Source organism: Bufo gargarizans, chromosome 7 (genome assembly GCF_014858855.1).
Source record: "Bufo gargarizans isolate SCDJY-AF-19 chromosome 7, ASM1485885v1, whole genome shotgun sequence".
In the NCBI taxonomy this organism is placed as follows: Eukaryota; Metazoa; Chordata; class Amphibia; order Anura; family Bufonidae; genus Bufo; species Bufo gargarizans.
Window position 1 is genome coordinate 146,855,813 of NC_058086.1, and position 144,179 is coordinate 146,999,991.

A 144,179-nucleotide genomic window follows, 5' to 3' on the forward strand; every position below is an offset into this window, starting at 1 on the left:
TCCGTCCCTGTGTGTGTGTGTGACTGTCCGTCCCTGTGTGTGTGTGACTGTCCGTCCCTGTGTGTGTGCTGTCTGTCCGTCCCTGTGTGTGTGCGTCTGTCCGTCCCTGTGTGTGTGCGTCTGTCCGTCCCTGTGTGTGTGCGACTGTCCGTCCCTGTGTGTGTGCGACTGTCCGTCCCTGTGTGTGTGTGACTGTCCGTCCCTGTGTGTGTGTGACTGTCCGTCCCTGTGTGTGTGTGACTGTCCGTCCCTTTGTGTGGGTGTCTCTCCCTGTGTATATCACCATGCCCACAGTGTTCCTATGTCTTGATGCAGCTGCTTCAGAACGTTCTGTGCGGGGCAAGAAGAAGAAGATGGAAGAGGAGGCAGCGCCAGCATGGAGTCCGTGCGATAGACACAGGGAGGCACACTAAGGACGAAGGTAGCACTTCCACATGATCTACACTAGTGTTATCTGTGGTTTTACATAGGACTGCAGGTAACACTACTACATTATTCAGCACTAGTGTTATCTGTGGTTTTACATAGGACTGCAGGTAACACTACCACAAGGTTAGCTCGCACAGGGAGAGTGTTGATGTCACTGATGTAAAATATCACTTATATGTGGAGAGCAGTGATGTCACTGATGTAATATAACATGATATGTGGAGAGTGTTCATGTCATTGATGCAATACAGCGCTCCAGATGGCGACCAAAATGGTCGCCAATGCGCCTTAAAATTTGCAGATGGCGACAAGACTTGTCATAGGCTACAGGCCTGAGGTCTATTTGGTAGTGAAATCCCAGCGCATGCATGCGTGATGATGTCATCACGCCCACCTGTGCCAGGACGCGGTGAGGTGTGCGCGTCTGCGTTGCACCATCCCTCGCCGTACCAGCAGCTAGTGAGCGCCAGTGAAAGGACACAGGTGAGTATAAGATTTTTTTAGGGTGTGGGAAGGCGGGAGTCAGGGGGCCCAAGTAAATTCTTGCCCAGGGTCCAATCAATATTAAAGACGGCCCTGTTCACGGTGGGCCGAAGTGTACAAGACAGTTCATCGGTTACTCACGGTTTAGCAGACGCCTCCCTCGGCCATCAGTGCAGTGAAGGGGAGAACAGCACTGGATTCTCCGGGGCACACTCTATTACAGGGGACACCGGCCAGGTGGTGACGGAGGTGCCCTTGATGGTGATTGGGTTTCTGAGTGCTTATGCGGCTGGGCCCCTGACTTAGATAGTGTCGTGACGCCAGCACCTTGATGGTGCAAAATGTTGAGAGTGGTAGTAGTATGAAGTTAGAAGAACTAGGCAGGTTTAAATCCAACTTTACTGTAATCAGGTTCTTGATAACAGTTTACGTCCAGTAATAAAGCAGTCTCTGATACACATGCAAGTTGTATGTCATGAATCCCAGTAACAGGCTGTACTTGTAGTAATGTGTCAGGCTAGGGTTATGTACTCACTGAACTTCAGCTCTTTGCCTTGCTTCAGTCTCAGTTGAGGTAGTTCAAGTCTTAGTCTTCTACACACAAGTGATGCAACAGAAATCTTATCTGTCCTTAGAATAACGATGAGGCTGCCCTGAAGCTAATAAGTCCTTCACCAAATTACAAAGGCGCCTAGAGTCAGAATAATGGCTTTGTCCTTCCTTTGTCTTCATCCAATAATAAACCAAACCAAAATTCACTTGCTACTCCGGAAGAGTGAATGGTAGAATATAGACTTTCCCTCTGCCTATCTTCCTGGCTTGATACTGAGATCCACAATGACTCCTCTGGGCCGTTGAGCCAAAGAGATTGCTGAGAGGAGAGGAGACCTCTCCTACCTCCTCCACACTCTGAACTCAACCATTACATCTTCCCAACTCCACTAACTAGGCCTGAACTGTCCTATTTATACTGTGGTGCTACACCCATCTAGTGGTGGAATGTATGTAATGCACCTGACAGCCTGGTAACAGGGATTTGACATAAGGAAACAATACAGCATGATATTACAGATGACAAAAACAAGCTTTTGCAGTGCCCACGTAAGCTAGTAGGACACTGCAACACCTTCTATGTCATTTATCAGCACGTGCAACTACTAGATGAAACTAATATTCAAAAATTGTAATTCCTTTCATAGGTGCAACGTGCTCCCTGGTCTTATATACCTTAGTAATTAGGAAAATTAAGAACTGGGTAGCGCCTCTTCCCTTCCCCCTTTCTTTATAGTATATTTTTTCACCCATCTCATATTATTCCCTAAATATTGATTAAGACTAGTTTCTGGACCAAACAGTGGGTGTTGCCTCACAGGAACAGGAAATGGCAACATGCGTTCCACAGCCATATGTAACACATGCTTGAATACATCCTCAAAGCATTTTGCATCTGTTCTTACTTTTCCTAATTACTAAGGTATATAAGACTAGGGAGCAGATTTCACCTTTATCCCCTGAGGAAGTGACAGCAAAACGCGTGTCGGGGTCAGGACTACACTGGTCGGTATTATATGAATGCAGTATTCTTAGATGTATTGTTTATTTGTATGCACCCTGCACTTTACCAATATTCTGGAATATGGCATATTTCCTTAGACTCACTTTGACTCTAGGAAGGAGAAAGTACGTTACTGTTTGGGATCTGTTTGATGCCTCTTTCTTCCAGTGACTTAGGTGTTATGAAAGGAATTAAAATTTTTGAATATTAGTTTCATCTAGGAGTTGTACGTGCTGATAAATTATATAGGTGTGAGCCCTATTTATTTATTTTTTCTGTGTATCTTAGCTGCTAATATTGGATTTTAAACATTTTTGTATTTTGAGCAATAAAATTACTCATTTTGTACGATACATTTAGCTGTCCGTTCTTATGTTGGGGTGATGATAGTAACATAGTAACATAGTTTATAAGGCTGAAAAAAGACATTTGTCCATCCAGTTCAGCCTGTTATCCTGCAAGTTGATCCAGAGGAAGGCAAAAAAATAAACTGTGAGGTAGAAGCCAACTTTCCCCACTTTAGGGGGAAAAAAATTCCTTTCCGACTCCAATCAGAATAACTCCCTGGATCAACGATCCCTCTCTAGTAGCTTTAGCCTGTAATATTATTACACTCCAGGAATACATCCAGGAGCCTCTTGAACTCTTTTAGTGGACTGAAGAAGGGGCATAGCCTCCATATGCGTTATTTGGACTTTAATGTTTTTTAGGTTTCCACTGTTTTGGTTTTAATAAAGTGTACAAGCTTTGGAGGAAGCACTGGATGAAAGTCTTCTTTCTTATTTTGGATTCCTGCTCTTGGTCTCATTTCTGACAGTCCTACTCAGCGTCCCCATCTGGAAAACTTGCTGCTTACCCACCTGGTGCCAGCTGGTTGGGAACTGGTCCTTTGTTTGCACTCTTGGACTGAAATGCATAGTTAATGTAACATATACTGGTTATAGATTTGATTAGTAAATGATGCATAAATAATATGGTTCATATTGCTTTGGTTACGGAGTTTTATTTATAACATATCTGAAATGATCAAAAATTATTGTAATTTATATTTTGTTTTTGTTCTTTTAACAAAAATAGTTGCATCTATGTCCAGTATATATAAAGTTAGAGCTTGTAGATATCAGTCAATATAGGCAAGTTATAATATCTCCAGTCTTGCTATATTGGATTATTATCATATATAAACACTACTACTGCCAGTTCTCCATCACACTGATAGGAAAAAATGATTAATACTATCAGGCTGCATAGCCAAGGCATACAAATAACAAGTGATCCTATTGAGGCCTTCAGTTTTGTGAGTTTAAATGTCCATGTTTTGCTCTCACAGGCGAGATTGACAAGCTGAAGTACCATACACCCTACACAGCGGTGTGAGCACAAAGGCCGCGTCACAACAATGCAGGCGATCAAATACCACCATGCGGTCAACCCAAGGAGAGAATACATTTTCAAGACGTTTCATGGGGAACTATGGAATAGATCTTGTTTCTTCCTGTTTGAAAAGTATTCCTGAAAACAAGGGGTCATTCATTCCATAGAAGCTGCTGCGCAAAGAGTGTTCAGCCGTGCATCACGTTTATGCTAAAAAAAACGATGTCTTGCTTATTTCTTTCTATAAAGCACAAAGCAAAGCCCTGGAATATAAACCCACATTAAGAATTGTCTTATTACCCTGTAAAAATACACAATCTACTGTACAATGCGCATATAGTCATGAATCTGTGTGGAGTCAAGATACTAAAAACCAAACAAGTGGAATATTGTATCAAAAAATATCATTTATTATAAAATATAAAAAATGGAGAATAACGGGATGTTGTAATACAGTACACGGAGAAGCACAGGGTAAGTCAGTTCAAAAGGAACACCATGGAACTGCGCAGGATGATGCGCAACTAGGTACGATCAAGAAGTAAGGCTAAAGCTAAGGCTCTGGGAAACCAAAGAGATATCACATATGGTAGTCACCCCAATAGGGGTATGGTACACACGGTACCACAGACAAAAGGTAAACCCAAAGTTGTAGCTAGCATACACTGGTAGTATAGGCGTCACAATCAGCCCAATATGATAATTGAATGGTAACTACACGGCGGGGCACCATACAGTGCTCCGTGAATGAGATCTCTGCTGTGATGTTGTTTAATTTTTGGGGAGGTCCTGTCCGATATTGGATAGGCCTGGTGCCACATGGGCGGGGCCTTGTTCATCGTGGCCCCGTTTTCTCTTGTGGGGTTGTGGAGACCCGGACTGGCCCCGCACACGGCTCTTACGGCGCCTGCGGTGCCGTCCCGATTGCTCCGATTCCACCATTGCCATTTTCCACATTGCTCCTGTCGTTGCCCCTTGCCTTGGCGGCGGGGGGTGTCTCGGTTGACCCCGCCGGCGGCTTTTGCTGCCGGTGGTGCCACCCCGGTCACCCCTTTCCGGGTCAGGACCTTTTGCGCACCCCCTCGTTGTTCTTGCTGGGTGGTCGTGGGTGTGCCTGGGGCGACCCCGCGGGCTACCTTTTGTTGCCCGGGGTGTCGCCCCGCGCGCCCCCACCACCATCGCAGCGGGTCTACATCACATAGCTTTTCATATAATATTTTAGGAATACCAGTAGATGATTGTTTCTAGTTGTATGAACTGCTTCACTGCACCCATCGTTTAGATTTACATGTTCTTCATATTTTTGTCTCCTGGACTACTCTCTTGTAACTCGAGAGACCATATTATTATGCATATTTGATAAGGAGACGAAGATTGTACTTAACGATGGGTGCATTACGGTTTTACTGGTAATGTTGACCCACATGACTGGATTGGACACATTCTGGATCATGTACACCAAGCATGTCAAACTCAAAGGCTAACATGGGCCGTGCGGAGGCGTGCGGATCCGTCCAGACTTACAATGGAAGTCAATGGGGACGGATCCGTTTGAAGATGACACAATATGGCTCAATCTTCAAACGGATCCGTCCCCCATTGACTTTCAATGTAAAAGTCTGGACGGATCCGTTCAGGCTACTTTCACAGTTAGAATTTTTTTTACAATATAATGCAGACGGATCCGTTCTGAACGGATCCACCGTCTGCATTATATGAGCGGATCCGTCTCAGACGGATCCGCTCTGAACGCAAGTGTGAAAGTAGCCTTAGGGGCGAGAACCTGGGATCTTTCATCCCTTGTCCTATTCAGCTCTATCAGGGTGAATAGGAGTTCACACTGTCCCTACTGCTCTGTGCCTTGTGCACACAGCATCAGGGATGTTACCATGGCAACCAGGGCTTCTGTAGCGTCCTGGCTGCCATGGTAACTGATCGGAGGCCCAGGCTTACACAGCTGGGGCTCCGATCAGAAGCTGCCACTGCACCACCAATGAGGGGGAGGGGAGAGGTCCCTGTGGCCACTGCCACCAATGATTTCAATACTGGGGGGGTTGAGAGGGGCTGGCGCACTGTGCCACCAATGATTTTAATGGGATGGGGGGGTTGAGGGGGGGGGGGGGCACACTGCACCACCAATGATAAATTACCCCTTTATACAGGAGGCGGGTACTGGCAGAACAGCAGTTAACCCCTCAGGTGCGGCACCTAAGGGGTTAACAGCCTCTGATGATCGCAGCTCCCTGTCAGCGGCAGGGTGCCGGCAATGCGATTCTGCTGCCGGCACCCGCCTCCTGTATTGTGTTAAACTACTTTCACTATCAGGCCACACAGAGCGGCGCCCAGCGATGTCTCAGCACTCACCATTAGTCCTGGGCGCCGCTCGTTCGACTGCAGTGCTCCATTACTGTCTCCTCTCCTGCTCCACATGCTGCTGATTACTATCGGAGCGATGGGAGGAGACATCAGCTTCACTAGTGGGCGTTCCTTCTTCCTGGCTGTAGCGCTGTCCAATCGCAGCGCAGGGAGAAGGAACGCCCACTAGTGAAGCTGATGTCTCCTCCCATCGCTCCGATAGTAAGCAGCATGTGGAGCAGGAGAGGAGACAGTAATGGGGCACTGCGGGCGAACGGAGCGGCACCCAGGACTAATGGTGAGTGCTGGGCGCCGCTCTGTATGGAAATAGTCCAATCATTGGTGGCGCAGTGCGCCCCCCCCCCCCCTATTCTCATTGGTGGCGCAGTGCGCCCGCCCCTCCTCCCCCCTCTATTCTCATTGGTGGCGCAGTGCGCCCGCCCCTCCTCCCCCCCCTCTCTTCTCATTGGTGGCAGCGGCAGCAGCACAGGGGGAGGGAGGACAGCTTCCTTCTCCCCGTGCTGCTGAGAGAACATGAGCGCGCCGATAGCAGCGCGCTCATGTTCAGAAATACTTGCCGGGCCGCAAAAATATTCATTGCGGGCCGCATGTTTGACACCCATGATGTACACTAATGACTGTATGCATATTATTGATAGCACTGTTTTATACATGTAATAATATTTTTATTGACAAGATCCTTTCTTTCTTCCATGCATGATATCACTAGATCAACTGTATGATTACGGTATCGGTTACTAATGTGGTTCTATTGCTATGAACCCCTAGCACATTGTACGTCTATTACTATTATTATGATGTATGAACTATAGGGCTATGCCATAGTTGTCACTATTATGGTTCTATTCACATGGACCCCTTATATGTCACTTTTTCATATGATATGTCACTATAGGTGCATATCAGGAAGTCACGTCACTAATTGTTACACTAATGATTATGTCATCGGTTATTATTCCCTGATTCATTTTTTGTGTCCATTGATGTCTCCCTTTTATATTTTTATATTTATCTCCTGTGAGCATGGGGCCTGGTGAAGACACGACAGGTGTGTACCAACAGCATTGTGGCAATTGCGCGACCATGTCTCATCCTCTTGTCTCTGTTGGAGACATGGATTGCGGTTCACCTGCGTTCCACGGGGGTCGCGGGGTGCGCATGAGCTGGGTGACGCCATCTCGATGCGCTCCGTTACGTCTGCTATTGTTGCCGCGCATGCGCGGTGCGCAGATGTGGACGCGCTGAGAGATGGCGCCGCCTATCATGGAGCCTCCCGCGCCCGTTCGTGTGGTCCTCAGATGTGCCGAATCCAGGTAATTTCGGTCCATCGCCCCACCCCCATCATGTCCTATATATACTCTGCTCATGCAATGTATAGTACCTCCTGACGAAGCCGTGAGGTGAAACGCGCGTCGAGGTCCCGCGCCCAGTGTCTGTCTTTCCAATTGCCACCATGTCCTCAGGTACGGTCCGTATTTAGTATGGTTTAGATTGTGTGTGGGGGTCCCCTGCATGTGTCTTTGCTGGGTCCCATGCACTTAGGTGCAAACCAACTGAATTATTTCTATTCCAGCCTAGTTACCATTCAATTATCATATTGGGCTGATTGTGACGCCTATACTACCAGTGTATGCTAGCTACGACTTTGGGTTTACCTTTTGTCTGTGGTACCGTGTGTACCATACCCCTATTGGGGTGACTACCATATGTGATATCTCTTTGGTTTCCCAGAGCCTTAGCTTTAGCCTTACTTCTTGATCGTACCTAGTTGCGCATCATCCTGCGCAGTTCCATGGTGTTCCTTTTGAACTGACTTACCCTGTGCTTCTCCGTGTACTGTATTACAACATCCCGTTATTCTCCATTTTTTATATTTTATAATAAATTATATTTTTTGATACAATATTCCACTTGTTTGGTTTTTAGTTTACTCTGGATTTGGTACAAGTGGTCACTATAGCTGTCTTAGTTGACAGAGCTGCCTCGTTGTAGGTTAATGGAGTCAAGATACTGGCAGCTGTATTTCTTATCAGTGGAAAATCTGTTAGAAATCCTAGGTTTGTAATTGACAACTTCCTCTCTATTAAAGACAAATAGAGAGATCAGAGACATACCTAGCGGGACTGCATGGGGGACTATGGCCCTGGGCCCAGTAGCCTGGTGTTGCCCAACAGGATTGGGGTGGCCTGGCAAGCACCACCATCAACTGTATGCTATGTAGCAGATACAGTAATGGGGTAGATGGGGTAGCAACATGCACATAAGTGGGAGTATCAGCAAGATTAGGAGTTTGTATTGTTTTGGGAAAAGTAGGGTGCATGCTTGAAAAGTGAGGAGCCACAGATATCTCTTACAATCTCTGCAGACGCAAGTCGTTAGTGGAAGAAGTCATCATGGTGGTCTAGGTCAGATGGAGAAGAAAAGAAAATAGAATGATTCCAATTAGAGACATCAACTGTAAGTCATTGGATATCATTGTACCGTAATCACTTAAATGTTCTGCAGAGCATCTCAGTAAAACATTTTAATATCTACATCTGTATGGTGGTACTATTGATATTTGCACAGTGTTTTGTTTAGTAACAGTATGGTAATAATATTCAGTCACTATTTAGTGGTACTGGTCATGGTGTGGTGTTATCTGGGTTGTGAGCCCACTCAAGTGACCAATATGTTTTTGGCCCCTACTGTGTTGATCCTCTAGCTACACCTCTGAGTGAGATCATTTCCTGGTGCTTATATAGAGCTAACTGTCACGAGGGTGTCAAGAGCCACGTCTGACTCCGTTATACCCGGGGTCAGGAAGTCGCAGCGGGTGGCTGCGCGCTCTATGTCTAAAGATCACGGTGTTTCTTAGTGTTTGTTTTCTGTGTTTGCCTTGCTATCCTTTTTGTCTCACTCAGGGATCCGTAGCTTCTCCTCCTCAGCTGTTTCTTGTCTGCCACTCCCAAACTCCTTATATTCTCCTCTCACACTTCTCTTGTTGCCAGTTATAGAGCTTCCTGCCTGGACTTCTATACTGACCCACTGGAGCTGAGAATCTGGTTGTTGTTCCAGAGTGCTACCCTCCGGATCCCTGTTGGGCTTTTGTTGTCTCCTGTTGTTGCCCACCTGGGATTATATGTTTAGTTTGTATTGTCTGTCCTCCCCTTGGTGTTTTCCTTTAGAGCTAGTGGTGCGGACTAGTGTTCCCACCGCCCTGTTCACTATCTAGGGCTCATCCTAGGGAAAGCCAGGGTTTTAGGCACGTGATCGGCGTACGGGTGAGGATCCCGTCTAGGGACGACAGGGCAGCCAGGCGCCAGCCGCAAGGTGAGTCAGGGGTCACCACCTTCCCTCTCACTAGGGCAGGGCCTCCCTCTTTTCCTCCCTCCGTGTCACGTATGTGACAGTTACGCCGATCGTGATACTAACATAGTCTGTAGCGCTGGACATAGATGATAACTGCTCACACGAGTCACAGTCACTTGTCATAAGAAAACTTCTAATTTTATAGAAACCCTATTAACAATTGCTGTCCTTGCTGTGTATTAATAATGTTTGCTAGAAGATACAATCATACCCTAATACCTAAAGGCGTTTTCTGGAACTATAGTTTTGATTGTCTAGGCTTCTGATAGGCCTTCAATATCTAATTGGCAAGGATCCAACTTACCACATCCATTTATTCTTCATGTGGCTCAGATTTGACTGTGCATGGTACGGCAGCTCGGTTTTATTGAAGAGAAGGATCGGTGGAACGCAAAATCCAACATTTCTGTCAATCAACTGAATAAAGGGGATGCAGTGCTTCATTGAGCATTGAGTCTGCTTAGCGGTGTACATTCAGATGGGGTTGTGATCAGTTCATTTGAAAAATGAAATATATTACCCACACACTTAACCTGAGTTTAATATTGGGCAGCACGTTATAACTGAATCCGTGTCTGCCTGCAGCACTCGATGTAGTGTCTGCAGGTTGTACCCACTGAATTAAAGGAAATCTGGGCAGCGGTTTTGACAATGCTAAACTGCTGACAGCACTAAGCAGGGGCTAGGAAGAACAATGCAAACACACATTTCGTGTAGTTTTTAATTTCAGAAGTAGTGGGACTATGAAGTTTTATTTTGCCAGGTTCTGCTCCTGCAAGTGCACTGGAGGCAGAGCTTTACAGTCCCTCCTCTCTGCTCTGAGAGACAGCTATTGTAGTCTCCAGGTTTACGCTGGGTTCAGACCTGAGCGTTCGGGATGGAGCGCTCTGTATGCGCGATTGTACGGGCGTTTACAATCTCGCATACAGAGACAAGCGAACGCCCATTGTCGTGCGTTCCCACTAAAGTCTATGTACGGGAACGCACGACAAGACGCCCCAAAGAAGCTCATGTACTTCTTGGGGCGTCGGTCGTTTTACAGCGCGATCGTACGCGCTGTAAAACGCTCAGGTGAGAACCATTCCCATAGGGAATCATTGGTTCTTGCCTGTTGAGCGTTTTACAGCGCGTAGGAACGCGCTGTAAAGCGCTCAGGTCTGAACCCAGTCTTAACGTTACAGATGTCAGTCAGAGCAGTGGGAGGGCATGTCAAGCAAATCAGTGCAGCGAGCACTTCTCAAAAAAGCCCTGCTTCCTCGACACTTGCCGGAGTAAAATCTGGCAAACTTTATATTTATAATACAGTTGAGAAATGCTCTGCAAAATGTATTTTAGGTCCTGCTTTTATGAGCCACTACCTAGTGCTGTCAGTAGTTTAGCATGTACTCCCTTTTTAGACATATTGGGGCACATTTATTAAGACCGTTGTTTTAGTTGCCGGTCTTAATAAAAGCCCATAGCTGTCGCTGGATCCACTGAAGTTATGAGATGGGCCTGCCTGTCCGTCTCCTTTGCCGCCCACGTCACGCCCACAATTTTTGACCTGGTGTGAGCGGTTAAAAGTCGCTGATATCGGTGCAACTAACCAATGCGCCACCATCTGCGCCTGAAATATGCCTAATTTAGACGTATTTCAGATTAGTAATTGACCCCCATTGTCCTTGAAGAATCTGTGTCTGGTCCGTGTGTTTATTTTTTTCTACGTTCGCTCTCCCATGACATCATGGGAGGTTAGGAGAGGAGCAAACAGTGGGGAACTATGGTGAGCTTGGGCAATTTGAAAAGGAAAACACACCCCACTTTGCAATAGGGAGTTGTTTTTTATAGAAATAAAAGTGCTTTTCCTGGATATGGGATCAGCACCAAGATGACATAAATATATGGTTATAATGCTTTTGCAATGTTCTGATGGCCATCGCTGGTAGTTGTATTAGTGAAATTTATGCGACAGACTCCCTTTAACAATATAACGGATTATAAGGAGAGAACCATGCCATAACCCATCTTCTATCAAATCAGTTTTGCCCCACATCCAACTGTAATTACAGGTTGCATTTGCCATAGACAAATCCGACATGTGAACATACCCAAAAACTCCTCTCCATCCTTCTTTAACCCTATGCACACATTCAGTGGAATGCATTGGTTAACCATTCAGGTACCTCTCAGAACGGCACCTATCCTATTAGTAAGTAGAGAACCAAAATAATGACTGAGAGGCTCCAAGACTTGCAGGCAAAGAGAAAATGAGGATTTGGTGAATCATAACTATTATCAGTTTTATAAGAAATAACTAAAAATACATGTTCAAGAATAGAGTCCAGTGTTGTTTGTCTATTAGATATGTTTCCCATTAGATGTCCCAAAAGAAAAAGAAATAGTTTCTGAAACTGTAAAAAAAGCAAATGCTTTATTCTGGAAAATAATAGAGATGCAAAAACTTTGAAACTGACCTAAAAAAATTATTGAAAAGTTATCATTTGCATGCAATTATAATAAGATAATAATGTTTGTATTGGTTTGTATCCATCTATCTATGTAGCTACCGTATCTTCTATCTGTCTATCTATCAAGCACAAATCCTAGTGTATCATGATTAAGATAAAAGGCAGGATCCGAGCCCACCGTGGTTTAAACACTATGCAACCACGTGCTGCAGGCCAGCCCTAATGTGATAACATCTCGCCCTAAATAGTATGCACATTGTCCACCTCCAGAGATCCAGTTACTCGGCACTGGCTGGTAGAGCCGAGTTCAAGCTGAGGATGACTAGTCAGACGCATTAAAAGGTTTTGTTATTGAAACTCTATATGTAGCATGCTTGCTGAGCCTTGCAGGGGCTTCTCAACAGCACAGAGTAATATCATTAAGACCCCTGTACTTTACCATTGGGATCTGCAGGCTATCGGTACTGGGATTCACTCTCCTGCATGGCACTGATAAAGCTTTAAGGGACATGTTTGAATCTAATGGAAAGTACAAGCTGTTATTAATGTATCGGTAGAGCAACACTCAATGACGAAAAAAAAAATTAAATAACACATTTGACCTGCAGTTATATCTCATGCATAAATGTAAATGATCACAGGTGTGATCTGATTATACACTGGGTCTTGCCCAAGAGGGCGTGAAAATGCTTCCCCTGCTGTCCTATAAAAAGGCTCTTAGAGGCTACTTTTGTGTAGTGTACCTGTTGGTGAGAGAGTGTTGACTGGTAGATGTGCCTCTTCGACGCAGTCAAAGACATTTTGCCCAGTGGACAGACTTTGAGAGGGGGAGCATCATTGGACTGAGAGAACCAGGATGGTCATTTTAATGAGTTGCCCGCCACCTAGGCCATTCTGACCTAGCTCTAAAGGTGGTGTTGAAAGCAGCAGGGTGTGCACACATAGCGAACATGCTCCAGAGGGCCCAGACAGACCACCTGTAGAGAGGATCGTTGGATCTGCTGCCAAGCACAAGCAGCTTCCATAGTTTAATTGTCCACCATCCAGATACAGGTGTCATACCCCTGTCTCTTGTGAGCCATTTCCAGGCACTTTAACTGGTTGTCCACTTTTTACTATTAATAACCTATCCTCAGGATAGGTCATCAATATCAGATTGTTGGGGGTCCCACTCCCGTCACCCCCACCTGTTTGAAGGTGCGCTGCCTTCTCTGCTCTCATTACCTGCTTGTCGCAGCAATGGCAGTAGTGAGCAGGTGTAATTGCAAGTATGGTGTCCCCATTCACTTCTATGGGATGGCTCCCTCTGTTCAAGTGAGTACTACAGCGCAATTCCATAAAAGTGAATGGGGACGCCATACTTGTAATTACACATGCTCACCACTGCAATTGCTGCGTCGAGCAGGTAAACAGAACATAGAAGGCAGCACTCATATGAGCGCTGCCTTCTCTTTAAACAGCTGATCGGTGGTGGTGCTGGGAGTCAGACCCCCAGCGTTTTGACAATGATGACCTATCCATCAATAGTAAAAATCAGACAACACCTTTAATGAAGGAAATTTTGCATCATGGCACCCATTATGTGTCCTTCATTGACATTACATTGCCTTTGTTTGCAGTGGTGTTGTAAATGAGAAATCTGAGCTGCTATGAACCAGAACTGCATCATCTTTAGCAGCAAATCCAGGTTCTGTTTGGGATCTATTGATGGTTGGCATCAAGTATGGAGTCTTCCTGGTGAGCACTTAAATCCTGTCTTTGTGCAACAACAGCAGTCCGCAAGGGGCCCCATTAAGATGAGATAATTGTTTTGTGACGCCAGTTGCAATGAAGCAACAACGGGATAGAGACCCTTTAAGAAATGGTGTTAGTACCCAGGTGTAGGAATGGCTGAGTGATATAGGGTGGCCTATAATGTCCCTTAATGTTTTGTGTATGTGTCACGGTGCTCCTACCTGAATACGCTGGAACCCCAGGTGTTGGCTCTGCTGCAGACAAATAGGATGAACAATTGAGGGATTTGAAGAAATATTTAAGTCCATACCTTGGATGAAGTTCAATGGCAGCTTTACTTTGCATAAACGTTTCTCCAAACGGTTTACAGACTTTATGTTGGTTCCAGCAGGCTTTAGCATTAACTCTGGCAGGCAAACAATCTCAACTCTGCTACATCTGTTGCTCTGTGTCTCTGCTGTGCTAACAGACTTAAATGAAATCTCTGCTTCTGCAGGATGCTGCAACTTCTCTCTGTAGTCTGACTCTTGATAATGCCAGGGAATAGGTTAGAATCCTGGCAGCTCCAACATGGAGTCTCAACCAGAAAACACCAGAACTCCCTACTCTGGTAGCAAACAAGACTGACCCACTTCTGACCAAGAAAGGAGGGGAGAATGGAATGGTGAGTTCCATTCTCTCTAAGTGTAGCTCTGCTATAGTTGCTGCCACCTGCTGGTGAACCAGGCACATTACACGAACAATTACATAACATTATCATAAATGGACATTGTCTAGGGACCTGGAAATAAATGCATAAGATAATATTATATTAGCATTCACAGATAGAAGCAAGGTGTGGGAGTGGTAATGTCACCCGGGGGTGTTACATTTGCTGTGGAGTAACACACTGCCCCAAACTGCTGATCTGGAGTGCCATAGCTATCATCATTACATTCACACATATAAAGTTTAATTTTATTCCAACGACTCCTTCATGGTGCATTATTATTATTTTTTGGTCAGTGAGTGTATCTATCTTTCTATCTATCCTTGTATCTATCTACCTATCTACATAATTTATTGCGGTGATGTGTACAGTATAGGTGCTGGGAGGCATGTATATCCCACCCAGATACCTCAGCTGGGTGAGATAACTGAAATCCAGAAAGCTACAGTGGTTTCAGCAAAGTGTAGTTTGCTGAGACAGTTTTGTCTAGATGTTGTTCTGGGCTGGTTTTTTATGTGAACTGGGGGATAGGTTTGGTAGTTGGATCTGCCAGTCCACACCCTTCCACTACATGTATTGTCTTTTGCTGGAGGTGATCGCAGGTGAGGCCTACTGCTGTAATCAAGGAGGGATAACACAACCCTCTGTGTATTACTTGAAGGGTGGAAGGCTGGGGAAGCCTGAGAGGCTCTGTGTGGTCTGAGCCAGGAGGGCTGAGGGGCCACGAGGCTTGGTAAAACCTGAAGTTTTACCGGATCTTATCCCGTGTGTGAACGGCGCTCTATAGGTGAGGTAGAGACTGGAGCAGGATGAAGATTATTCCGCCATAAAAGACGCTATCATTGCTAAATACCAGCTGACCCCTGAAGTCTATCGGAAAAGGTTTAGGTCCTTACAAAAGGATCGTACGGACTCTTATCCGGATGTGGTCAGCAGCTTACGCACTACATTCCGCCAGTGGACTTTAGGCCTAACAAAAGGGTCTTATGACATCCTAGAGGACTTGATGGTGCTAGACCAGCTTCTTTGTATTTGCCCTGCGGATGTGAGACAATTCGTGCTAGAACGGAAGCCTGCGTCAGCAACCGCTGCTGCAGACTTAGCTGAGACTTTTGTCACAACCTGAGTGCCCGATCTGCGTAAATCTGCACCATCTCACTGGAGAGGAGGTCTGCCCAATGTCAGGGCAGACCCCCCTGCCTCTGTGGGCCGTCCACCACAGAGACCACCAAGTGCAGCTACTGCTTCCAGACCTGGGGCACCTAATGGAATCACCTGTCACTACTGCCGCAAGCCTGGACATATGAAATTCAACTGTCCTGAGCGGAGACAGCCACAGCCAGCATCTGAACCACCTGTACCTCGCCCACGACAGACACAGCCAGCCAGCGCATCCCAGCATGAACCATCATCTTCAACTGTTTTGTTCGCCGGTGGGGAGGAGATTCACCCCATCACCAGCAATCACCAGCTTGTTACAGTGAATGACCAGCTAGTCATCGGTTTCCGGGACACAGGAGCCGATGTCACCCTGGTGCGTCCGCACCTTGTGCCCACAAAGGACATCATCCCAGACAAGTATCTCACCCTCACTGGGGTGGGGGGCACTCTTTCTCTCATTCCCCAAGCCCAGGTTTCCATCGACTGGGGGGTGGGTGTTCAAGAAAAGGTAGTTGGTATCCTAGACCAGCTACCAGTTCCTGTTTTGTTGGGGTCCGATCTAGGCAAGCTGGTATGCTATTATGAACCCGCCACGAACCCCTCGGGATCCCAGGAAGGGGGTCCGCCCTCTGCCCCCACCCAGGTGCTTGGCACCCGGGGGCAAAAGTCTGGGGGAGGGGGGTTGAATTTATCCAATAATAATGTTGATGATATGCATGATGTACCTGCTAATGTGATTTCTACATGTGATATTGAAAATGCTAATCTGCCTTGCTCCGAAGTCATACCTGTCCTAGCTGTGACTCGGAGTCGGGCCACCCAAAACTTGAACTCAGAACAGGGGGAAGAGGCTCCGGTCTCCTCCCACTCCTCTGACCCCAGGGAGGTTGACTGTCAGCCACAGGCCTTGTACGCCACGGGCCAGCTGGCTTAAACGGATCAGGCGGCCTTCGAGCACGCACTTCAAACCGATCCTAGCCTCGAGGGTCTCAGAAGACAGGCTGCTGAGCCCCTCGCGGACGGGGCCGGGTTCAAAGTGTACTGGGAAGGTGGGAAGTTGTATAGTGAGGCGATACAACCCACTGAAGGCGAAATGACCGTGAGTACCAAGTCGCTTGTGGTACCTAGTGCCTTCCGGGGGCATGTGCTGAAATCCGCACATGACATCCCCTTGGCAGGGCACTTAGGAATTCGCAGGACACTTGACCGTATTCAGGGGCATTTCTACTGGCCTAGAATTAGGATAGATGTCATCAATTATTGTCGCTCTTGTACGGTTTGTCAGAAGGTTAAACGAGCTGGGAATCCGCGCAAGGCTCCCTTGTGTCCACTGCCAATCATAAGTGAGCCATTTCACCGAGTGGCAGTTGACATAATTGGACCTCTGCCCATTCCCAGCCGCAGCGGCAAGAGATACATCTTGACGCTGGTGGATTATGCGACTCGCTACCCGGATGCGGTCGCCCTCTCCTCCCTGAGGGCAGACAAGGTAGCAGACGCGCTAATTTCCATATTTTCACGTGTAGGGTTCCCTGCGGAGATGCTCACAGATCAGGGACCACAGTTTATGTCTGAACTGATGGACGCCCTGGCGGCAAAGATCCAGATGACGCACCTCGTCTCCAGTCCATACCACCCGCAAACCAACGGCCTCTGCGAGCGCTTTAACGCGTCATTAAAGCAGATGCTGGCCACGTTCGTTGAGTCGCAGGGTGAGGACTGGGAACGGTACCTGTCTCATCTGCTGTTTGCCTACAGGGAAGTACCGCAAGAGTCCACCGGGTTCTCCCCGTTTGAACTCCTGTATGGCAGGAACGTCCGAGGGCCACTACAGCTGATGCGAGAGACGTGGGAAGGCAAAGCTGATCCCACGGATGTCTCTGTAGTGGATTACGTCCTGAAGTTCAGAGACAAAATGGAGTCACTCTCTGCCATGGTAACGGAGAATCTGGCCCAGGCCCAGGCCAAACAGAAACTATGGTACGACCGCACCGCAGGAGACCGGGCATTTGAAACAGGAGACAAGGTCTATGCCCTTCTTCCCATACGGCACAATAAGTTACAGGCGGCATGGGAGGGGCCATACACCATAGAGAAGCGTTTAAACCCCCTGACATACTTGGTGAACATGGGGGGTAGAAAACAGAAGGCCTTTCACATTAACATGCTGAAGGCTTACCACGATAGAACCCAGTATGTACTCCCAGTGTGCAGCCGGTTAGAACAGGGAGAGACAGACCCGTCCCAGAGAGAGCAGTTACAGGAGGTGTTAGGTCGGTACCACCGGACCTTCTCAGGTATCCCGGGACGGACCAATCTGGTCGCTCACCGGTTAGATACCGGAGCACATCCCCCCATCAAGCAATCCGCCTATCGTGTCTCTCCGGAGGTGCAGGCGGACATGCAGCGTGAGGTAGGGGAAAGGCTAGAACTGGGGGTCGTTCAGCGGTCCTGTAGTCCATGGGCGGCACCCGTCGTCTTGGTACCCAAGAAAGACAAGACAACGCGGTTCTGCGTGGACTACCGGAAGTTGAACGCTGTAACCACTACGGACGCCTACCCCATGCCTCGCATCGATGAGATGCTAGATAAGCTGGCGGCTGCCAGCTATCTATCAATCATGGATCTGAGCCGGGGGTACTGGCAGATCCCTCTTGCCCCGGACGCGCGGCAGAAGTCGGCCTTTATTACTCCCTTCGGGCTCTTCGAATTTACGACGATGCCCTTTGGAATGAAAAACGCGCCTGCCACGTTCCAGCGGGCTATGAACGACCTGCTGGAGGAAATGCAACCGTTCGCTGCAGCATATTTGGACGATATTGCGGTGTTTAGCCCCACCTGGGAAGAACACCTCAAACATCTGACCCAGGTACTGCAACGGCTGGCTGCAGCCAATTTGACAGTTAAGCCAAGTAAGTGTCAGATCGGCATGACGGAAGTCCAGTATTTAGGGCACCGAGTGGGAGGGAACACCCTGAAACTGGACACGGGAAAGGTTGACGCCATCTTAGCGTGGCCTCGGCCTATCACCAAGCGACAGGTTCAGGCATTCCTTGGGACCGCGGGCTACTATAGGAAGTTTGTACCGGCCTATAGTGCCATCGCGAAGCCCCTGACGGATGCCACTGGTAAGAAGCACCCGAAAGTGGTTACGTGGACCCCTGAGTGTGAGAACGCCTTCCGGGCCTTGAAGCAGGCGTTAGCTAGCGCCCCTGTGCTTCAAGCCCCAGATTTCAGCCGTCGGTTCATAGTGCAAACCGACGCATCAGATTACGGTCTCGGCGCTGTCTTAAGCCAGGTGGATGGAAAAGGGGACGAGCATCCTCTTCTGTACCTGAGCCGGAAACTTCTTCCCCGAGAGGTCTCCTACTCAACTACAGAAAAGGAGTGTCTGGCGATAGTGTGGGCCCTGCAGAAGCTTCAATCCTATCTGTACGGCCGCTCCTTCACAATCATTACGGACCATAATCCTCTCAGTTGGCTGAACCGTACTGCGGGGTCCAACGGAAAGCTCCTACGTTGGAGCTTGTCGCTGCAGCAGTACGATTTTACCATCCAGCACAGGGCAGGCAGCAGACATCAAAATGCGGATGGCTTATCCCGGTGCAACAGCGATCCAGACCGATCAGCGCAGGTTAGCGGCGACGCCACCCGTCTTGCGGATGGATGTCTAGCCACAGACGCGTGGGGAGGTGTCACGGATGATCCGCGAGAATATTGAACTGTCCTCCCAATATTATCAATATTACTCTGCCTTATTGATCAGTAGGTCTATTAAACAGTAATTATTTCCCTAGGCCCCAGAAGAACAACATAGTCCTTTTGTTCAAGTCAGTCAATAGATGCCCAGCAGATAACGCAATTACAGCTGGCTTCCTCAGGTTGACAAAAGAACTTCCCTGTCTGCAGAGATATCACAGCTAGGTGTGAAGACTGCACCTGGGGGGAGACATTTGGTGTCGCTGCCATAAGGGGTCTGTAAGCTAGCTTGCTGCAGACAGGCCGGCACCAAGGTTTCCCAGACTGCAACATGAATCTGAGATATGATTTTTACCTTTTTAAGAGAGCCCATGCATCTTACGGACGTAAAAATTACATCATCGTGTCACTCAGAATTCACTGGACGTTTACATAGGACAAACATAACTCTAAGATGTACCCAGGTAAAGTTATGGTGTTACCCCATCATAGAACCAGTTATAATAGTAATATTTGGTATCCCTGAACTCCATATTTTGTGGGGAATGTGAATATGTGCTTGTTACTTGTGTACAGCGGAGACATCCCACGATATGGCACATGCCATATTTCAGAATTGACATTCACCTCAGGAATACAGCCTGCCCAGCAGGCGGACTCTCAATTCCCCGCCTTGACTCTGGGACCCTTAATAACAAAGACCTAGAATCTGCTAAAGGAGTTCTCCACTTTTAACAACACCCGAAGAGAGCCTCAGCCAGAGAACCCGTGGGCTAAAGGCATATTACACTGGACAAAGGCTTCTTGGACTTTATCCCTGCAACGGACTATTTCACCAACGGACATCTTTTCTGCGGAAACTAAGTATTTTCTTTCTTTTCTTCTTTTTGTTTATTGGACTATACTTTCCTTTATTATTGTGTTAATAATTACTGTGCATCTTGATAATTTGTATTGTATATAGATATATAATAAATGACCTCCAAGTCATTTCTCAAGCCATATGCCTATTTTCAAACACTGCAAAAACTTACCCTAGCCTCTCCGAAGGGAAAGCTACTCGGTTGTGTTATCTAGATAGTGGGTTCCTTGCTCCCATAAAGTGCAAGGTGGTGGCAGTTAAACTACCCTGTGTGTGGTTCCGGTCCAGTTCGTCACACGCTTACTTGCGGTCGGTCGGCGGTCCACTCCCTGCGCTTTCAGCCTATCGACTGTACGGACTCAGGTTAGACTGTCGGTGTGCTGAAAGTGGCTGGGAGGCCTGATTGCGGATTGACCACTAGGGGCGCTGTGACGGTTTCGTGACGTATTGTGGCCGCGGCGGTTGCAGTTCGTCACAGAGACAACACGTGTATTATGTAAAGCCCAGATGGGCAGGTGTTTATTTTCGATGTTTATGTGTGTGATGGTGCTGAAGTGCCAAAATAAAGCACCTTTTGGACTTTAACACCGTTGTCAGAGGAGAAGTCTGTGATTGCGATTGACAGAGAGAGCGATCCCTTACAGTATATATAGTATTATTTTATTTGTTAGACAATTAAGGGTTAACTACAATTGTGGAAAATATTTGTTTCAGTGAATGCCAGCATCAAAGACTTTTCATTGTGGTAAGATTAGGCTAATTCCTCTCCTTGGTTGAGACAAACATACTGTTGTACATAACAGATGGATGGATAAGCGGTGGGGATCTATGAAATATCTGAGCACATTGCAGCCTTTATCTTCTACTATGTCTATCTGGTAATGGAGAAGATGTAAAGTAATAATATTACAATGATCAGTAATTTCATCTCTTGTACTGACTTCAATGTAATTTGAATTTTTTTTCTGTTAACATTTGCCGCTTTGTGATATAGCATTGAACGAATAAGGGTCCACATTATAGTAGTCAGTTATCAATCTCCATTGCCCCATTAACATAGCTATTTGTCTGAGCACTATGTTCATTAACCATTGCAGAAGTATATTTTTGCACAGTGTTGGATAAGGGGCCCATCAGAAGAAATTATTCTGAAGGAGCCACCTTCTATCTATACAGAACATATGCATGTCTTCTTTTCATTTGTAAATCCTCTAGTGGCAAGTAATTGGATCTTCTCCCATGAAGCTGTAAATCATTTCTTCCCTTTATATTATAAAGCTGGCTGCTTGTAGCCACCACTAGGGGGAGCTCAGTGCATAGTAATTTATATATATATATATTATGATCTCTTTGCATTGAGCTCTCTATGGCAGCTGCATGAAAATGCAGTACTTTTATATCAGGAAGAGGAAGATCAGCACCCGGCCTCTCCTCCATCCGGGCCCAGTAGCAGTCACGTAGTCTGCCTCCACTGAAGGTACACCACTAAATGTATGGATCATTACAGTGAATGGTTTTCCATTTGCATGCATAGTATGGCATCACCTGGTGGTTAAAGTGTATGGTATTGCTCCCCTCCATCTGAAGCAGAGTGCCGCCACACGCTTAGTCATTCTTACCACAGCCAAGTCTCTTCATACTGATCCTATGTTCATTGCAAAGCAGCTAATAAAACTACCCTGCTTATCAGGGAAGGAGAAGGGCCTCTGTAGTAATGTGGCAGTATCACTGAAAAGACTTCTCCTGCAGAGTAGTGTCACCACCAGACATCTGAGAAGCTCTGACAGACGTTCTTCAGAACCTCCTGCTTGAGGTTCTTTTTTTTTGCTTTCGTTTTGTCATCTCGTTAGCCTCTCTCAGCTGTCATGTAGTTGCACTGATTGCATCCCTTTAAATCCCTTCCCATACTGCATCACTTTGCGGTTTATACAACTTCCTGCAGTGTGTACATGCTTGATGCTACAACTGATCCTTCTACAGATAAGTCTGTCCATTGATTTGTGTTTTCCTGTTTGCTTGATCCTAGGTGACCCTGACTCCCTCTGTATTAAGTGTAGGGAGCCGGTGGTCGTGTCCCCTCACTATTATAGGATGTTCAGGTGTCATACAGTCGAGGCACGAGGGCATGCAATTTTCTATCATAGAGATCTTTGCATGGGCTGAGAAGACAGGGAGAGTTTCAGGGCTTAAATAGGGGTCACCCTTTTGTTCCTTAGTTTTGGATCAAGCCAGTCGGATCCTTATTTGTAACTTCTTGTTTTCTGTTACACCATCCGTGACAAGTAGGTAAAAATGTAATAAACTGTCAGCTGCCAGAGGGGGGAAGGAGACTGATTCTGCTTACAGCACAGATTTAGCAGCAGCACCAAATAGCAGCCATACTTACATACCAATACATACCAATGTTTGTGTTGGTAAATTCAGACTGCAGAGAACTAAATGGCCAACCCCCCAACCACATGTCATCCCCCCCAAACAAATAAAAACACAAGACAATTGTTTTCATTAAGTGAGAGTCCGCCTTCTCCTCCGCTCTTAGTATTTAATTTCAACCGACCTCCACGAAGGAGCCCGTGTACCTCTACACAGTGCTCCGACCCCCACTCAACAGAAACAAGGCCAGTTCCACCCCATCCAAAAGGCCAGAGAGAAAAATATCAAGGCCGATTGCATTTTAGTGTACCCTATCTGGCCGCATCACACGTTGGTTGTCCCCTTCAAGCTGATGATGACGGACCACCACTCCCCCATGGGAGCGAACAAAGCGAGAGGTCCTGGCATTAACGGTACGCCTGGCTCTCTCTATAGCACCTGTGTCCCTGGCACCCTGCCAAGTAACTCTGGAGACAATCTCTGACCAAACAAGAATGACTTCTGGAAAAAAAAGTAGGAATCCGCTCCACATCAGCTCTAATAAGAATAATGAGCTTCTCAACCTTGAGCATGCAGAGATCATTCCCCCCGGCATGAATCACTAAAATAACGGGGCGTTGTACCACCTTACTGAGGGTAACGGTCTCCGGCAGGACTTGGGACTAGCGAGGACCTTGAATGCAAAGCCACAACCTCCACATGCTGGAAACCCAGGCTTTGGCCACCCGGCCTGAACTCAGCTTTTTTTCTGGCTTAGAGAATGTACGAATGCACCAGAAAACAAACTGTGGGGCGAAGAGGATCTGTGAAGGAAAATCACAATAACAGCTCAGGGTGAACATAAAAAGCTATTTATTGTGATTTTCCTTCACAGATCCTCCTCGCCCCACAGTTTGTTTTCTGGCGCATTCGTACAGAAGTCATTCTTGTTTGGTCAGAGATTGTCTCCAGAGTTACTTGGCAGGGTGCCAGGGACACAGGTGCTATAGAGAGAGCCAGGCGTACCGTTAATGCGTTGCACTTCCGAATCAGGTAACCCTGCCCTGGCAGCCTCCGTGGCTGCCCCAATTCTAAAACGAATGGGAGCCATAGTCCGATAGGAGGAGGCCCAGAGTCGCAAGACAGCGGCGGAAATTGAGAAACTGAAAACGAGTGAGAAGCAAGCCGGAGATAGGGCATAAAAATGAGGCGCCACCTACCTGTGAAGCGTTAAAATCTATCACGGCTCAGTAAGGGTAAACTGGGCCCTCAATGTGGTACAAAGGAACTCAGGACCCGCAGGAGAAAATGTCGGTTTTGGAGCGTCGGATACAAATGCAAATGGAGGTGTCGGAAATCAAAACATCAGCTGACACAAGGTCCCCGTGACGGAACCTGGACTGAAGAAGAAGCTCGCCGATTCTGAAGGCGACAAAAACGAGAGGCAAAAAGCATCTCGGAAAAGTAAAACCTCCCCAACAGACCTGATCCAAGGCCTGAACCAATTGGGTGAGGAGATGGTATGAAATGGGGTGCCTGCACTACCTCCGGAAATATTATTTTCGCCAACCTTTAAGGGCTTGATGAACTAAGAAGAACCTGGTGATGTCCGACCACCCCTTCAATCGGAAGTGGAAGCTGAGCCCCGACAACCAGCGCTGCACAACTACAGCTGAAATCCCGGCATCACGCAAGCCCAGCAAATAATCAATAGTCACTCACAGCAGAGTAGAAACAGAAATGTGAACTGGCAGGTTGGCCGCCAAACGCATCCATTCTGCCCATGCCTTACCATAACCAGACCAGGTTTCACTTAAGCTCTGACAAGTGGCATCAGCCGTTCATCGGTAACTTCCATAGCCATGGAGGGCACGGAAGACCCTCTGGTCTGTCACAAGCTCCCGGAATTCCTGCCAATAAATGCTAAAATTCCAAACATCGAAGGATGAGGTGACGTAACAAAGAAAAAACTAGGGGAGAGGAAGAGGTAAATTTGTTAATGCAAAAGACGCCATATTGTCCGTCCAAAAGCAGACACGCCTGTTTTGCAGCCGGGAACCCCTCAATGGCAACGATGATGGGAAATAATTCTACCAAAGTCATGTTGGAGCAAAGGCCAGCCGTCCGGCACTGAGGTGGCCAGCAGTGATGAGGGGCAGGGACAATATTCGAATTTGCGATATTTCGCGAATATTTGGGCAAATGATCGTCATATATTCGCAAATTCGAGAATTCATGGTCTCCAGTCATTATTTTCTTGATTGCGAAAATTGGCAATTGGAAAATTCGCCCAAAAAATTTGATACTAAAATTTGCAAACCTTACTCCTATAGGCAACTTTCCTATTGGTTGCTAGGGATGTTGCTAAGTGCTGATATTTGCAATAAATTCACAATAAATCCACGATTAGAATATTCGTGAATACTAATATATAGCACTAAATTCACAATTCAAATATTCGGCTCAACACTAGTGGCCAGGAGGCAGCACACCAGTCCATACCCAAAATAGCACCGAAACCAGTATATCCGCAGCGTCGGTAAAAAGAAACAGAGCCGGGCTGGAAATTTTGGGGAGCTGCCAGCAGGTGTGGCCATTATAACGATGGAAGAAATCGTGCCACACATAGAGGTCACGCTTCAAATGCATGGTTAAATGGACGTGGTGTTTGGGTTTTGAAACACCTCGTGTGGCCAGGGATAAACGTCTGGAGAAACCCCTGCCCATGGGCATAACCCTGCATGCAAAACCAGTAGCCCCAGAAGGGACTGAAGCTGCCTGAGAGTGACGGATTTAACCAAGCAAAACACTTCAATAAGGGCAAGGAGTTTAGACAACTTATCCTGTGAGAGCTTAAAAAAATTAAAAAGGTGTCAATCTCAATACCTAGGAAGGTAATGGAGGTGGACGGGCCAAATGTCTTTTCTGCGGAAAGCGGAACACCGAAACGGGACATGAAGAAACAAAACGACTTTTAAAAAAACGGACACTGGGAAGAATCGCCTGGGGAGACAAAAAGAAAATCGTCCAGGTAATGAATGATGGAAAGGGAACCTGTCTCATAGCAAAAGACCCATTCCAGGAAGGAACTAAATAACTCAAAAAAGGAAATGGAGCAACCCATAGGAATAATACCCATCAACCATGCAACCCAGAAGATGGTAACAATCCGGGTGCACTGGAAGCAGGCGGAAGGCGGCTTCTATATCTGATTTTGCCATCAAAGCCCCTCTGCCCGTATCCCTAACTAAGGTAACCGCCCTGTCAAAGGAAACATAAGAAACCGAGGCATCGTCTTTTGAAATACCGTTGTTTACTGAGGCTCCCTTGGGGAAGGAGAGGTGGTGAATAAGGCGAAACTTGCCGGTTTCTCAATTGGGAACAAGGCCCAAAGGGGAAACCCGTATGTTAGAAAAGGGGGGGGGGGATGTAAACTGGCCAACTATTCTACGTAACTTCCTTATGAATTTTGTCCAGCAAAACATCTGGGTTGCGCTTAGCGGAGGAGAAATTATCAGCATAAGTGGGGAAACTGGAAAAATAAAAAGGGATAAACACAAAACAAAAGGAAAACCGAAGCAAAGTTGGGCAGCAGCAACCTTATTGGGGTACAGGTCGAGCCACAGGGACATCGCGACTATGCTCAGAGTCTTTTCCACAAGCGGGCACTGAGGGTCTGGTGGCTGCAAGTGGGACTCGGTAACAGCGGATGGCCACATGAGTTCCGCCACATACAGAGCATTCATGCTTGGACTTACATAGTGCGAAGAATTTGCAGTGGCCCTTGTTATAGAGCCAGCAAGTTCCCAATCTGCGAATGGCCACTGGCCCCTGACCACTGGAGAAGGAGGCAGGGGCCGCAGCTGGAAAGAGGTGAGTTCTCTGGGACATCATCAGACGCAGCTAAAGGTCCATGCCTTTAACGCCCCAATCAATGTCTGGGGTAAGCGCCAATTGTCTGTGAAATTCTTCATCATATCGCCACCAAGCGGACCCCCATGGGCCTTGTAGGCGCTATATATATAATCCATGTAAACAAATAACTCAGAACAGTGTTCTAGATGGCGCTGCCCAATGACATAACCTAAAACTGAGAAAGCTTGGAGCTAGTGTTGATCGAGCCGCAAAGTGCTCAGGTGCTCGGGCCGAACACCTCGGGATGCTTGGGTGCTCTACCGAGCACCCGAGCTCAATGGAAGTCAATGGGAGAACCCGAGCATTAAGGCACCCCTTCTGTGAAGAGGGGAGGGTATCTGGTTCCTAGGAAATGGTCAGAATTTGATGCAAACACCACCGAAATGGTTCGGGAACAGCATGGGGAGGATGTCTGGATGCATCTTGGACTCCCAGGTCGCTGCTGGAAACGATGTTGTCCGAGTAGAATGCCAATTTTACAGAATGACAATAATACTCCCAAAGCCGAAGATAAAATAGATTTTAGGGAAAAAATTGTTAGGAAACATTCTTTCCTGTATATTTACTTGTATATTTACTTGCACTCCGATACAACCTGTATATCACATAAAGGAGGGCCCTTAATCACATTGTGGTACAATTGTTCAGGTAGTGGGACTCCTACACTCAAAAAGCCTATGCACTAAGTGAAAGGGCTGCCAAAAACTACAAGGAACCGGCACTCCAATACACCCTTTGTTACACATAAAGGAGGGCATCATACACACCCTTAAAACATTATGATTGATGGCCTGCTGGTGACACTCTAAAACATTTGGAGCAAGGGCCTGCTTATCTGACCATCTAAAACATTAGGGGCGAGGGCCTGCTGCTAAGCTGACCCTCTAAAACATTAGGGGTGAGGGTCTGCTGCTGAGCTGACCATCGAAAACATTATGGTTGAGGGCCTGCTGGTGAGCTGAAACTCTAAAAGGTTGTAGGTGAGGGCCTGCAGGTGAGCTGACCCTGTAAAACATTATCTGGGAGGGCCTGCAGGTGAGCTAACTCTGTAAAACATTATATGTGAGGGCCTGCAGGTGAGCTGACCCTGTAAAACATTATATGCGAGGTCCTGCTGGTGAGCTGACCCTGTAAATGTCACGGATGTTGTTGCAGAAAGCTGGAACTTATAAATAAACATCCGACTGGCTTGATCCCAAACTAAGGAGCATGAGGGTGAGTCCTATAAAACCCATAGAGCTCTCCCTGACTGCTATGCCCATGCAAAGATCTTTATGGTAGACAATTGCATGCCCTCGTACCTTATGCTATGTGACACCTGAAAACCCTACAATAGTGAGGGGACACGACCACCGGCTCCCTGCACTTAATACGGACGGAGTCAGGGTCCCCTACAATCAAGCCAGCAAGAAAACACAAATAAAGGAAACAGACTTATCTTAGGAATCAGGAGAAGCAGCCTCCAGCAGTGAAGACAATCCAGGAAGAAGTATAAACCGCAAAGTGAGGCAGTATGGGAGAGAATATATAAAGGGAGACAATCAGTGCAAATAGGTGACAGCTGTGAGAAGGAAAGGAGATAGAAAGTGAAACCAAAACAAAGAACATCATACCACAGTTAGAGAAGAACGTCTTCCAGATCTTCTCACAGAGCTGGTGGTGACAGTACCCCTTCCTCTACGGATGGACTCCGGACACTCAGAGCCCACCTTCTTAGGGTGAGACCTATGGAAAGCCCTGATGAGACGAGTGGCCTTAATGTCCGCCACTGGGACCCACATCCTCTCCTCAGGACCATAACCCTCCCAATGAACGAGGTACTGGAGAGAACCGCGGATAATGCGAGAATCCACAATCCTAGAGACCTGAAATTCAAGATTACCATCAACAACAATTGGAGGAGGAGGCAAAGAGGAGGGTACAGTGGGTTGGACATAAGGTTTTAATAGGGACCTGTGAAAAACATTATGGATCTTCCAAGTCTGAGGAAGATCAAGACGGAAGGCAACGGGATTAATGACGGACAAGATCTTGTAAGGCCCAATAAACTTAGGACCCAACTTCCAGGAGGGAACCTTCAGTTTGATATTCTTTGTAGACAACCACACCAGATCACCCACATTCAGGTCTGGAACAGGCACACGTCTCTTATCCGCCACATGCTTATATCTCTCACTCATCCTCTTCAGATTACCCTGAATCTTTTGCCAAATAAATGACAAAGACGAGGAAAATATCTCCTCATCAGGTAAACCAGAAGACCCCTCTCCAGAGAATGTCCCAAACTGCGGATGAAACCCATATGCACCAAAAAATGGTGACTTATCAGAGGACTCCTGGCCACGGTTATTTAAAGCAAACTCAGCAAGGGACAAAAAAGAACACCAATCCTCCTGATTCTCCGCCACAAAACAGCGCAGATATGTCTCTAGATTCTGAGTGACGCGTTCGGTCTGACCATTTGACTGCAGGTGAAAAGCAGAAGAGAACGACAACCAAACCCCCAAGCGAGAACAGAAGGCCTTCCAGAATCTGGAAACAAATTGCGTGCCCCTATCAGAAACGATGTCTGAAAGAATGCCATGCAATTTAACAATGTGATCAACAAACGCTTGCACCAGCGTCTTAGCATTGGGTAACCCAGGAAAGGGAATGAAATGTGCCATTTTGCTAAAATGGTCCACTACTACCAGAATCATAGTCTTCCCGAAGAACGAGGCAGGTCCGTAATGAAGTCCATGGACAGATGCATCCAAGGACGGGAAGGAATGGGTAACGGGAGGAGAGAACCCGATGGCCATAAATGAGGGACCTTGGCACGAGCACAGGTCTCGCAGGCTGCCACAAAACCCTCAACCGTCTTACAAAGAGCCGGCCACCAGAATCTCCGAGCAATGAGATCCACTGTGGCTCTGCTCCCCGGGTGCCCAGCAAGGACAGTATCGTGGTGCTCCTTAAAAACCTTGTGTCATAAAGCGAGAGGCACAAACAACCTCCCAGGGGGACAAAGATCAGGAGCCTCTGCCTGGGCTGCCTGAACCTCTGCCTCCAAATCAGGATAAAGAGCAGAGATGACCACCCCTTCAGCCAAAATGAGATCCGGGTCTTCAAAGTTCCCCCCTCCCGGAAAACAACGTGACAGGGCATCTGCCTTCACATTTTTAACCCCAGGGCATAAAGTAACAACAAAATTAAACCTTGAAAAAAACAAAGACCATCTGGCCTGTCTCGGGTTCAGATGCTTGGCCGATTCCAAGTAGGCTAAATTGATGGCCAACAACTCCCTATCTCCCACATCGTAATTTCTCTCTGCAGAGGAGAGTTTTCTTGAGAAAAAGGCACACGGTCACCATTTGGCAGGAGAGGGACCCTGAGATAAGACCGCACCCACACCTACCTCAAAAGCGTCCACCTCAACAATAAAAGGTAGAGAGACATCAGGTTGTACCAAAATGGGAGCGGAAGCAAAACTCTCTTTGATAGTAAAAAAGGCTTTAAGCGCATCTACCGACAACGAAGAAAAATCTACCCCCTTTTTAGTCATATCAGTGAGTGGCTTAACAACAGAGGAATAATACAAAATTAACTTTCTGTAATAATTGGCAAAACCCAAAAACCGCGGCATCCCAGGGTACGACTCGCTCTCGGCCTCCACAACGTTCACCCAGAGTGCCGTCAGGGAAATGTAGCGTCCGTGGCCGAATGCACTTGTCCATGTGTCCGTGGTTATGTGGACCTTCCAAGTAACTGTGTTGGTCAGAGCACGTGTGATGTTACAGGACACATGTTGGTGTAAGGCGGGCACAGCACACCCTGAAAAATAGTGGCAACTAGGACTGTGTAACGCAGGACAGTTGCCGACATCAGGCTGCGGAAGGCCTCAATGTCCAGAAGCCTAAATTCCAACATTTCCAGGGCCAGTAATTTGGAAAGCTGCCCTTATAGTGCTATAGCCTGTCGTGGGTGGGTGAATATTTTTGCTTGCGTTCAAATAACTGTGTTTATGGACATTTGGATGCTGCGCTGGGACAGGGAAGTGGATGTTGTTGCTGATGGATCATGTGAAGATCCAGGTGCAGGGCGAGGGGCATCCGGGCCTGCGCCTTTGACAGGGGATTGGCCAGCAGTGCGTAACACAGGGGAAGAGGAGGCAGTGGTGTGACCCGCAGACCCATATTGTCGACCCAGGCGTTCGGCCCACTTGTTAGGGTGCTTGGATGCCATTTGACAGATCATGCTGGTGGTGGTGAGGTTACTAGTGTTCACGCCCCGGCTCATTTTGGTACGGCACAGGTTGCAAACTATCACTCTTTTGTCATCTGCACTTTCCTCAAAAAAACGCCATACTGCGGAACACCTATCACTTGGCAAGGGAGATTTCCGCAAGGGGGTGCTCCATGGAACAGTTGCCGGCCTTTTTGGTGTGGCCTGCTTTCTCCCTTTTGCTACCCCACTGCCTCTTCCAGCCTGTTGCAGTGCTGCAGATCCCTCCCCCTCTGTACTGCTGTCCTCACTCGGCTTTCCACCTTCCCAGGTTGGGCCAGTGATTTCATCATCCACCACCTCCTCTTCCATTTCCTCACTTTGCTCATCCTCCTGACCTGTTGACCTAACCACAACCTCAGTGATTGACAACTGTGTCTCATCCTCTTCATCAACCTCTTTAGACATTAATTGCCGTTGACTTATTGGCAACTGTGTCTCATCATCACCCACCTCATTAAACAGTAATTGCCGTTCCTCACCGTCATCTTCTTGTGACTGTGGATGCTCAAGAGTTTGGGATCACTTGTTTGCCAGACTCTCCATGGTGGGAGGAAGGAGGATCAGGGTGAGGATTGTGTTCAGCAGACTCTTGGCTACTGAGACTGGACTTGGTGGAAGACAGGGTGGTGCTTAACCAACTGGAAGCATTATTTGCTGCAATCCAACCGACCACCTCGTCGCACTGGTCTGACTTCAAGAGTGGTGTCCTGCGCCGCCCTGCAAACTGGGACTTGAAGCTAGGTATCGTGGATGATTGTTTTTCTTGTGCTCTGGCAGCAGGCACACTTTCAAAGCGCCCAGGGCCACGGCCTCCGTGTGCACCATCAGCATCACGGCCAGTGGCGTACCGCCCATAGAGGCAGACCACGCCACTGCTATGGGGCCCGCGGCACTGGGGGGCCCGTAGCGCAGAGAAGGCCCCGCCCACACTATTTGGCCCCGCCCACTCATGACCTGCAGCCGGCTATGCGGCTGCTTTTCTCCCCAGCCCCAACGTCATCAACTCATCTTATCTTCCGCAATCGCCCTTGACGCACAGACCCCCCCCTTGACCTGAGACTGATCCTGACCTCAGTGTCTCAGATGTGACCTGACCTCCTCCTGACCCGGACCGTCTGCCGGGCCCGGAATCAGGATCAAACAAGCCTGCATGTGGCGCTCGAGCCGCTGGCCAATCAGCACAAGGCAACTCTCTGTTGAGGTAGCTGCTGATTGGCCAGTGGCGCAAGGGGGCGGGCGGGAGAATCTGCTCGAACTTCGCCGTCGGCCGTCACCAGAGTCAGTGCCTGCCCTGAGCTGAGGAGAGATTGAGAGACGAGCTGACTGAGCCAGAGGGAGGATTCGAGGAAGATTCTAAAGTGAGTGTCGTGACTGAGCAGTGTGCACCGGCTGTGTCCCTGGCTGGCTGGCCTGAAGTAAGTCACAGTCTGGGCCCCTCTATGTTTGGGGGTCTCCTCTGGCTCTGCTCCGCCTCCTTCCCTTTCATCCTGTGTCCAGGCACTGGGCCGGGTGGGCCCCCTCTATGTATGGTGGGGCCGTGGGGGTCTTTTTTGGCTCTACTCCTCCTTCTCTTGCATCCTCTGTCCAGGGACTCCAGGCACTGGGCCCCTCTATGTTTGGGGGTCTCCTCTGGCTCCGCTCCCCTCCTTTCCTTGCATCCTATGTCCAGGCACTGGGCCCCTCTATGTTTGGGGGTCTCCTCTGGCTCCGCTCCTTTTCTTGCATCCTCTGTCCAGGCACTGGACCCCTCTATGTTTGGGGCCCCCAAACATAGAGGGGCCCAGTGCCTGGACAGAGGATGCAAGTAAAGGAGCTGAGCCAGAGGAGACCCCCATACATAGAGGGGCCCAGTGCCTGGACAGATGATGCAAGAAAAGGAGCGGAGCCAGAGGAGACCCCCAAACATAGAGGGGTCCAGTGCCTGGACAGAGGATGCAAGGGAAGGAGCGGAACCAGAGGAGACCCCCAAACATAGAGGGGCCCAGTGCCTGGACAGAGGATGCAAGGAAAGGAGCGGAGCCAGAGGAGACCCCCAAATTGGCCCCTCTATGTTTGGGGCCCAGTGCCTGGACAGAGGATGCAAGAAAAGGAGCGGAGCCAGAGGAGACCCCCAAATTGGCCCCTCTATGTTTGGGGGTTCTTCTCTGGTTCCGCTCCTTCCCTTGCATCCTCTGTCCAGGCACTGGACCCCTCTATGTTTGGGGGTCTCCCCTGGCTCCGCTCCTTTTCTTGCATCCTCTGTCCAGTCACTGGGCCCCAAACATAGAGGGGCCAATTTGGGGGTCTCCTCTGGCTCCGTTACTTTCCTTGCATCCTCTGTCCAGGCACTGGGCCCCTCTGTTTGGGGGTCTCCTCTGGTTCCGCTCCTTCCCTTGCATCCTCTGTCCAGGCACTGGGCCCCTCTATGTTTGGGGGTCTCCCCTGGCTCCGCTCCTTCCCTTGCATCCTCTGTCCAGGCACTGGGCCCCTCTATGTTTGGGGGTCTCCTATGGCTCGCTCCCTCCTATCATCCTCAGACTTGATGTAAAGTGTCATCCTTTCACTTCTTGAGATTGTTTTCTGTGTTTGTAGCCTGGGCCTAACAGTTTCTGTAGGTCATGTATACATTTATTTAATGGGGGTGTGGCATGGGAGGAGCCAGGTCAGGAAGTGGGAGGGGTCATGATGGTGGTGGGCGGGGTTAAGGGGCCCAATTCAGATTTTTGCTATGGGGCCCAGTGATTTCTATGTACGCCCCTGATCACGGCCACTTCACCGTCTCTTACTGCTCACCTTATTTATATTAAATGTTATATATGCTTAAAAGTATGTCACACGTACAGTAGTGTAAGATTTGGAAGTGTATGCGCAAACAAATTTAAAAAGGTATTTGGGATGTGGAAACATTACACAGGAGATATCACGCAGATAATGTCAATGCTGTCACCAGCGGCTAATAAAAATTTACAGGGAACTGTATTTGGGATGAGGAAACGTTATAATGTCACTGTCCGCAGCGTCTACAGAAAAAGAACACTGTATGTCACAGATAATTTTTTTAAGCGCACACGTTACACTGCAGATGGGGCGCTGGTAATGTCACTGTCCGCAGCAGATACCGTCTACGTAAAAGGCACACTGGATGTCACAGATATTTTTGGGATGCGCACATTTTACACAGGAGATGTGGTGCAGCTAATGTCGATGTCTGCAGCGGCCTAATTATTGCAAGCTATTTAGCACAGGATGCACTAAAAATAGATTGCTGCCACACCTTAAAAGGACTTTTGGGTCTGTAAAGTTTTAGCTTTTTAGCGCAGTTTGCGATCAAAATAGATATTGCTCCTGCCACACACAATAGTCCTTAAAAGGACTTTTAGGTCTGTAAGGTTTTAGCAATTTAGCGCAGGTTGCGCTAAAAATATATATTGCTGCTGCCACACACAATAGTCCTTAAAAGGAATTTTGGGTCTCTAAAAAGCTTTTCTAATAAAAATATTCCTATATCACTCCCTACACTGTCTGTCCCTTCCTGAGCAAAGCTCTCCCTGACTAAGACTGAGCCGAACCCGATGACGCCTTCCGGCCAGCCAATCACTGTAATGCCAGTAAACAACATGACAACTGCATTACAGTGAGGGTAGCACTTACCAGCAAGTTTTTTGGTTGCGTAGCAGCCAAGAAACGTGCGGGAAGGAGACTCGAGCATTGCGCTCGAGCACATGCGGTATTTGGCCGAATACCGCCATGTGCTGAGCATCGAGATGCTCGAGCCAAACTGGTGTTTGGCTGAGCATGCTCGATCAACGGTAATCAGAGACCATATGTCAACATACTGTTGGTTCAAAATTTTTGTTTTGGTCTCAATGGCCAAATGCGCTCCCAGGGAGGAGAGCCCGTAAAATAGTGATTCTACCCCCCCAGATTTAATTGAGATAACAACACCTTAAGGCAGGCATGTCCAAACTGCGGCCCTCCAGCTGTTGCAAAACTACAACTCCCAGCATGCCTGGATAGCTTACAGCTAGTAGGGCATGTTGGGAGTTGTAGTTTTGCAACAGCTGGAGGGCCGCAGTTTGGACATGCCTGCCTTAAGGGCTGGGACTAACTGTTGACCCATAGAAGCCGAACCCGAGACCCCTGTGAAATTACATTCACCACCAGACAAAGCAGACGGAGGCTCCCTGGAACAACTGGAGGATCTGGCTCCTGGACCATGCTGACCCAACTGGCCCCGTGGGATGACGGTCTGGCCGAATGTCTAGGCTCCCGCCTGTGATGTGAATGGGACCTGCCAGATCTGGCACTGCAGGAACTGACATCCAAAGAAGAAGGCGACTGCCTGCGTGAGGACCTGGAGCGGACATCTCTGTGATTCCGCCGCGAGGATCATAAACGGTGACGGGAAGAGCTATGTTGATGAAATCACGATCATGCGCCTGCCGTGGCGGTCAGAGAAACAACCAGGGGTGGTGGAGCATGGGTTCATGCGCAGGGCGGCAGAATGCCCTGCTGACTCTAGGGGAGTGGGCATGGCAGGAGAATCTGGCTGCTGCAAACCTGCAGACATGTGCAGGAAATCATCATGAGCCTGACTGGGGCTGGGAGGGGAGTTAAAGGGGGGTGGGGTTTAAACCTGACACATTGGTGGCGAGTGCAGGATCCCCAGCAGTCTGCAAAGAAGCAGCCAAGGGGGCAGGAGGCTCCCAAGCAAAGGAGGGGGCTGTGGGATTATTGCCCATGGCTTGTGTGAGGGCAGGGGGATACTTGGTGCCCGGGCTGAGCACAGCAGAGCGCGGAGGAGCGGGAGCGCATGAGGCGGGGGCTGGGCCACAGAACGCACGGTCAGAAGGTCAGCAGAGCTCCCGGCAGGCGTGCTGGATACAGTGCCACACCGCTTCTTAGAATGGGATACATTAGGGATGGAGGAAGAGGGGAGACTAGGGTTCAGGCGACAGGGTGAGCAGGTTCGCCGTGCGGTCTGCCGGCCACCAACAGATGAAGAAGCTGGTTGAGCAGAAAGGGGCTCCTGCAACCCAGCCAGCAAGCGGGACAAGAATCCAGGTCTTTCCGCTTGAAGCCTGACAGAAATGGCAGCAAATACAGCCCTCTCGTCGGCCATACCTACAGCAGTGAAAAAGCTTCTCCGCTTCTCTATGTCTTCTGCTTTGTGAGGACAGACTAGCTAAGGAGGAATATGGCTTCTCCTAGGTCTCTGGACTTGACTCTCAGATAGGCTCTCAGGGAATTATTTTGTCCTGGAACTCTGGAGGTTGTCTGCCTTCTTGTCATGCAGCTGAGAGTGCAAGGCTCAGACTGGGAATATGATCAATGTCTCAGCCGAGACAATATCCTGGCTTTCTTCCCTAGGGGAAGTCCCAGGGGAACTCCTGAACTCTATCACACAGCCTTCCCCAACAGGGGTGGCTGGCACACAGACTCTAACTTCCTTCTCCTCCCATGCTGCAGGATGTGGAAACAGTCCACACTTCCACAGAGGGGGAGCTAAGCTGTAATGAACCATTACAGCCTAGATATGCTAAACTAGGCCTAATACCTTACCAACGCATTACTGTCACCTGTTGGTGAACATGGAAAATTGCAAGCAAAATGGAATTTAACATAGTTTTTAATGCACAGTTGTAAAGACATGAGCAAAATCATATCAAATGACAATGTACAGGATCTTAGAATATAGTAGTAGGGTAGAGGCGTACAGTAACACAACTCTGGGGTGTTACACAACCATCTTAAAAAGGCCACAGGAGGGGAGTGACCAGAAACACATGCAAAGCAGCAGCAGTAACTGTGCACATAAACAACCCTGCTGTCACGGAAGGTGTACAGAAAACAAGAAAACACACAATGAATATATGACTGACTGGATCCAAAACTAAGGAACAAAAAGGGAGAGCCCTGCATCAGACCTGACTCTCTCCCTTACTGCTCAGCCTATGCGAAAATCCCAATGGTAGATGATCGCATATCCTCGTACCTCGACTGTATAACACCTGAACACCCTATAATAGTGAGGGGACACGACCACCGGCTCCCTACACTAGATACGGAGGGAGTCAGGGTCACCTGGGATCCAGCAAACAGAAAAACACAAATGAATGAACAAAACTTAACTTGTAGAAGACTCAGAAGTAGGATCAGCATGCACAGACTCCAGGAAGTAATATAAACCGCAAACTGATGCACTATGGGGAGGGATTTAAAGGGATGCAATCAGTGCAACTACATGACAGCTGAGAGAGGCTAAAGAGATGAGAAAATGAAAGCAAAACAAAGGAACCTCAAGGAGGAGGTTCTGAAAGGCATCTGTCAGAGCTTCTCAGGTGTCTGGTGGTGACACCTGCGGGCTAAACCATTACGCAGCCCTGCAGGAAGACATGAATTGTTTAATCCCTGAGCTACCAACCAGTCTCTGCAGTCAAAAACAACATCGCTATGCGCTGGGTCATTCAAGCCCTGCCTTAGATATGTCCCAAACTCCTCCCCGAGCACCCACTTCTTGGCAGAGCTTACCTAAAACCCACATATTTTTGAGCCATGACAATGTCAATTTGCCAAGATTGTCTCTTGAAATTTTGGACAATCCTGGTAAATTTGAGACTGTTGGCAACTATAGGATAACAATTATGAAACTGGTATTCTCTATGCTAGAAATATTGTAGAATCCTTTAAAATAGCTATTGTCTTTCAAGACTTTTGGTGTGAATATGAGCATAACGCCTTTAAACCAAAGCCACCAGATACAGAGAGCATTTTACTGCACATAATCACATTTGGCTGACTGGTAAGATGGTGTTTTTAGTGATGATGGAAAATTCTAAGTATACAGTGACTGTATGGAGAGCGCATGGTGCATGCCTCCGCTGTTTTCAAGCCCTGACATTCCTTGTGCTAGGCCCAGGTGCAGGCTGACTGTGCCCTCCTTATGCACATTACAGCCCACCTCAGAGATAGACCTGTCACAGAGACAAGGTGCCTTTTGTCCTGTCCTGGCCAAAATGAGCCGCAGATTAAAAAGCTCTCCCAAAACATAACTCATCTGTTTATTGCTACAAAACTGGAAGCCTTTCATTGTGAGCCCACAGACAAATTTAAAGTTACTTTCTCCATCTTTGATCATTTAACTCAGATATTAAGAGGCACACATTTACTAGTTCTTATATACAGACAATGGTTCTGTGTATATTTTAAGGCGTCTTAAGTTTTTAAGGTACAGAACCAGTCAAAAGTTTGGACATGTCCTTTCATGATTTTCCTTCATTTTTTTTTTTCTTTCATCATTGAAGTTTCATACTGAAGACATGAAAATGATAAATGAACACATAGTAAACAATGTACTGTAGTTTTAACCAAACCAGAAGATATTTTATATTCTTCAAAGTAGCCCCCTTTTGCTTTGATGACCGTTTTGCACACTCTTGGCATTCTCTCAATCAGCTTGATAACCTAGAATGGTTTTCAGTTAAAGGGGTGGTCCAGGTTGAGAGCTGATTAGGACCTGTAAAATGGCTAAGGCAGCACAAAAGCCAATCCATTAGTCCCTCCGCTTAGCAGTGTAAAAAAATATATAAACAAACATGAAATGCTACGATGCTAATATCAGAGGGCCCATCTGGGAGAAAATGGGGATATGTCTGGGTTCAGCTCTGAACCCTGAGAACCCCTTTAACAGGTACGTGTTGTCAAGAGTTAATTTGTGGAATTTCTTGTGTTCATAATGTGTTTGATACCGTCAGTTGTGTTGTTTAGATGTAGGATTTGCACATAGTTCCATAGAGTGTTTAGCCCTATTCTAATCCACATTATGGCAAGAGCCACTCAACTAAGTAAAGAGAAACAACGGTCCAAAAAAAGTGAGATGTATATATATTCTAGACTGCCATGCTTCCCTGAGCATGGCATACTTTAACTATGAATATTGCACCCCCCCCCCCCTCCCTGTAGTTGGCCAGCTAAGACCTGTCCTAGGTTGCCAATATAGCTTGTATGTTTATACAGCTAGACCTGCCAATAACCTTAATACAGTTCCTATGTTTGTGTGTTAAAGACAAAAGCAGAGTTATGTTTTGGATGTCACACACAGCAGGAGTTTTGACAAATCACAGCCAGCCTCACTCAAAGCCTGTGTGGAAAATTTCCCTAGCAGGGGCTGCTAGAATCATTGCATCAGAGGAGAGGAGCTGAACAGACATTCAATCCACTAAGGCCTCGTTCACACTTCAGTGTTTGGTCAGTGATTTCCATCAGTGATTTGTGAGCCAAAACCAGGTGCAACTCTAAAGTAGCAGATCTTTCCCTTCTACCTCATGTCTGTGGAGGCTCCACTTCTGGTTTTGGCTCACAAATCACTGATGGAAATCCCTGACCAAACACTGAAGTGTGAACGAGGCCTAAGAGCTGTGTTTTATGGAAGCAGAGAGGCCAAAATAGGTATTTTGAACAATTATATAATGTTCCTATTGTTAATGTAATGGTTAGAACTGTATACTAAACCAGTTATATGTGTGTTTACTTACAGTTCCACCAATTGCAAACTGACAAATTTCACAATCCAAATTCAAATTCCATATTACAATCCAAATTGCATACAATTATACCAGATCATACTCAACCAATCTGAAAATAGTTACTGCTAACTGCATACTGCAAATTGCGACCAAATTCAGCAAGTAGAACTATTAGTTAGACCTCAGATATACCTTTATTAGTAGAACTATTAGTTAGACCTCAGAGATCATAAAGTGCTTAAATAACTTGAAGTGAGAGTACAGATACTGAAGAAAGAAATACACTACGTGCAGAATTATTAGGCAAATGAGTATTTTGACCACATCATCCTCTTTATGCATGGTGTCTTACTCCAAGCTGTATAGGCTCGAAAGCCTACTACCAATTAAGCATATTAGGTGATGTGCATCTCTGTAATGAGAAGGGGTGTGGTCTAATGACATCAACACCCTATATCAGGTGTGCATAATTATTAGGCAACTTCCTTTCCTTTGGCAAAATGGGTCAAAAGAAGGACTTGACAGGCTCAGAAAAGTCAAAAATAGTGAGATATCTTGCAGAGGGATGCAGCACTCTTAAAATTGCAAAGCTTCTGAAGCGTGATCATCGAACAATCAAGCGTTTCATTCAAAATAGTCAACAGGGTCGCAAGAAGCGTGTGGAAAAACCAAGGCGCAAAATAACTGCCCATGAACTGAGAAAAGTCAAGCGTGCAGCTGCCAAGATGCCACCAGTTTGACCATATTTCAGAGCTGCAACATCACTGGAGTGCCCAAAAGCACAAGGTGTGCAATACTCAGAGACATGGCCAAGGTAAGAAAGGCTGAAAGACGACCACCACTGAACAAGACCCACAAGCTGAAACGTCAAGACTGGGCCAAGAAATATCTCAAGACTGATTTTTCTAAGGTTTTATGGACTGATGAAATGAGAGTGAGTCTTGATGGGCCAGATGGCTGGATTGGTAAAGGGCAGAGAGCTCCAGTCCGACTCAGACGCCAGCAAGGTGGAGGTGGAGTACTGGTTTGGGCTGGTATCATCAAAGATGAGCTTGTGGGGCCTTTTTGGGTTGAGGATGGAGTCAAGCTCAACTCCCAGTCCTACTGCCAGTTTCTGGAAGACACCTTCTTCAAGCAGTGGTACAGGAAGAAGTCTGCAAGGTAAGAAAAACATGATTTTCATGCAGGACAATGCTCCATCACACGCGTCCAAGTACTCCACAACGTGGTTGGCAAGAAAGGGTATAAAAGAAGAAAAACTAATGACATGGCCTCCTTGTTCACCTGATCTGAACCCCATTGAGAACCTGTGGTCCATCATCAAATGTGAGATTTACAAGGAGGGAAAACAGTCCACCTCTCTGAACAGTGTCTGGGAGGCTGTGGTTGCTGCTGCACGCAATGTTGATGGGGAACAGATCAAAACACTGACAGAATCCATGGATGGCAGGCTTTTGAGTGTCCTTGCAAAGAAAGGTGGCTATATTGGTCACTGATTTGTTTTTGTTTTGTTTTTGAATGTCAGAAATGTATATTTGTGAATGTTGAGATGTTATATTGGTTTCACTGGTAAAAATAAATAATTTAAATGGGTATATATTTGTTTTTTGTTAAGTTGCCTAATAATTATGTACAGTAATAGTCACCTGCACACACAGATATCCCCCTAAAATAGCTAAAACTAAAAACAAACTAAAAACTACTTCCAAAAATATTCAGCTTTGATATTAATGAGTTTTTTGGGTTCATTGAGAACATGGTTGTTGTTCAATAATAAAATTAATCCTCAAAAATACAACTTGCCTAATAATTCTGCACTCCCTGTATATCCACCATTTTATGTTGAATGACAAGATTGAACAGTTGAACCACCATCTTATGCATACCGCCATTTTATGAATTTTTTGTACATGGACTATCTGCTGCGGAGGCCGCAGTGTTATATATGAAAAAAAGTTAAAGTTAATAAAGATATTATTTCAAGCATTTGGTGTGCTCGGCGCTAGAGGAATTACAGAGTAACTGTCTGGTTAGACTAAAAGTCTGAGATATCAGAATTCTTGTAATGTCACAGTGCAAAAGGCACTTCATAGTGCTGCGCCTGCCATAGTGGAACTATAACCCTCAGAGGGTGAAGTGATAGCGCTCCTCAACTTGCAGAAAAAAGAGCGCATTAGAGCAGTGGAGCGCCAGCATATACCGCCACGCAGCAACTGTTCTCTGAGTGAGCAAACAAAGACACCTGAGCGGAGCTACCATAGAGGCCAGAGAACGTGTGCATTAGTCAAACTGCAGCCGACTCTTAAAGTGGCAGAACGGCAAAGGCAAAATAGTCAGAGAAAGAGCGCCAACCCTCCTGCGATCCCTAGACAGAGAAAGAGACGCCGGGTGGGAGTCCAAAGTCTAGAACTAGAGTGTCCGCACCGCTATCCACGAAGAGGCCACGTCCTGCAGCCAGCTAGATTCCCACCACTAGGCCCAAAGCCTGCATTAGCATATCCAAGCCAGCGCATCGCACGTCAGCACAAAGCATCACAAGTCTGCACAGAGCATTGCAAGTCATCGCAGAGCATTGCAAGTCTGCACAGAGCATCGCAAGTCAGCGCAGAGCATTGCAAGTAATCACAGAGCATCGCAAGTCATCGCAGAGCATCGCAAGTCAGCGCAGAGCATCGCATCACAGCAAGAAAAGACACGTCTCCTTTATTACTTATCATTGCACATACAGGTCCTTCTAAAAAAAATTAGCCCATTTCCTGCACACGCCTGTACACGGTGGCTCTGGATGTTTCTACTCCAGACTCAGTCCACTGCTTCCGCAGGTCCCCCAATTAGTTTAAATTTCATTGGTGGCCAGTGCGGCCCCCCCTCCCTCCCTCTATTGTATTAATAACATTGGTGGCCAGTGTGCGCCCCCCCCCGGCCCCCCCTTCCTCCCTCTATTGTATTAATAGTTGGTGGCACAGTGTGCGCCCCCCGCCCCCCCCTTCCTCCCTCTATTGTATTAATACGTTGGCGGCACAGTGTGCGGCCTCCCCCGGCCCCCCCTCCCTCCCTCTATTGCATTAATTACATTGGTGGCCAGTGTGCGGCCTCCCCTCTCCCCCCCCCCCGATCATTGGTGGCAGCGGAGTTCCGATCGGAGTCCCAGTTTAATCGCTGGGGCTCCGATCGGTAACCATGGCAACCAGGACGCTACTGCCGTCCTGGTTGCCATGGTTACTTAGCAATAGTAGAAGCATCATACTTACCTGCTGGCTGCTGTGATGTCTGTGTCCGGCCGGGAGCTCCTCCTACTGGTAAGTGACAGATCATTAAGCAATGCGCCGCACAGACCTGTCACTTACCAGTAGGAGGAGCTCCCGGCCGGACACAGACATCGCTGCAGCCAGCAGGTAAGTATGATGCTTCTACTATTGCTAAGTAACCATGGCAACCAGGACTGCTGTGCCACCAATGTTATTAATGCAACAGAGGGAGGGGGGGGGGGGCTGGGGGAGGCCGCACACTGTGCCACCAACGTATTAATACAATAGAGGGAGGAAGGGGGGGGTCGGGGAGGGGGCGCACACTGGCCACCAATGTTATTAATGCAATAGAGGGAGGGAGGGGGGGCCGCACTGGCCACCAATGATATTCAAACTGGGGAGGGGGGTCTGCGCCCTGCTGCCTGGCAGCCCTGATCTCTTACAGGGGGCTATGATACGGCACCTGAGGGGTTAATTGTGCTGATCACGGCCCCCTGTGAAAGATCAGGGGCTGCCAGGCAGCAGGGGGCAGTCATGTACACAGTTTGTAGTATATTCTAACTAGAAGCGTTCCGCCTCTGTGTTAGAATATACTGTCGGATATGAGTTTTCACGCTGTAACTCAAATCCGATGGTATATTCTAACATAGAGGCGTTCCCATGGTGATGGGGACGCTTCAAGTTAAAATATACCATTGGATTGGAGAAAACTCAGATCTGATGGTAAAAAAGGGACTCCTGACTTTACATTGAAAGTCAATGGGGACGGATCCGTTTGCAATTGCACCATATTGTGTCAACGTCAAACGGATCCGTCCCTATTGACTTGCATTGTAATTCAGGACGGATCCGTTTGGCTCCGCACGGCCAGGCGCACACCAAAACAACTTTTTTTTCATGTACGTGGATCCTCCAAAAATCAAGGAAGACCCACGGATGAAAAAACGGTCACGGATCACGGCCCAACGGAACCCCGTTTTGCGGACAGTGAAAAAATACTGTCATGTGCATACTGTCACGTGTCTACCACTCAAAGAAACCAGATAAGATTAGAGTGGTAAGCAGAAAAGAAGAACCCCTCAAATTCATGTTTAAGTCCTACTACTGAGAACATAGAATTATAGGTAATTTGGGTGGGAGTGTAGCTGGCCAGCTAAGACCTTTCCTAGGTTGCTAACATAGCTTATATGTTTATACAGCTAGAACTGCCAATAACCTTAATACAGTTGCTATATTTGTGTGTTAAAGATAAAAGCAGAGTTATTTACAGTAACTTCATGTTTGGATGTCAGATAACTGTTATATATATTGTGTTCACAGAAGCAGAAAAAATAATATGCCTTTAAGATTCATTATACGGATGTGAGGTAAGTTCAATGACACAGCAGAAACAACAAAAAGCATAACTGTTGTTGCTAGGCAGGAGTCTAGACCAATCACAGCCAGCCTCACACATAGCAGGAGTCTAGGCCAATCACAGCCAGCCTCACACACAGCCTGTGTGGGAAATTCTGTAGCAGGAGCTGCTAGAAATTTTTATTTACCAGAGAGAGAAGCTGAACAGACATTCACTCCACTAAGAGCTGTGTTTTATGGAAGCAGAAAGGCCAAAATAGGTATTTAAAACAGTGATATAATGTTCCTACTGTTAATATAGTGATTAGAACTGTATACTGAACCAGTTATATGTGTGTTTACTTACAGTTCCACCAATTGCAAACAACAAATTTCACAATCCAAATTCAAATTCCATATTGCAATCCAAATTGCATATAACCATACCAGATCATAGTCAACCAATCTGCAAATAGTTACTGCTAACTGCATATTGCAAATTGCGACCAAATTCAGTAAGTGAACTATTATTTAGACCTCAGATATACCTCTCAGAGAGATCATCAAGTGCTTAACCACCTCCGGACCGCCTAACGCGCCGATGCGTCCGGAAGGTGGTTGCTTTTCTCCTCCTGGACGCATCGGCGCGTCATCTCGCGAGACGCGAGATTTCCTGTGAACGCGCGCACACAGGCGCGCGCGCTCACAGGAACGGAAGGTAAGCGAGTGGATCTCCAGCCTGCCAGCGGCGATCGCTCGCTGGCAGGCTGGAGATCCGAATTTTTTAACCCCTAACAGGTATATTAGACGCTGTTTTCATAACAGCGTCTAATATACCTCCTACCTGGTCCTCTGGTGGTCCCTTTTGTTAGGATCGACCACCAGAGGACTCAGGTAGGTCAGTACAGTCCCACCAAACACCACACTACACTACACTACACCCCCCCCCCCCCCGGTCACTTATTAACCCCTTATAAACCCCTGATCACCCCATATAAACTCCCTGATCACCCCCCTGTCATTGATCACCGCCCTGTCATTGATCACCCCCCTGTCAGGCTCCGTTCAGACGTCCGCATGATTTTTACGGATCCGATCCATGTATCCATGGATCCGTAAAAATCATGCGGACGTCTGAATGGAGCCTTACAGGGGGGTGATCAATGACAGGCGGGTGATCACCCATATACACTCCCTGATCACCCCCTGTCATTGATCACCGCCCTGTCAGGCTCCATTCAGACGTCCGCATGATTTTTACGGATCCGATCCATGTATCCATGGATCCGTAAAAATCATGCGGACGTCTGAATGGAGCCTTACAGGGGGGTGATCACCCATATACACTCCCTGATCACCCCCTGTCATTGATCACCCCCCTGTCAGGCTCCATTCAGACGTCCGCATGATTTTTACGGATCCGATCCATGGATCCATGGATCCGTAAAAATCATGCGGACGTCTGAATGGAGCCTTACAGGGGGGGTGATCAGTGACAGGGGGGTGATTACCCTGATCACCCCCTGTCATTGATAACCCCCCTGTAAGGCTCCATTCAGACGTCCGCATGCGTTCTGTGGATCCGATCCATGTATCCATGGATCCGTAAAAAATCATGCGGATGTCTGAATGGAGCCTTACAGGGGGGGTGATCAGTGACAGGGGGGTGATCACCCTGATTACCCTGATCACCCCCTGTCATTGATAACCCCCCTGTAAGGCTCCATTCAGACGTCCGCATGCGTTTTGTGGATCCGATCCATGTATCCATGGATCCGTAAAAAATCATGCGGATGTCTGAATGGAGCCTTACAGGGGGGGTGATCAGTGACAGGGGGGTGATCACCCTGATTACCCTGATCACCCCCTGTCATTGATAACCCCCCTGTAAGGCTCCATTCAGACGTCTGCATGCGTTCTGTGGATCCGATCCATGTATCCATGGATCCGTAAAAAATCATGCGGATGTCTGAATGGAGCCTTACAGGGGGGGTGATCAGTGACAGGGGGGTGATCACCCTGATTACCCTGATCACCCCCTGTCATTGATAACCCCCCTGTAAGGCTCCATTCAGACGTCCGCATGCGTTCTGTGGATCCGATCCATGTATCCATGGATCCGTAAAAAATCATGCGGATGTCTGAATGGAGCCTTACAGGGGGGTGATCAGTGACAGGGGGGTGATCACCCTGATTACCCTGATCACCCCCTGTCATTGATAACCCCCCTGTAAGGCTCCATTCAGACGTCCGCATGCGTTCTGTGGATCCGATCCATGTATCCATGGATCCGTAAAAAATCATGCGGATGTCTGAATGGAGCCTTACAGGGGGGGTGATCAGTGACAGGGGGGTGATCACCCTGATTACCCTGATCACCCCCTGTCATTGATAACCCCCCTGTAAGGCTCCATTCAGACGTCCGCATGCGTTCTGTGGATCCGATCCATGTATCCATGGATCCGTAAAAATCATGCGGACGTCTGAATGGAGCCTTACAGGGGGGGTGATCAGTGACAGGGGGGTGATTACCCTGATCACCCCCTGTCATTGATAACCCCCCTGTAAGGCTCCATTCAGACGTCCGCATGCGTTTTGTGGATCCGATCCATGTATCCATGGATCCGTAAAAAAATCATGCGGATGTCTGAATGGAGCCTTACAGGGGGGGGTGATCAATGACAGGGGGTGATCAGGGAGTCTATATGGGTGATCACCCCCCTGTCATTGATCACCCCCCTGTCATTGATCACTCCCCCCCTGGTAAGGCTCCATTCAGCCATTTTTTTTGGCACAAGTTAGCGGAAATTTTTTGTTTGTTTTTGTTTTCGTTTTTTCTTACAAAGTCTCATATTCCACTAACTTGTGTCAAAAAATAAAATCTCACATGGACGCACCATACCCCTCACGGAATCCAAATGCGTAAACATTTTTAGACATTTATATTCCAGACTTCTCACGCTTTAGGGCCCCTAAAAAGCCAGGGCAGTATAAATACCCCACATGTGACCCCATTTCGGAAAGAAGACACCCCAAGGTATTCCGTGAGGGGCATATTGAGTCCATGAAAGATTGAAATTTTTGTCCTAAGTTAGCGGAAAGTGAGACTTTGTGAGAAAAAAAACAAAAAAAATCAATATCCGCTAACTTATGCAAAAAAAAAAAAAATTCTAGGAACTCGCCAGGCCCCTCATTGAATACCTCGGGGTGTCTTCTTTCCAAAGTGGGGTCACATGTGGGGTATTTATACTGCCCTGGCTTTTTAGCGGCCCGAAAGTGTGAGAAGAAGTCTGGGATCCAAATGTCTAAAAATGCCCTCCTAAAAGGAATTTTGGCCCCTTTGCGCATCTAGGCTGCAAAAAAGTGTCACACATCTGGTATCGCCGTACTCAGGAGAAGTTGGGGAATGTGTTTTGGGGTGTCATTTTACATATACCCATGCTGGGTGAGAAAAGTATCTTGGTCAAATGCCAACTTTGTATAAAAAAAATGGGAAAAGTTGTCTTTTGCCAAGATATTTCTCTCACCCAGCATGGGTATATGTAAAATGACCCCCCAAAACACATTCCCCAACTTCTCCTGAGTACGGCGATACCAGATGTGTGACACTTTTTTGCAGCCAAGGTGGGCAAAGGGGCACCTTTCGGATTTCGCAGGCCATTTTTTACACATTTTGATTTCAAGGTACTTCTTACACATTTGGGCCCCTAAATTGCCAGGGCAGTATAACTACGCCACAAGTGACCCCATTTTGGAAAGAAGACACCCCAAGGTATTCCGTGGGGGGCACGGCGAGTTCCTAGAATTTTTTATTTTTTGTCACAATTTAGCGGAAAATGATGATTTTTCTTTTTTTTTTCTTTTTTCCTTACAAAGTCTCATATTCCACTAACTTGCGACAAAAAATAAAAAATTCTAGGAACTCGCAGTGCCCCTCACGGAATACCTTGGGGTGTCTTCTTTCCAAAATGGGGTCACTTGTGGCGTAGTTATACTGCCCTGGCAATTTAGGGGCCCAAATGTGTGAGAAGTACTTTGCAATCAAAATGTGTAAAAAATGCCCTGCAAAATCCGAAAGGTGCACTTTGGAATATGTGCCCCTTTGCCCACCTTGGCAGCAAAAAAGTGTGACACATCTGGTATCGCCGTACTCAGGAGAAGTTGGGCAATGTGTTTTGGGGTGTCATTTTACATATACCCATGCTGGGTGAGAAAAATATCTTGGTCAAATGCCAACTTTGTATAAAAAAATTGGAAAAGTTGTCTTTTGCCAAGATATTTCTCTCACCCAGCATGGGTATATGTAAAATGACAGCCCAAAACACATTCCCCAACTTCTCCTGAGTACGGCGATACCAGATGTGTGACACTTTTTTGATGCCAAGGTGGGCAAAGGGGCACATATTCCAAAGTGCACCTTTCGGATTTCACCGGTCATTTTTTACAGATTTTGATTGCAAAGTACTTCTCACACATTTGGGCCCCTAAATTGCCAGGGCAGTATAACTACGCCACAAGTGACCCCATTTTGGAAAGAAGACACCCCATGGTATTCCGTGAGGGGCATGGCGAGTTCCTAGAATTTTTTATTTTTTGTCGCAAGTTAGTGGAATATGAGACTTTGTAAGGAAAAAAGAGAAAAAAAAAAAAAATCATCATTTTCCGCTAACTTGTGACAAAAAATAAAAAATTCTAGGAACTCGCAGTGCCCCTCACGGAATACCTTAGGGTGTCTTCTTTCCAAAATGGGGTCACTTGTGGCGTAGTTATACTGCCCTGGCAATTTAGGGGCCCAAATGTGTGAGAAGAACTTTGCAATCAAAATGTGTAAAAAATGCCCTGCAAAATCCGAAAGGTGCACTTTGGAATATGTGCCCCTTTGCCCACCTTGGCAGCAAAAAAGTGTGACACATCTGCTATCGCCGTACTCAGGAGAAGTTGGGCAATGTGTTTTGGGGTGTCATTTTACATATACCCATGCTGGGTGAGAAAAATATCTTGGTCAAATGCCAACTTTGTATAAAAAAATGGGAAAAGTTGTCTTTTGCCAAGATATTTCTCTCACCCAGCATGGGTATATGTAAAATGACACCCCAAAACACATTCCCCAACTTCTCCTGAGTACGGCGATACCACATGTGTGACACTTTTTTGCTGCCAAGGTGGGCAAAGGGGCGCATATTCCAAAGTGCACCTTTCGGATTTCACCGGTCATTTCTTACACATTTTGATTGCAAAGTTCTTCTCACACATTTGGGCCCCTAAATTGCCAGGGCAGTATAACTACGCCACAAGTGACCCCATTTTGGAAAGAAGACACCCCAAGGTATTCTGTGAGGGGCATGGTGAGTTCCTAGAATTTTTTATTTTTTGTCGCAAGTTAGTGGAATATGAGACTTTGTAAGAAAAAAAAAAAAAATAAAAAATCATCATCATTTTCCGCTAACTTGTGACAAAAAATAAAAAGTTCTATGAACTCACTATGCCCATCAGCGAATACCTTAGGGTGTCTACTTTCCGAAATGGGGTCATTTGTGGGGTTTTTCTACTGTTTGGGCATTGTAGAACCTCAGGAAACATGACAGGTGCTCAGAAAATCAGAGCCGTTTCAAAAAGCGGAAATTCACATTTTTGTACCATAGTTTGTAAATGCTATAACTTTTACCCAAACCATTTTTTTTTTGCCCAAACATTTTTTTTTTATCAAAGACATGTAGAACTATAAATTTAGCGAAAAATTTATATATGGATGTCGTTTTTTTTGCAAAATTTCACAGCTGAAAGTGAAAAATGTCATTTTTTTGCAAAAAAATCGTTACATTTTGATTAATAACAAAAAAAGTAAAAATGTCAGCAGCAATAAAATACCACCAAATGAAAGCTCCATTAGTGAGAAGAAAAGGAGGTAAAATTCATTTGGGTGGTAAGTTGCATGACCGAGCGATAAACGGTGAAAGTAGTGTAGTGCCGAAGTGTAAAAAGTGGCCTGGTCATGAAGGGGGTTTCACCTAGCGGGGCTGAAGTGGTTAAGTAACTTAAAGTGAGAGTACAAATACTAAAGAGAGAAATATATCTACCATTTTATGTTGAATGACAAGATTGAACAATTGTGATATATTTTCAACACGTGTTTTGTACATGGACTATCTGCTGTGGAGGCGGCAGTGTTATATATGAAGAAAAGTTCAATAAGTTATTTCAAGCATTTGGTGTACTCTTTAAACCTACTGTTTCCATAGAACGGCTCTAGAGGAATTACAGAGTAATTGACAATCTGGTTAGGCTACTTTCACACTCGCGTTTGGTGCAGATCCGTCATGGATTTGCACAAACGCATCCATTCAGATAATGCAACCACATGCATCCGTTCAGACCGGATCTGTTTGTATTATTTTTAGCATAGCCAAAACGGATCCGTCTTGAACATCATTGAAAGTCAATGGGGGACGGATCTGTTTTCTATTGTGCCAGATTGTGTCAGTAAAAACGGATCTGTCCCCATTGACTTACATTGTATGTCAGGACAGATCCATTTGGCTCAGTTTCGTCAGACAGACACCAAAACGCTGCAAGCACCGTTTAACCATCAAGGGCACCTCAACCAACATCTGGAAGGAGATCCCTCAACATCAGAGTGTGCCCTGAACAAATCCTGTGCCTTCCTTCCCATCACTGCAAGTTGACCCAGGGAGCATCTAACGAAGAGTAGAGACTATTCCTTGGTACACGTCCACTACATTATCCCCCACTCACATGCTCCTGCAGCCCAGTTGCTGCAAGAAGAAGAGAAATCCTTGGGCCAAGAAATACTGCATAGGGATTTATACTTTGTTGCAGGGGAACAATTAGACTGCGACCTCCTGGAGTAGTCTGTGTATGATTGACAGATGACCCACAGAGGTCAAGAGACACTGGTTCAGGGCACCAATGAGTCAGGTAAAATTGTAGTCAGCGCAAGCCAAGGTCAGAATAGGCAGAGTATGTGCAGCACTGTAAAGGGTCTATGGTCAGGGCAGGTGGCGAAGTGTCAATACACAGACACAGGTCAGGTCAGGCAGTGGTTACAATTAAGAAAATGGGCAGAGAGTTGGTACACGAGCAGACAATAGAAACAGCACACCCTTGCAGGATACTAGTAAGGGCTCTTTCACACTTGCGTTATTGTCTTCCGACATAGAGTTCTGTCGTCGGGGCTCTATGCCGATAGAATCCTGATCAGGATTATCCTAATGCATTCTGAATGGAGTGAAATCCGTTCAGGATGCATCAGGATGTCTTCAGTTCCGGAACGGAACGTTTTTTGGCCGGAAAAAAATACCGCAGCATGCTGCGCTTTTTGCTCCGGCCAAAAAAACTGAAGATTTGCCGCAAGGCCGGATCCGGAATGAATGCCCATTAAAAGGCATTGATCCGGATCCGGCCTTAAGCTAAACGTTGTTTCGGCACATTGCCGGATACGACGTTTAGCTTTTTTACAGTGGTTACCATGGCTGCCGGGACGCTAAAGTCCTGGCAGCCATGGTAAAGTGTAGCGGAGAGCGGGGGAGCAGCATACTTACCATCCGTGCAGCTCCCGGGGCGCTCCAGAGTGACGTCAGGGCGCCCCATGCGCATGGATGACGTGATCGCATGGCACGTCATCCATGCGCATGGGGCGCTCTGACGTCATTCTGGAGCGCCCCGGGAGCCGCACGGATGGTAATTATACCGCTCCCCCGCTCCTACTATGGCAACCAGGACTTTAATAGCGTCCTGGGTGCCATAGTAACACTGAAAGCATTTTGAAGACGGATCCGTCTTCAAATGCTTTCAGTAAACTTGCGTTTTTCCGGATCCGGCGTGTAATTCCGGCAAGTGGAGTACACGCCGGATCCGGACAACGCAAGTGTGAAAGAGCCCTTAGCTAGAAAGCCTATTGCTCAGGAACACTCCTACAGGGAAAGGTGTCTGAAGTACCCCAAGGTAACCAACCATAGGCTGAAGCAGATTAGGGTGTACTCACTGGTCCATTAAGAGCCAGAGGGAGCTCATTCACACCCTACAGTCAGAGGAGGAGAGGCCTTGCCGACAAGCAGGCCAAAGCCTGAATGGAGAGACAGAACAACTACTAGGAAGAGGAGAGCAGGAGGCAGGTCCGCACCCCTGGGATACAGGAACCTGGGACTGGTGAGTTGCGGGCCACTGTTGTAATACTTGCGGGCTGTCTTCCTGTCTTTCTTCCATTCACAGTTTTTCTGTACAAACTTTATAACTTAGAGCCATAGAAATGAGAAATATTGCTCATCCAAAATCTCCTTCAACTTGCCTCGAAACATCCACACTCGACAAAGCCTGCATGCTCATTTCACTAGGGAAAGTGGGATAAGCATAAGCAGGCTTGCTTTTGCCATTAGGCAAGATGAGAATCTCGCCTCAGGCAGCATCTTGTGCTGGCTTTGAAGGGGCGGCATCAACGCTGCCGATGGCCCCCCATTAGAGCTTTACTTTTCCCTTTATAAGATTCACTGCATCTTATAAAGGGAATACTAGTGAGCGCTTCCATTATGGAAGCGCTCAGTAGTATGCAGGAGGTAGGGGAGTGAAGCGCTGTGAGCGCTATACTTACCCCTCCTCCTGCTCGCTCTTCTCAGGACCCGTGCAGCTTGTCCTGGCTGCCTGCAGTGCCAAGACGTACAGAGTGCACTCTGACCTGACGCTGCAGGAAGTCGGGTGACTATAGTGCAGGTCCTGAGAAGAGAATGGGAGACGGACGGACCTGGAGAGGAGCAGCGGAGCAGGAGAGGTAAGTTAATTTATTTATTTTTAAGTCTGATCTGAGGTCTGATATGGGGGGGGGTCTCGAGGCCTGATATGGGGGGGGTCTGGAGGCCTGATATTGGGGGCCACAATGAGGCGTTATACTGTATGGGGGCAGCCACAAGGAGATGTTACACTGTATGGGGCAGCCACAAGGAGGCGTTATACTGTATGGGGGCAGCCAGGCAGCCACAAGGAGACATTATACTGTATGGGGACAGCCAGGCAGCCACAAGGAGACGTTAATTGTTATACTTTTATATGTAATTTTTCACCATTTCGGGTATCTGTAACTAGTCAATTGACTTCTAGTAACAACAAAAACATTACAGGGTTAATTCTCTACCAGAACGAGTGGTTTATAGTAGGGATGTCCCGATACCATTTTTTTTTTTTACCGAGTACAAGTACCAATACTCTTATTTAAGTACTCACCGATACCAATTACCGATACCAATTATAACAATTAAATAAATAACATTTATTTTGTGACCACTGCCCAACCAAAAGTCCAAAAAACAGCCCCCAGCCTCTGATCAGCCCCTCAGCCTCTCCCATTTATCAGCCCCCTCTGGTAACTCAACCCCCCTAGTATTAATCATTGGTTGCAGTGGCCACAGGGTACCCCCCCATCATTGGTAGCTGTGGGCAGTGCGCTCCCCCAGTATTAATCATTGGTGGCAGTGGCCACAGGGTCTCCCTCCCCCTCCCATCATTGGTGGCAGTGGGCAGCTCCGATCGGTTACCATGGCAGCCAGGAGTCATGCTACTGAAGTCCTGGTTGCCAGCCGAGCGCTCCTTCTTCTGTCTGTGCGGCGCATTGCTAATGCTTATAGCATTAGCAATGCGCCGCACAGACCTATGAGAAGAAGGAGCGCCCGGCGGCCACGGCGCACGTGAGTATAATGCTGCTCACTAACATACCATGGCAGCCAGGACTTCAATAGCATCCTGGCTGCCATGGTAACCGATCGAAGCCCCAGCATTACACTGCTGGGACTCCGATCGGAACTGCCCACTGCCACCAATGATGGGGGGACGACCCTGTGGCCTCCAATGATTAATACTGGGGAGGGAGGGGGGGGCGCACTGCCCACTGCCACCAATGCAGAGACTGAAGAACATTCCCGGCACCCGACCTCTGAGAGGACGCTGTGATCTGCCCAATTAACTCCTCAGGTGCCACACCTGAGGGGTTAATTGCGCGGATCACAGCGTCCTCTCAGAGGTCGGGTGCCGGGAATGCGAGTCACAGAATTCCTTCCTTCACGCCGGCCGAACTGCTAAGAGCGCTGCCGCAAGCGGCCAGCAGGTATCGGGGACATTTGCACGAGTACAAGTACTCTGCAAATGTCCAGTATCGGTTCATGCCGGGGCCGCGGACGCAGATTTAGAAGCGGTCAGCGCACATGACCGCTTCAATGACATCACGAAATACAGTGGTATTGAGGAAACAGCGATATTGCCATATCGCCGTTTTTTTTATACCACGGTATATTGTGATACCGGTATATCGCCCATCCCTAGTCTGAGGCCTGATATGGGGGTCTGAGGCCTGATATGGGGGTCTGAGGTCTGATATTGGGGGGTCGTGAGGCCTGATATGGGGGGATCTGGAGGCCTGATATGGGGGGGTCTGGAGGCCTGATATGGGGGGGGTCTGGAGGCCTGATATTGGGGGTTTGAGGCCTGATATGGGGGTCTGAGGCCTGATATGGGGGTCTGAGCTCTGATATTGAGGGTCTGAGGCCTAATATGGGGGTTTGGAGGCCTGATATGGGGGTCTGAGGGTCTGATTAGGGGCCTCAGGAGTGATATTGGGGGTCTGAGGCCTGATATTGGGGGTCTGAGGCCTGATATTGGGGGTCTGAGGTCTGATATGGGGGTCTGATGCGTGAAATTGGGGATTTGAGCCCTGATATGGGGGGTCTGGAGGCCTAATATTGGGAGTCTGAGGCCTGATATGGGGGGTCTGAGGTCTGATATTGGGGGCCTGAGGCCTGATATGGGGGTTGTGTCTGGAGGTCTGATTGGGGTCTGATGCCTGATATTGGGGGTCTGAGGCCTGATATGGGGGGGTCTGAGGTCTGATATTAGGGGCCTGAGGCCTGATATGGAGGGGTCTGAGGTCTGATATGGGGGTTGTGTCTGGAGGTCTGATTGGGGGTCTGAAGCCTGATATTGGGGGTCTGAAGCCTTATATGGGGTGTCTGGAGGTCTGATATGGGGGGTTTGGAGTTCTGATTGGGGGTCTGGATGTCTGATTGGGGGTCTGAGGACTGATATGGGGGGTCTGTGGTCTGATATTAGGGGTCTGCGGCCTAATATTGGGGGTCCGAGGCCTTATATGGGGGGTCTGGAGGTCTGATTGGGGTCTGAGGCCTAATATTGGGGGTCTGAGGCCTGATATGGGGGGTCTGGAGGTCTGAAGGGGGTCTGGAGGTCTGATTGGGGGTCTGATTGAGGGATCTGAAGGTCTGATTAGGGGATCTGAGGACTGATATTGGGTGTCTGGAAGTCTGAAATGGGGGTCTGATTGGGGGTCTGTAAGTCTAATGGGGTCTGGAGATCTAATGGGGGCCTGATATGGGGCTCTGGAGGTCTAATGGGGGTCTGATATAGGGGTATGGGGGATCTGGTCTGAGGTGTGATATGGGGAACGGAGGTCTAATGGGGGTCTGATATGGGGGTCTGGAGGTCTAATGGGGGTCTTGAGGTCTGGTCTGTAGGTCTGGTCTAAGGTCTGATATGGGGACTGTAAGTCTAATGGGGGTCTGATATAGGGGTATGGGGGATCTGGTCTGAGGTGTGATATGGGGAGTGGAGGTCTAATGGGGGTCTGGAGGTCTAATGGGGGGTCTAATGGGGGTCTGATATAGGGGTCTGGAGGTCTAATGGGGGTCTTGAGGTCTGGTCTGAGGTCTGATATGGGGGTCTGAAAGGTCTAATGGGGGTCTGGTCTGAGGTCTGGTACATGGGCAATTGGTCTGAGATGGGGGGTTTCTGACATGGAGGTCTGATATGGGGTCTGACATAGACATCTAAAGAAGGTCTTGTCCTAGATGGGGGGTCTTATATGAGGTCTGATCTGAAAGGTAAGGGGGTATTTTTTGTACTGGCGCACTATCTGTGTGGTACCAGTATTTTCAGGGGAACGGTTTCTGCAGTTTAGTATTGGGGAGCACAGCGGATACAATATTAGAGATGGCAGGATGGAATGTTCAGAAAGTGAGGAGGAGGATGGAAAAGTAGGAAACTAAGATGTCTGTTTGTCAAACTCTGCAGAGAGAAGAGATTGCTGAAAGAAATCATCACGGTGGTCCGGTCTGAATGTAGAAGATGAGGAAAGAGAATGTCTACATCAGAGGAGACCTCACTGGATGTAAGGCCTCATGCACACGGCCGTTGCCCGGCCATGGACGTATTGTGGCCTGCAAACAGCGGGTCTGCAATATGCAAGCACCAGCCGTGTGCTCCCCGCATCACGGATGCAGACCTATTCACTTGAATGGGTCAGTAATCCGGAGCTGCGGTGCGGAACGGAGGCACGGAAACCCACGTACTGCTTCCGTGGTGTTTTTGTTCATGACTCTGCACCACAAAAAAATAGAACATGTTATATTTTTTTTGCGTTGCGGACGGATCACGGGCCCATTCAAGTTGAATGTGTCTCGATCTGTCCCGGCCGCCGCACGGACGTTGCCCATGCATTGGAGACTACAAATTGCGGTCCCCAATGCACGGAACAGCCGCACAACGGCTGTGTGCATGAGGCCTGAGAGGGACACATGTGGAGCTGTATTACACTGTATGTTCTGTAGAGCTGTGTGTAATGTTTTCCAAGTATGTCTTTAAAGGGGTTGTCCGTTTTTTTTTTTTTTTTTGCACGAGCGCTGCCTTCTCTGCTCTATTTACCTGCTCACCACTGCAAATGCTGCGGTGAGCAGGTGGACAGAGCAGAGAAAGCAGCTCTCATATGAGCACAGCCTTCTCTTCAAACAGCAGATTGGCGGGGGTGCCGGGTATCAGACCCCCACCGATCTGGAGGGAATGGGTTAGGTGGAGAATTTGGCATGTGGGTAACGTTTATATTTTTACCACATGCAGCAGAAAGGCTAGGTGCTACCCTGCCCCTGGCCACAAAGCACTGAGCTGAGGGAAGGGGGCGCCATTTATTTTTTGCCTCAGGCAACAGAAAAGCTATAATCAGCCCTGAGAATAGGCAGTTACCAGACATCACTCACTGTGCATTACTCTGCACGGGGCAAATGATTATCCAACATTGATCTAATTTGTATGAAGATTTTACTCCACTCAGATCTTCTCTATCTTGCAATTTTGACAAAAATCTTCACATGCAGGCATAACCATCCAGGTTTAAAGGGGAACCCCAAATTTGATGTTTATCTCAAATTTACCTATATAGTGATGCTATAATTTAGTATATTTAACATGCTAAATATCTGGGTATCCTCTCAATGTTGATAAACTGAGAATTATGCAGAACACAGGGCTCTTTAAAAGCTTTGGACAGTAGATATATTTCAAGTTACAGGTCTGTTACAAACAACAGCTGTGATCAGGGAGAAGTCTACTGCCACCTAGGGGCCGGCTAGAAATATATTGTATTAATGAATTCATTTCTAGCTGTTCTAAAATATATAAATATATGAACAGGATAGGTTCTATTCAGGATATATATTTTTTATAAGTTAAATAAGCATTACATTGGGTGTACATTTTTATGCATACTGGATTGCCTGGCTTCTTGCCTAGTATTAGATATGATAGTATGAATTAACAGTTATTACACATGATTTGTATTATGTAAAAAATGGAGAAGAACATTTTTAAAGATTTGTTTATCATTTTTTTTAAGATCCACACTTACTAAGCCATTAGTATATTGATGTCAGATCTGAGATCACCTTATGTAAAGCATTCTGCTCCCTGCGCACTGATTTCCCGATGAGCTTGTGCTTATACACAGCAGCTAATCTGAACAAGCAGTACTGCAGTCTGAACAGAGATTGCTGTATGGAGCTGTGAAGATATACGGTATCAAGATTTGTTTCTGATACTTCTGTGATGGAAGACACTTCCATGCAATGGAATGGAGCTAGACACAGAAGAACACGTTCAAAAGAGGTAATATTTTATATTAAAGGGAATCTATTACCAGCAACCTCTCAAATTAGGATACTTTTTCTTATAATACAAATTGGGTTTTTGGTGCAATGAAGTAGTCACCATTGCCCTTGTTCTCACCTAAGCTCCAATCCTTTCTGTGGCCAGCCCCTCCCTGGCTGCTTTGCTACTGCCTGCAATGTCAATCAAAGCAGCCAGGATGGAGCTGGCCATAGAAATGAGTGGAGCTTGGGTGCAACAAGAGCAATGGTGACACCCTCATTGCACCAAAGGCCTCATATACATATAAAAAAAATACGCATGTGGTCTGTGTGCATCCCGCACTTTTTGCTTGCCCCATTGAAAAAATTCCAATGTTTGTATGCAATACGGACAAGAATAGGGCACGTTATATAATCTGCGGTTAGACACACAGATGACATCCATGTGTTGTCCGCATTTTTGCGGCCCCATAGAAATTAATGGGTCCGTGTGCAAGCCACAAAAAATGCGGATGAGACTCAGAACGAAAATACGATTGTGTCAATGCTCCCTAATTCGGCAGCAGCATTACCAACCAACTGCAAATATCTGTACAGTCAAAAATAGGGCTTTTTTCCACTGCGTAAAAAACTTTTTTTGTGTAATCATCATCATTTCTAGGGATGAGCGAAACGACTTTGGATGAAACATCCGAAGTCGATTTGCATAATACTTTGTTTGAATACTGTACATACAGTATTAGAAGTGGTACCTTGGAACTGAACCAGAGTTTGGGAAATGTTTTTTTTTACAGTAGATTTAATTGATTTATGAAGTTATTGCGCAAAGTCTCGCGAGACTTCGCAGAGTAATAACTTTGGCTTATAGGAGCCAATACATTCTAATACTGTACGGAAGTCGATTCGCTCATCCCTAATCATTTCCATAAACAGTATGATTATATTATAAAGTCAAGTTCAGATTTTACATTATGCTGAAACATGATACAAAAGTGGGATTTTTGCCCGTTTTGCTGCATTCAGTAGTCACAAATAAATGCAGAAAATGATGCTGATTTCCCTTCAGCCACTAATTGAACCTATAGCAGCTCAAGGGTTAATGTGAGCTTAAAGCTCCGGTGACCTCGGTGTAGCGGCAGCGCGGTTTGTCAGGCTTGGAGTTCACCCACAGTTCAGCAATATTCTGTAAATCTATTTTACCCTCTGCCTCATCCCGATGATAACAGACATAATTGCACCTCAGATCAGACCTGGGATTACCTATCAATGGACACACAGAGGCTGAATGGACGCTCAGAGAGAGAACGCCCCCTCCCAACCAGAGGTGGCACTTAAACATTTCCAGGGACAGGGCACTGATTTCATGCAGTAGTGGCTGGGCTTTTACCTGGCTGTTTAAAGCAGGTGCAGCCACAGACCCTACATTTTACATACAGCCCCAATTTGTTCACATTGAAGGCCTTTATATACAAATCTAGGTTCAGGGCAATTATCGGGGACAAATGTTCATATGAATAAACGTTCCCAATAATTATCCTGTGTGAAGGTACCACTGATCACTCAACGAAGGAGCCGACACTTGTTTGTCAGGTGATCGCACCTTTCATGTGGCACCTAAAATGATTGTTGGTGGGCATCAGTGCCCCCATTCTCATAGCTAATACTACAGTATGTTCAGCAGAGGATGTGACTGGCAGTTATTGGGGAGAGGAAACTGACGCGGGCAGCCATATTCTCTGCTCAGCAGGGTCTGTCCTAGCGCCAGTGTGGCAGGAGGGACAATAGTAGTAGTCAGATTATATTCTCTCCCAGTTCTAGGGCAGGCTATACAGTACAGCAGAATTTTTGAACAGAGGATATGGGGGCCAGTAAAGGCAGCTGCATCTTCTGCCCAGGACCTGCTGTACTGTACACTGTCTCTACAGAATACAGTCCTACAGTTAATACTTAATACCACTATACAAAGGCAAAATAATATCACCACATAATGACCACGTATTACCTCTACATAGTGACTGAATAATACTACCATACTGTTACTGAATACAAAAAGAATACAAAGACTAATATTTCCTCTATGAAGTGACCATAGTCCTACACAAGTTGTCTATTTTTCTTTTTCTTCTCTAGGCAATGCAGACCACCATGACAACTCATATGCATAGATTTTGCTACTCAGACATCTATCTTTAATTCTTGACTTTTTAAGCACCCTATTTATTTCCCACCATAGATTCTACACCAACTTCACATCCTGTTGCCCCTTTAACAATACCACTCTGCTGCTTCCCCCAATACTGCGGTGTCCGCTTCCCCAGATGCCCCCATATCTATAGCTACCCCCCAGAAATTAGTCAATTAGGTAGTGCCCAGATGGTAATAGTGCTTCCCCCACCTAATGCTCCCTCAGTGTTATCTAAACAGTAACAGTGCCCCCTTGGAGCCCTCACACAGTAATAGTGTCTCCTTATTGCCATCCTCACAGTAATTGTGCCCCTTGTCTCCATACACAGTGATAGTGCCCCAGTAGACCTGCGAATGTGGATACAGGTGAAAGAAGGGCTTTAACTGTTTAACCCCCACCTTGTGTATGTCCCTGCAAAAATCTTGATTTGCGCTGAGTTTAAAAGCTCATGCACATGACTGTATGTATTTTGCGGTCCGCAAAAAATGGATCCGCAAAAAATACAGATGACATCCGTGTGCATTCCATATTTTGCAGAACGGAAGAGCTGGCCCTTCATAGTACAGTACTATCCTTGTCCGTACTGTGGACAATAATAGGACATGTTCTATTTCTTTGTGGAACCGAAATACGTACATACGGAAACGGAGTGCACACGGAGTAACTTCCGTTTTTTTCTGCAGAACCATTAAAGTGAATGGTTCCACATATGGTCCGCAAAAAAAATGGTACGGAAAGAAAATACGTTAGTGCGCATGAGCCCTAAAACAGATGAGCACCAGTGACCCTGACATGTGATTAAGCTGGAATACCACTGCAGTATCTATCTGTCTATCAGTATCTAGGCCGCCGGACTAAAAGTACTGCATGTCCGACTTTTTTGTCCGGTGGCCTCTCGTCGTACACTGCCGTGCTGCGCCGGAGCTCCGCCTCCATCCCTATTATAGTCAATGGGGACAGAGCGGCAGTCCGGCGGCACGGCGAAATAGCGGCAGGATGGATCCGGCAGGATGAACAGCCTGTTGGATACGTCCTGCCGCTAGTGTGAAAGTACCCTAAGAGAGATGATAAATCCCTATGTCTGTAATGTTTCTAGATCCGAAGTCGCTCAGAACTTCGGATTACGGCTGTACGGAGATCCAGTATTAAAGTCCGTTATTCCTGAAGTCTCACAAGACTTAGGTGAATAACTTCGGTCTTTGATTTTTAAATTGGAAAACCAAAGTTTCTCAAGACTTTGGGAATAACTGACTTCGCCTCATTGTAGGCCGCACATTTTAATGCTGCACGGAAACGGATCTCCATACAGCATTATTCTGAAGTTTTGAGCGAAGCAACTTCCGATCTAGGATCCAAAGTTCGCTTCTCTCATCCCTAGTCTCAACCTGTATCCTGATCTGCCGTAAATTTCAGCCACTATTTTGCTAACAGGTCTTCACATTCCATATAGTGTAAAAAGCTATTTCATAATGTATATTGATGCTACAATAACATATACTATAGAATTGCTATTTATGGAACATCCTAAGCTGATCATTTCTTCTTGCCCTATCACTAATGCAGAAATAGACCTACAAATACGTAGGGGGACATAGCATAACCTAAGTAGAATACCAGCAACAAGAAAGGCAGATAAACTGGTTAAATGAGCGCATAAAGAAAAAGACACTTCATACATTGTGTGCAAATCACATCTGTGGTGCAGGCAGCAAACGCTCTGTTATTATTCCCAATTAATAGAAATACACAGGACAGGCCCTTTGAAGTGAGTTGCTGAGGCAATGTCCATGACATCAGAGAGATGAGAGATAGTGACTGGAACAAACAGATTCTTTCATTTGGTCTCGGTCCAGTCCCAACCCCTCTTTATAGGCTGAGGATGACAGACATGTGGCCGGCTGACCTCACCGCTGCTCTAACGCTCTGGCTGACATGGGTCCTGTTCAGAACAATCCGCCATTGTCTTGCTATTTGCAGGTGAATCCTTTTGGCTTCTTGGTTTCATGTGGCAACGCCTTCGTGCTGCCACAATGCGATACTGCTCAGCCATGTAACACCCCGATCAGTTCGCAAGAAGGAAGATGAAAGATGATTCTGTGAGGAGTCTTTAAGAAACCTCAGAAGCACTGACATTTAATGAGCATCAACGCAACTGCACGGTTTTCTTTCTGGCCAAATGCTATGGGGCAGATTTATGAAACTGCTTAATAGAAAAACTTTGTTGACCCTACCAACCAATCCCAGCGCAGTTTTCATTTCTTACAGTGCTCATGAAAAATTTAAGCTGCTCTGTGATTGGTTGCTATTGGCAACAAAGGTTTTCTTTTCGGCAGTTTCACAAATCTGCCCCTATATTTATTTTAAAAAAACGGTGGATGTTGCTTCCTGGTCACATGCAGTGCGGTCTATTTATTTTTTATGAGAAGTTGGCAGCAGGCTACCTCATGTTCCTCATATGTAGTGTGCAAAGAACAATACAATTTAGGTAAATTAAATCTCTTTCAAAAAAAAAAAGTTGTTCATAGCTTTTCCCAGAGGCGCATTGCATGGCCTATAAGGCTTAGCCTGATAGGCACTCTTCATAAGAGAAACAGGTACCCCCTAGATCCCCGACAAAGCCTCTCACCTAGCTACACCAGTTCTCTCTGTTCTGCACTACTGAGGAGTAATCACCCTAAAACACCTATCTGCAGATGAGGTACTGGCTTAGCTTTAAACCTAAATTGTGTCCCAAGGACATCAGCTTATAAAGCTAGCTACCCCACACTTTAAGGCTCTGTGTTTTAGTTTTGTTTTGCATATCTTTTTTCCTAGAGAAGAACGGCATCACTTGTAAGACTCCTTATGCCTACTAGGCATTCTCCACTACGAGATATAGTCCTCCCGGACGAGAAATACAATGCACACGACAATGATATTACATATTGACAGGGGCATAGCTATAGGCGAAGTGGCTGCTTTGAATCAATCGCTAACAAATTTTCTTTGGATTTAATTTTGTTAAACATGGAATTTTTACAAAAAGATCTGACTGATACAGCAGAAAAAAGAGATGCACTACAAGCTACCCTAATCTCATTGTTACCAGCAGATAAATATAAAGATTATTTGTCCAAATTGAAACCTTTTGTGGATAAATTAAGGAATGAAATGCAGGATGCAAAAAGGAGCAAGTGGCAGCGGGACGCCATGGATTACAATACGGGGAATGTGTACAATTGGACAGACAGTCACCAATCCCGATTGTGAAATCCCAAAATGGAAAAGAAAAACATCACCAAGGGATCTGCTCAAGTTGAACAGAAAAATTTCCATCCAGGGCCTTTTTTAGAGAATCCACTCAACCAGCCAGGAAGAAACCAACCCGGTGTGGGGGAAGAAGGCGACGCAAACACCAATATAAAAACCAGGAGCAGAAAACCACCACTGAAGAAAAGGAACGGACAGACTTAAACATTGTGGTAAATATTTCTTCTCATGTTTTATCAGACACACAATTGAAGGTATTAACCAAGGGATTGAGCTTTTGTCCTAATGTCAATACAGATTGGCTACAACTGGAAGTTGATTTACACTAGTTCTTCCGTAGACTTAAGCTCAAAACCTGGTTTGCGGCTCATGCATTACAACAAAAAGAAGGTATCACTACTGAACTTAGATTGGGTGATTTTGATTTATTTAATAAGAGTAGTTTTATTCAACCTACATCGTCACCGGCAATCGAGTTATTTATAGACGCAGTTTTGACAGAAGTCCTTATTTTGAAATCCAGGCCAGAAAATCGCTTTCGCCACCCCAACATGACACAGTTGGAGTGGCGTGTGATTGGTGAGTTAGTCCAAGACCACAGCCTCACCATCAAGTCTGCGGACAAGGGTGGTGTGATTGTGGTCATGGACACTCAGCAATATATAGATGAGGCACATAGACAATTACAGGATGAGACAGTATACCAAAAACTAAATAACGATCCAAGATAGGACATAGAGAGAATGATTCAAAATTTGCTACAAGAAGCGTTGATAGCTGGATTTATTGATATCAAACTAAAGGAGTTCCTTACAGTTACACATCCAATGACACCTATTCTTTATTTACTACCAAAGATACACAAAAATTTGAATAATCCACCAGGAAGACTGATCGTCTCAGGGAGGGGCTCTCTATTGTGTAACATCTCTATATTTCTAGACAAAGTTTTACGCAATTACGCTGTGTCATCTCAGTCTTATATTCAAGACAGTACAGATTTCCTTAACAAGCTGGCAGATACGACACTTTCACCTAATATAATTTTGGCCTCACTGGACATCACTAGTCTTTACACATCTATTTGGCACAGCTTTGGCATTGATGTGGTGAAACAGGCCTTGACATGTTCCACTTTCTCTGCAGGATGTCAAGATTTCATCATGCAATTATTTTCAGTTTGGGGATTGTTTTTATTTACAGACGAAGGGGACCGCCATGGGGGTCTAACGTGGCCCCTACTTATGCCAACATGGCGGTCTCCTTCCTTGAGGAGACATTCATCTATGTATCGCCCCACTTCCAAAATGTTTTGAGGTGGTGGCGATACATAGATGATGTCTTCTTAATTTGGACTGGCACAGAGGACCAGTTGCTTGAATTTTTCCAGTTCCTGAACACGATTGACATGGATATTAAATTTACTCTAGACTAAGAGAGGAAATTAATTTTTTGGATACTCACATAACAGTGACAGATAACATTTTATCTCAAAACCAACAGAAAACCAACAGATAGGAATACACTATTGTGTTACGACAGTGCACACCCGAGAGCTATGGTAAAATACTTACATGCAAAACGCATAGTGAGCAATGATCAAGAATTAGATGTCACACTAAATACAATGTTGCAGGAATTTCAGGACAGAGGATTCCTTCCACCCTTATGAACCACTTCAACCCCGCTAGCTGAAACCCCCTTCATGACCAGACCACTTTTTACACTTCTGCACTACACTACTTTCACCGTTTATCGCTCGGTCATGCAACTTACCACCCAAATTAATTTTACCTCCTTTTCTTCTCACTAAGAAAGACGACACCCCAAGGTATTCCGTGAGGGGCATGGCGAGTTCCTAGAATTTTTTATTTTTTGTCGCAAGTTAGTGGAATATGAGACTTTGTAAGGAAAAAATAAAAAAAATAAAAAATCATAATTTTCCGCTAACTTGTGACAAAAAATAAAAAATTCTAGGAACTCGGCGTGCCCCTCACGGAATACCTTGGGGTGTCTTCTTTCCAAAATGGGGTCACTTGTGGTGTAGTTATACTGCCCTGGCAATTTAGGGGCCCAAATGTGTGAGAAGTACTTTGCAATCAAAATGTGTAAAAAATGGCCTGCGAAATCCGAAAGGTGCACTTTGGAATATGTGCCCCTTTGCCCACCTTGGCTGCAAAAAAGTGTCACACATCTGGTATCGCCGTACTCAGGAGAAGTTGGGGAATGTGTTTTGGGGTGTCATTTTACATATACCCATGCTGGGTGAGAGAAATATCTTGGCAAAAGACAACTTTTCCCATTTTTTTATACAAAGTTGGCATTTGACCAAGATATTTATCTCACCCAGCATGGGTATATGTAAAATGACACCCCAAAACACATTCCCCAACTTCTCCTGAGTACGGCGATACCACATGTGTGACACTTTTTTGCAGCCTAGATGCGCAAAGCAACCCAAATTCCTTTTAGGAGGGCATTTTTTGACATTTGGATCCCAGACTTCTTCTCGCGCTTTCGGGCCCCTAAAAAGCCAGGGCAGTATAAATACCCCACATGTTACCCCACTTTGGAAAGAAGACACCCCAAGGTATTCAATGAGTGGCCTGGCGAGTTCATAGAATTTTTTATTTTTTGCATAAGTTAGCGGAAATTGATTTTTTTTTGTTTTTTTTCTCCCAAAGTCTCACTTTCCGCTAACTTAGGACAAAAATTTCAATATTTCATGGACTCAATATTCCCCTCACGGAATACCTTGGGGTGTCTTATTTCCAAAATGGGGTCACATGTGGGGTATTTATACTGCCCTGGCATTTTAGGGGCCCTAAAGCGTGAGAAGAAGTCTGGAATATAAATGTCTAAAAATTTTTACGCATTTGGATTCCGTGAGGGGTATGGTGAGTTCATGTGAGATTTTATTTTTTGACACAAGTTAGTGGAATATGAGACTTTGTAAGAAAAAACAAACAGAAAAAAATATATATATTTCCGCTAACTTGGGCCAAAAAAATGTCTGAATGGAGCCTTACAGGGGGGGTGATCAATGACAGGGGGGTGATCAATGACAGGGGGGTGATCACCCATATACACTCCCTGATCACCCCCTGTCATTGATCACCCCCCTGGTAAGGCTCCATTCAGACGTCCGTATGATTTTTACGGATCCACGGATCGGATCCGCAAAACACATGCGGACGTCTGAATGGAGCCTTACAGGGGGGTGATCAATGACAGGGGGGTGATCAATGACAGAGGGGTGATCACCCATATACACTCCCTGATCACCCCCTGTCATTGATCACCCCCCTGTAAGGCTCCATTCAGAGGTCCGTATGATTTTTACGGATACATGGATCGGATCCGCAAAATACATGTGGACGTCTGAATGGAGCCTTACAGGGGGGTGATCAATGACAGGGGGTGATCAGGGAGTGTATATAGGTGATCACCCCTCTGTCATTGATCACCCCCCTGTAAGGCTCCATTCAGACGTCCGCATGTGTTTTGCGGATCCGATCCATGTATCCATGGATCCGTAAAAATCATGCGGACGTCTGAATGGAGCCTTACAGGGGGTGATCAATGACAGGGGGTGATCAGGGAGTGTATATGGGTGATCACCCCTCTGTCATCGATCACCCCCCTGTAAGGCTCCATTCAGACGTCCGCATGTGTTTTGCGGATCCGATCCATGTATCCATGGATCCGTAAAAATCATACGGACGTCTGAATGGAGCCTTACAGGGGGTGATCAATGACAGGGGGTGATCAGGGAGTGTATATGGGTGATCACCCCTCTGTCATTGATCACCCCCCTGTAAGGCTCCATTCAGACGTCCGCATGTGTTTTGCGGATCCGATCCATGTATCCATGGATCCATAAAAATCATGCGGACGTCTGAATGGAGCCTTACAGGGGGTGATCAATGACAGGGGGTGATCAGGGAGTGTATATGAGTGATCACCCCTCTGTCATTGATCACCCCCCTGTAAGGCTCCATTCAGACGTCCGCATGTGTTTTGCGGATCCGATCCATGGATCCGTAAAAATCATGCGGACGTCTGAATGGAGCCTTACAGGGGGGTGATCAATGACAGGGGGTGATCAGGGAGTGTATATGGGTGTTCACCCCTCTGTCATTGATCACCCCCCTGTAAGGCTCTATTCAGACGTCCGCATGTGTTTTGCGGATCCGATCCATGGATCCGTAAAAATCATGCGGACGTCTAAATGGAGCCTTAAAGGGGGGTGATCAATGACAGGGGGTGATCAGGGAGTGTATATGGGTGATCACCCCTCTGTCATTGATTACCCCCCTGTAAGGCTCCATTCAGACGTCCGCATGTGTTTTGCGGATCCGATCCATGTATCCATGGATCCGTAAAAATCATACGGACGTCTGAATGGAGCCTTACAGGGGGTGATCAATGACAGGGGGTGATCAGGGAGTGTATATGGGTGATCACCCCTCTGTCATTGATCACCCCCCTGTAAGGCTCCATTCAGACGTCCGCATGTGTTTTGCGGATCCGATCCATGTATCCATGGATCCATAAAAATCATGCGGACGTCTGAATGGAGCCTTACAGGGGGGTGATCAATGACAGGGGGATGATTAATGACAGGGAAGTGATCAGGAAGTCTATATGGGTGATCACGCCCTTGTCATTGATCACCCCCCTGTAAGACTCCATTCAGACGTCCGTATGTGTTTTGCGGATCCGATCCATGTATCCGTGGATCCGTAAAAATCATACGGACGTCTGAATGGAGCCTTACAGGGGGGTGATCAATGACAGGGGGGTGATCAGGGAGTCTATATGGGGTGATCAGTGGTTCATAAAGGGTTAATAAGTGACAGGGGGGGTGTAGTGTAGTGTAGTGGTGTTTGGTGCTACTTTACTGAGCTACCTGTGTCCTCTGGTGGTCGATCCAAACAAAAGGGACCACCAGAGGACCAGGTAGCAGGTATATTAGACGCTGTTATCAAAACAGCGTCTAATATACCTGTGAGGGGTTAAAAAAATCACATCTCCAGCCTGCCAGCGAGTGATCGCCGCTGGCAGGCTGGAGATCCACTCGCTTACCTTCCGTTCCTGTGAGCGCGCGCGCCTGTGTGCGCGCGTTCACAGTAAATCTCGGCTCTCGCGGGAGGACGAGTATATGCGTCCACCCAGAAGAGCAGGGCCGCCGGCAGGACGCAATCCTGCGTACGGCGGTCCTGAGCTGGTTAAAGGAACACTTGAATGCAGTGCAGAGTAAGTCGCGCACTGAGCTTCTAAAGAAAAAAGTAGACAAAAAAACGAATAAACAGAATTCCATTGGTAGCAACGTACACGGAAGACAGTATACATATTAAGCAGATCATTTCCAAACATTGGCCCATTTTGAGGAGTGGGTATGGAGATATAGAAGAGTTTAAGTCCCCCCCCCCTAATGTCATACAAAAGGGCAAAAAATTTGAAAGACAAATTGATACATCCCGATATAGGTCCGCAGAAGATGCACAGACAAAGTTTCCTACGCAGTCAGAAAATGGGATGCTTCCCGTGTTTATACTGTGTAACTGCCGCTAGATACACAAGGGAAGTTAAACATTTTCTTACTTGTGAGTCAACATTCATAGTGTATGTATTATGCTGTCCATGCAAATTGTTGTATGTAGGTGAGACCTCCCTTGATTTTAAAATCAGAATCAATCAATACAGATATACTATCCGCAAAAAGCATATGGACCTTCCAGTACCTAAGCATTTTGTGGAGTTGGGACATAAAGAGGGAGAATTCAGATGTATGTTAATCGATCACGTCCCTAACCCAAGAAGGGGTGGGAACAGGAATCTCCTTTTGAAAAAACGGAAATTAGATCCTAAATTAGAACTAAATTAGATACATTGAGGCCAAATTGGCTGAATGTAGACTATAAGCCTTGGTTATTCTCCTAAATGGGCATTTGTTGGGGTGATTTTGCTTCTGATCCTGGATATGTATTGGTGCTCCTTGTGATTAACAAGGTGATTTTATACACATATTTTTCTATCTCTTGCAGAAAGTGGGGAAGATAAGACCATTTTGGTAGAGGAAGCGGCGAGGTATTGGTCCTACTGGATACTAATTATTCATATAAGATTACACAGAATATATGGAGAGTGATGTACTATTATTTGTTCTCCTACTGAAATAACAAAGAATGTTCATATTGATCTGCTCCTTTGTTGCAATAACAAAAAAATAGTTTTTCACATATTAACCAGGTGAGATTGTGACTCGGGCCAAGATGCTGCACCTGGCTTGCGGGATCTAATATGTGAAGTGACTTTTCTTTTGGTCACTCATGTACTTTATTTAAGGTTGATCAGATAACTGGGGTTTGACCAGTGCAGGTACATGTCCTGACCAATTTTATATTGAGCTATTGAGTCAATGTCCTCGGAATCAAGGAGATTTGATCTAACATTGCTAGACTGGGTATCTAGGAATGGATGCCCAGCAGCAGATGGGGATTTCCAATATGTTGCCATGTGTGACGCCCACATGACACATTTTTTGGAGTCATCATATGACTAGAGGACTGTGTGCTATTGGTGACTAACGGTGCGCTCAGGAATGCACGCACGGAGTTGCCATCACATTGCTTATTTGGTTTCATCTTATATCTATTAGGGATTCAACAGACCCCTGAAGATACACTGTGTGTCCAAGTTGGATATACAGTGTCACCAGGGGTTCTGGACTCCCGATTTAGGCGGTACTTCCGCTTTATATATATATATATATATATACATATGACTTTGGGTCAGGACGTTCAATAGTAACTATACGCTGTGTCGACCCTATGATATTCCCGATGTTTTGAGATGCAAGCATGTTTTCACATAGTCTTTACTAATTTTCCCCTTAGCTTGGTGCTGCATAAAGCCGGATGAACTTGTGTATGAACTTGACCGGCCCTTTGGTTTCCATGGTGAGGCTTGCGGTTCATGTCTTCTTTCCTTTTGGAACGCAACATGCATTGAACAGTAGAGACTCGCGAGACCGCAAGTGAGGTCATGTGACATGTGACGTAGATTCCCGATCACGTGACCGGTTGTGCGATCACGTAATGCGGAGATCCGGAAGTTAGAATAGTTTTGACATGCGCATCCCGAAAATTGATACGCCGGTATCCACGAGAACCATATCCCCTGCTTTCTCTATGGCTTCCTTCCCCATGGGAATTGTTTTTATTCAATACACCTGCACTAAGGTATTTAAACTTCATTATCACATGTGTGAGTTATATTACAATCATGCTATTTATTTATGAATATATGAATTCACGAAGGCAATATGTTTTTAAAGAACTTTTTATTATATGCACTAATGTCACTTTATCATGCACTTATTGAATCACATTGTAATTTATGGAAATAGTGTGTTAACATGTGATATTTTTATACTTGTAAAATGTATTTTATTTGATTAATTTTATTAATTAATGATCGATTATGGGAACCTGTATAAATATGCACACTGCACCAGTATATTTGTCACTGCTTGAGAAAGGTCCCAGCAAGTGGACCGAAACGTCTCGTGTCTGGTGAATAAAGCTATCACTTTGATTTTACTCCCTGGATGTGCCATGGAATTTCTTCATTTATATAATTGATATACATATATATATATATATATATATATATATATATATATATATAAAAATAAAAATAAAAACTGGGCAGCACTCCAGAGATGAAAAAGTATAAAAAACTTTATTCACCCATTGTGGAACAAAAGCGACGTTTCGGCTCCACACTAGAGCCTTTCTCAAGCAAAGTGACTGGACAAAAGCTGAGTATATATATAACAAATACAATCAATGTGCAATTTGCTAATTGAAACAATCAATCAATCAATCAATATCAGTGATCAAGATGCAATATTAAAATGTATATAAAAGGTCTAAGAGGGTTCTCCTCAATGACAGACAAAAAAACGTGAACCACATATGAAACAAATGATGTGAAAATAATAATTCCTTAAAAATATATATAAAAAATATAGCAACGAAGCAGACAGGTAGACAACACCACCAGGATCCAATAACTTCATAGTAAATAGAGAGCCATTCACAAACACGGTGCGTTCCTCTATGTGGTCCCTCTAAAAAATACTAAAAATTTGTTAGTGCATTTAACCAATTCCTTATATCTACATATTTCCAAATATTAACGACCTATACTAAAGAATAATAGACCTACAGAGAAACCGAGGACATCCTATCCTATCCCCTAGTAACTCCCATATTGTATTCGACATTAAGTCCATTGGGTTTAAGAGAATCCAGCATTAGTGATGAGCGGCAGGTGCCATATTCGATTTCGACGAAATTCGCGAATATTCGATAGAATATTCGTTTTATATTCGTCGAAATCGAATATTCGTCATTATTCTTGTTATCGCGATTAATATGCGATTTAAATAATCGAATTTCGATTTTAACTTAAAGGCTACTCTCCTATTGAAATTGCAATTCGATTTTTTCAAGTTATAAAATTCGAATTTCGATTTTAACTTAGCACTGCTATATGCCATATTAGTTAGCCTAATATGGCATATAGCAGTGCTAAGTTAAAATCGAAATTCGAATTTTATAACTTGAAAAAATCGAATTGCGATTTCAACGTAATTCTCAAATCCGACAGTACATTCTAGTATATGGAGTCGTTCCCATGGTGATGGGGACGCTCCATAAGCATGGAATATGGCTTCAATGGCTTGGTAGAATTAGCGAATTGACGAATATATTCGTTATATTCCACAAAACGAATATAACGAATGTATTCGTCATATTCCACAAAACGAATATAACGAATGTATTCGTCATATATCACAAAACGAAGATAACGAAGTATTCTGCATCTTCATTTTAGCTACATATTCATCAATTTCGCTAATTCTAGCAATGATATAGGAAAGTTAACTATAGAGACAGCTAAGTATAATTCGCTATGCGATTATATTACTGCTTTTTTTTATAAATAGTATAATTATAATAATTATCAGGTATTATAATTATTCTATTTATTTAAAAAAAAAGCAGTAATATAATCGCATAGCGAATTAAACTTAGCTGTCCAGTCAGTGCCCGTTGCCGCTTCTGCCGACTTCCATGCTCATGGAGCGTCCCCATCACCATGGGAACATCTCCATATACTAGAATGTACTGTCGGATTTGAGAATTACGTTGAAATCGCAATTCGATTTTTTCAAGTTATAATAATCGAATTTCGATTTTAACTTAGCACTGCTATATGCCATATTAGTTAGCCTAATATGGCATATAACAGTGCTAAGCTAAAATCGAAATTCGATTATTATAACTTGACATAATCGAATTGCGATTCCAACTTGGACCTGGTTTACTATATGGTTGGCTTCAATGGCTTGGTAGAATTAGCGAATTGACGAATATATTCGTTATATTCCACAAAACGAATATATTCGTCATATTCCACAAAACGAAGATAACGAAGTATTCGTCATATTCCACAAAACGAAGATAACGAAGTATTCTGCATCTTCATTTTAGCTACCTATTCATCAATTTCGCTAATTCTAGCAATGATATAGGAAAGTTGACTATAGAGACAGCTAAGTATAATTCGCTATGCGATTATATTACTGCTTTTTTTTTAAATAAATTGAATAATTATAATACCTGATAATTATTATAATTATACTATTTATAAAAAAAAGCAGTCATATAATCGCATAGCGAATTATACTTAGCTGTCTCTATAGTCAACTTTCCTATATCATTGCTAGAATTAGCGAAATTGATGAATAGGTAGCTAAAATGAAGATGCAGAATACTTCGTTATCTTCGTTTTGTGGAATATGACGAATACATTCGTTATATTCGTTTTGTGGAATATGACGAATACATTCGTTATATTCGTTTTGTGGAATATAACGAATATATTCGTCAATTCGCTAATTCTACCAAGCCATTGAAGCCATATTCCATGCTTATGGAGCGTCCCCATCACCATGGGAACGACTCCATATACTAGAATGTACTGTCGGATTTGAGAATTACGTTGAAATCGCAATTCGATTTTTTCAAGTTATAAAATTCGAATTTCGATTTTAACTTAGCACTGCTATATGCCATATTAGGCTAACTAATATGGCATATAGCAGTGCTAAGTTAAAATCGAAATTCGAATTTTATAACTTGAAAAAATCGAATTGCGATTTCAACGTAATTCTCAAATCCGACAGTACATTCTAGTATATGGAGATGTTCCCATGGTGATGGGGACGCTCCATGAGCATGGAAGTCGGCAGAAGCGGCAACGGGCACTGACTGGAGCAGCCAGGAAGCCAGGAATCCAAAGGACAGGTAAGAACAACTTTAGGGAAGTGGGAAAGAAAAAAAAAAAAAAAAAAAACGAATATTCGAAATATCGAATTTATATCACTATATTCGAAATATTCGCGAATTAGCGAAGTGCCGATATTCGCGAAAAAAATTCGATATTCGAATATTCGCGCTCAACACTATCCAGCATACCAATCCAAAACAATTCTCTCTGTTTCAATAGAGTAACCCTATTGCCACCTCATCTAGGCATCGGTACATGATCTAAAACACAGCACCTCAAATCCCTTTCCAGGTGACCTACCTAAACAAAGTGTTTTGACACTTGCGGACCGCAAAAAACGGAATGGTCGTGTGCATGAGGCCTTAAACAGATTTGTGAACACTATTTGAGAGTGATGGGTCTTTTGTGTATGTAGAAAATGTTTCAGATCTTTGAGTTCGGTTCATGCAAAATTGGAGCAAAACCGAAAGTGTTGCCTTTATATTTTTGTTCAGTGTAAATACCTTTACTAGGCTATCACAAAGCACTTTGATCATAATTTGATCCCAGATGCACGAATGTCTTGATAACAGAAGCTGCCTTATCTCTCTTGATTTCCTGGCCCAGTTGTCGGGACAACTCAGGAACAGATGACATGACCACGGGTGGCACTGTCCCTTCTCAGAGATGAGCTGAGGATTTCTTTAACTCGATGTGACAAGCAGTCCCCTCACTGAGTCCCACTGAGAAATTTTAATTATTGTACGAACCTCAGTTGAATTGTGTTTACACACAAAGAAGATAGAGGGGACCCGGTCATCCACCTTCATAGGGATAATGATTATTTCTGAGAGAGTCATGTATTTGAAATGTATAATAAATCTCATTTGCACAAGAAATCTTAGTTTTTTTTCTTCATACAGTATGATCTTTATTAATGTTCCCAGATATTTTGTGTGGCAGCACCCTAAGGGCTCATGCACACGACCGTATGTATTTTGCGGTCCACAAAAAAATGGATCCTCAAAAAATCCGGATGACGTCCGTATGCATTCCGTATTTTGCGGAATGGAACAGCTGGCCCCTAATAGAACAGTACCATCCTTGTCCGTAATGGGGACAATAAAAGGACATGTTCTATTTTTTGCGGAACGGACATATGGACACATGGAAACGGAGTAACTTTGTTTTTTGGGGGGAACCAGTAAAATGAATAGTTCTGCATATGGTCTGCAAAAAAAACTGAACGGACACGGAAAGAAAATAGGTTCGTGTGCATGAACCTAAGGCCTCATGCACACGGCCGTTGTTTTGGTCCACATCCGAGCCGCTGTTTTGGCGGCTCGGATGTGGACCCATTCACTTCAATGGGGCTGCAAAAGATGCAGACAGCACTCCGTGTGCTGTCCGCATCCGTTGCTCCGTTCCGTGGTCCGCAAAAAATATATAACATGTCCTATTCTTGTCCGCGCTTTGCGGACAAGAATAGGCATTTATATTGAAAGCTGTCCGTTCAATTCCACAAATTGCGGAACGCACACGGATGCCATCCGTGTTTTGTGGATCCGCGATTTGCGGACCCGCAAAACACACCACGGTCGTGTGCATGCGGCCTAACTGTGCCCCTTGCTTATCAGCAAGTGATTTTCAAGAAGCAAAGTGCTTATCGTCAGTGATGGCCAGTTCGCAGTGTTCGCCCGCGAACACATGCAGGCTGCCATCTTAACTCACAAGTCCGGCGATGCACAGGTAAGCCCTTACCTTTCTGTGCCTGTGTCGGGAGCAGGCCTGAAAAAAATGCGGTCACCGGGAGCAGGCAATTCCGAGAACAGCCGCAGGGGGCTTTCATGGGGCTGTTCTTGGAACTGCCTGCTCCCGGTGACAACATTTGTTTCACACCGGCTCGCGGAACAGGCACAGGTAAAGGCTTACCTGTGCATCGCTGGACTTGTGAGTTAAGATGGCAGCCCGCATATGTTCGCGGGCGAACACTGCGAACTGGCCATCACTGCTTATCGTATCTAGTGTCCCTTATGACTCCCTAGTACAACGTTTTCCCTGTGTATTACCATATTATCTTCAGGGCAGGGTCCAGCCATTTTGTGTCTTGATTCCTAAAGTTCACTTTATGTACCCAGGCTCTGGGTTTTAGGCTGCTCACCTAAAGTTTCTTGTTCATACACTGTTCCATTAGATCAAATGAAGGTAAAGACAAAGCAGCTATGCTTTCATCGTATTTGGAATAAAATGTTTGTGTCCCACCATCTTGGAACATGATGTTTAAGAGTCCCTGTATTTCACACCATTTTATTTCATATAATAGAGAATGGTGTAAAAAGCAAATTTCTAAATCACTTAATTTTAAAAAATCTGCCTGTATCCACCTAAAAAAAGATGTAAAGTAATGGCCACTAAGGCTCACTGTCACCTAATTTGCAATCTACTTTTGTTAGGCAAGATCTGTCCGTAGTAACAGAGACACAGAAGACGGCAGAGATGAAGTGGGGGGTGTCAGAGCTCGCTGAGATCCTGAGCCTGATAAAATAACTGCTAGTGTAGAGCCCTGTGCGGAGTTAGGCCTCATGCACACGACCGTTGTTTTTGTCCGCATCCGACCCGCAGTTTTTGCGGCTCGGATGCGGACCTATTCACTTCAATGGGGCCGCAAAAGATGCGGACAGCACTCCGTGTGCTGTCCGCATCCGTTGCTCTGTTCCGTGGCCCGGCAAAAAAAAATATAACCTGTCCTATTCTTGTCTGCACTTTGTGGACAAGAATAGGCAGTTTTATTAAAGGCTGTCTGTTCTGTTCCGCAAATTGCGGAACGCGCATGGATGCCATCCATGTTTTGAGGATCCACGGAACATTTGTGTGCATGTAGCCTTACTTTGAATTCTGGACATTAGTGGACATTTTCCCCCGTATCCCCTGTGCAAATCCATCAACTCCTTACTTTATTTCATTTTAAAGGGTTACCTTGCATTAAATGTACAGTATATGTACTGTGCAATCTTCTGGTGCTCTATTTACGGTATGTACAAGCTTAGTTCTGGTGCTGTATTTTTTTACGAGCTTGGTTCTGGTACTGTATTTTTGAACTGAGCTCAGTTCTGGTGTTGTATGTAACATAGTATATAAGGCCGAAAAAAAGACATCTGTCCATCCAGTTCGGCCTGTTATCCTGCAAGTTGATCCAGAGGAAGGAAAAAAAAAAACCTGTGAGGTAGAAGCCAATTTTCCCCACTCAAGGGGGAATAAATTCCTTCCCGACTCCAATCAGGCAATCAGAATAACTCCCTGGATCAACGATCTCTCTCTAATAGCTATATCCTGTAATATTATTACGCTCCAGAAATACATCCAGGCCTCTCTTGAATTCCTTTATTGTACTCACCATCACCACCTCCTCAGGCAGAGAGTTCCATAGTCTCACTGCTCTTACCGTAAAGAATCCTCTTCTATGTTTGTGTACAAACCTTCTTTCCTCCAGATGCAGAGGATGTCCCCTCGTCACAGTCACAGTCCTGGGGATAAACAGATGATGGGATAGATCTCTGTACTGACCCCTGATATATTTATACATAGTAATTAGATCTCCTCTCAGTCGTCTTTTTTCTAGAGTGAATAACCCTAATGTTGATAATCTTTCAGGGTACTGTAGTTGCCCTCCTCTGAACCCTCTCCAGCTCTGCTATATCTGCCCTGTTCACAGGAGCCCAGAACTGTCCACAGTACTCCATGTATGTACGGGCTTGGTTCTGATATTGTATTTTTTAACTGAGCTCAGTTCTGGTGCTGTATTTATGTCATGAGTTTGGTTCTGGTACTATATTTATGTCCTGAGCTCAGTTCTAGTGCTTTATTTATGTAATGAGCTTGTGCAGTGTCCCACTACGTGATTGTGGGCACCGCAAACTTGTTTTATTGTGTTTTATTGTCATGTGTTATGCCTGTATGCTGTACTTCATCTCATGTCATATTCTCCCATGTCACTATGTGATTCTATGTATAAGATCCTTTACACAGGCCTAGTCAGGGTGCACTACACTAGTTTCTCCACTAGATGGGGCAGTGTTACAGTGTATATATAGTTTAACTCAGGCCTAGTTAAGTAGTGTCTAGTCTAGTCAGTTTGCAGCCACGATGTAGCTGCCTGCTAGAGAGAAGCCTCCTGACTCTCTGCTCTCTCCCTGTTGGCTCCACAGTCCAGGGTTAAAGCCTACAAGATTCAGCCCAGAGATGAGAAAATCTACTATCTCCAGTGATAAGCTGCAAACAGCAAGTATTCAAGGGGATTAGTATATTTTATTCAAGTCAAAGGATAGCAAACGGCCATACTCAAAGGCTTCCCAGGCACCTTTGCAATTAAGTGTAGGACACAGCTTCCGGCATCCACACCATCAGTTTAAACCCTGAGGACAGTTAGGCCAACTGTCAGAAAAGCACTGGAAATAGAGGTTCAAGGATTCTGAAAACCACCTTTAATTCAGGTTAGAATAAGGCGAAACTTAACCCCTTAAAGCAGAACACTGTGCATGTACAGCGGAGGATGCATTGCCAGAAGCGGTGCGCCCGATCACTGCAGGGGTCTGACAGTCCCAGGTAGCCGGGCCCCTGCTGTATCCACCGGCATTGCTGTTTACAGTGATGCCGGCGGATTAACTCCTTCTATGCCGCGGTCTGCACTGACCGCGACATAGAAGTGGTTTGCGGCAGGTGAAGCAGCTCATCGAGTCCCCGCGCTGCTGTGGCGGGGACTCGATGAGTGACAAGGCAGCCCGATGCCATGCAGAGGCTGCCCAATGCCCTGCACGGCATCGGGACCTGCCTTCTATGGGTGCCGAGGAGATCCAGCCTCCTAGGCAACCTGTTTGTGTACTACTCACTGTAGTACACGAACAGGCAATGCATTACAATACAGATATATTGTAATGCATTGCAGAGGGGATCAGACCACCAAAAGTTGAAGTCCCAGAGTGGGACAGAAATAAAGTTTTAAAAAAAAAGTTTAAAAAAGTGTTTTGAATAAAAAAAATAAAGTTTCAAGTAAAAAAAAAAAAAACGCCCCTTTCCCTGATTTCATAACAAAAAATAGAAAAAAAAGAAAAAACGCACATATTAGGTATCGCCGTGTCTGTAACGACCAGTTCTATAAATATATCACATGATCCGCCCTATCTGATAGACACCATAAAACAACCAAAAAATATTTGGTATTGTTGCGTCCGTAACAACCTGCTCTATATTTTTGCTGTAAACGGTGCAATCCGTGAGTTGTCAGATGTGCACTGCAATACCTTGTGTGGTTGTCAGGGCCAGATATAGGGGAAAAATTTGAATACAGAAAACACTATTTTTTCCCATAATCTATCCACATTTTTGCTGTCAATCAGTGATCTGCGCTTCAATACATTTTGTGGTTGTCAGGGCCAGATATAGTGAAAAATATAAATATAAACTACATCAGAAAACATTGTCTGTACCGCAGATTCCAATAACCTGGGCCTAAAATAGTGTCCATATGCTGTGTGTTTCTGTGACATATACTGTCCTGCATCAGAAAACTGTTTCTTTAGAGCAAAATCCAAATATCTGGGCATAATCTAGTGTCCATATTCTGTTTGTGGTAGGGGCTGAGGTGTACATTGGCGTGGAGTCGGGAGGGATGCCTATCACCCTCCAAGATCTATCTGGCTGAACTGTGCCTGGAGCCAGTGCGGGGTAGGCCTGAATAAGTGGGCCACCCAAGAGAGTGGAATGAAAGAAAGAAGGGTCGGGAGGGTGGGGCATGAAGCAACCGTCCTCAGGGTGAGGACGTGTGAGGGAGATATAGTCAGCAGCCCCGCCCACAAATACAGGCTGTAACCAGCCTTAATACTTGTGGTAGGGGTTGAGGTGTACATTGGCGTGGAGTTGGGAGGGATGCCTATCACCCTCCAAGATCTATCTGGCTGAACTGTGCCTGGAGCCAGTGCGGGGTAGGCCTGAATAAGTGGGCAAGAAGACTACCCACGCTGTAGGAGGGAAATAGTTAATTGAACCGACCGACACGGGAGGTAACAAGGGCCTGAATGATTCAGGCCGGAGCTGGGCTGTTAAATGACCTGAGCGATTCGGGAAGGCACTGGGTAGTTAGTGACGTGACGGTCCAGGTGACGGCGGAAGAGCAAGCTTGGGTGATCCAGGATGAGAGAGGCAACGTGGGCCTGGGCGATCCAGGATGAGAGAGGCAACGTGGGCCTGGGAGATCCAGAATGACAGAGACAGAGCGAGCCTGGGCGATCCAGCAAGACCGAGGCAGAGCGAGCCCGGGCGAACCAGGATGACAGACAGGGCGAGTCTGGGCGATGCTGAATTGCAGAGACAGGGCGGGCCTGAGCGATCCAGGGAGACAGGAGCAGAGCGAGCCTGGGCGATCCAGGTTGACAGGAGCAGAGCGAGCCTGGGCGATCCAGGGTGACAGGAGCAGAGCGAGCCTGGGCGATCCAGGATGACAGGAGCAGAGCGAGCCTGGGCGATCCAGGATGACAGGAGCAGAGCGAGCCTGGGCGATCCAGGATGACAGGAGCAGAGCGAGCCTGGGCGATCCAGGATGACAGGAGCAGAGCGAGCCTGGGCGATCCAGGATGACAGAGACCTCAGATGACGTGGGAGTGTGTCAAGAAGCAGGGAAGACAGACAAAAGGCGGAAGCATGATACCTGAAGAATTCGGGAAGCTGATGAGCAGCTACTTTGCTGATCGGGAGGACTGAATAAACGACAGCACCGCGGCCCTGTTTGTTATAAGAAAAGATTGCCCAAAATGGTACATTAGGAAACCGGAAAATGGCACGGCAACAAAATGCCACGGCTAAAACAACATTCATGGTGTTAGCTACCCCAGAGGGGATAACCTGTGCTACATCTGGTAGCTGCCGTGGAAGGTGCAGTTTCTGGTTCCAGTCGAGGAGGCATAGAGCGGTTGTGCAGCAATTGATAGGCACTTGTGGGAATAGGGGTCCACTGGAGGTTCGAACCTACTTAACCTGGGCCAGCGGTAGCATAGACGATGGGAACCAGAACCGCAGTTCCAGACCCCGCAGCAGCGTCCGCAAGGCAGCACCTTAATGATCACACCGGTGTCTGGTCTCTCCGCTGCGTTCCCGAAGCTTCTTTTCTCTTCCCCCCTTTTTTTTTGTTTTGTTTTTTAACCGGAATGGAGAAACAGGCCGGCCAGCCCCGTGCCTGCCAACCATGGCTTCTCGGCTGGAATGTGCTGCATGAAGCAACCGTCCTCAGGGTGAGGACGTGTGAGGGAGATATAGTCAGCAGCCCCGCCCACAAATACAGGCTGTAACCAGCCTTAATACGTGTTTCAATGACATATACTGTCTTGCATCAGAAAACAGTGTCTTTAGAGCAAAATCCTAATATCTGGGCCTAATGTAGTGTAACAAAACAATAACAAAGACAGGTGCACTCTGCAGTCTCACTAAACCCTCAAACTGATTTTAAAATGGAGAGATTAGTGAACATGTCCTACGGTGTAGAACATGTCTAAGCCCGGGCACCACGTCAAGGTTTCTCAAGTAGCCCGGGACCTAACACTCTCCTACCTGAGCCGTATGGGCAATACCAGGAGCCAGTGGGCAAATTACAGGAGCATGAGGCCGACTCACAGACAGCTCACCAGTTACCTCCAGCATGTAACCATGCTTGCAATTGGAGGTGGGAGGAGTCTGCGAGTCCCACTCAAGACTGACTGATATGGCCCAGGCCTCACAGGTGCACCTAAATGTGGCCTGTAGATGGAAAACAGGCACAGTTTATACACCTCCAGGAATCTATATATACAAACCAAAAAAGACAAGGTGGTATTAGCAGGAGGTGCTCAAACCCACATGCAGTCGTGCATATATACAGGGGAGCAAATCCTGCACTTGTGGCCCGTTGCTAATGGCGATCCCCAGCAATATGCATACGGTGGAGGATGCCCACGGGCCACAAGTGCAGGATTTGCTCCCCTGTATATATGCATGACTGCATGTGGGTTTGAGCACCTCCTGCTAATGCCACCTTGTCTTTTTTGGTTTGCCTAATCTAGTGTCTATATTCTGTGTGTTTCTGTGACATATACTGTCCTGCATCCGAAAACAGTGTCTTTAGAGCAAAATACTAATATCTGGGCCTAATTTAGTGTCCATATTGTGTGTGTTTCTGTGACATATACTGTCCTGCATCAGAAAACTGTGTCTTTAGAGCAAAATCCTAATAGCTGGGCCTAATCTAGTCTCCATATTCTGTGTGTTTCTGTGACATATACTGTCCTGCATTTGAAAACAGTTTCTTTAGCGGACTGTAAAACAATCTGCGCCACATCTAGTGACAAAACAAAATGAAGAAGGCAATTAGCCGCTGGTGACAGCATTGACATTATCTGCGGGATATCTCCTGTGTGCCGTTTCCACATCCCAAATACCTTTTTAAATTTGTTTGTGCATACACTTCCAAATCTTACGCTACTGTATGTGTGAAATACTTTTAAGCATATATAACATTTAATATAAATAAGGTGAGCAGTAAGGGACGGGAAAGTGGGCATGATGCTGATGGTGCATGCGGAGGCCGTGGCCCTGGGCGCAATGAAACTTATCAATCACTGAGGATGTGGTTAGGTCAAGTCAGGAGGATGAGCAGAGTCAGGAAGTGGAAGAGGAGGTGGTTGATGATGAGGTCACTGACCCAACATGGGAAGGTGAAAAGCTGAGCGAGGACAGCAGTACAGAGGGGGAGGGATCCGCAGCACGGCAACAGGCTGGAAGAGGCAGTGGGGTTGCAAAAGGGAGAAGGCGCGCCACACCAAACAGGCCCGCAACTGTTACAATGAGCACCCCTATGCGTAAATCTATCTTGCCAAGGGGTAGGTGTTCCGCAGTATGGTGTTTTTTTTTATGAAAGTGCAGACGACAAAAGAGTGGTAGTTTGAAACCTGTGCCGTACCAGAATGAGCCAGGGCGTGAACACTAGCAACCTCACCACCACCAACATGATCTGCACCATGGCATCCAAGCACCCTAAAAAGTGGGCCGAACGCCTGGGTCCACAATTTGAGTCTGCGGGTCACACCACTGCCTCCTCTTCCCCTGTGTTATGCACTGCTGGCACAATCATTTGAACGCAAGCGCAAATACCCACCCACAGGCCATAGCACTAAATGCTCAACTTTCAAAATTACTGGATCTTGAAATGTTGCCATTAAGGCTTTTGGACACTAAGGCCTTCCGCAGCCTGATGTTGGCGGCCGTCCCTCGGTATGTAGTCACCAGCCGCCACAATTTTTCACGGTGTGCCGTGCCCGCCTTACACCAGCATGTGTCCCAGAACATCACCTGTGCCCTGACCAACGCAGTTACTGGGAAGGTCCATTTACCAAGGACACATAGACAAGTGCTGGTGGCCAGGGACGCTACATTTCCCTGACTGCACACTGGGTGAATGATATGGATAGTCATACCCTGGGATGGCACAGGTGCTACCCACGCCCAGGATTGCGGGCCCTACGTCCATCAGGGTCTCCGCCAGCAGCTATATTACTGGCTCCAACCCCCACTTCTCCTCCTCCGCTGCCTCCTCCTTCACTTCCACCTCCAGCAGCAGTCAGCCATCAGTCGCTAGCTGGAAGCAGTGTAGCACTGCTGTGGGTAAGTGTCAACAGGCCGTGCTGAAGCTGATCTGTTTAGGGGACAAACAGCACACCTCCGCAGAGCTGTGGCAGGGTATAAGTGCTCAAACTGAGCTGTGGCTCACGCCACTCAACCTACAACCAGGCATGCTTGTGTCTGACAATGGCCGTAATTTAGTGGCGGCTTTGGGACACACATCCCATGTCTTAAACTTTGTGGTTTAGCGGTTTATCAAAACCTACCCCAATTTTCCAGAGCTACTAGTGAAGGCGCGCCGCGTGTGTGCCCATTTCCACAAGTTGTCCACAGCTTCAGCCAGTCTGTCAATGCTGCAGCAGCGCTTGCTGCTTCCAGCTCACGACTGTTGTGCGACGTGAGCACGCGGTGGAACTCTACATTCCACATGTTGGCCAGGCTTAGTGAGCAGCAGAGGGCAGTTGTGGAATACCAGCTGGAACATGGTCGTCGCCTTTCGAGTCAACTGCCACTATTCAAAAGCGAGGAGTGGGCATTGATGTCAGACCTCTGTGAGGTTTTAAAAAACTTTGATGAATCCACACAGATGGTTAGTGGCGATAACGCTATTATCAGCGTAACCATCTCACTGCTGTGTCTACTGAATGTGGCAAACGAGGACATGGGGGAGGACATTACACAGGGTGATATCCAGCTCACCCTCAGTTCGTCTTCTCAGCGCGAATTCGACCATGAATAGGAGGATGAGGAGCTGGAGACAGTTGCCTCTGCTACAGAAGGTAGTACCCATGGAACTTTAATTCCATCTGTTCAGCGTGGATTGGCAGAAGAAGAGGAGGAGGAGGATAAGAGATGGAGAGTCATCCTGATGTCGACATCGACGTCTTGCCTGTTGGTACTCTGGGACACATGGCTGACTTCATGTTAGGCTGCCTTTCCAGTGACCCTTGCGTTATACGTATTTTAGATGGATTACTGGGTGTTCACCCTTCTCGACCCCCGCTACAAAGAGAACTTCTCATCTCTCATTCCTCTAGTGGAGAGGATGAGCAAAATGGTGCAATACCAGAAGATCTTTGTTGGAAAATTGCTCCAAAATTTTCCATCTGACAACGCTGGCGGCAGAGTCCGTACTTCCTTAAGCAACCGAGGAAGGGAGAAAAGGGGAACACACAGCAGTTCCAACAAAGGCAGGGCAACACTCTCCAAGGCATGGAACACTTTCATGACACTCCGCAAACAATCACACCCTGAATCGCGGCCTAGTGGTACAAGGAGGGAAAAGTTTTGGAAGATGGTGAAGGAATACATAGCAGACCGTGTCAGCGTCCTAAATGATCTCTCAGTGCCTTACAACCACTGGGTGTCCAAGCTGGACACGTGGCTCAAACTTGCGCTCTATGCCTAGGAGGTGCTGGCCTGCCCTGCTGCCAGCATTTTGTCTGAGCGTGTATTTAGTGCTGCTGGTGGCATTATACCAGATAAGCCTATCCGCTTATCCACTGGCAATGCTGACAGGTTGACTCAGATAAAAATGAACAAGGCCTGGATTGCCCCTGACTTCTCAACTCCACCAGAGGATAGCTAAGCTGATGATGAACATAAAGGCAATTTCAATCTATCATTTATAATGTACTCAATCTACTGTAGTGTATTCCAATGCACCTTTTCCACCACAAAAAAGAGTATATGGTTGAATCTTGTTTTCTCGTCCTCCTCCTCCTCATCCATATTGTCTATATTCCCTCCACTCTAATTTTTTTAATAGCGGCAGCTCAGCAGCAGGCCCTTGCCCCTAATGTTTTAGAGGGTCAGTTCAGCAGCAGGCCCTCACCCATAATGTTTTAGAGCGTCAGCTCAGCAGCAGGCCATCGCCCCTAATGTTTTAGAGGGTCAGTTCTGGGCTCCTGTAAACAAGGCAGACATAGCAGAGCTGGAGAAGGTCCAGAGGAGGGCAACTAAAGTAATAACTGGAATGGGGCAACTACAGTACCCTGAAAGATTATCAAAATTAGGGTTATTCACTTTAGAAAAAAGACGACTGAGGGGAGATCTAATTACTATGTATAAATATTTCAGGGGTCAGTACAGAGATCTATCCCATCATCTGTTTATCCCCAGGACTGTGACTGTGACGAGGGGACATCCTCTGCGTCTGGAGGAAAGAAGGTTTGTACACAAACATAGAAGAGGATTCTTTACGATAAGAGCAGTGAGACTATGGAACTCTCTGCCTGAGGAGGTGGTGATGGTGAGTACAATAAAGGAATTCAAGAGGGGCCTGGATATATTTCTGGAGTGTAATAATATTACAGACTATAGCTACTAGAGAGGGGTCGTTGATCCAGGGAGTTATTCTCATTGCCTGATTGGAGTCGGGAAGGAATTTTTTATTCCCCTAAAGTGGGGAAAATTGGCTTCTACGTCACAGTTTTTTTTTTGCCTTCTTCTGGATCAACTTGCAGGATGACAGGCCTTATGTACTATGTTACTATGTTAGTTCAGCAGCAGGCCCTCGCCCATAATGTTTCAGAGGGTCAGTTCAGCAGCAGGCCCTCGCCCATAATGTTTTAGAGGGTCAGCTCAGCAGCAGGCCCTCGCCCATAATGTTTTAGAGGGCCAGTTCAGCAGCAGGCCCTCGCCCATAATGTTTTAGAGGGTCAGCTCAGCAGCAGGCCATTGCATATAATGTTTTAGACCGTCAGTTCAGCAGCAGGCCCTCGCCCCTAATGTTTTAGAGGGTCAGTTCAGCAGCAGGCCCTCGCCCATAATGTTTTAGAGGGTCAGTTCAGCAGGAGACCCTCGCCCATAATGTTTTAGAGGGTCAGTTCAGCAGCAGGCCCTCACCCATAATGTTTTAGAGGGTCAGTTCAGCAGCAGGCCCTCACCCATAATGTTTTAGAGGGTCAGTTCAGCAGCAGGCCCTCACCCATAATGTTTTAGAGGGTCAGTTCAGCAGCAGGCCCTCACCCATAATGTTTTAGAGGGTCAGCTCAGCAGCAGGCCATCGCATATAATGTTTTAGAAGGTCAGTTCAGCAGCAAGCCCTCACCCCTAATGTTTTAGAGGGTCAGCTCAACAGCAGGCCCTCGCCCCTAATGTTTTAGAGGGTCAGTTCAGCATCAGGCCCTCGCCCATAATGTTTTAGAAGGTCAGATCAGCAGCAGGCCATCGCATATAATGTTTTAGACCGTCAGCTCAGCAGCAGGCCCTCGCCCCTAATGTTTTAGAGGGTCAGTTCAGCATCAGGCCCTCGCCCATAATGTTTTAGAAGGTCAGCTCAGCAGCAGGCCCTCGCCAATAATGTTTTAGAGGGTCAGTTCAGCAGCAGGCCCTCGCCCATAATGTTTTAGAGGGTCAGTTCAGCAGCAGGCCCTCGCCCATAATGTTTTAGAGGGTCAGTTCAGCAGCAGGCCCTCGCCCATAATATTTTAGAGGGTCAGCTCAGCAGCAGGCCCTCACCCCTAATGTTTTAGAGGGTCATCTCAGCAGCAGGGCATCACATATGTTTTAGACCGTCAGCTCAACAGCAGGCCCTCGCCCCTAATGTTTTAGAGGGTCAGTTCAGCAGCAGACCCTCGCCCATAATGTTTTAGAGGGTCAGTTCAGCAGCAGGCCCTCGCCCATAATGTTTTAGAGGGTCAGTTCAGCAGCAGGCCCTCGCCCATAATGTTTTAGAGGGTCAGTTCAGCAGCAGGCCATAGCATATAATGTTTTAGAGGGTCAGTTCAGCAGCAGGCCCTCACCCCTAATGTTTCAGAGGGGCAGTTCAGCAGCAGGCCCTCGCCCATAATGTTTCAGAGGGTCAACTCACCTGCAGGCCCGCAACTCAATGTGAATGAGGCCCTCCTTTATGTGATATACAGGTTGTATCGGAATGCCTCTTCCTTGTAATTTTGGGCAGAACTGGCACTTTATATACAAGTAAATATACAGGAAAGAATGTTTTTAATCAATTATTCCTATAAAATCGATTTTTTACTTTGGTTTTGTTCGTAAAACTTTAATAAGATTGTGGGCTTGGTGATCAGTTTAAGGTCTTTTAAGCTGCATCAGCATGGTGATAAAAATTAATGGCAAGGTGACATGGTGTGGAGATGGCAGCATGAGGAGGCCACATAGTGGCACAATGACTGATTCTGGATAAAAGACTGAGGCCACAGATTGCTTAGAAAGATGCAGATGGAATCAATCTGTGGAGCTGTATCACCGTCACCTGCAGATTAATGCAGACCAGGGCCGTAGCTATAGGGGAAGCAGGGGAAGCTGCAGCTTTGGGGCCCTGACACAGAAGGGGCCCATCCAGGAGGAGGAGGACTAAAGGATTTGGTCAGGGCCCCCTCAACAGTATTACACAATGAAATTAGATACAGTGACAGTATAGAAAACTGATGGAACAGCAGCCGGCCCTGGTCTGAGAGAGCGATCTTTACTAGCCACAGGAATGGGGCCGGCATGAAATGAAAGGGTCTCTAAAAAATTACTGTGGGATGCAGCCCTATAAAAAATTAGCTGTGCGGCCCAGTCAATTCTAGCTACGCAACTGATGCAACCCACAAAAGCAAGTTGGGTTTATCGATTCCAAAACCTTAATTTAATTGTGGTCCTGGTGATCAGTTTAAGGCCTTTTAAGCAGGAGCAGCAGCATGGTGATAAAAATGAGTGGCAAGGTGACATGGTGTGGAGATGGCAGCATGAGGAGGCCACATAGTGGCACAATGACTGAGTCTGGATCAGGCTCCCTCTCCGAAATCGAACTATGTTTGCCCGTTATCGGTGATCACCATGGTAGGCGCATAAAAGAACATCGAAAGTTGATAGGGAAGATATCCAAATGAATTGTGGACGTCACGGGGACGTGCGATCAGGCAGAAGTTATCTAGAGTCAACAAAGCGGCAGCAGGGTGATAAAAATGAGTGCCAAGGTGACATGGTGTGGAGATGGCAGCATGAGGAGGCCACATAGTGGCACAATGACTGAGTCTGGATAAAAGAGTAAGGCCACAGATTGCTTAGAAAGATGCAGATGGAAACAATCTGTAGAGCTGTATCACCGTCACCTGCAGATTAATGCAGCCATCAAATTCAAGTTGGGTTTATCGGGTAAACCTCAGCTCACCAGCAGGCCCGTACCTAAAATCTTTTACTGGTTCAGATCACATGCAGGCCTGCGACTTAAATCTTTTACAGGGTCAGCTCACAGGCAGGCCCGCAACTCATGCTGCCTTGCTTTGAAGTAGTAGCCGTAGCAGTTTATCAGGCTCCCTCTCCGAAATTGAACTGTTTGCCCGTTATCGGTGATCACCATGGTAGGCGCATAAAAGAACATCAAAAGTTGATAGGGAAAATATCCAAATGAATCGTGGAAGTCACGTGGACATGCGATCAGGCAGAAGTTATCTAGAGTCAACAAAGCGACAGCAGGGCCTCTCCTGTCTAACGTTTCCTCATCCAAAATACCGCAGTGACATTTCCTGTAATTTTGTATTACTCATTCCAATAACAGGGCATCTTAAGAGTCCTGCATTGTTATTTATCATCACTACCTCCCCGAGTCGGGAGTGGGTAATTGGCGCGCGTCTCCTGCCTTCCTTCGATTTTTTAGCTTTAATAACTTGACCCACCATCTCCACCCAATCGGATTTCAGCCATTGACCTCCCTTGGATGTGGTATCCCTTTCTCAAGCTCTCTATCCAGCATCAAACCCTGATTCCCCATTACCTGTGATTACCATGGCAGGCGCAGAAAAGAACATCGAAAGTTGATAGGGCAGACATCCAAATTGCCCAGAGGTTATCTAGAGTCACCAATGCGGCAGCAGGCCCTCGCCCCTAAGGTTTTAGATGGTCAGATCAGCAAGCCTTTTCTCCAAATGTTTTTTAGGGTCACCAGCAGGCCATCAATCATAATTTTTCAAGGGTGTGTATGATGCCCTCCTTTATGTGTAACAAAGGGTGTATTGTAGTGCCGGTTCCTTGTCATTTTTGGCAGCCCCCTTTCACTTAGTGCATAGGCTTTATGAGTGTAGGAGTCCCACTACATGAACTATTGTACCCCAATGTGAATGAGGCCCTCCTTTATGTGATATACAGGCTGTTTCGGAGTGCCTCTTGCTTGTAATTGTATTGCAGCACTTGCAATTTATATACAATTGAATATACAGGAAATAATGTTTCCTAACAATTTTTCCTGTAAAATTGATTTTTTTGGGGGGGTTTTGTGCGTATTTGTGTCAGTCTGTAAAAGTGGTGTACAACTCGGACAACATGGTTCCCAGGACCTGGGAGTCCAAGATGCATCCAGACATCGTCTCCATGGTGTTTCCGATCCATTTCGGTGGTGATTCTTTCACTTTCTGACCTTTTCCAATGGACCAGGCACCCTCCCCTCTTCAGAGCAGGGGGCGCCTGGTTGTCTCCCATTGACTTCCACTGTACTCAGGTGCTCGGCCGAGCACACAAATATAGCAATGTGTTCAGCCCGAACACCCGAATACTTTGGTGCTCGATCATCACTAGTGCTGTGTTTATGCAATGAGTTTGGCTCTAGTGCTGTATGTATGCCCTTAGATTATTTCTGGTGCTGTATGTATGTGATATGTTTGGTATGGCACCATATCCATGCTACTACTATATCATAAATAAATAGACTAGCCACACCCTATTATGTAAGTCATGCCTCAAAAAGGCCACTTTCATGTTTACCACCAGGTATCACCATCTTAAGGGCTCTCCCAGGTTTATATCTCTGCGAATATGAACCCTTTCACCATGACAGACAACTACAATATTAAACCCTTTACCACTTTAAGCAACCAGGGATATTAAAAAGGGACTGTCATGTCCTCCAGAAACAACTTTTTTTTTCTAGGCCTCCCTATTCTTGACTAATCGGTGCTATTATTTCATCAGTGTGATATAACAGGCTGGTTTAAACTGTAAAAAAACTGATGTGCGCACCATAGGGTAATTCTGTGAGTACAAAGTTATAAGCAGAAAAAACTTGCAAGGCTCGCCTTACGTGGTTGTGCAAGTGTAGGCACAACACTATTGAGAGTTTGTCTGGCAAGCCTGGACGCCTGGCTATGGCGGTCTGCAGCCACGGGATCACAGTGAATCTTCTAAGTGGAGATGCCTGGAGCCCCCAAGAAGATAATTGGCACAAGGAAAACAAATACGTCCCACGGCGTGAAATACCGTCAACCAGTCACCAGGATCAAGGAAGGAAACTTTTGTTGCAGCAATACAACGCGTTTCAGGGAATCATTCCCCTTCATCAGGTACAAAGGAGCTGCACAACTGTTGTGCAGCTCCTTTGTACCTGATGAAGGGGAGTGATTCCCCGAAACGTGTTGTATCGCTGCAATAAAAGATTCCTTCCTTGATCCTGGTGACTGGTTGATATTATTTCAGCAGGACCTACCGTCTAATGTGTGTGGGGGTTTCAGGAGGGAAAGAAGATGTCAGGGGAAAGAAGTATCAGGTTGTTGGATTTCAAAATACCCAATCCTTTTGTTCTCAGGACAAATAAGCTGCTCTGAGAGGTGTCTGGAAGCTGCTATCTCCCTTCTTGGTCGACAGCTACCTAAAGTGTATGGCCACCTTAATTCCACTACTTTACTTACCGTATATATTTCAACTAATGAATACAATTTTAAATGAATTATGTGAATCAGAAGACAGAGTGCCTTGTGATCTGCAGAATTCCTATATGATGATCCAATTCATGTTGGAAGAAAAGTTGGTGGGAAAAAGCTTTGTAAGAATTGTGTGTGTGATATCATCGAGTGCAGAGTGGTGGTCTACAAAGAGACAACATAAGACTGGAAGCTTTCTGCTCTGTCAGCCATGCACTAAGTGCAGTACATCCAAGAACTTTCTCCTACTCCTACGGCTGCTCTGGGTCCTAGCCCAGCATTCCCAGGCACACGAGGCTTTAGAAAAGCTGGTAGGAATGTTTTCTTCATGCTGGTCATTCCTCATCTGTTGTCTCTGAAGCCCTGCGGGGAGCTAATTAGAACTAAGGTGTAAAGCATCCGATTCTCCTCTATTTCTTGGCCCAGGAAAGTGCCTACTGAGCACACTCAGCACATGGACTGCTGCTCAGGTATTTCCAAACTAATAATTAGGTTATTAATGCCCTGCTGTTTGGCGGCTTCTGTGGATTCCAGGCCAGCTTGGCTTTTTTCCCAAGCAACTCAATGGCTCTTAGTCCTAGTTTTGCATATAAGAAGAGCAGATGAGATTCCACAGTTAGACTCATCATAATCTCATAGATATTCATAGTATTCAGCAACTCAGTGGATATCAAAGGGCCATTTATGAAAACTATGTTATCTTCTGGCCCATTAAGTGACTTGCACAGCGTTCCATACCAATGTATGCCATGCATTGGTTCTACCTGCAGGATAGACTGGAGCATTGGGACTTTATTAAATGATATTAAACGGTTCTGGTTTGCACACATATGTGCGACTAAATACCAAACTATGACTAAATTGATTTTTATCAAAAAGGTTCCAAAATGTTATGGATATTTGAAAGTAAAAAGAAAATATTCACAGAATAAAATACAGATTTCCATGGTTGGGGCCCTAAATAGCTGTTAAAGATCAATTAATGGGTTAACTGTGTATGCAGACCCATGTGTATACACACAGGACCACCGTGTGCTTCTATCGACAAACTTTTATAGTGTCTGGGCCTTACTGTCTCCAAACAGCTGGTATTGATGTCAGAAACTATTACTATTAGAGGGTAAGTACTGACACCCAGTTGGAGCTCCCTGCTGCCACTAGACAGATGTGGGAAACAGCACATGCTCCGGCACTCTTCCTCGCCTCTAATTAATCACCTCTCCTGCGAAGTGATATCACAACATCCCAGGTAACGGGAACAATGTAGACTGTGCTGCGACTTCACATGCAAGATTGTTATGCATAATTTGTTTTGCCCGTTCATTTGGGTGGACGTTTTAATTGTTCTGAACACATCTGACATTTGAAGCCAATATCTATGTAAACTAAACATCCTAGTCTGAGAGTGTAAAGTATAAATCATTTTATAAAATGTATAGAGACATAAATAAGCCTCTTTCAGATGAGCGTGTCCAGTGCGGGAAACACGCTCTGTGTGGGTGTGTGAGTTCCCATTATGGACAACTTGTTTTCAAGGCATAATGATTTATAATGCTTTGTGTCTCTTCTTTACCTTGCATCTACTGAATTATACTGACATAATGTGGTCAGTATATTTCAGTAGATGCAAGGTCAGGCAGAGACACACAGCATTATTAAATCATTATAATGCTGTGTAGTCCTGTGAAATAAGCAGTGGTCATAACAGAAAATCACTCTCCCACACAGAACGTGTTTTCCATACTGGACACACTCATCTGAAAGAGGCCATGGGAGGATTTACCATCTCCCTTTGCCAGTTTTTTGCATTAAAAAGTCGCAAAACTCGGTTTTGTGAGTTTTTAAAGGCCTTTGCAAATAAATCTAGTCACACCTGGCATCACCTTCACCAGTTTCCGAAAGGGGTGTATGGCAAGGGCACTAGGTGGATTGGTCATCGGCCCAAGCACATTTATCATCATTTATGCCAGAAACTGGTATAAATGAGGACTTAAATCTACTTCACCTGTATGATGACGAGGTCTACGCATTGTCATAAATTAAACATGCCTGTTTTGATGAATCAGGGACTCTTTACTAGTCACTAGTAATCCACCTTAGGCTGGGTTCATATCACAGTTTATTTTTTCGTTCTTCTGATCTGAGCAGAAAATTAAAGAAAAAAATGGATCCTGTATTTTAACCATTTGCCTCTGCAAACCGTATTGGCCTTAATAACTAAGCCTTATTTTTCAAATCTGACGTGATGTCACTTTATTTGGTAATAACTTTGGAATGATTTTACCTATCTAAGCCATTCTGAATTTTTTTTCTCATGAAACATTGTACTTCATGTTAGTAGAAAATTTGAGTTGATATGTTTCACCTTTATTTATAAAAAAAATCCCAAATTTACAGAACATTTGATAAAAATTAGCAATTTTAAAAAATTTTATTTGTCTGCTTTCAAGACAGAGAGGGATAACTTTACATTCACCATATGTCTACTTTATTTTGGCAGCCTATTGTAAATATTGTTTAATTTTTTTAGGATGTTAGAAAATTGAAAAGGTGACGTCAAAGGTGAGGTCATGTTTTCATAAAAAAATCTATTTTAGCATATCTTACTGCTACAGCAGCATTATTCATTATTCTCCTGGCGACGCGCTCCACGGGCCGCGTCTGGGTGAAACGCACGCTCACCTCCTGCGTTCCACCGGGCATGTGACATCCTGTTCATCCTAGTCACGTGCCCGGAAGAAGGAAGCGGCAGGGGAACCCGGCGGTATTGGAGTGTATTTAAGACACAGAGTGGTGAGTACACTCTGCTGACAGCCTGCCCTCGGATTAACCATCCTGTGGCCCAGTGTTACCCTATAGCTGGCACCCACTGGTGCATCTATATTGTATGACATAATCTTTAATGCGGTCATGCCCTGTGTGCTTTAGCCTGACTGGCTACCTACGTTTCCAGGCCTCTGACCCATGTTAAAACCCCCTTTTTTCGTACTACTTTGTCTCTTTGGTCGCACAGGCCCAATCCATAGCCCTGTGTGTACTATTGATCTCCCCTGATGATTTTCTGTGACGAACTGAAACGTGACACGTAGGGAGCATTTTTTAGGGACTACTAGGGTTTCTGTCCCCACAGGGCCAGGTATCCGGACGGGGACGCTCCTTGTGGGGTAAGTCCCCGTATAGATAGGTAGGGCATACTAGCCCCTGCCCCCCTTCTTAGGGTTGCCTAGGGTCAACCACCCCGTCACCCACCCAATTTGAAGGGGCACACCTATCCTTTCTGTGTGAACGAGAAGCATCAAAGGACCGTTTCCACCTCCAGTCTTCCGCACGAGACATCCTGATCCACAATCGGGTGAGAACGTTCCTGCTTTTCATAACATTCTGGTCACACTGTCTATATATGTACTATTTTGCCCGCTGGGCTGTCCTGTTAATTTTTGTTTGGTGTAGAGGCTCCTCCTCTGGTGTCTATAATTTTAGATTGACCAAAAATTAAATGTTAAGTTTTATCCCTCTGTCCTACGGGATCAGTATTCATGCAGCATTATTCATAAAGCAATCTTTAGTTACTTCACATACCACTGTTTTCCTCAAGTATTTCCCTTAGTTACAGCTGTTTAAACATTTACTGTATGAGGACCTTCTCAATATGGCCCCTCTGCCAGTTCTCTGAGGCCAAAACTGCTTTTCCTCTCTTCCTATACACACTTGCTGTAGCCAGCCAATAAGATTGGATTACTGAGAGACACGCCTCCTCACTCTGAAGCCTAATGCAGGCATGCAGAGTGAAGGACTGCCCCTCCGTCTTCCTGTCTTCTTAGCCAGAGACAGACAAGCCATAGCAACTGTCTTTTAAGGGAGCAGTGGAAAGGGACAGAGGACATTAATAAAAGCTGTTATTATAAGCAGCAAGAGACCAACCTGCACCAATAGGAGGCTAATAAGCAGCAGCAAGAGACCAACCAGTTGCTGCTACAACACGTGATGGCGTTGCAGACAGCAGAAGCAACCCCAAGCATCCACGATGCCCTTAAAGCAGTCCAGCAGCGATCCCTAAGATGACACCTGCAGGCGACATCGAAACCTACCTTGTGATGTGCGAAAAAGTGGCTACCAGGGAAAAGCTGCCCCAAGACCAGTGGGCTGAGGTCATCGATCCTTTCCTGGCATCAGAGTCCCAGCGCATATATTTTGACTTGTTGGACGATCAACCGGCCGACTACCCGAAGGTAAAGGGTGAGATTTTGGCAAGTATGGGGGTAAATGTGTTGGTCCATGTGTTGGTCCACTAATATACCAGCGGGTATATTAGTGGGGATTTAAGCCGGCTGAACCCCGCAAGACCCCAGTATTATGACTTACTCCCCCTTTTGCAAAAGTGTCTACAGCCTGATGTGCTGAGTCCCATGCTGGATAGACTATTGGCTGACATATTCTGGAGGGTGCTGCCACCCCCTCTTCAGCTTTGGATCGGCCAGGTGTCTCCTGGAAATGCCCTGGAAATGGTGGACCAGGTGGAACACTATGAGGCCACTAAGAAAAGAATCTTAAGGGGTGTTCTTTCGGGAGGGGAGAAGGTAAACCCCAGAACTCCCCACCCCAGGTCCAACAGTATGAGCCGGTGAAACTGAGTGTCGCCATCGGGTTGAGCCCATGGACACTAATTGTGGTTACCGTCAGTCACTGTATGCTATGAAACTGTGTGCCACAGGTACCCTGGAGGCTCTAGACCACTTGTGCCAGGTAGAAGTGGGAGACACTGAAGCTGAGGCGCTGCTGGACTCAGGGAGCTTGGTGACTCTAGTAAGGGCTACCCTAGTGCGGTCCGCTGAGTATACTGCCCGGAAAGTTGAGGTGATGTGCATTCACGGAGACTTAAAAATCTACCCCACAGCACTGGTGACTCAAACCACGGTAGCCGGCAGGTGGACCCACCAAGTGGCAGTCGCCGCAAACTGGCACTACAAACTTATAATAAGGAAGTTACTTTCCGAGTTTCCCGTCCCTATGGCCGGTTGTGAGAGTGACTGGTACCCCTGAGTCAGGCCCAGGAGATTGTCCTTGTTCAGGAGGATGTTTAGAACCCTGGGAACCTGAGGCAGAAGGGACAGCGGTAGGGATGACCACCCCCTCGGTGGAAGAGGGGGAGACAACCCTGCATAGGATAATGGTGGGAGACGTGGGGGAATTGCCACCGGAACCTGAGTTGGCAGACCTCAACGTCTCCGGGGAGAATTTCAGTAGAGCCCAAAGCTGAAACCCAACCCTATCCCAGGCTTTGGAGAATGTGGTAATAGTTGATGGGGTGTCCGAACATCCTGGGGCTGAGTTGATGTTTCCCCGTTTTGTGATCAACCAGAATATGCTATATCGGGTAAACAGCTGCGGGGTGAACCCATTGAATAGTTGGTGGTGCCCCGGGCTTATCGAAAACTCGTGATAGAGTTAGCCCACCAACATGTTCTCGGAGGTCATCATACTACAACGTTTTTACTGGCCCAGTGTGTTTAGAGAGGTGGATAACTTTTGTAAGTCTTGCCCGACCTGCCAAACAACTAGCCCCCAGCACCTGTTCCGCAGTCCCTTAGTGCCTCTCCCAATTATCAAGACTCCATTTGAAAGAAGAGCTATTGATCTCGTAGACCCAGTACCGAAGTTTGCTAGAGGGCACCAACTCGGTACCCGTAGGCGGTGCCACTGTGACATACATCAGCCAAACTCATAGCAAAGGAGTTAATGGAGATGTTCTCCAGAGTGGAGCTACCTGAAGAGCTTCTGACTAACCAGGGGACCCCTTTTATGTCCAAGGTCATGCGGCAACTCAAGTTGCTGAACATCAAACAGATACGTCTGTCTATCACCCGTAAACTGATGGCCTAGTAGAAAGGTTTAATAAAACGTTAAAAACGAGTACTGTTTAAGGACGAGAAGGACTGGGACCTCCTTCTGCCCTATCTTATGTTTGCAGTGCGAGAAGTGCCCCAGGCTTCTACTGGGTTCTTGCCCTTTGAACTTCTATATGTCAGACATCCACGTGGTCTGTTGGATATAGCCAAAGAGGCGTGGGAGCAACAACCCACACCATATAAAAGCGTTATTGATTATGTTACCCAATAAAATATTGCTTTAGCACCAAATGTTTCATAATCACAAGGGATAACAGGAGAAAATGTACACCACTACTTGTATTTTTCCTGAATATGGCAACACCCCATAAACTGATGTTTGGGGACAAGGCAGCATTCAGAAGGGCCGTACCCTGGATTTTCTCACATAGAATTTGCTGTAATCTTTTTAAGGGCCATCATTTTTCTATTATTTGTTGACTGAGCTATGTGACGGCTTGTTTTTTGTGGGACAAGATATAGTTTTTATTGGTAGTATTTTGGGGTACATATGACCCCAACATATGATTTTTTTATACCTTTTTTGGGGAGGCGAGGTGTGCAAAAATTGCAATTCTGTCAGTGTTTTTTTATTTTTTATGCGGTTCTCCATGAGGTATATACATGATAACTTTGTTCTGTGGGTCGATATGATTATGGCTATTCATATAGTTTAATATTTTGCATCACTTTATACTAACATCCATAACATTTTTTCTTACGGTATTCACCACACGGGATTGGTGACATGATCCTTTTATAGATCAGGTCATTACGGATGTGGAGATACCAATTATGTGTAGTTTATTTTAGATTTTTTTAACAGGGAGCCAGCCTTGACCTTTTGCTTTCTTGACTCTGTTACAGTTTTCTCCTTCTTCTTTAGGCCCCTGCACATATCTAAGCTAGGGACCGGCATCTAGTTGTACACCGTCAGTTAGGACGGGCCGTGCAAATAGGTAGGGACAGAGGTGCGGGTGGAAATCAGGTCTGCAATCTGCCCTTCCTACGTAACAGAATCACAGGCCATACCAATTACCATGGACCCTATGCGTGATCTCACAGATCAGGTACATAATCTGGCCCAAATGGTGCAGGAATTGGGAGAGAGGCTACAGCAGCAGGACCTGCTTCAGACCCCACCTATTGCGGCCTCTTCCATTCAAAATCTTGAACCCCATGTTAAATTGCCGGATCGTTTTTCAGGAGATCGTAAATATTTTTTGACATTTAAGGAGAGCTGTAAACTCTATTTTCTTTTACGCCCTCATTCTTCAGGTTCCGAACAGCAAAGAATAGGCATTATAATTTCTTTGCTGCAGGGGGACCCACAAGAATGAGCTTTCTCCCTCCCCATGGACTCGCCTTGCCTCTTCTCTGTTGAAGCGTTTTTTTCAGGCTTTGGGTGTATTATATGACAAACCCGATAAATCGACTGTAGCAGAGTCTCAATTAAAATCTCTGAGTCAGGGGGACAGACCTGTGGAGGAATACTGCACCCAATTCCGGAAGTGGTGCGTTTCCTCTGGCTGGAAACGATCCAGCGCTGAAGTGTCAGTTCAGGGCTGGACTTTCTGAAAATGTAAAGAACATGTTGGGTCAGTTATGCCTCTCCTAATACCTTAGAACAGACTATGACTTTGGCTGTTAGACTGGACCGACGTATTAGGGAAAGACAAAGAGAACAACAGATGTTTCCACAGGTGGTGGTCAACCCAGATCCCTCACCCCTGAGAGCCAGATTGTAGAATCCTCCAGAAGAGCCCATGCAGATCAGAATAACCAGAAGGGATCAAAGACGTCAAAGGGGTGCCGGCTTTTACTGCGAAGAGTCTGATCGCTGGCTCCCTCCAGGAGATCACCAGGGACGAAAGCCCAAAAGGATACGGTACTCCTGGAAGTAGTTAAGGAGAAAATATTGTTACCAGTAGCTATTTCCTTGGGCTCTTGTAAAGGTTTTGGTAAGGCATTTATTGATTCAGGGTCCGCCTTTAATTTTATTGACTATAATTTAGTTATTTCCATGGGGGTACTCATATTGTCTCTTTTTGACCCTATCCACATTATTGCTATTGATTCCACTCCTTTGGGGGGCAGTACTGTAGAATGTTGTACTCCGGAGGTAACCTTGACTGTGGGGGCTTGTTATATGAAATTTTTTTCTTTTTTGATAGTAAAAAAAATACCTGTGGAGGTAGTTTTGGGCATGCCTTGGCTCCAGATTCATAACCCAGCCATCAACTGGTCCACAGGTGAATTAGAGAAATGGGGACTTAAATATGATTCATGTTGTCTACCCGTTATTCAGGCTGGGGTCATTACTGGGTCGGAAACCCTTCCCCCATACATCAGTGACTTTGTCTATGTTTTTTCCATGTCCAATGCTGAGTTCCTTCCCCCTCATAGACCATATGATTGTGACATTGAGCTGATTCCAGAATCCAAGTACCATAGAGGTCTTATTAATAATTTGTCCGGTCCTGAACAGAAGGCTATGAGAGAATATTTGAAGGAGAGTTTACAAAAAGGTCATATTAGACCCTCGGTGTCTCCTCAGGGGGCAGGATTTTTCTTCATTGAGAAAAAAAGATGGGGGATTAAGACCTTGTATTGACTACAGAGAGTTAAACAAAATTACTATTAAAAATCAGTACTCTTTGCCATTGATTCCGGACCTGTTCAATCAGGTTTTTGGAGCTCAGAGGTTCACTAAACTCGATCTCAGGGGGGCCTACTGTCTTATTCGAATTAAGGAGGGGATGAGTGGAAAACGACCTTTAATACCCCTGAGGGTTATTATGAATATTTAGTGATGTTATTTGGGTTAAGTAATGCCCCAGCGGTTTTCCAAAATTTTGTCAATTATATTTTTAGACGATTTATTGGAAAATTCATGATTGTGTATTTGGGTGACATTTTGATTTATTCACCTGACTGTGATTCTCATATTAGCCACATTAGACAGGTATTGGAGGTTCTTTGTGAGAATCAACTATTCGCTAAACAGAAAAAGTGTATCTTTGGGGTACAAGAAATTTTATTTTTGAGATATATTCTCACACCCCAATCCTTTAAAATGGATCCGGGAAAAGTGCAGGCTATTCTGGAATGGGTGAGACCCTCCTCCCTTAAAGCGTTACAATGTTTTCTGGGTTTCTCTAATTATTATCGAAAATTTATTACACATTTTTCTGTTATTGCTAAGCCTCTCACCGACCTAACCAGGAAGGGGGCGGATCTACTGAATTGGTCGCCAGAAGCCATTAAAGCTTTCAAAACACTCAAGAGGTGTTTTGTTAATGCCCCAATATTGGTTCAACCTGACCAAGAGGCCTTTTGTAGTTGAGGTCGATGCCTCAGAGGATGGGGTAGGAGCAGTACTCTCCCATGGGCCAGCAACTCTTACTAATATAAGGCCCTGTGCATTCTTTTCTCGTAAGTTCTCTCCTACTGATCCGCTGCCTAGTTGTACGCCGTCAGTTAGGACGGGCCATGCAAGTAGGTAGGGACAGAGGTGCGGGTGGAAATCAGGGCTGCACTCTTCTCTTCCTACGTAACAGTTTTCATTTTTTTTTATCAATTATAAATGACCAGATATGGGAAAATACTTTTTCTTTAAACTTTTTTTTTTTTTTTTTACTTGAAGATCCAATAGGGATGATGGATGTACTGTACTCTGCTGTACTCTTCTATGCCAGAATATAGTACTATGAGTTTTACACTGACACTAAGCCTCAATGTAAAATTTTACGTTTTAAGAAAAAAGGCACTCTTTACAATAATCAAACTATAAAAAATATCTCAAGGTCTACCCTGTCAGATGAATGCCGTAAAAAAAAAAACTGTGCCAAAATAGTAATTTTTTAGTCACTTTACAAAAAGTAAGTGATCAAAAAGTACTATGTACCCCCAAATGATACCAATGAAAATGTCATCTTATCTTGCAAAAAAGATGATCAACATGAATTTTTTTTAAATATGACTAATGGAACCCAAAAACAGGATTTTTTTTCAAAAATCCTTTTATTATGTATTATTGAAAAAATAGCACATGATCTACCCTGTCAGGTGAACGCAGTAACCATTTTTTGTTACCTTGCTTTACAAAAAGCTTAATAGTGAACAATCACAAAGTACTATGTATCCCAAAATGGTACCTATGAAAAACTCAACTAATCCCACAAAAAACAAGCCCCCACACAAGACGATCGGCAGAAATATGAAACAAAATTTTGGGCTCTAAGAAAATTGCAACAGAAAAACAGCATGTAAGTTATTAAATAAGCCAGTACTCTCTGCTTTGCACTGATGAGAGGCAATCACTCCAAAACAGCTGTCTGCAGATGTGGTGCTGGCTTATTTAATATCTAAGTCATGTCTCAAGGCCTATTTAAAGGTTCAAACACTGACTTATTGGATAGCTGCCTTTCATCTGGTGGCATTAGAGGCGGAGCTTTTTAAGAGCTCATTTGCTTCCCAGAATTCCAGAGGAGCATGTATGGCCTATAAGTCTCCTCACGCCGACTAAGGCGCTCTCCCCCCAAGGAGAGATAGTACCCCGAAATTCTGACTTAGGCCTCTCACCCAATTAAGCCAGTACTCTCTGGTCTGTACTGATGAGGGGCAATCACCCCAAAACAGCTGTCTACAGATGAGGTACTGGCTTATTTAATAACCGAGTCATGTTTCAAGGCCTATTTAAAGGGTTGAACATTGACTTGTAGGATAGCTGCCCTAGATCTGGTGGCATAAGGGTCCATTCACACGTCCGTTGTTTGTTTCCTGATCTGTTCCGTTTTTTGCTGAACAGATCTGGACCAGATCTGGACCCATTCATTTTCAATGGGTCCTGAAAAAAAACGGACAGCACAATGTCAGATTTTTTTTCAGGACCCATTGAAAATGAATGGGTCCAGATCTGGTCCAGATCTGTTCAGTAAAAAACGGAACAGATCAGGAAAGAAACAACGGACGTGTGAATGGACCCTTAGGTAGAGTTTGTTAAATGCTCATTTGCATCCCTTTCTGCCCAGTCATTTTTGTCACCATGCCTTACAAAAAGCATAATAGCAAGGAATCAAAAAGTATGATGTAACCCCAAATGATACCAATGAAAACCTCAACTTATCATGCAAAAAATGAGCATCTACACAAAACGATCAGCAGAAAAATAAAAAATAAATGGTGACACAAAAACAATGGCAAAATGTGAAAAAACTATATAAAATTGGTATCTCTGTAGTCGTACTGACCAGCAGAATAAAGGTAACATGTCATTTTTCTTGAACAGTGTTCACTGAAATAACAAAACCCAAAAAGCAATGTCAGATTTGGTGCATTTTCTTTATCTTGCTTCCCAAAAAGGTAAATAAAAAGCGATAAAAAAAATCGTATGTATATCAGAATAGAACTAATGATAAAGCTCCATTGAGAGAAAAATAAAATGTATGGTTGTAAGAAAATTGATGTACTGGTATCCAGAAGCTGATTAATAGCAACATGGCACTTGTAGACCAGTCCACCAAAATCTGCCCTCCAAAAACCATATGGTGTGCCCAAACAGCAATTTACAACCACATCTGAGGTGTTGCCGTCTTCAAGAGAAAATGTTTAACAAAATTTGGGGTGCTTTTTCTCCTGTTACCCCTTGTGAAAATGAAAAAAAATTGAGCTTATGCAACAGTTTATTGCAAGAAATTAAAAAATTTATTTCCACAGCCAAATGTTTCTAAATTATATGAAACTCCTGTGGGATCAAAGTGGTTAGTATACCCTTCAATACATTTGTGTGCAAGTAAAGCAGTACAAACACACATGGAGTGCTTTTGTGTACAGCAGAATCAGGTTCATTAATACGACTGTATGAATGGGTCTGCATCCACTCCGCAATTTAGCGGAATGGGTGCGGACCCATTCATTTTAATGGGGCCACAAAAAGTACGGACAGCACACGTTGCTTCATTCTGTGGACCCACCGTGCTTCATACATTGCTTCATTCTGTGGCTCCACAAAAAAGATAAAACATGTCATATGCAAGTAATGCTCGAGCAATGTTTCCCCAACCAATACCTGCTAAATTCTTATGAAATCCGGGAGCTATGATGGCTTTCTTTGGAGAAGGGGTTGTTTAACAAGCTGATCAGTTTTTTGTTTGGAATTTGCTTCCAATAAATGTCTACTCAGTCATATAATTATGAATCTCCTCAGTCCTTCAATTCCATACCTGTGAATTAAAAGGACATTCAAGTGGGGTGACTTATGAAAAATATTCTACAGTTTTCAACCAACACCTGGATCTCAATACTTTTGCAATTGCATATACGTAACGCCTATTGGTAGGAACAGAAACGGACAGTGAGCCCTAAGCTAGAACCCAGCCCGCTTTCCCTACCTACTTGCAGTGCAAGCCCTAGGTAGCAAGACCGCAACTGGTCGACAGTCCAGTCCCTTATCTACTAATGTGCAGAGACAAACACCTCAATACAAACGACACAAAGAACGTGTTGTACGTAAATGGGTCAAAACCAGGAGGACAACGCAGAACAAGAACAAGAGACAGACACGGTTGAAAGATGAGCCAAAATCAGAGCTAGACGGACAATGCAGTACCAAATGATAGAGAGAGAAAATGGTCAGAAGACAAGTCGGGGTTAGAAGAACGAGTAATCCAATAAGCACACAAACCAGGAAATCAGCTAGTGAGTCAGAGACTATGACTGGCACTGGTGTATGGCCAGGAAAGGGTTTAAATAGTTCACAGAGTCCCAGGATCAGAACCTGATAGGTCATGACTCGGTGCTCCATTAGTCAGAACACTAGCACACAGGAATAGATCAGCTGAGCAATCAGCCCACTGTTAGTCTCCTCCAGCACACGCCCGCTGTGGGGAGAAAGAGCATTGCATCCAACCAGGGGGTGTGGCTTAGAAGAGCATCTCTCCCAGCGCACTAACGAGAAGCTGGAGCTCTCGCCGCTGAAGCCCGGGCAGGTAAGTTTGTAACAATGTAATGACATTTTATAGTATAGAGACTCAATGAAATCTACCATGTACAGTGGCACATGCTGTTTGCTCTTTTTCTAATTTCTCTATCTACTTCACTGAGGTGGACACACATGCTCAGTTCCATTTTACCATTACCACCAGAACATGTCCCCTGAGAAAGAACACACCCCTGTGCTGCCAGCTTGAAATAAATCTAGCAGAGCAATTGGAACAATGAATGGGAACATCTCTGGATCTATGTAAAGTACAAGTTTGTAACAGATTGTCATGTACTAAGTGAAATTGGATATTTATTTTTTACATTATACGTTGGATAACCGCTTTAAATAGAAAGTCTTTGCCTTCTCTTTAAATAAAACCACTTTTTGTCCTTGGGAGAGTGTACAAACTATGCAGTAGGATCAACCACATAAAAACTTTACCGGTACCTCGCTATATGTAGCAGGCAGTTTTTCAAGATCCAAGTCAGTCACTTACACTACTCACAGGAATGGAATACCCTGGTGCTTCTCCTCTCCAATGTCATTCAGTCTCCAACCACCTTTAAACTGCTCCAATGAGTAGCAGGAATTGCCGTGCCGTGTACCCTCAGAAGAGAGATTTACATAGCATAGGTCTACAACACCCGATTCCACCAAGACACTTTATTTACTCACAAAACAGATTCCTTGGTCAGTGCATATAAAATCCAAATTGCCCGGCCCGGGTTTCGCTCCGCTTCGTCAAGGGGCATACTCAATTTCCCATCAGGTAGGGGAAGTGTTGCAACATGTCACTTTTGTATAATAAATTAATTTTTAACACATTTCTCTATAAAACCAATTCACAGCTAAAACAATCACATAAAACGCTCAAAATACATTTATCTTTTTAAAAACAAAATCCGTCACATATAACACCATAAAATGTCCTACTTTCTCAGATAAAACTTTACAAACTGCTGTATGGCATACCTAGCCTCTCCACATATTTATTATACCTATAGGAGCATTTATATCATTCTGTGAGTGGAATATCTTCTCACCACCCTCTTGCTCCTAACCTCACTGTGGATGGAACAATATGCCAAACATTTCCACCTTAAAACACTTCGTTTTTTTTTCCATAGTTGCTGCTTATAGAAGAAAGGGAATTGGCAGATTCGGGAGAAGAATTGGTAGTTAAGCGAAGGGTGTTTTAAGATGGATATTAGAGATGAGCGAATCGAAGCTGGTGAGGTGGAATTTGATCTGAATTTCAGGAATTTGCACCGAATCCGAATTTCCTCATGCTTCGTGGTAACAAATCAAATTTTTTCCTAAAATGGCTGCTACACGTGTGAGGACCTGGAGCAAGGAATTCTGGGAAGGCGGGATCCCCCACAATGCCATGCATGCAGCCAATCAGCAGCCAGCCCTGTGATGTCACAGCCCTATAAATAACCTCAGCCATCTTGGATCCTGACATTTTCCAGTGTATTTAGTGCAAGGAGAGACGTGTCTGCAGGCGCTAGTGACAGTGCTAGAAAAAACTTCATTGTGCTAACAAAACGATTTACAAGTGCAGGCAAAGATTATTCAAGGTGTAGGGAAAGGATAGGGAGGAATCATTCCGCAGCATTTCTGTAGAACAAGGTTCAGTAGGGGAGGTTACAGCCAGTTACACCTTGCTGCACTGACTGCGAATCCAAATTGCCATTATACAGCTCAGTAATTCCAGCAAACCGTTCTTGTTATTGGGGTGCAAGTGCTGTTTGATACAGTCATTAACAGGGTTTATTACAAGGAAATATTTATACATCCTATTTGCCCTTGTGAAGTGCAGTGATATGTTCTAGTGGGAAAAAAGGGCTCATTAGACGTTGTGTGGTGAAGTGCAAAAATTACAGCCCTTTTTGTCGTGTATTAGTAGCAAAAGTAAAATATATTTGCCATTCAGCGGTGCAGTTATATGTTCTAAAGCCCTTTTTTGTGTGTATTAGTGGCACAAAAAAAGTATTTGCCATTGTGTGGTGAAGTGAGAAAATTACAGCCCTTTTTGGCGTGTATTAGTGGAAAAAAAGGGGCTTATTAGCTGTTGTGTGGTGAAGTGAAAAAATTGCAGACTTTTTTGGGGTGTTTTATTTTCCTTTTTATTTATTTATTAGATTTTTTTTGGCATTAGCAATACTGATGGATTACTGACCAAATGCTGACCGAGTGAAGGCGGATGCTCCACAGACAGGATCCGTTTTTAGGGGGTTATTTTTCTGATGGATCAGAGGAAGGGTAAAATAATCAGTGACGTCAGCACAAACTTACTGCTGACACCCTCTCCACTCTGTCGGGGGCTCTACTTGTATAAGCGTTTAATAGAACAGGTTCTGTAGACATCTATGTGGAATTAGCTGACGACGGTGTAAAAGGAGCGCGCTTCTTCTTGCGCTAACATCGACCTGTAAGGCTGAGTTCATACTTGAGTTATTTGGTCAGTTTTGGCCCCAAGAGTGCCTAAATAAGTGAAGTGTGTTATCTGCATGTCATACGGACTCACAGTATTATTTCACTACCAAAGCAGACTCCCTATGCGTGTTACTGCAAGGCACAGTGTTCCATGCCACTATAAAGGCTCTCTGCAGCCAGGAAATAGCTGTTTTTAATGCGATTCACCGCAAATAAATTCGTATCGAACCGAATGTTTTCAAACAATTCAGCAAACCGGCTGAATCGAATTTTTGAAAAATTTGCTGATCTCTAATGGATATGTTCAGAATATGGTTCCATCCACAGTAGGAACTAGAAATGCTCCTATAGGTATAGTAAATCTGTGAAAGGGCTAGATATGCTGTAGAGCAGTTTGTAAAGTTTTATCTGAGAAATTGGGACATTTTATGGTGTTATAAGTGATTGATTTTGTTTTTAAAAAGACAAATGTATTTTGAGTGTTTTATGTGATTGTTTTAGCTGTGAATTGGTTTTGTAGAGAAATGTGTTTAAAAACACAAATGTATTATATGGAAGTGACGTGTTGTAACACTTTGATAAATTCTGCCCATGGCTGATGGGAAATTGAGTAAGCCCCTGACGAATCTGTTTTGTGAGTAAATAAAGTGTCTCGGTGGAATCGATGTTGTAGACCTATGCTATGTAAATCTCTCTTCTGAGGGTACACTGCACGGCGATTCCTGCTACTCGTTGGTTGAGATTTTTTGGAGCGTTTTGAAGGTGGTTGGAGACTGAATGACATCGGAGAGGAGAAGCATCGGGGTGTTCCGTTACTTTGTCTTCTCTTTATATTTCAGAATCAGTAGAGTTTGTCTCATCTCCGTTGAGCAGGAGATTGATGAGCACAACGTTGCCAGCATCGCTGCACTGCTGTATAATATGTTCATACAATGTGCAGAATGGTTTATTTACTGTTATTTCCAGTCAGATCTACATCTTCTTTCATTCTTCACTCTCCTTAGCATATCATCATCTCACCTTACGTCACCAATTTATCATCCTGTTACTTCTGTCCAGCTTCCCACTATCATAATCATTTCACATCAACGTAACTATGAACCATTACCCCTTTAGAGAATGATAGGAGTGCAGTTAAGTTACAAAATGTATACATTAAGCTTGATTCATTCTTCTTTTGATCTTCTAATGGTCACAGAGTCAAAGGAATTATAAATGGATAGGGCTAGAAACAAATCTCCTCCTCAGGTCTGTTTAGATCTCCGGGGATAACAGATGCTGGGACCACTGCCCCGATTTTGTTTGAGATAGAGGTAAATGAGTAATACTGTCATTGTAATGTCCAAATAGTAGTGCCATACTATGAATAAATTATACGAGTGCATTTCAGGGGCGGACATACCGCCTATGCAGCTGGTTCAGCTGCACAGGGGCCCAGCGTGGGAGTGGGCCCATTCAGTTCAGACAAGCCCACCGGGGAGCCGGTGAAATCCTAGGTGGGCCCCAAACTAACAAGTGAGCTTCTTGCTTTTAAATCAGTTTTCGGTAAGCTTCTCCCCCTGTGTGATCATACACAGTAGAAAAAGTGGCAGGCAGCAGTGGGCCCCGCTTCCTGAACTTGGGACGGACTCAGAGATAAAAGGCTGCTCAGGGGTCCTGCTGCACCTGCCCCAAGCATCTGGTATAGGCAATACTTCCTGAATACCACCGCTGATTCATAGGAGAACTGACAGATTTTAATGGTCAGTAGGCTGCGTCCACATAGTCAGATTTTTCCAAAATTGCAGCAAAGCCCCCCACACAATTTTCTGGAAAATAAGACCATGACCAGCTGATAACAGCAGAACTAGACATTTTGCACTGATAAAACATAATAGAGTTTCTTGTGGTCGCTTGTACTATTGGTCGCCCTGCTATATCCAGTAGTCTAATATCGAATGAATGGGGTAGCAGGGAACATGTTTGGCTTGTGACACCATTAGGACAAGGATACATGACTCCCATTCTCAGGATCAGTGGGGGTCCAAGCAGTTAGATTTCCACAAATTTTAAAATTGTATTTACATTTGTTCCCCCCCTTTTTAAAAAATAAAATAAAATCCCACTATGGAACTCTAGGAGGCTTGTTTGCCAGTATAATACATTGCAATATTGTATTGTATGGGTGCACAAAGATGTGCAGCCTTCAATAGAGTCCCCATGCATTGGCACGCAGCAACCATGGTGCAAGGTGCCCATAGGGGGGCAGTGCCTCTGTCAAACCCCTTAGATGTCTTAATCACTATTGATGGCATATTAGTACACTATGTTATAAGCATAGCTACCAATAGTCCCAAATTTACTATGATTGTAGGGAATCCTTGCAATTTTGAATTGTCCCATGCCAAAAATATATGGTTCTTATGTAAATCTCACTCATAAGTGGGTATTCTAAAGCTGGTTTGGGGCATGCCTTAAAGGCTATGGACACATTTGGGGGCATTTTTTAATTATTACATTGTATTCACTTTGAGCTAAAATAATTTTTTCAATTGGTCTTTATTAAAAATTTTGAGCCCCTTTCTATGTACAGCCTTGAGATTCTCTAGTAGCATGCTCTGTGTTTTCAACGTGTTCCCTCAAGTAGCTCAGCTGACGGCTCCTTATTCCTGATCTCTGACCTTATAAACACTAGTGTTGAGCGCGAATATTCGAATTCCGAATATTTATCTCGATTATCGCAACTTCGAGAATTCACGAATATTTTAAATATAGTGCTTTATATTCGTTATATAAAATATTCGTCATTTTCTACATTTGAACACATGATTCCATTTTGCTTCTTGCTTGTGGGCCAATGAGTCATTGGCCCACAAGCAACTTAAGCAGGGAGGAATCATGACGTTAGATGGAAAAAATTACAAATATTCTAAAAAAGCAAATACGGTATATAGCACTATATCGAATATATTTATTTTTTAGAATATTCGTCTTTTTTTTTTCAGTCTGTACAGTTGTTCTACTTCGGCATACTCCTCCCTGACAAGCGTCCCCGTCACCATGGGAACGTCTGGGGGTTAGAAAATCGGATCTGAGTTTTCACGATCTTACTGAGCGAATATTCATAAAAACTAATGTAGAGCAATTTAGCTAATATTGTGCTATAATCTTTGTCTAATAGTTGTCATTTTTTTCTCATCTGAAGTCCAGATTTGAAAAAAATTATGACTATTATTAAAAAAGATTATAGCACTATATTAGCTAAATTGCTCTACATTAGTTTTTTTATATTTTCAATATTGCTATATATTCTTATTTTAGAATATTACAAATATTCTGAAAAGCGAATATAGCACTATATTAGCTATATTGCTCTATATATTTGTTTTTTAGAATATTTGTCATTTTTTTTCCATCTGAAGTCATGATTCCTCCCTGCTTAAATTGCTTGACAAGCAACTTAAGCAGGGAGGAATCATAAGGTCAGATGGAAAAAAATGACGAATATTCTAAAAAACGAATATATAGCACTATATTCTATAGTGCTATATATTCGTTTTTGACCCACTCCTGTTGTGATCGCGTAATATTCGCATATTACGTAATCATTCGACGAATATTCTACAAGAGATTTGCAAAATATCACAAATTCGAATATGACCCCTGCCACACTTATTATAGGTCAGTTCTTTTCTTACTGATAAGAATATGGCTAAAATAAGTGTATTTGAGCTACTAGTCACCGTATTTAGAGATAGGGGGTATTAGATGACCGCCACAAAGTAAAAGTGCAATTCTCACAGCTAGGCAGAAGTTAACCCTTTATGACAAAACTGCTGAATATTAAAAGTTTCCCCCGAAGGTGTTCATATCCTTTTAATGCCCTGAGCATATCAGAAGGAACTTTAGTAAGTATGCATGGGAAGGGAAGAGGGTACAAAAACAATCTAGTGGTTTTTTTTTTTCAAGCTGAGGAGCACATGTGACCCTTGTACGGTCTGAAAGTTACAAAGAAGGGACTGGAGTGTGGCAGCAGCGGACCAAAGGAGTCAAAACAGAATGGTGGGGAAGTATGCTTCCCTGTTTCCTCTGCAGGTCTGATAGTGGGGGAGATAAAAAGTGTTTAAAAGCTGGAGAACCACTTTCCAAGACCTCTATGACAACAATCTAAATCAGATGAAGGTTAATAGCCTAAAAGTTATATTTCAATATATTGTAAAATGTCTCCAGTATATATCTACCTCATTTTCCCTTCATATCCTCTATAGGCTGTTTACATAATATTTTGCAAAAAAATGTTCTCGAAGTACTGATTTACTCAAGATGTTATCTTGCATGCCACTAGTATATTAAAGTCATGTGATATAATAGGTACTGCTTCATCTAAGCAATGTATGTCATTTAAATAAGCTCTACTGGCCATAAGTGCAGTGATTAGGGTATGGTCAGAATAAGGGGATGACAGGCCGAACTGGATGGACAAATGTCTTTTTTCGGCCTTATGTACTATGTTACTCCTTTTGTTATTCCCATTTTCCCCACAAGATGTCAGTACTGCTGCATTATATTCAATCACTGACATTTTTGTGATGTTCTTGGTGCTTTTGTTCCTTTTTCTGTTTTTCATTAGACATTTCCATTGTTCTAATGTTAGGCTACTTTCACACTTGCGTTAAGAGCGGATCAGTCTGGTGTCTGCACAGACGGATCCGCTCCTATAATGCAGACGATGGGATCCGTTCAGAACGGATCCGTCTGCATTATAGTTTAGAAAAAATTCTAAGTGTGAAAGTTGCTCAGACGGATCCGTCAAGACTTTACATTGAAAGTCAATGGGGGACGGATCCGTTTGAAATTGAGCCATATTGTGTCAACTTCAACTGGATCCGTCCCCATTGACTTACATTGTAAGTCTAGACGGATCCGTTTGCCTCCGCACGGCCAGGCGGACACCCGAACGCTGAAGCAGTGTTCGAGTGTCCGCCTGCTGAGCGGAGCGGAGGACAAACGCTGCCAGACTGATGCATTCTGAGTGGATCCGCATCCACTCAGAATGCATTAGGGCTGGACGGATCCGTTTGGGGCCGCTTGTGAGAGCCTTCAAACGGAGCTCACAAGTGGAGCCCCGAACGCTAGTGTGAAAGTAGCCTTACATTTGTGATAAAATTAGCTAACTTTATGCTATTTTCAAATAAAGAGTCTATAAATCAATATGTAAACACCTCTACCCCCCATGCCTATGGCTGGAATATACAGTACATTACTGAACTGGGAGCCATTAAGCTGCAGAATCATGATTATGTGTGCTCTTTATTTAATACATTTTTGAATGGTTATATCACTTTTTTTGTTCTCAGCTTTTCTTGCTGTCTTCCAATAGTTACATGACTCCTACCCAGCAATAGTTTGTCTTTCCATATGAAAAAATTAGAATGAAAATAATTTTATTTGAAAACAAATATTATTATTTTTTTATCAGTATAAGGCTACATCTACACGATGACATTTGTCGCGTAACATTTTGTTGCACTAATGTCGCGTAACAATTTTTATAATGGCAGTCTACGGTGTCGCACTGCAACATGCAACATGCTGCGACTGCGACGCAACAGATGGATTTTTCTGCGTCGCAGCATGTTGCAGTGCGACACCATAGACTGCCATTAAAAAAATTGTTGCGCAACATTGGTGCAACAAAATGTTGCGCTACAAATGTTGCAGTGTAGTTGTGCCCTATCTGTCACGCGACTTATTGTCGCGGTAGACGTAGCCTTAGTCCCAAGAAAAAAATAGCAGTTTTCATGTGATCAATCTGACGGCCAGGTTTTTCCTCTGAAAAAACTAAAAAAACAAAACAAAACAAACATGCACTACTTTGGTCCATTTTGCAGACCCAAGAAACCTATTCAAGTCGATGAGATGTCATCCATATTGCAATATTCCTGTTATTTAAAGTCATTTTATGCTCTGTATACCCAGTATAGTAATGTATGGAAGTGGCAGAGTTAATCAACTCTGGGACAGCTCCTACAGTAAGTTTAGGTGTGGATCCTGGATCCTACCCTAGCTCAGTCTAGAGAGTTCTAGACTGGAGTTAGCTTGTAGAGGGAGAGTGCGGAACTACGTGCCTTCCATTCCTCACAGGACTGGACTATAGCTACAGAGACTCACAGATCTCTGAATAATCTACAGAAAGGAAGAAAGAGAGAAAGAGACAATAAGGTTCAGAAATCTGGATGGCTGAGCATTGGAGTCAGTAAGGTATTTGTGCTACCCAAGCTATTTAGACTTTAATGCAGTGAGGGGAATACTGTTAATGCACTTTTCACACTTGAACACGACTTCGCAAAAAAAAAAACTGCATGCTGCAGTCAAGAATTACAGGCACAATTGCAAAAGGGAGATTGCCAGCTGAAGATTCTGTAGAAAGAGACTTGAGAAAGAGAGGAAAGACTATAATAATTTCCATCCTTGCTCAAATCCATACAAAACCATCTGGGGAGGTTTGCACGGTATATTATGAGAACTGTGTTTTTGCAATATTTAGATGGACTACGAGTCCCATTTTGCACTACAATAAAGAGAGATGTTTATTTTGTTAAATCTGGCCTGGTTACTGACTCCTGCACCATATCCTGTCCTGGCCAATGTACTCTACACGGCCTGCCTTGCACCCACACAAATACTTCACATTACAGGCACCCCAACTACCATCAGACAGGAGACCCAGAACCAGGCTGTATCCTGGGTGGTAAAGGGGTATGTATTCCTTTCACCACATGGCCCTAAGATGCTACGGTGTGAGGAAAGCCACTGTGATAGACTGTAAAAGCCAGAGCCACTACCACTCCCATCGTCTGCTCCAGCAACTCCATTTCATTTGAACTGTTGAACAATTCAGAATAGTGAAGAGTATGCTAGTAATGTGTATGTTATGTTATTGTTCATTGAAAGCTGTTATATCTCCCTGCACTCAAGTCTGCCATGTAACTTGCATCCATGTTTAATATGCCATGTGTACTGTGCCTTTAAGCTGATAGGAGATGCCAGCAAGATAATGTCCTAATATGGTCCTTATAAAGCCTCATTAGAGAGGGTTCCTTGATAAGGTATTGCACTTAGATGAGTGCACAGGCCCTGACTGTATCTTGGTGGGAGATGTTGCAGGCAGTATGTTTCTAACAGTACTTTGGTTAGGCTGCCATCTAGTGGGCAATCTTGTTATTGTAGATGGAGGATATGCTGCTAATTGCAAAGGACCTTTTTCATTGCATGATCTAATTATGCAGGTCCTAAAACCCAAAGGTTCCTTTACACGGAACGATACAGCAGGTGATTGTCAGGAAGGAAAAGTTCTTTCCCGTCAAGCTTCTGTTCCTCAGCGACAAGAGATCACTAATGCATCGCTCGTCCCCATACAGACTTGTTTGCTGACAGCAGAGCGTGTTTACACAGCATGATCTGCTGCTGGCAAACAACAATTTTTGTGTCCACCCGATCACCTAGTGAACGAACATTTTGCTTGTTCATCAAGTAATTGGCGGCACTTTTACACTGGCAGATAATCGCTAACGACCCTTTGAATGCTCGTTAGTGATTATCTTGTAGATTCTTGGCTGTTTAGAGACATCACATGCCTGTGAACTGAAAAACTGCAGGCTAACATCATGGTGATGAATAAGTGCCTGAAACTGAGAGAGACGCCACACAGCACTGAGAACCTGAGCTGGAAGATGCTGCCATTCCTGTGTGTAGTTAGCTGGCAGTAGAGGTGAGGGGTACTAGCCATAAGGGTGCACCACCACAGGGCTTAGATTGCAGCTGAGCACTGCAGAGGAGTTGAGGCTGGAGCATAGGGGCCTAGAGGAGCTGCCTTAGTTTCCGTATCTTGGAAGTAGCCTTGGCATGTGGGTGATCAATATCTGTAATAAAGATCAGCCAGCCTCTGTGACATCTGCTGAAATGGCAAATCAGTTGGGTTACATACTGTGTGCCATACTGACGGTGTTGCAAGGAAGAGGAATACCACAGCCTGTTAAAGGGTTATCCCACAAAAAAGTGCTACTATTCAATGAATGAGATATTATTGCAATATACATACAATCAAAGTATTGTAAGTTTTTTTTAATGCACATTACATTTTTCTCTTTGGTAGCGCCCCCTGCTGTTATTACTTCTAGCTCACCTTTCAGAGGTGGACAAACATGCTCAGTAGCTTCCCTGTTTTCTTCCCCCCCCCCCCATCCCCCCAAGCCGGTGAAATGACCAAGGCGCACCTTTCATTCATCCCAACCTCTGAATTCATAGAAATGTATAGCTATATCTCTCTGTACAGTGGAGAAGGAAACTGTGCAGTCATTAGATACGAAATGTGTCTCTGGGGGTACATGTGAAGGACTATTAGTTAAGCAGTGGAGGAAGAGGTTAACAAGAGCAAATTGCAATGTATCTTGGTACATGCAGAAACTTGATGAACTGCTACCCACCAGTAGAAAGGAAAGAAAGTCCTCAATACAGTAAAAGAGTTTTGGGAAAAAGGGTTTGACCCCTTAAGTGCCAGGCCCATTTTTATTTTTGCATTTTCGTTTTTCCCTCCCTATGTTCTGGGTTTTGATATTACGGTGTTCACTGCACGCTAAAAATGACATGACGTCCTTATTCTGCGGCTCAATATGATTATGGGAAAACCTTGTATAGTTTTTTTTTGTTTTAGTACTTAAAAAAAAAAACTTAAAAAAAAAATCTAAATTTTCTTTGCATCTCCATTTTCTGACAGCCATAACTTTCTTATATTTCCATGCACTGAGCTGTATGGGGGCTAGTTTTCTTTGCAGAACGAACTGTAGTTTTTATTGGTACCATTTTTGGGGTGCATACCACATTTTGATCACTATTATTCTTTTTTTTTTTTTGTGTGAATGGGATTCTGACACGCTCCCTGCTGAGCTATGCCTGGTGCACAGCTTAGCAGTCAGTTTACCACAGCAGTCCTGGAAAGCTTCAGCAGCTCCCAGGCTGTCATGGTAACTGATAGGAGCCCCAAGATTTTACTGCAGAGCTTTGATTGGAAGGCAGAGGAAGCCGAATCCTTCTGTCAAGCCTCACAGATGCCATGATCATTTCTGAACGCAGAATCTGAGGGTTAAATGACTGGGTTTGACGAGATCGCATTTCCCCGTCATTGCGGCCAGGTGCCTTCTGTATAATAAAGCCGGCACCCTCCGCCTTTGGAGCAGGCTCACTGCAGCAGTCTGCTCCATACAAGCCCTCAGCCAATGTGACATATGGGTACATAACTGTGGCTAAAAGGGTTAAACTTGTGAGATAGCACTGCTCCATGTGGAAACAGAGTAGTGGAGACAAAGCCATTGTGATTACTCCAGATCCAACCATCTTCATTGCTGCTCCTCTAAGGAGAACAGAGTAGGAGGGTCAATGCCTAGGGAGCTGGGTGCAATGCCTCTTAAAGAGACTTATATTTGTTGCCACTGACTATGACTTCCCCCTCATTGAGAGACAGTGAAATTACTAAACCAGTTACATATTCTAACACTAAGCTTGTTGTCCCATGTGAGACCAGTTAACCACCCTATTTAAGTTTACCTTATGTCTCACTGTTTCCTTCTACCATCCTAGAATTGGGTGCTATGCATAACATTCAAGGTCAAAAAGATCCTTCTGTAGGGCCTCTTACGCATAAATGCAAGATACATTGAATTATAAGTTAATAAACTATTGTATTGATGTTTCATTTGCTTCAATAATGTTTAAATAGACTATGGTAGACATCCCTGTAGGGTAAAGACTGACCCCGTGGCTGACTTCTCGCAGCTAAGCCATGCCCACCTGTGGCAATTATACTGTAAGATCATGTGGCCATGGGTTGACATGGGTGGGTGTGGCCAGCTCACCATCGGGCCATACCCTCAGACTCCTAGACTGATGGGGGACCCAAGGCAAATGGTCCATTTACCCTCGCCACAAACTGGCTCTAGAGGTGTGTAACCATATCCATAATTGATCTCAGGGTATGGAGTCTCCTAACAGGGGGCTCCAGAAAGGTGGTGGTGGGGATGAGGGTTACTGTTGAATTTTGCCTAGGGGGCCCACTAGTGTCAGTGGCATAATTATAAACCATGAATTAGAACAGTCATCCCAAACATGTAGCCACTGTGATCATGTCCCGAGATTTGTCATTATAAAGCATGAAATAAAACTGGACGATTTCATCTAGAAGTGTGGAGGAAACTGATCAGAACTATAAGAATCACAAATTATATAGTCAACCCTTTCTGTATTCCAATAAAAAAAAGCACGTACTATTTTTATTTGATAAGGTATGTGTGCAGAATTTTTTATGCATGCATTTTAGAAAATGGGATGATTTACTACTCTTTATAAAAATACATTAAAACAACATAAAACTGAAGTATCCCTTTAAGACTCAGTGTGTATTAACATATGAAATAGTCTTGGATTGATAGCCGGAATGCTGTGCTCACCCAACATTGGTGACCTCTGAAATGTAAACCATTCATTTACACATATTGCTAGACCGATGCCAAATTCTGTTGTTATCAATATTAGTAGAATAATCATTTATGCAGCTATGATGATCATTTATTTATCACATATTAATAATAAATATTCACTATATCATTTATTTATCACAGCCCAACATGTTGTGCAGAGCAGTTTATTCAGATGTAAGCACAATAAACAGTAAAATGATTATTCATTTATAACCCTGCAACGTGTTACAATGGAATGGTGCAATCTGAAGACAGAAGAGATGACCGTATAGTCATGGGGACTGCACAGGCATGAAATGCTATAAAATAATAGCAATAAGGAAAACTAATTTAATCTCCTTTACTGACCCTCTCTTATATATTTGGGAAATTGTATGTAAAGCAATTTCTCAATATACATCTAATATGGAAAGCTCTTACCACAACAACACTTGAACTGTCTGCAGATTTCGGTTTACCATTTCAGGTGTTTTCACAAAATTTAAAATTCTACCCTCTGGATTGTAAAACACGCATTGTACACTTGTATTGAGCTTATTCCCCCCACACCAACACTTGATGAGATTTGTGTAATGGGGAACAGTCTTCAGTCGGGCTTCATCAGCAGAGTACAGTCGCTTGTAGTCTATGAAGGGCTTTTGTGAGGTGCTGAGCCCTCTACCTACTCACATGACAGAATACAATCTCCCTAAATACTGCCTATTGTTGTAAATGACGCCCATCACTAGGGTAAATGATCCAATTCGCTTTCTTTGCCCTTTATGCCAATACTGTGAATAGGCAGAATAACATGTTGACACGTAAGGCACATAGCATCCATCCAACTCCCCTAGCTATGCCCTTGATGCTAGAAATGTTTTATAGAGGGCATTGGGGAAAGCTGCAAATGACTCTTCGCTGCTCCGCCATATCAGTCTTATTGCCACAGTAATATATTAAAGGTGCCTCATCAGAGACAACCCCTTTCAGAATGCAACTTCTGGGGCGATCAGCTCATTATCCCAGATCCAGATCCTGACACCAGTCCGAAACAGCTGATTTTGCCATTGGAAGCCTTGGCTGCCTCAGGGGAACTGTAGTGTAAAAGGCTGGATCCCAGCAGAGCAAAAGACAATGTTATAGAGATGCTCTCTGTTCTGGTTTATAGAGGGGGGGGGGGGGGCTGAATGTGGCCCCCTTCTCTCTGTAATAATCATATGCCCTGATAGGGCATATGAACAGGGTATGTCTTCAGATATCATATGGCCTCGTACCAAAACTTAGTGTGGTCCTCCCTGCCCCACCCAGTTTCTGAGTATCTGTTAAAGGGCTTCTGTCAGCCCACTAAACCGTTTTTTTTTTGTTTACTAATAATCCCTACACTGCGAGCTCCCTATACATAAGTTAAATAATCATTTTGGTTCAGTAGAATTTGATAAAAAGCTATTTTTAAAATATGCAAATTACCTTGCTACCAGCAAGTAGGGCGGCTACTTGCTGGTAGCAGCCGCATCCTCCGATCCTAATGACGCCTCCTCCACATTGTGATTGACAGAGCCAGGGAACGGAATCGTTCTCTGCTGGCCCTGCCTGTTTGCATTCAATATCTGGCGCCTGCGCCGCGGCCGTACCGATCTTCAATCTGCGCAGGCGCACTGAGAGGCGGCCGCTCGCTCGGCCGCTCCATCCTCAATGCGCCGATGACGTCACATCTACACCCGGCGCAGGCGCATTGAGGAGCGAGCGGCCGCCTCTTAGTGTGCCTGCGCAGATTGAAGATAGGTACGGCTGCGGCGCAGGCGCCAGATATTGAATGCAAACAGGCAGGGCCAGCAGAGAACGATTCCGTTCCCTGGCCCTGTCAATCACACAGCGGAGGGGGCGTCATTAGGATCGGAGGATGCGGCTGCTACCAGCAAGTAGCCGCCCTACTTGCTGGTAGCAAGGTAATTTGCATATTTTAAAAATAGCTTTTTATCAAATTCTACTGAACCAAAATGATTATTTAACTTATGTATGCAGAGCTCGCAGTATAGGGATTATTAGTAAACAAAAAAAAAACATTTTAGTGGGCTGACAGAAGCCCTTTAAGCAATCAGTCCTATGCAATGCAGAATGCAAAGCACAATGCTCAGAATTTCTGATGAATTTAATATATTTTTTTTTTATTAAGCAGAAGACATTTTAAAGAAAAAAAATAACAATAATTAAAAATAAAAAAGTCACCTAGCCTCACAGAATTTATCCAACTTCGATGTCAGTAAAAAGGAACAGGCACTTCATAAATATATCTCACTCTGACCACCATATTTCTCAATGTATAAAAGTCAGACAACTGGCATAGATAAATTAATAATTCGTCTGCATCTCTTATATTACAAAACTGGCTGCCTGCAACCACCACTAAGGAGAGCTCAATGTGCGATGGGCGCCACCCCCTGGGGCCCTATTTGAGATTGGACAGTCTCGTGACGCCAGTTGCAGCTTTCTGCGCGACCCAAGGCCCTATTTTCAAGGCAATGGTGGTGGGTACTCAGGTTTAGGAATGGCGTAGTGGTATTGTCACGGAAGGTGTACAGGAAACAAGACAATGCAAATTAATATATGACTCACTGGATCCAAAACTAAGGAACAAAAGGGAGACCCCTGCATAAGACCTGGCACTCTCCCTGACTGCTCAGCCTATGCGAACACCCCAATGGTGGATGATCGCAAATCCTCGTACCTCGACTATATAACACCTGAACACCCTACAATAGTGAGGGGACACGACCACCGGCTCCCTACACTAGACACGGAGGGAGTCAGGGTCACCTGGGATCCAGCAAACATAAAATCACAAATGAATGTACAACACTTATCTTGTAGAAGACTGGGAAATAGGATCAGCATGCACACACACTCCAGGAAGTTGTATAAACCGCACACTAATGCATTATGGGGAGGAATTAAAAGGGATGCAATCAGTCCAACTACAAGACAGCTGAGAGAGGCTAACGAGATGAGGAACTGAAAACCAAAACAAAGAAAGCTCAAGGAGGAGGTTCTGAAAGGCATCTGTCAGAGCTTCTCAGATGTCTGGTTGTGACAGGTATAGAGTGGCCTACAATGTCCCTGTAAGTAATGTTGTGTCACGGTGCTCCTACCTGGATACACTGGACCCCAGGTGTTGGCTCCGAAGCAGAAAAAGGGGAAAGTTAACTTGGAGATGAAGAATGAATTGAGTCCAGACCTTGTAATAAAGTTGAAAAGCAGCTTTACTTTGCATAAGTGTTTCTCCAAACGGTTTACAGACTTTATCTTGGTTCCAGCAGGCTTTGGCATTAAAACTCTGGCAGGCAAACTTGTCACTGCTACATCGGTTGCTCTCTGACTCTGCTGTACTGACAGGCTTAAATAGAATCTTTGCTTCTTCTCTATGCTGCAACTTATCTCTGTACGTGCTCCGGCAGGAAATGGGACTCGCCCACTCTTCCACAAAGGGGGTTTAGAATGGAATGGAAAGCTCAATTCTCTCTAGCTGTAGCACTGCCATTTTTGCTGCCACCTAATGGTTAACCAAGCACATTACAATTGAACATAACAGTTGCAAAATAGGAAATGCACAGTGTGGGACCTGAAATAAATACACATGATGACATGAGGTTAACCAATAAAGACAGTAGCGGGATGAAAAAGTGGTAATACCACTCTGGGGCATTACAAATGCATAGAAAGTTGTACAGTTACTGTAATTATCTGTTTGCGCTGAGCTTCCCCTAGTGGTTGCTGTGTGAAAATGCATGTGTTTTTTTACATCCGGAAAATAAAGGAGTTCAGCACTAGCCCCCTTCCTCCTCCCCCGGGCCCCACAGCAGTTACATGGTCTACCTCCATGGAAGGTATGCCACTGACTGCTACAATCATAGCATGTGAATGGTATCTACAGGGAAGGTCCTATAATGGTAAATTTATTGTAAAATGGGTGAAAATGTGATTTATTTTTTTATCATCATGTAAAACCCTTCTTGGTTCTGCTTTACCTACGTCTACCTGAATCGGTAATTAGATTGCACATTTATGTACAGTCCGTTTCCATCCCAGACAATCCAGTGATGTCTCTTCACACATTGTCAGGGCAGTAGAGAAAAAGAAATCATCCACTCCGGTATTTTAAAGCTTGCATTTTCAAAAGGAATATCAATGAGTCTCAATGTATAGGAGTCTGCCAGAGTGTCTCTGCTTCTAAGGCCTGTCAGGTTTCATCCTAATGACTCAGATCTTGAAAGCTCTTCCCTTCATCTCTCTCCTCCTTTTGTCTCCGTGCAGCAATTGTCAGAACTTCAGACCTTGGCGAGCTCTTCTGCCCCTAGAGGTTTTGCTTCTGCATTGAACTCATTAAAAAAGGTTGCATCCAGTCCATGCAATTCTCAGCCTCGGTGACAGGAGCAGGGACATGAGGAGAAAGGAGCGGGGAGTGTGGGGCTGGAGGGCGAGAACACCACTGAGAAGGAAGAGTTGGCATTGATTCTGTATTGATTTTAGGGTGAAGGTGAATTACTAGGGGTGGTCCAGGTTATAGCTGGTATCTGCTGAAGGGTTAGGCTGTCTTTCAAGTCAATGCCTGCTGGCGTCCCTGCTTTACATTATAAATGAAAATCTACGAGGGGTGAAACTATAGTGTCATTGACATTTGAGCAGCTGGTATGTTCCATAGATGCGGAATGAAGAATAGGTCATCGAGGAGGTCATTGCTGACCTCAAGTTAAATGGGATATTGCAATGTCTGGAAAATTGCAATTTCTTGTGAAAGGCTGAAGCTTTATCCGTCTCGATGGTGAGGATGTCAAACATATAGGATACGGTACTACATGATATTATCCTTATATCTCACCTTTAGCAAAGTAAATCAGAACAGCAAATAATAAAGTCTATATAATTTGGAAGTGCAACGCTTGACAGCGCCACTAGGAGGAGATGTTTGCTGAAAAATGAAGGCGTTGATCGGAGAAAGCAATAACACAAAGCGAATTAGAGTTAAAACGACATAAATACAAAGCGATGTGACTGTCACTGCCCACATAAAGCAATGTAAAACGTCTAAAACTAGCACTGCCGTAACAAGCAGAATTCACAATACTAGCAGTGTTATACAATGTATATAAAATGTACCTACAGGATGACAATATGTTAGGGAATTTCATAAAGAGAATCTCCTTAATTTATTGTAATTTAAGAATTGCTCCCTTTATCTGCTGAGGTATTTTAATAGACTATATGCAGGGCAGTGCCAATGTCCGCTTCTTCCTATTTACAGACTACAAAGTACAGCAGCATGTTATCAACTCACAGCTCTTAAAGGAGTTGTTTCACTGAAAATTATATTCCTTGGCCACAATGTCTTCAAAAAAAATAAAGGACGCCATGCTCACCAATCTCCTGCTGCTCGCGTTCCAACACCTCTGGGTTCCCTGGCCCTCTCTGCTTTCTAGTCTCTCTTAATATGAAAATTGCAGCGCTCAGCTTTCAATCAGAGGACGGTAAGGCTGGGGCTGCACGATGACATGTGTCATGCGACTTCAAGGCCTCTTTCACACGAGTGTCCCGGATTTGCTCCGGATGCGTTGCGTGTGAATTGCGGGAAACCCGCCCGAGTGCACACACAGTTTCAGTCAGTTCGGACTGTGATTGCGTTGCGTTGCTCAGTTTTTATTGCGCGGGTGCAATGCGTTTTGCACGCGCGTGATAAAAAACTGAATGTGCTACCCAGACCCGAACCCAGACTTCTTCACAGAAGTTCGGGTTTGGGTTAGGTGTTCTGTAGATTTTATTATTTTCTCTTATAACATGGTTATAAAATAATAGCATTCTGAATACAGAATGCTTTAGCAGGACCTGTGCTGACGTCACCGCGCTCACCACGTGGTCATCAAAGGTCCTTTTGCAGGTCTCGAAAGAAGAAGAAAGAAGACGATGCCGGCTGCGCGAGGTAAGATAATTTTTTATTTATTTTTTTAACCCCTCAAGCCACATTTTACTGAGCATTCTGTAGTAAGAATGCTATTATTTTCCCTTATAACCATGTTATAAGGGAAAATAATACAGTGAACAACACATAATGCAACAGCACTCTACAAACCAAATAAAGTACAAAGGTATATTACATTGCTCATGCTATGCTAATAAATTAGAGATGCTTAGCAAATACATTTTGTACAAAATTATTTGAGCCCGTCTGCCGCACGCCAAGGCGAACTCTATAGGACGGGTCCTAACGCTAAACTCACCTGTTAAGTGCCATTACAACGACCATGAAATTTAGAAAGTATAGGTCCCACATGCATGCATGTTATAAGGGAAAATAATACAGTGATTAGACTTTAATGGGGTTGCTCATCCCTATCATCTCCTAGCAACCATGCGTAAAAATCGCATCGCATACGCACTTGCTTGCGGATTCTTGCGACTTTCACGCAGACTCATTCATTTCTATGGGGCTTATGTTGCGTGAAAAATGCAGAATATAGAACATGCTGCAATTTTCACGCAACGCACAAGTGATGTGTAAAAATCAGCGCTCATCTGAATAGCCCCATTGAAGTAAATGGGTCTGGATTCAGTGCGGGTGCAATGCGTGGAGTTCTCACCCGTGTGAAAGGGGCCTAAGTCGTGACATTGCAGGTCGGAATGTAACACAATGATTGTCTACAGGTCGGGATGTAACACACTACATGCCACGACTGCGACAGACACAAAAGATCCACTGTCGGATGTCGCAGAACACAAATCACATGCAACTTTACCATCATAGACTACCATGCATACCATCTGTGACTTGTCCGCACATTTTCAGCAAATTGTCTGTTTTTACAGCCAAATTTCAGCTCAAAAATAGTTGCACAATAGCATGGTGCGGACAACTCTCACAACTTTTCTGAAACTTACTGTCACCGTGTATCTCCAGCCTTAACCCTTTAAGGACATGGCGATTTTCCATTTTTGCATTTTCATTTTTCACTCACTGCATTTCCTGGAGCCATAATTTTTTTATTTATCTGTTCACATAGACGTATGAGGGCCTGTTTTTTGCGGCACAAGTTGTACTTTCAAAAAAAAAAAAGGGTTTTGTAATTATGGTGTTCCCTATGCAGTAAAACTGACCTGTTATCTTAATTCTCTGGGTCGGTACAATTAAAGCGAGGCCACATTTGTATTGTTTTTCTTATATTTTAATACTTAAAAAAAAACTTTGGAAAAACTATTACTTAGAAAACTATTATTCTACTTTTGTGCCTACTGAGCTGTGTGAGGGCTAATTTTTGCAGGTTAATCTGGTTTTCATTGATACAATTTTTGGCTGTGTATGACTTTTTGATCACTTTTTATAAAAAAAAATTTGAGGTAATGCGACTATGTTTTTTTTCCAATTACCAGGTCGTCATATAGGATAAATATTTTTATATTTTAAAAGTTCTGGTGTTTTGGGATGCAACGATTCCTATGATGTTTTTATATTGTTTATTTTTATTTTTACTATGGGGAAAGGGGGGATGATTAGATTTTTTTTTTTTATATTCTTAAAAACGTATTTTTTTGTTTTTGTTTTACACTGTTTAAAAGTTCCTCTAGGCAACCTGAACATGCGATCATCATTTTGCTTCTCTCATAGACGCCAATGAATTAGCACTGAAGTCTATGACAGATTTGCTATGCTCCTATGGAGCCCTGCCACAGGCAGGGTCTGCATAGGAACATAGCTGTGGCAGCCTTGGATCCTTCAGATGGACTGAGCCTGCCAACAGGGAATGAATAGCTCACCAGATTGCTATTAGGAGGAGCCATTCCAACCTCGGGAGTGCATTTGGGTCACATTTGACCATGGCACCTGAGGGATTATCTCCAATCGTGGACATTAGCCCTGTGCCATAATGCATGGTGGAAAAATGTTGCTGCAGAAAATATGCTGCACCCTAAGGTTATGGCCACACAGTCAGGTGTCTGCATGCAGTCTTGGAAGCCAAAATCAGAAATGAATTTCAAAAAAGTTGTATCTGTCCTTTATATGTTCTCTTCTTTTATGATCCAGTCCTGATTTTAACTTCCAAAACTGCATGCAGAAATCTGACCCTGTGACCGCACCCTAAGGCTATGGTCACATGACCAAAAATACACATCGGAAATACTCAACATGTATTTTCTTTAGAATCTGCAGCAGAAGTCCAAGATTGGCCCTAAGATTTGCAGTTTAAGATGCCATGGATCTGAATGCAGATTAGCTCCATTCTCTGAAACAAAATGGGATACGGATTTGGATTTCGACATTCATTCCCCTTGAGCTTGGGTCATTCTGAATACAATACAAAAATACATTATTACAGTGGTCTTCAACCTTTGTGTCTTCCATTATTTTTGGACTACAACCCTCAGCAGCACGTAATCAGATAATAAAAAGCCGCCGAGCCACATTTTGCAGACCACTGTATTTTTCCATAGTGCGGTACCGGTAAATGGAGAGATATTAACTTTCAATGAGCTATTCAGTATTCTAGAAGGATTGCATAGTAATAAAGCTGATCTTACCCTAGAATTTTCCCCACTTTGTTTTGACATGTATTTTGCCTTAAAAGTAAAGAAAAGGATCCTTCCTTCTGTTTATTTCTGAAGGATTCAAAGTGATGGCAAAATACATCCCTTTACTTCTATTGTATCAGGATTATTATTATTTTTTTTTAGAAGACTGGGGTCCCTCAAGGATTGGTTTTTATCATTATGGCCAAGAGATGATCACTTACAAAAAAACTGGTCTGCAGATGTTCTTTTCTTTAATCCCCATAGACAGTAACGGGACAGAAAACGGATGTTACTTTACACATCACTTGTCCAATTCCTTTGAATCAGCTGAATAAATAAATGAAAAGAAGCCTGCTCCATAATAAATACCCGACGGTGATTCATCAGAACAATGGCGGAGATATCCTCATTAATAGCAAAGCAATGTTGGGTGTGGGTCTGGGTGATCCTCCTCCCACTGTGCCCGCCGGGAGCCTCTTTCTGTTCACGAGCAGATCCGGCTTTCTTTTTTTTTTTTTGAAGGCCGGCGTATAGCTGAAAAATGATTTGAATATGGATGCTCTGCACCGCTCTATTTAGCTGCTCCCTGGATATGGGTTTATTGTTTTCTTTGAAATTACCCTGCCTGATTTACTAGGATAAAGCGCAGCTATGCTGGCTCTCCAGTGATTAATAATTTGAAGACATTTACATTTCAATACAGATTCTTACCACTGGTTTCCTCTAATTTTTCCCCTACGGAGATATGGAATATCCCTACTGGGGCAGGACAGACAGCACACACAGAGATGAGAAAGTGCATTCTCTCCAAATATATTCACACTTTCCTGAGTAAGTCCCAGGTTTACAGCATCAGCATCTCCTGCAGAAGAGCCATCACATCTGCATCTGTCTTTGTAGTGTAATTGTGCTCTATTTCTTATTTCTATAACGCTCTGTCAGGGTGCGCAGCACTATGCATCCCCATATTATAGGATGGAAATATTCTGTCGCGGGCACCGCGCCATCCGGGAGCAGACTGCGCGTAGCTTTTTAGATTAGATTACAGAGGAATATTGAAATTTGTCCGGTGTATTTGCTGATCTGCTCATCAAAGGAATTTGGAAGGGGGCGATGGATTGTGCACCATGCAGCTCCTATTGTCTCTGCACCTACTAAGGCTACTTTCGCACCAGCATTTTTACTGGATCCGGCTTCCGTTACTGATAATACAGCCATCTGCATCCGTTATGAACGGATCCAGTATAATTTTCTTTAACATAGTCAAGACGGATCCGTCATGAACTCCATTGAAAGTTAAAGGGGGTCGGATCCGTTTTTCTATTGTGTCAGAGAAGACAGATCCGTCCCCATTGACTTGCTCTGCATCCCAGGACGGAAAGCAAACTACAACATGTTACGGTTTGCTCTACGGGATGGGAACGCAACTAAACGGAACGGAATGCATTTTGGAGCATTCCGTTCAGTTCAGTTTTGTCTCCATTGACAATGAATGGGGACAAAACTGAAGCGTTTTTTTTTTTTCCGGTATTGAGCCCCTATGACGGATCTCAGTACCAGAAAACGAAAACGCTAGTGGGAAAGTAGCCTTAAAGAGATAGCTTTATAAATATGCCTGGAATAAAAGGCAGATGTAGATTTCTCACTTTGTAACTATGTCTGTGCTACATTTTGGTCCACATATAGCCTCAGGAGAAATGCATATATGTGTGACATGTGTACCCTATACCTAGGCTTCTATAAGAATGTGCCATACTGATCTTTTATTGTATGGAACAGCTAAGGGAGGACAAACCATATGTGCAACCTCTACAGCTGCACAGGGACCCAACAGGTAAGGGGCCCGCTAACACTGTTAAAACAGCAAGCAGCTTCCTACTGTCTATAAGGGTCCATTCACACGTCCGCAAGTGTTTTGCAGTTCCCAAATTGCAGATCCACAAAAAACACGGATGCCATGTGTGTTTCGCATTTTGCAGACCAGACATGGCCAGCCATGTGATAGATATGCATATTCTTGTCCATGGCTGCAGACAAGAATAGGATATGCTCCATCTTTTATGGGGGGCCGCGGAACGGAACTACTGTACAGATGTGGACTAGTTTAATTATATACAGTTATCACACTAGTTTAATTATATACAGTCTAAGGGCTCATGCACACGACACAGTCTGCAAAACACGGATCCGCAAAAATACGGATGACGTTTGTGTGCATTCTGTTTGCAGAATCGAACAGCTGGCCCCTAATAGAACAGTCCTATCCTTGCCCGTTATGCAGATAATAATAGGACGTGTTCTATTGTTTTGCGGAACAGAAATATGGAAACGGAATGTACATGGAGTAGCTTACGGTTTTTTTGCGGACCCATTGAAATGAAAGGGTCCACACCCGTTTTGCAAAACGGCGGAATGGATGCTGACCCATTCAATGGATGTCTGAATAGACCCTAAGGGCTCATGCACACGAACAAATTTTCTTTCCTCGTCCGTTTAATTTTTTTTGCTGATCATATGCGGAACCATTCATTTCAATGGTTCCGCAAAAAAACCTTAACTTACTCTGCGTGCATTCCGTTTCCGTATGTCCGTTGCGCAAAACGATAGATCATGTCCTATTATTGTCCTCATAACGGGCAAGGATAGGACTATTCTATTAGGGACCAGCTGGTCGATTCTGCAAAATACAGAATTCACACAGACGTCATCCGTATTTTTTGCGGATCCGTGTTTTGCAGACTGTGTCATGTGCACGAGCCCTTGGACTGTATATAATTAAACTAGTGTGAGATTTATAGGAGGTAACCTAGCACAGTCTATTGAAGGTCAAGAAAACAATATACCGTACCGTGCTAAAGTTTCAAGCAGATGTGAAAACAATGCTGCAAAATAAGACTGCCTAAAAAAAAAACTAGAAGACAATGTTAATAATTTGTTTTGATCAATTAACAAAATGCTAAATGAATGAACAAAAGAGAAATCTAAATCAAGTGAATATTTGTTGTGACCGGCTGCCCTTTGCCTTCAAAACAGCATCAGTTCTTCTAGGTACTTGGTAGGGAGGTTGTTACATCTTGGAGAACTAACCACAGATGTTCTGTGGATGTAGACTTGCTCGGATCCTTCTGTCTCTTCGTGTAATCCCAGACAGACTTGATGATGTTGCTCAGGGCTCCATGTGGATTTGATCAGGATTAATGGTGTCCTCAATAAGAAACGCAGGCAGGTACTTATCTATCATGCAGTTACATCTGAGAGGTATCTGATTGGCTCCAAATGTATTCTGCAACAGGACAAACATAAACTGCAAATTATATTCAGTGTAAAGAAGAACAAGGAATCCTGGAAGTAATGTTATGGCTCCCACAGATTGCAACATTGTGGAGTCTGTCTGGGATAGCATGGAGAGACGGAAGGATTTGAGCACATCTACATCTGCAGAAGATCTGTGATTAGTTCTCCAAGATGTTTGGAACAACCTCCTTGCCGAGGTCCTTCAGAAACTGTGTGCAAGTGTATGAAGAAACTGATGCTGTTTTGTAGGCAGAGAGTAGTCCCACCAAATAGCGATTTGATTTAGATTTCTCATTAGTTCATTCACTTTGCATGTTGTCAGTTGATAAACTATTAGCACTTCTATTTCTGAAATTATTCTTACTTTGCTGCACTTTTCCCACATCTGCCTAAGACTACATGCACACGACCGTATGTGTTTTGCGGTCCGCAAATTACGGAACCGCAAAAAAAACGGATGATGTTACGCATGGCATCCGTTTTTTTTTTTTGCGGATCCGTTTTTTTTGGCGGATCCATTGTAATAATGCCTATCCTTGTCCGCAAACTAGAAGAAAATAGGACATGCACAATTTTTTTAGCGGAGCAACGGAACGGACATACTGATGCGGACAGCACACGGTGTGCTGTCCGTGTTTTTTGCGGACCCATTGAAATGAATGGGTCCGCATCCTATCCGCCAAAAAAACTGATCGGACACTGAAACAAAATACGGTCTTGTGCATGTAGCCTAAAACAATTGCAACGCTGTATACTGTTGCTGCCTCTGGTAACATCCCTATATAAATATCAGTAAACACAGACCATAGTGATTGAAATGATGAGGATGACCCCTCTCTTGGCCTTGTACAGCCTATGGAGAGGGGTAGTCAAAAGAGGCTTAGGAAATTAACATGCTTTTGTATAAATAAGGGCTCTTTCACACTTGCGTTCTTCTGTTCCGGCATAGAGTTCCGTCGTCGGGGCTCTATGCCGGAAGAATCCTGATCAGTTTTATCCTAATGCATTCTGAATGGACAGAAATCCGTTCAGGATGCATCAGGATGTCTTCAGTTCCGGACCGGAATGTTTTTTGGCCGGAGAAAATACCGCAGCATGCTGCGCTTTTTGCTCCGGCCAAAAATCCTGAACACTTGCCGCAAGGCCAGATCCGGAATTAATGCCCATTGATCCGGCCTTAAGCTAAACGTAGTTTTGGCGCATTGCCGGATCCGACGTTTAGCTTTTTCTGAATGGTTACCATGGCTGCCGGGATGCTAAAGTCCTGGCAGCCATGGTAAAGTGTAGTAGGGAGCGGGGGAGCAGCATACTTACCGTCCGTGCGGCTCCTGGGGCGCTTCAGAGTGACGTCAGGGCGCCTTACGTGCATGGATGACGTGATCGCATGGACACGTCATCCATTCGCATGGGGCGCTCTGACGTCATTCTGGAGCGCCCCGGTAGCCGCACGGACGGTAAGTATACTGCTCTCCCGCTCCCCACTACTACTATGGCAACCAGGACTTTAATAGCGTCCTGGCTGCCATAGTAACACTGAACGCATTTTGAAGACTGATTCATCTTCAAATGCTTTCAGTTCACTTGCGTTTTTCCGGATCCGGGGTGTAATTCCGGCAAATGGAGTACACGCCGGATCCGGACAACGCAAGTGTGAAAGAGGCCTTAATGTATTGTGAAATGTTAATAAAGTAGGTAAAAAATTTGATGGGGGTACAGAGTAAACATGGCCAAATGATAGGCCATTTGTCCCATACAGTCCTTTCCAACATATCAATGAGAGAATCTGTTGTATACTGTAGATCAATATATTTTTCTTTCGTACTGGGACATTTTTACCTTTAAAGGGGTTTCTCAAGACTTAAATACTAATGACCTATCCTCTGGATAGGTCATCAGTATCTGATTGGTGGGGGTCCGACACCTGGGATCCCGCTGATCAGCTGTTTGAGAAGACAGCCGCAATACCAAGCACGGCCACTATACAATGTATGGCGCTGTGCTTGGTGAGCAGGAAGAAGGCCACCGCGCTCACAGCATCGCCAGTGCCTTCTCAAACAGCTGATTGGCGGGGGTCCCGGGTGTATCCAGAGGATAGGTCATTCGTATTTAAAACTTTTAAACATATGGTTAAATGCTAAATAGTGTTGCCCAGAAGACAGCATAAGACAGTAGAGCTGCAGTCTAGACTAATATACTGAAAACCAGGTCCCAAACACTGACGACCACGGTTATGTGGTACCTTGGGTCCACCAGAGGAGATTATTTTATCGGTTTGCCCCTCCTCTGTACAGAACATGTGATCGGTCACCTGCAATTGCATCGTCACCTTTGTTGTCATCATTACACACACAGGACATTTCATAAGGAAGGATCCACTGATTTATATGGGTTGGGAATTTTGCTCTTGCTTTTTATTATCATTTATTGTATTTGCATTGCTCTGGCACTTTTTGGTTTAGCACTCACTTGCATTGGTCTTATATCAGTTGCCATTAATTTAGTGCTCACTGCACTACTCTGCATGTGCTATTACTCATATGCACTGTGCACTTTATTATTATATATGCTTTTACTAGTGTTGATCCTGAATATTCTAATTGCGAATGTTTATTGCCAATATCGGCACTTCGAGAATTCGCAAAGTAGAATATTGTGCTATATCTTCGTAATTAGGAATATTCTAGATTTTTATTCATCAGTACCCTCCTGCTTCTTGTTTTTGGTTAGATCATAATATAGTGTAGCTGATAGGTTCCTGTGCAGGGTGTTAGGTAGTGTGATAGGAATTACTGTACTGTGCACTTTCTCCAGTCTCAGGAAACTTCTAGCAGTTTGAAAAATGTAGCAAAAGTGAGCCACGCCTGTATTGTGCGTGCAATACACGCATATTACATTGTCGATTTTCACAATCAAGAAAATAATGACTGGAGATCACAAATTCTAGAATTAGTGAATTTATTGTGAATATTAGGCTAAAAAGTCACAAGAATATCATGAAAACAAATATTGCCCATGCTGCGCTCATCACTTATTTTTTCCCACTCATGGGTGATATATACCTAATTTCAGAATTCGGACATCACAGGTCCTGGGTTTTCTCTAAGTATATTTCTGACATGTAATCACAGACGCTCTGGGAGCCATGTTTCCCTACACACTGGGCAGTTAGTATTGTCCCTTCCTTCCCATCAGCTGTAAGTGATTCTATATTTAAAGCACTGGTTGTATACAGGTGTTTTTAATTATCTTATTAATATTGAATTGTATATTTTATCACATTATTTGCACATAATAACTTGTAGGAATGTAAAAAACATTGGTGTATGTCAATGAATTGTTCATGGTCAGCACTTGTTTTAATTGCCTCATAATGATGGTGTCACTATTTATATGTGTATTGAGCGCCATTACTTTGTAACCACTGCTTGAGAATAGTCCCACTGAGAGGACTGAAACATCGCATGATACTGGGTGAATAAACGCACATTCACGGAAGTGCCGCAGAGTTTCTTTATTTTTTTAATTTAAGAATTAGATATTTGCTTTAGAAATTGTGGGATCCTCTTTGTGTAGAGTTTCTCATTTCTTATTCATGTGAATTCTCTAATGAAGTATATATTTTTTATTTATTTATTTGAACATTCGCACTTTTTCTGGTAGAAGATATGCATTGTTCCATATTGTTAGCTTTATGGATGATATCTTGTAGAACTCAAAGGAAGTATCCTACATGTCGTATATTTTTATGTTTCTCGTCAACTAGAAAATCCACAGTTTTTTATTTTTTTAAAGTCTGAACCCCAGTTAGTGTCCACAGCATTCATGTGTCCGTTACAGCGAAACCTCTTTAAGATGGCCAACCCAAAATTGCAGTGAACAGTAAGCGTCTAGGGGAGTAATCTTCTCATTACATATGACCAGTATGCATAATGTTTGGTGGAACTGAAAAATGGGCCAGAATATCTGTTCTGGATAAATGGATGGTCTTCTCAAAGATGTGGTATAATGTGTACATGTTTCTCACATGTTTCAGTAATATATTGCCCTTCCCAAATCTGTTTTACAAATACAAACCCAGACATTTTTATCCACAGTCTATGCCATAAAAATCTGAAAGGTGTGAGTTCCACCTGGCTGGACGCGGCCCCATTCTGAATATAGGCACAGGTCCCAGAGGTGGTACCCCACCTATCAGACATTCATGGTTATGCCATAAGTGTCTCAGATTGGACAAACCCTTGAATGTTGCCAACACGGCCTCCTGTCCAAAAATTTTACTAGTATGAGTTGTCTCCACTTCTACAGCTGCTTAGGGGGAGGTAGAAGGGAGCCGTGCCTTGCTAAACTGTGCTCCAGCTCCGGTGCTGCACTAACTTCCCACTGCTGAGATGTTCTGTCAGGCTGCCAGCATATCTCATGTCCGGTCGCTCCAGGCAGGCAGGCTGAGCAGTCTGACAGCACATCTCAGTTTTGTGGTATGACTGCAGTCCAGAGTGCAGTATATTAAAGGGGTTGTCTGAGTTATTTTTTGCACGGAACCGCAAGCCTGAGAGAGCAGATATGTGTGTATACACGAGACGTCACTGTGCGGGCCACGCCCCCTGCACTGCTGTCTGCTTTCTCCCTGGTTTCTTCAGGAAAACCTTCAGCAGCACAGACTCAGGGCTGAAGGCTTTACTGAGTAGCTTCAGGCAGTGAGGAGATAAATGCTGGGCACAGAAGCTGACAGACTACAGGAGTTCTGCAGCGCATTGCACAAGAACAGGTAGGGGAAGATCCTATATTTATCAGTAGTGTCATTGTACAGCTGGGAGTTGTAGTCCTACACATACAATATGCTGTTGAGTCTCCCAGCGGGCAGACATGTCATTAAGGGCAGCACTTGTATTCACTCCCTTTGCAGAGCAGGGGGAGTGGCAGAGATAGAACCAGGGAAATGAGGACATTTATTTTTTTTGCCTAAAACTTGCTTAGCTTAGTTATATATTGCTGCTCATCAGATTTACAGTGCTATATTATTTTTTTTCATAGCTCGGACAACCCCTTTAAGGCCGTACCCACCTCTCACCTAACCTATGCAGACGTAGAAGGGGAGGCAACCCTTCCTAGATACATTCTAGGATTGGTTGCTGGAGACCATGTTAATAACATTCCTGGAGAACCTCTTTAAGATACAACAGTGTGCAGCAAAATTGTGGCAAGCTAGGCAAATTAATAGGTGGTAGAAACTTAGACTAAATAGGCTAAAATGCAGCAAATTTGTCATCCAGCATCAGCCACTGTGATAAATGTGGCTGATCTTTACACTGTCTAAATCTAAGTCTGCCCCGAATACTCTATTGTAGAACCACTGAACAGGTTAAATCTGTGTCCTCAAATTATCTGCAGAATTAATGCATTAAAAACGTGCCAGAGCATTTGGCATGCAGTCACCGCCATGGAACATGATCGAGCTTTCAAGGCCATATTCCAGACTCCAAGTCTGGCCCGTATAATACCGTATATTTATTTAGTTGCATTTTTTTCAAATGGATTTCTTGACAACTTGACCCAAAAGTTAACATTGGGTGTAAAGCTTGTGTGGCATATTTAAATTCATTGTGAACAAAACGACATTAAAAATAGGATAACACTACATTCCCTTTACTGAACATTATGGAAATCTGCCAGGAAATATCCACCAGATGATTTATCTTGCGGCAATTATACATTTCAGACGTATAAAGCCTGAGATAATAGCCAGTGACAATACCTTGTATAATCTGAACATTTTAAAGCAGCTTTGTTTGTTTACAATGCTAATAAAATATTTCTGAAGAATTTGAAATGTTCCAATATATCAGAATCATCAAGACTTGAGCATGTTACTGACTGCGCCAAATATAATTAATCATTGTAAAGCCGTCTATTGAATTGCTTGACAGTGCAATGATCAGTTCTGGTGCTGGAGTTATGATTTTCTTCTAGAAATTATGTATAAAACACAGTTTTGCAGATTAAAAAAAATCACGCTTTTGTTGTTACTGTCCAGTGATTGAAAAGAAATGATGGCTGTTGCATTTGCTGTCGTATAGTGAGACACTGAATTGCTCCATAGAAGCAATACTTCTAGGAAGAAGAAAAGCCTTGACCTCTGTGTGCTTCCATGTAAAAATGGAGGCACATAGACATAAAGTATGTGCCCATGGCTGTTAGATAGGGTGCAACAAGTAACCCTGGGGTTATACTTGTAATAGGTCCAAAGCAGCGGCGTAGCTATAGGGGAATCAGAGGAAGCGGCTGCATTGGGGCCCACATCAGAACGTTCAAGTGCGCGGGAGTGAATCAGAAGTGAAGGGGCAGGGAAAGGGGGTGTGGTTATCCAGACTTGAAGCGAGGAGGTTGCTGCCCCCTTGACTTTAAACTCTGCTGTTAAATAGCGCATACAGTGGAATAAAGTTAGTTTTTCAAGATTTTGGTGCATCTGGCCGAAGGAAGAATAGGATCTTTAGAAACATACTGATGGCTACTTTAAGGTAATGCTGGTGGTTTGGGAGGCGTTTTTTAGGTGACAGGTTCCCTTTAAGTTGCTGGGGGAGGTGGGCTCGTATAAAAATTTGCTGTGGGGCTCGATCATTTTTAGTTACTAGCCACTGGTCTACAGTACTTGTAATGGGTCTCCAATCCACCATGACTGTCTACAGCAGCAGGTTCATAACATAAAAAAAATTCATAATTGAGTCTGCCCGATACACAGCAATAATGCACATTGTGATGTTACAGCACAGAAATAATACCAACAGTGGTGCCACTGTACAGAGATGATACAAAAAGTGATGTCATAGAACAGGGGTTGTGCTCATAGTTGTACAGGGATGATGTACACTGTGATGTCACAGTACATGGATGATAAATGCAGTGATATCACGTTACAGGGATAATACACAAGAAAATATATCCACAGGCATGATATACACAGGAAGTGTCACCATGTACATCATAGTGACATCACAGTATAGAAAGAAAATGTAAAATTATGTCACAAACCAAGAATAATTACGCCGCAGAGAAGGGGTGACCATGTAGCTCTGTAGTAAAGCTTATAATTGGGACACACTCAATTTATTGCCCATAGTCATTACTGCACCTTATATCTGAGTGGAAATGGGGACCCTTAAAGGGTTTCTGTCACCTGGAAATTGGGTATTAAGCTGGCGGACATTAGCAATGTGCTAATGTCAGCTGAACATAACTATATTAGTGCCATCTCACTGCCTGAAGCCTTTATTGAGAAAAATGAACTATTATAATATGCTAATTAGCCTCTAGGAGCAGAGCGGGGAGGGGGGTGTTGCACCTGCTCCTAGAGGCTCTGTTTGCCCAGCTCTTTTCACACCCTTCTTCTCTTGATTGACAGGGCCAGGGCAGTGCTGCTCTCCTCCCGCCGGCCGTGTCTACTGCGAAAATCTCGCACCTGCGCAGTCCCATTCATGTCAGCCAGCTTATTACCCATTTTTCAGGTGACAGAAACCCTTTAAAGGGGTAGTCCTGTTAAAACTATTAGACAGTGAGGGTCCGACTGCTGAATGAAATGATTGGAGCGGCTAGTTGAGCATGTACCTAGCTGCTCCATACACTCTCTATCAGACTGCTGGAAGCAGCTGATTACTGTACTCCATTAATTTCAGGGTAGGGGGCTCCATTGGGGATCCCAGAGGTGAGACCCCACCAATCCAATAGTTATCCCCTGTCCTGTGGATAGGAGATAACTTGTTATCGCAGGAATGCTCATGTAATTGCTGGATCCCATAAATGTTGCTCTGTTTGCCACCCTAGTAGTTACAGCCAGGGGCGTTGCTAGGCTAAAACATTCGGGGCCTGGGCCCCTGATGTTTTGTCCCAGGCCCCGAATGTCCTGCCTGACAGCTAGATACAACTGTATAGCCGAGGATGGCAATACAATTGAATCTAATGCAGTGGAAGAGCTGAAGGACCTGTGGTGACATCGTGGGTCATGTGACCAGTAAAACAAGCAGTGGTTGAGAAGGACCTGGGATGATGTCACCATCATGTGACCAGTGCAGGATAGGATGGAAGTGAAGAGGAGAAGACCTGGGGGAAGAAGCTGTAGTGATGTCTGCTACATGAGGAGAGGTAAGTGAAGGAAGAGGCAGAGCAATGCTGGGAGTTATGATTATTTAACTGGGACTGTATTTTAGGGCTGAAGGGAGGGATGTTATTTACATGGGACTGTATGTTGGAGGTGGCTGGGGAGGGGGTCATGTTATTTATACGGAACTGTATGTTGATAGTGGCTGTAGGAGGGAGTGATGTTATTTACATGGGACTGTATATTGGAGGGGGAGGGGGTGATATTTTTTACTTGGGACTGTATGTTGAAGGTGGCTGGGGAGGAGGTGATGTTATTTACATGAGACTGTATTTTGGAGGGGGCTGTAGAGATGGTGTGATGTTATTTACATGGGACTCTATGGCGGAGGGGCTGAAGGGAGGGGAGTGATGTTATTTACATAGGACTGTATTTTGGAGGGCGCAGGAGAGATGATGTGATGTTATTTACATGGGACTGTATGGTGGAGGGAGGAATATAACTACAGAGGGCACTGCAAATGGAACATTATAGGCATTCTTATTACTACTGGCGGCTCTATAGGAGGGACTTATCCACCTTACTGAAAGAATATCATCCTTCTCTCTATGCACCGTGATTCCTTTCTGTGTCCCCGAAGACAGACGTCTGGAGAACGTGTCAATGACAGATGCAGAATTATGTCAGAAACAGTTCTATTTATTGTTCGTCGTACAGGGCCTTATATACTTTCAAACATACATACAAGAATAGCTTGAGCTCTTATTACAATCTACTAAGAGCACTATGGGGGATCTTACTACTACTGAGGGGTCTGTAGATAGCTTTATTACCACTGGGGGAACAATAGGAGGCCTTATTTCTACTGGGGGCCCTGTGAGGGTATTATTAATACTGGAGGGCTCTTCTACTAATGGGGGAAACTCTTGGGGAGCGTTATCACGGTTGGGAGCACTGTAGGGGGCAGTATTACTATGGGAGGCACACATTTTTCTTCAGGATAGTATTTGGGGGTATTGGGGAGCACAGCGAGCAGCAGGATGATATAGTTGGGACTCCAGGTTGGGGGATGATGATAGAAAAGTGAGGAAGCTAAGGTGTCTGTGTATCACACGCTGCAAAGATGAGGCACGGCTGAAAAAAGTTGTACGGACTAAATGGAGAAGATGATGACAGAGAAGATCTACATCGGAGGAGACGTCACCTGGGAGGTCCTGGATGTGAGAGGTATGTGCTGCTGTATAGCAAGTACAGCAAAATGTGGTGTGTGGGGGGAGGGGGGGTGACTTTGAGAACTGGGACATATTTATTGGGGCTTGGGCCCTGGATCTTTTGAGACCCTAGTGCAACGTGCCCACTAAGGTCACGCCTTGGGTATTCCTTGCCCCTTAGGAGGTTTCTACGAAATATGTCCCTCTTATAGAGCAAGTAAACGTGACGCCAGCGGTGGTTAAGCAGCGGAAGCATAAGGCTCCCTTTGTATATGGTAATGTTGTTACCCAGAGGTAGGATTCCCATAGTGGTACAGGGTGGCCTACAGTCTCTGTAGATGTTTTCTACGCATGTCACGGTGTTCTTACCTGGATATCCGTGGATCCCAGATGTGATGTGGTCCGAAGCAGTGCAAAAGGGGTAGTTGAACTTGGATGATGAACCAGTGGAATAAATAGAGTTCAGACTTTGTAGTAACTTAGAACAGTTGCTGTTACTTGGAATGAATTGGCTTAACTTTGGCAGGCAAATACTTCTCTACAACAATCTCAGCTCTGCTATGCGGTAGCTCTCTCAGCTCTGCTATGCTTGGCTGGATAAATAGGAAACTCTTCCTCCTCTGCCGGAACTTAAGTTAGCTGTGGTCTGTAGTCTGTCTCTTACTTATAGTCCTAGGAACTTCTTGTCCTGGCTTTAGAGTACCTTAAGCAGTGCTCTACTAGCCAGTACACAACCTCTCCCTAAGGAGGGTGGACTAGAACTGCTTTCTAACTAACTAACTAAACTCCTCCCTCTAGCTACAGAGGGCTGGAAGGAAACAAAAGGTTCCTCTCCAGGGAAGCTAATACTGCCATTATTACTTCCGCCATCTTCTGGGGGACCAGGTCATTACACTTGAACATAACAGTTTCAGGAACAAATATGCACGTTATTAAGCGATGAGAAAAAATACAGTAGATATTATATATTAGCACAAAGGAAATGGTAGCAAGGTGTCAAAAGAAGTGGTAATGGCACTCCGGGTCATTACACTAGCAACATCTCTGGTTACACCCATGGTTATATGAACACAGTAGTGTGCATGAAGATGTATCTGCAGTATTCTTGGTGCCACCTGCAGAATGCTTAAAATCATAGTCATCTTTAATTCTGTTTTTTAATTATGGAAACTGTGTTATACCCCAAAGTTACAATTTAGTGCTACTGACCAACACAATTAATACTTCTAACCAGGTTCACCGCGGTTCTACCACCTCCACATATAATCAATCTCTGATACACTCCCATACGCATCTTATCGAGCTATTGATACATTCCAGCAATTAGCAAATGTCCTTAATAGACCTTCGTACCTATCATGTGCAGTTGAATTTTTAATGATTCAATTCAATCTTGAGAAACTGGAAAAAAAAATGTCAAGTGGAGCAGGAGAAAAACACAATTGCACCATTGTTTTTAGCATTTCATTTTTACGTACTAATAACATGGCAACATTATTCTGCGAGTCGGTGTGATTGTGGCAATACCAAACGTTTGTAGTTTGTGTTATGTTTTACTACTAAAATTGAAAATTTAAGAAAAAAAGCTTTGCCTTGTTATCAGATTTTGAAATCCATAATGTTTTTATTTTTCTGTTGCAGGAGTGTGTGGGGTGCCTGTTCTTTTCCAAGTAAGCTATAGTTTTTATTGGCACCATTTTAGTGCCCATACATTTTTGGATCATTTTTTCCCCTCCCCCACGACAGCACCTTAGAGAGATGGCTCCGCCCCAGGACAGGAAACCTGCAGCATAAAAAGGTGGAGCCGCTCTCCCACCTCAGTGAGGTTTCCTGTCCTGGTACGGGAGCCTGCAGTGTCGTCCTGACCTGGAAGTCCCGGTAGAAGCCGGAGGGTTGGGGCGGCATTCGGTACCTGCCCGATTGTTTCCCCGCAGGCGCAGGGATGAAGTTCCGGAGGCACAGGGCAGAAGGTGCTGGTCCCTCAGACGAGGAGGACAGCACCGGCGGCTGGAAGGGGGCCAGAAGGCCTTAGTGGCTATGCAGACTCGCCGAGACGCCGCCGGATGTAGAAGCGGCGTCTGGAACCGGAAGTGCCATGCGTTCCACGGCCATGCATTCCATGGCCGTGCGCTTCCGGTCAGGTGACCGGAAGTTCGGCATCCCGGCAATTTTAAACCGGCTCCAGGCAGGTATGATGAACTGGGTTGTTCTGGACGCCGATATTCGTTATTCAGAGGCCAGATAGTGGACCAGAGGGGTTCCAGTGCGATTTTGGCGTGGTGGGTCTGCAGGAGCGGTGATCTCTCAGGTTAGAGGAACACTTGGTGGCAGTATGTAACTAAGGCATTGTTGTATCGGTGCAGGTTGTTGCCCTCACTATGGATGAAGAGAGGAGGTCTGAAAGTGCGGATGTGGAGATCCTGCCACCGGTATTGTGAGTCCTATTCTCGGTTGTTAGAGAGGTCTGGACTGTTCCTCAGTGTTGGGTATGTTCCGTTTTTCTTAGACGGTGCCTAAGAAGGTGGCGGCAAAGAAAAAGAACAAAGAATGCCCTATCTGCAAGTGCCCGTTGTCTTCTTCTTACACTAAAAAGCTCTGTCAGCAGTGCATTGAGAAGACGGTGGCTGAGGAGACTCCAAGTCTTTTGAAAGACCTTAAGTCGATCATGTCTGAAGTTAAAAATTCCCTGAGAAGTAGGAAGAGGAGAAGAGCAGTGAGGCAGGAGTCCGACGTGGAATCGGAGGATAGCGATTCTTTCTCCGGGAATAAGGACTCTGATGATTCCCTTTCTTCTGAGGATAATATAAAAGAAGGAAAGTTCCTATTTCCAGCGGAAGATACGGACAAATTGTTAAAAGTTATCCGATCTACCTTGGAGTTGGAGGATACCAGAGAGGATAGGTCGGTAGAGGACTCTTCCCTTAAGAATGCGTGGGAGTCTTCCGCGGCTGCTTTCAGACCTAGTATAGCTGCCACTGTTGTTGCAAGGTCTATGTCACTGTGGTTGGAGAGGCTAGAGGGGCAGATTAGGGAAAAATGCCCTAGGGAGCAGTTATTGGCTTCGATACCGACCTTCCAGAAAGCCGCGGATTTTATTGCAGATGCCGCAGTGGACTCGGTGAGGCTGGAAGCTAGGACCGCTTCCCTTTCTAATTCTGCGCGACGTGCTTTGTGGCTTAAGTAATTGGAAAGGGGGAGATCTGCCATCCAAGCTAAGGCTTTGTAGCATTCCCTGTGATGGCCAGTTTCTTTTCGGGTCAGAGCTTGACTCTTTACTTGAGAAAGCGGCAGATAGGAAGAAGAAGTTTCCCCAGGAATCCTTTACGCAGTTTAGGCAATATAAACAGGCCCTTTCGGAACCCGACAAGGTTCCAGAGTAAGAGGCAGACGGGGGACAAAGAACAGGGAACTAGGCCTAGATCAGGAAATAAGGGTTTTTTGTTTGGATCAGCCACAGCCCGTACGTCAAAACAAGGTAAACGATGACGCCATGATCCCAGTAGGAAGATTAAAGTTCTTTCTTCCTGCTTGGGAAAAGATGGCAGGGAAATGGTTAGTATGTCTTCTGCGGGAGGGTCTAAGATTGGAGTTCTTGAGTTGCCCCGCAGAAAGATTTGTGGTTTCGAGGTCTTCTCCCATCATGCTGCAAGAAATAAAAAAATTGATAAGCAAGAAGGTGTTGATTCCTGTCCCAGAGTCAGAGCTAGGGAAGGGGTTTTATTCCACCCTGTTTTTAGTGAAGAAACCGGATGGGTCGTACCGGACCATTATAAATCTCAGATATCTGAACAAATTCCTGAAGGCCAGAAAATTCAAGATGGAGACCATCAGGTCAGCAATATATCTTTTGTCTCCAGGGTGTCATATGGCGGTTCTGGATTTAAAAGATGCTTACCATGATATTCCGATCCATCCAGATCACCAGCGATTCCTCCGGGTGGCGGTGAGAACCGAGGTGGGACTTCTTCACTTTCAGTTCCAGGCTCTTCCCTTTGGCCTCTCCATGGCACCTCGGATCTTTACCAAGGTAGTGGCGGAGATGGCTTCCTTCATCAGAAGGGAGGACATCACGTTTTTGCCTTACCTGGACGACTTTCTGGCCCAGTCCCAGGAGGAGTGTGCCAAGTCTCTGGATCGGGTTATGGAGGTTCTTCGGTCTTTGGGTTGGCTGTTGAATATCCAAAAGTCCAGGTTGGAGCCGTCAACGAGCCAGGTTTTTCTGGGTCAGGTTTTAAATTCCAGGCTGGAAAGAACTTTCCTCACAGAGAAGGTAGCCGGGTTCAGGGAATAGTTCAGAGGGTTCAGTTAGAACGGAACCTGTCTATAAGAAAAGCTATGTCTCTGTTAGGAGTTCTAACTTCCTGCATGCCAGCAGTCCAGTGGGCTCAGAGACATTCCCGCCAGTTACAGAGAGAGATCTTGGCTGCCACAAGACGGGCAGGGGCATCCCTGGAGTCAGTGATGAGCTTATCAGAGGTGACTCTTTCTTCCCTAGATTGGTGGAAGGAGGTAGAAAATCTGAATCAGGGACTTCCCTGGTCCTTCCCGGAACCGGTGGTGGTTACTACGGATGCCAGCCCCTGGGGTTGGGGGGCTCACGTGGAGGATCGGATCTTTCAGGGAGAGTGGTCCCAGGGTCAGAGACGGTTTTCATCGAATCGAAAGGAGCTGAGGGCAGTTTTGCTGGCCTTGAGAGCAGTTCTTCCGATGATCCAGAACAGACATGTGAGAGTGATGTCCGACAATCGGACAGTGGTCGCATATCTCAATCGTCAGGGAGGGACCAGGTCAGATTCTTTACTGAGGGAGTCGAGATGGATTTTCGAGGAGATAGAGGGGAGAGTGCTTCATCTCTCGGCCATTCATATCAGAGGGGTCGAGAATTCTCGAGCAGACTTCCTGAGTCGCCACAGATTGCGTCAGGGAGAGTGGTCTCTGAATCCAAAATTTTTTCCCAGATAGTAAGATTATGGGGTTTACCTTCGGTAGATATGTTCGCCACAAGAGAGAACAGAAAGGTACAGGATTTTTTTCTCCCTCAGTCCAGAGGAGTGCCCATCTGTGGTAGACGCCTTTCTCCAGAAATGGAATTTTCCACTAGGCTATGCCTTCCCTCCGCTTCAGCTGATTCCTCTGGTAATAAGGAAGATCAGGTACGAAGGAGCCAGGGTTATCCTGATAGCCCCCTTCTGGCCGAAGAGGGCATGGTTTTCCCTGTTGAGAGCAATGTCAGTCTCGGATCCATGGATCCTGCCAGAAATTCCAGACCTATTATCTCAGGGTCCTGTGTTCCATCCGGAAGTAGGGTCCCTACATCTTTCGGCATGGAATTTGAGAGGTCATTTTTAGCTAGTCAGGGATTCTCTGAGGAAGTCATTTCCACTTTGATGAAAAGTAGGAAGGAGGTGACAAATGTTATTTATGCACGAGTATGGAGAAAGTTCCTGTCCTTTATAGGCGCAGAAGGGGTTTCCTGGCTGTTAGAATTTTCTGTAGTTCAGGTGTTGGAATTCTTACAGAGGGGATTGTCCCTCGGGTTAGCAAAGAGTACACTAACGGTGCAGGTGTCAGCCTTATCAGTTCTGGGGAGAAGAAGTTTGGCCATGGATCCTTGGGTGGTTAGATTTTTTAAGGCAGTGGATAGGATTACGCCGGTAGCAGGCCCTAGGTTTCCTCCCTGGGACCTTAACTTAGTACTTAATGCCCTTACCAGACATCCCTTTGAACCTCTAGCATCTTGCTCGGTTAAAATACTTTCCCTTAAGCTAGTTTTGATGGTAGCTTTAACTTCAGCCAGAAGGGTTGGGGAGATTCAGGCCCTCTCTATTAACCCCCCTTTTATGTCCATCAGAGAGGACAGAGTGGTTCTCAGACCAGATCCTGGGTTTATGCCATAGGTTCCTTCCAGGGTTAATAGGGCTCAGGAGGTAGTTCTCCCAGCTTTCTTTTCAGAACCAAAAGATGACAGAGAGAAGGAGTTGCATTCTCTGGATGTCAGGAGGTGCATTTTGCAGTACCTGGAGGTGACTAAAGACTGGAGGAAGTCCTCTGCCTTATTTGTTCTGTTCGGTGGGGCAAGAAAAGGTAATACTGCCTCTAAGGCTTCTATTGCCCGGTGGATTAGAGAAGCTATATCCTTGGCATATTCAGTAGCCGGCGTGTCTCCCCCTATTTCTGTGAGGGCTCACTCCACGAGGGCGGTGTCCACTTCTTGGGCAGAGAGGGCCAGCGTATCTATTGAACAGATCTGTCGGGCGGCCACCTGGTCTTCTCCGTCCACCTTCTATAAGCACTATAGGCTTCAGCTTGATTCTATTTCTGACCTTCTCTTTGGCACTAAGGTTTTGAGTTCTGTCACCCACCCTGAGGATAATCTCTGAAATCTCTCTCTAAGGTGCTGTCGTGGGGGAGGGGAAAAATGATGATTACACTTACCGGTAATCTGATTTTCCTG